The sequence below is a fragment of the Schistocerca piceifrons genome, chromosome 4 (assembly GCF_021461385.2).
Source record: "Schistocerca piceifrons isolate TAMUIC-IGC-003096 chromosome 4, iqSchPice1.1, whole genome shotgun sequence".
Classification (NCBI taxonomy): domain Eukaryota; kingdom Metazoa; phylum Arthropoda; class Insecta; order Orthoptera; family Acrididae; genus Schistocerca; species Schistocerca piceifrons.
Window position 1 is genome coordinate 31,147,372 of NC_060141.1, and position 144,179 is coordinate 31,291,550.

A 144,179-nucleotide genomic window follows, 5' to 3' on the forward strand; every position below is an offset into this window, starting at 1 on the left:
TTCGCACCTCATTTCAACATCGCACCTCATTGCAAAGTTATGTATTATTCTTGCTAGAGTAAAGGTGATTTAAATTCATACTGCAGTACCGACGTGTATTACCTTAGCCTGCTCCTACTAACTTCCATCATTGTGCCAACCTTTCAGTGTACAGGAGCAGACCCACACCCGCCTTTGATGGACAGTCGGTGACTGAGTTTTGGAAGTCTAAGCGTGACGTCTCTTACGTCGAAATACTTAAACCGCTCGTTCAGCGACTCGCCTCGAGGACGACTCCGAGGTGAACGGCCGAAAAAGTGGAAGGGGAAGTACTGCTCCCCGGAATGCACGCCTGAAAGGTAGTGGAACGTTAGTGGCTGTCACAGGGCGAGAACGGAAGTGGGTAGTGTGAGCAGGGAGGACGGCTGGAGGCGAGATGGCGGCGCTGGACTCTGGCGCTGGCCGGCTGCTGGAGCTGGAGGCGCGGAGCCGGCGCGGCGGTCAGAAGACGTAGAGGGCGTGCGCCGAGCCGTCGGCGAGGGCCAGCTCCCCGGCGCCGCTGGCGGCCACGCCGGACACCCAGCCGATGCCCGAGCTGCGGCCCCCGAGCGAGCACACCAGCCGCCCGTCCTCGCTGAACACCTGCCGGCACACGGCGCCGCCTCCCTTAGTCTACCGGGCGTTACTGTTCACACTCAGCTCACCACACCCTCTGCGTAAGAGGGTCACGTCAGCCAGGTGGCTCATGCGACCTCTTCTGTGCATACAATTCATTAATATACAGAGTGTGTTACAACTAACAGTGAACACTGACACGGCTGAAAGTAACCTATAATTCAGGGAGACAATTACTGAACTACACTACTGGCCATTACAATTGCTACACCACAAAGATGTGCTACAGACGCAAAATTTAACCGACAGGAAGGAGATGCTGTGATATGCAAATGATTAGCTTTTCAGAGCATTCACACAAGGTTAACGCCCGTGGCGACACCTACAGCGTGCTGACATGACGAAAGTTTCCAACCGATTTCTCATATACAAACAGCAGTTGACCGGCGTTGCCTGGTGAAACGTTGTTGTGTTGCTTCTTGTAAGGAGGAGAAATGCGTACCGTCACGTTTCCAACTCTGATAAAGGTCGGATTGTACCCTATCGCGATTGCGGTTTATCGTATCGCGACATTGCTGCTCGCCTTGGTCGAGATCCAATGACTGTTACCAGAATATGGAATCGGTGGGTTCAGGAGGGTAATCCGGAACGCCGTGCTGGATCCCAACGGCCTCGTATTACTAGCAGTTGAGATGACAGGCATCTTATCCGCATGGTTGTAACGGAATGGCCAGCCGTGTATCGATCCCTGAGTCAACAGATGGTGACGTTTGCAAGACAAAAACCATCTGCACGAACAGTTCGACGACGTTTGCATCAGCATGGACTATCAGCTCGGAGACCGTGGCTGCGGTTACCATTGACGCTGCATCACAGCCAGGAGCGCCTGCGATGGTGTACTCAACGACGAACCTGGGTGCACGAATGGCAAAACGTCATTTTTTCGGATGAATCCAGGTTCTGTTTACAGCATCATGATGGTCGCATCCGTGTTTGGCGATATCGCGGTGAACGCACATTGGAAGCGTGTATTCGTCATCGCCATATTGGCGTATCACCTGGCGTGATGGTATGGGGTGCCATTGGTTACACGTCTCGCTCACCATCTTGTTCGCATAGACGGCACTTTGAACAGTGGACGGTACATTTCACATGTGTTACGACCCGTGGCTCTGCCCTTCATTCGATCCCTGCGAAACCCTACATTTCAGCAGGATAATGCACGACCGTAAGTTGCAGGTCCTGTACAGGCATTTCTGGATACAGAAAATGTTTTACTGCTGGCCCGGCCAGCACATTCTCCAGATCTCTCATCAATTGAAAACTTCTGGTCAATGCTGTCCGAGCAACTGGCTCGTCACAATACGCCAGTCACTACTCTTGATGAACTGTGGTATCGTGTTGAAGCTGCATGGGCAGCTGTACCTGTACACGCCATCCAAGCCCTGTTGAAAATGCTCAGGCGTATCAAGGCCGTTATTACGGCCAGAGGTGGTTGTTCTGAGTACTGATTTCTCAGGATCTATACACCCAAATTGCGTGAATATGTAATCACATGTCAGTTCTAGTACAATATATTTGTCCAATGAATACCCGTTTATCATCTGTATTTCTTTTTGGTGGAGCAATTTTAATGACCAGTAGTGTATATGAAATAAAATTGTAACGTCTCAACTGTTTGCGTTAGTACGTTCAAACTGTACCGCTAGCCGCGAGGCGTGATGGGAATTAGTACGCTTTGGCTTAGGGACGAAGCCCGCTTTCATTTGGACGGGTTCGTCAATAAGCAAAATTGGCGCCTTCGGGGGACTGAGTATCCTCCGCATTTCGTGATCGAGGAGGCCTCATCAGCCTCGGCGGGTGACTGTGTGTTGAGCAGTGTCCAGTCACGGAATAATCGGTGCGATATTCCCTGACGGCACGGTGGCTACCGAACGATAGGTGACGATTTTGGAAGATGATTTCATTCCCATTATCCGAAGTGACCCTAATTTCGACAAGACGTGGTTCATACTCGACCCTCTCCAAGCAGGAGGGTGTTTGATGTCCTGGAGTAGCACTTTAGGGATCGCATTCTGGGTCTGGGGTAATGGCCTCGATTGGCCGCCATATCCTCCGGCTCTGAACACATGCGACTCCTTTTTGTGGAGCTGTATTAAAGACAAGGTGTACGGCAATAACCCGAAAACCACTGCTGATCTGAAAACAGCCATTCGGGAGGACATCGACAGCATCGATGCACCGACACTTCAGCGGGTCATGCGGAATTTCGCTATTCGTCCGCGCGACATCATCGCCAATGACTGCAGACATATCCAACATGTCATAACCTAAATCCGAATATCTGTAGTGACGTTCACCTGTTGAATAAAGTGTGTACACGCCGTAGTTTGTAAGTAATTTACGTTCTTTTTTTCATATAGTTCAATAATTGTCACCCTCTATATTAAGATCTTCTTGTAGAAATGGTAAACAGCCAGTCAGTTGCGAAATGGAAGGGTTATTAAACGTCTTCTTCGTAAGGAAATACTGACAGCGTAAACAAGTTAACAGTAAAAACATGTTAAGATTCACACACACACACACACACACACACACACACACACACACACACACACACACACACACACGACACACACACACACACACACACACACACACACACACACAGATACAATAATATCTCCTTACGAATCCAAAAAAGTTATTTAGACTTGCTGGATTACACACTGTGGTAGAGTTACGTAGAAATATAGTCGAAAGGCGTCAGTCAAAACGTTTCACCCCCATAATAATTAATACATGCACAAGATGGTCGTTGTCATTTGGTACTTCCTCACCAGTGTACAACCAGTGTACCGGCGTCACATACGGAACGCTTGGCCTAAGGAGAGCTTGTGGCGAGGTAGGGCGCTAGCAGTATGCTCAAGGAGGGTGCGCGGTGGTGAACGAAACTATCATGCTAAATCAAGAGTCTGCTCTTTCCAACGTTAAGTTGTCCATGCAAATATCTCAAAGAACATAATAGTTACGATTTTTTAAAAATCGGATGATTCTTTTTGATACACCCTGTATATTTACAACATGACGAAGAAGAAGTACAAATACCATTAGCATTAACAGGCGAGGAAAATGACAAATCCTATAGTCATACGCACTCCTACTTTCCTTAAGAAAATAGGAATCTGAAACTATCTAAGAAATTTCTGTCTTGAGTTGCATCTGTTCGTTTAAAATTAATCCATCACGGTGAGTGAAATATTGAAAAATCTGACACTTCTCGCAGGTCAAGCCTATAGCCTTTGGTTTCTTTATGCAAAAGTTCAAAGTATTCTCGTCTCCGTTGGAGCAGTAGAATTCTATACATTTGCCCCACCTTAACTTAGGAGCTGCTGTTTACATCTTGCTTTAGACGGTGTCCCTGTCTGTCCTATGTAATACGGGCGATCACTATGTGTAATTTTATAAACACCACAGTTTGTGAAACGATCTTTATAAACATTTCAAGATTTCATCCTACGATTCCTGCTCCAGTCATATATATATATATATATATATATATATATATATATATATATATATATATATATATATATATATATTAGTGGCACAAGTCCATTTTTGTTCATTCTGAGACGCAGAGTCCTAAAGTTAAATGAGCGCTGAAAAATCTGCAGTTGAGATACCTGGAATATTCAATTATATATACTTGAATATTTCTGGTATATGAACTGCAGGTTCAAGTATATATACTTGAATATTTGTGGTATCTTAACTGCAGATTTTTCAGCGCTCATTTAACTTTAGGACTCTGTATCTCAGAATGAACCAAAATGGACTTGTACCGCTATTGAAATAAGCCCTTCATATAAGCGTTACAGAATTTACACACCATCCACAGGTCATCTGTATCAAATCTGTATCAAAACAGAGAACACACTGCTCATAAAGTGTATACAACGACAACAGCTTATGCCTCATAAAATATTATTCTCACATACAGTACATGTGTGTTATGCACAGAGAGACGTAATTATATAAAAATATGCTCACAAAACTACGCATTCCTGAACTGCAATGCTTACCCACTCTGAAAATTTTACTACAGTGTAACATGTGTTATCCCCAGTATTAGATTTGTCTAACATTCTAGACACTGAAGTGGCAGGAACATCTCTTAGTACCTAGAAATCCATCCCATTGTGGGATGGTGCATGCAGCAAGCATCATGCTGTCCACATAGCAACGAACGAAAGAACGTAAATAATCGTCATGATCTACAGGGATTACCGGTCTCATCTGCATCTGCGACGAGTAGAGATGTGTACCGGACCGGGATTCGAAGACGGGATCTCCTGCTTACTTGGCAGGTGCGTTGACCAATGCGCCATCCGGGACCCAGCGTCATCACAACTGCGCACGCTGTCTCGGCACGCCTCACTGCCGAACCACAACGCCACCGAGCGCCGCCTGTCCACAGTCTTGGTCCATGTGCTCCACGCTCGCTACTCTGAGATTCCCGCAGGACGTCGGACGTACTTGTGCATGAGTGCTGAATCGGGTGGATCCACGGTCCATCTAGGCGATTCGATTATATGAATGCGTGGTGCCTGTTCTTTCGGACAAGCAGGTGGTGATCCTAGAAAGGCTTCCCGGCGTATGAATACCAGGAAGTTGGCAGGAGTCACGTGACCTGTGGCGGCGAGCTAGCGCCGGCTGTGTCCGGTGATCGTAGCGCCCTCGTTACTGCAGCGCATGTAGCAGTGAGGTTGACCGGGGTCGGCTGTAGGCGTCTGACAGGGCGGCAACCCGCAGGACAAAATTGTGTAGCGTGTGGCCGCCTCACCAGGCACTAGCCTCCTCGTCTGTTGCCGCCATTATTCAGAGTCGACTTAGGGTACAAACATATTTTAAACAGTTAACTTTCAAAACTAACTCACTGCCTACATACAACACATAACAACACCACCACAAAATTAAACAATGTAATGACAATGCATTATTGAGGTTTGGTGAACACTGCAAAGTAAAAATAAATATATGTGGTGTCCATTCTTTTGGACATGTTTGAAAGAACAGACTCTATTTTTTGATCCAGCAGCTAGAGTGCATTAAGACACAAAGAAATTACAGATCTTGGCCGCAAGCAGGCATTGGTTGAAATCAATGGGGAAAGTTAAAAATTGGTGCGGGACCACGATCTGGCGACTGGGTCCAGACATATCAATGGTCAGAGGCTCTGCCTAGTCAACACTAAAAATATTCACAGCTGGTGAAGTTCGATACTACAAGTCTGTAGTTTGATTTGATGAATGCGAGTACGCCGGCCGTTGTGGCAGAGCGGTTCTAGGCGGGTCAGTCCGGAACCGCACTGCTGCTACGGTCGCAGGTTCAAATCCTGCCTCGGGCACGGATGTGTGTGCTGTCCTTAGGTTAGTTAGGTTTAAGTAGTTCTACGTCTAGCGGACTGATGACCTCAGAAGTTAAGTCCCATAGCGCTCAGAGCCATTTGAACCACTTTGAACCAATCCGATTACAATATGCTTTGTAGGATTAGACTACGGTTACACTTCTAATTAACTGGACTACGATTGTGAAACAATTAGATTTTATAACTGGAGTATGATCATATTTTTAAAGCCGAGCAGTCTAAAGCGCTGCAGTCATGGACTGTGTGGCTGGTCCCGGCGGAGGTTCGAGTTCTCTCTCGGGCATGAGTGTGTGTGTGTTTGTCCTTAGAATAATTTAGGTTAAGTAGTGTGTAAGCTTAGGGACTGATGACCTTAGAAGTTAAGTCCCATAAGGTTTCACACACATTTGAACATTTTTTTTTAGTGAGAATGGACTAATTTTGTAAAACGTTTTTCTTTTTATAATCAGAATATGTTTGTACTTTCAACATAGTTAGGCTACATGTCTAAAAAAAATACAGGGACATGTCTTCACCAGCTTTTAAGATGAACGTATTATAAGTATACAGACTGATTCTACACTCATTTTTAATTTTTAGAGGTTTTCTTGTAATTGCATATGGTTCTGTGTTGTAATTAGACACAATGAGTTTAGAAGATTAACTTTTACCAATGTGTTGGTGCTCTAAATTAAGATATTTGGTCAATAGCAGCAATAGACTAGGGACTTTGAGCAGTTCCTGACACCTTCATGTTTATATCCAAAGACAGAGACATGCCATGTTGGATATTGCACATATTATATTGCTGTAGAACGTTTCAGATTTATAAGCACAGCATTTGAGGAATATACAGCTCAATATTTTGTGCAAGTGTATTTCTATATTTCTATATAATTACGTGACATTGTGCGTAATACATGTGTAACGGTTGTATGAGTAATATTTTATGAGGCGCTAGATGCAGTCATTGCAAACACTTTATGTATAGTTTGTTCTCATCTGATAAAGATCATCTGTGGATGATCTGAAATCTACAGAACTCGATACTGAGTAATAAGATAACTATAGAGCTCAGTTCCGTATGATGCAGTTCCTAAGACTCCAAAAAGCAGTCCAACGTCACCAACCCAAAATATTTCCTATACGTATACAGTCGGAGTGGTGTGGTCCCAGCCAGCTCCTCAGCATCGTGGCGTGGCTGGGTCTCTCCACAGACTGCCCCTGTGCTCTGGGCACGCTCGAGGCTAAGTCCCAGACCTTACTTAGTTGCAAACCACAACCTTAATCTATTAGTTCATCAGGCAACCGGATGTCGACGAGGCGTTTTTTTTTACGTAAGTACCGTTTTGAAATTAGGAAAAGACGTGCTAAGATACCTCAATATTTTTATTTTTACATGAAAGCCTGCACCTTAATCTACTTTTCTACATATTTTCCGTCAATATTGAGGCACTTGTCATAACGTTGCATCAGTTTTTGAATACCCTCCTCATAGAACTCTGGCGCCTGACTTGTTAACCACTCCATCACCAATGTTTTGACTTCGTCATCGTCTTGAAGACGCTGACCACCCATGTGTTTCTTCAAGTGCAGGAACAGATGGTAGTCACTGGGCGCGAGATCGGGGCTGTACGGAGGATCATCTAGAGTTTCCCATCGAAAAGATGTGATGAGATCTTTGGTGTAATTCGCGACATGCGGACGGGCATTGTCTTGCAGCAAAACGATGCCCTTGCTCAACTTCCGTGGACTGTTGCTTTGATTCTGGTGTGACGAAGGCCACCCATGTTTCATCGCCCGTAACAATTTGGCTAAAGAAATCATCACCGTCGTTGTGGTACCGCTCAAGGAAAGTCAATGCACTGTCTAAACGTTTGGTTTTGTGCACATCTGTCAACATTTTCGGTACCCAAGATACGCACGATTTTCGGTAATTCAAGTGCTCGGTCACAAAGCCATACAAAACACTACGAGAAACATTAGGAAAGTCATCCCGCAAGGAGGAAATCGTAAAGCGACTATTTTCTCTCACCTTATTGTCCACTTCCTGCACCAAACTTTCATTACCGACCGAAGGACGGCCACTCCATTGTCCAACATGCACATTTGTGCGGCCATCTTTACATGCTCTCACCCACTTTCTTACCATTCCATCACTCATAATGTTTTCTCCGTAAACTGCACAGATCTCACGATGAATATCGATCGCTTTTAGGCCTTTAGCACTAAGAAATCTTATAACAGCCCGTACTTCACAGTCCGCGGGACTCACGATTATCGGAGGCATCTTAAACACTCAGTACACAACGTAAACAAGGAAGAATCAGACTGTAATGGCGTTAGTGCGTAGATTGAGGTACGGGATTTCATGTAAAAATAAAATTATTGAGATATCTTAGCACGTCTTTTTTTAATTTCAAAACGGTACTTTCTTAAAAAACACGCCTCGTACATATTCTTTTCAAGCGCTTTCCACGAATTTGGTGACCTGTTTTAACAACTTGGTACCGCTGTAAGTCATAGTAGGACCTTCGGAGACGGACGCAGTGTCTGCGGCAGCTGACTCCGTCTGTTGTTCTTTGTTTGTGGGACGCCTGTGCTCCGCACATTGTTCCTACACAGCCTGGATCGTCTGGCCATCGTACACTTCCTCGCATTGGGGCAGAGTCAGGCAGACTGCTGGTATTAGTCCTAGGTTGTCCTTAACAAACATCGATAAGGCTTTGGTATTACGCGGAATGCGGAGTTATAATTCCGGAGTATTTTTCCAAGTTTCATCGACGCATTACCGACGTGCGGGATAAACACCGTCGCAACAGGTTTCTCTCCCTGCTCTGCACACTATAGTCTGGGATCCTTCGGTTTTATGGCACGCTGCATCCAGAGGTGCCTGCAAACATTCTTTCGGAAAACTGTATGTAGGTGCTGCAACTACACTGCTAAAGTGTTTGGATCCGACACTTTTTTGTTCGTTATCGTAATTAAAGCGCAGCCTGTTCGAGTGTTTTCCATCTCCTGCACGCGGTCGACCGTGACAGACGTGTCAGTGCTCAACAGATGTGCCAGACAACGGCTCTAGCAACGACAAGTATTGAAGTTTCGTGTAAGTTCAAAAACGGCTCTAAGCACTATGGGACTTAACATCTGAGGTCAGCAGTCCCCTAGACTTAGAACTGCTTAAACCTAACTAACCTAAGAACATCACACACATCCATGCACGAGGCAGGATTCGAACCTGCGTCCGTAGCAGTCGCTTGGTTGCGGACTGAAGCGCCTAGAACCGCTCGACCACAGAAGCAGGCTTCGTGTAAGCATAGATGGAAAGTTGCAGATGAAGTACGTAATCATGCAATTGCGTTACTGAGAAAACAGCTACACAAACGGACCCTATAAACAAATTAAACAAAGAAAAATAAATAGAAAACTTCTCTGGTAACTTTAGCTATATGAAGGATAAGATACGACAAGAATAGGGGAGCGGTAGATCTGCGCTGTACCAAAACTACGGTTCCGTAGTTTTAGTACACTGTATAAGGGAGGTAGTAAATGGAAGATTACCGGTAATATTGGTAGAATTGGTAGGGAAAGAAACAGAAATGAGCAAATGAGAACCGACGACTTTTTTTGTTTGTTAGTTTTGCACATAATTGGAACGTCACATCATTCAGCGTTAGTCCATCATGCATTATATATCTTTACAAAATGTAAATTGCATTTTATATGTAATAAAAATTAGTTGATCCCGTGACCTCTGCGCTTTTATGTAACAAAAGCAATTATTTTTGATGCAGGTACAGTTTACATGCACAGACGTAAAAGATCTATATAGTTATTGTTCTTATTTTATACTCAATAAAACGGTAATCGGAATGAAATGCAAGAGCTCCCTGTTATTACTGATAAATGCGAAAGTTGCTTATGAATAACAGAAACATACTTGAACAAAGTTCGACGAAGTATTGAAGCCCTGTCCGATATATTTTTGTGTTGCAAGTTTTTCTTTCTTTTACCTTTTTGTTGAGTAAATTATATTTTCTAGCGCTATATGATAAATCATCTTGAATACCTAAACAGGACCATCCTCAGAGACTATCAGGGGATATGAAGAAACCAAAATTGGAGGCAACTGTTAGATGACGGACAAGAAATACCTTTCGAAGCTCTGCAAAATTTACAGTGCACACAAGTTGAGAAAGGAAATCCGGTACATCTACTCGTTCTGAAAGCTACCTCTTCAGAAGGGAGAGTGCTTCGAGAAGTACAACACACTGAACAACTACTAGAACATCTGGTGTGTAGGAATTCTAAGTGTGAACGTAATTCGATCAATAGAATAGAATAGTAATTACGTTATAAAATCATCCGGTCCACGGAGGGGGTGAATGAGACATCTGGCTGCTGGATTATGTTGATTGTATGCACATGAAGTATACATCACATTTAAAGTTTGTAAAAGTGGTATTTTCTGCATGCATAAAAACTGTTTCATAAAGAGGAGAAACGTTTTCTGTTCAAAGTGTAAAATAAAAAGATGCGAAGCTGATGAGATGTAAACTGGTTTACGGGGGGGGGGGGGGGGGGTGAAAAAACAACAGCTAGCCGAAAAAATGCTGTCATGTGTAGACAAATGACTGCAAGGACCTACGTGACAACTCTGTTGCGTGGCTTCATACGTCAGGCGGCATACAATGCCTGCCCATTGCGGTAACGAAGCTGTCTGATCCTTTTTGTGTTACTACCTATCTTGAACAGTAATGGTCCTTTGCACTCCGAGATGGAAACTGAAGCTGCATGTGAGATTGTTTCCGCAAGACATCAGGGGTGGGCATAAAATGATAACTGGAACCTTCTATCGCCCACCAGACTCGTCTCCTACTGTAACCGAAAACTTTAGACAAAATCACAGTTCGCTTGTACGTAAGTTCCACAGTTATGCTGTAATCATAAGTGGAGACTTTAATCATCCAATACTGTACTGGGATAATTACAGTTATATTAGTCGTTGGCGTCGTAAGACAGCCCGTGAAACATTACTAAACGCCTTATCTGAAAACTACTTAGGAAGCATGGTTCAAAACCCCAATCTTGATGGATCTAACGGCGACAAATAGACCTGACGTCTTAAACTGCGATCAGATATCATGACGCGGTTGTGGTAACAATGATTACCGAAGTACAAAGGACAACTAAAACATGCAGAAAGGTATACATGTTCAGTAAACTAGATAAAAAATCGGAAGTGTCATATCTCAATGAGCAACTTGAACCTTTCAGCACAGGGCAGGAGCATTTAGAGGAACTCTGGCTCAAGTTTAAAACAATAGTTGACCACGCACTGTATAGATACGTACCCAGTAGAACAGTTCATAATGGGAGGGAACCCCCATGGTATACACTCACTGTAAAGAAACTTCTAAAGAAACAGAGATTACTGTATAATAGGTGTAAAACAAAGCGCAGGGCTACAGATAGAGAGATGCTGAATCAAACGCGTTTGGCTGTCAAGAGGGTAATGCGTGATGCCTTCAATGACTGCAGTAGCAGAATACTGTGAATGATCTTTCACAGGACCGAAAGATATTCTGGTCGTATTTAAAGGCTGTTAGTGGCACCAAAGTTAGAGTCTAGTCCCTAGTGAATGAGACAGGAACTGAAATTGAGGACAGCAAAGCAAAAGCTGAAATGCTTAACTCCGTCTTCAAATGTTCCTTTAGAAACGAAAACCCATGAGAACTCCCCCAATTTAATTCTCATGCCTCTGAAAAGATGAATGAAACAAGTATTAGTGTTGAGAAACATCTGAAATAATTGAAATTGAATAAAGCTCCAGAGCCCGATGGAATCCCTGTCAGATTCTATCCTAGATCCATTGAACAAAAAACCCTGACCAGTTCTTAGAAAAATGTGAAAGTCACACCCGTCTACAGGAAGGATAGTAGAAGTGATCCACAAAACTGCCGTACAATTACCTTGACACAGATTTGTTGTAGAATCTTACAGCATACTCTGAGCTCAAATATAATGAGGTATCTTGAAGGGAATGACCTCCTACATGCCAACCAGTATGGATTCGAAAAACGTTATTCGTGTGAAGCCCGACTTGAACTTTTTTCGCACGACGTACTGAAACGTTTGGATCAACGCAGTCAAGTAGATGCAGTATTTATTAATTTCCGAGAATCAATTGACTCAGTACCACACCTACTTTTAGTGTCAAAACGTCGGTCGTACGGAGTATCAAGACAAATCTGTGATTGGATTGAGGACTTTTTGGTAGCATTCAGATGGTTCAGATGGCTCTCAGCACTATGGGACTTATCATCTGATGTCATCAGTCCCCTAGAACTTAGAACATCTTAAACCTAACTTACTTAATGACATAACACACATCCACGTCCAAGGCAGGATTCGAAACTGCAACCGTAGCAGCAGCGCGGTTCCGGACTGAAGCGCCTAGAACCGCTCGTCCACAGCGGCCGGCCCTTTTGGTAGGGAGGACGCAACATGTTATCTTGGATAGAGAGTCATCGTCAGATGTAGAAGTAACTTCGGATGTGGCCCCGGGGAGTGTATTGGGACCCTTGCTGTTCATATTGTATACAGACAACGTTAATAGTAAAATTAGGGTTCTTGCAGGTGATGCAGTTATGTATAATGAAGTACTATCTGAGAGAAGCTCGATAAATATTCAGCCAGATCTTGAAAAGATTTCAACGTGGTGCAGAGATCGGCAACTTGCTCTAAATGTTCAGAAATGTAAAATCGTGCACTTCACAAAACGAAAAAATTTTGTTTTCTATGTCTATAATATCAATGAGTAACTGCTGGAATCGGCCAACGAACACAAATACCTAGGTGTAACACTTTGTAGGAATATGAAGTGGAATGATCACATATGATCAGTTGTGGGTAAAGCGGGTGGTAGACTTCGGGTTGTTGGTAGAATACTGGGGAAGTGCGGTCAGTCTGTAGAGTAGATTGTTTACGAATCACTCGTGTGGCTGGTTCTAGAATACTGCCCAAGAGTGTGGGACCCGTACCAGATAGGATGTCCGCCCCCGGTAGCTGAGTGGTCAGCGCGACAGAATGTCAATCCTAAGCGCCCGGGTTCGATTCCCGGCTGGGTCGGAGATTTCCTCCGCTCAGGAACTGGGTGTTGTGTTGTCCTAATCGTCATTATTTCATCCCTATCGACGCGCAAGTTGCCGAAGTGGTGTCAAATCGAGAGACTTGCACCCGGCGATCGGTCTACCCGACGGGAGGCCCTAGTCACAGGACATTTTTACCAGAGAGGATACAGACGTTCACAGAGAAGAGCAACACGAATGGTCACAGGCTTGTTTAATCTATGGGAGAGTGTCAAAGAGAGACTGAAGGAAGCTCTTGATGACAGACATAAACTGTCCCGAGAAAGTCTATTAACAAAGTTTCAAGAACAGGCTTTAAATGATTACTCTACGGATATACTACAAACCCCTGAGTATCGGTAACTGAGGGATCGTGAGAATAATAGAATAATTGCTGCACCGACTGAGGCATTCAAACAATCATTCTTCCCGCACTCCATACGTGTATGGAACAGCAAGAAATCCTAACTGGTGCAATGAGACGTACCATCTGCCATGCACCTCACGGCGGTTTGCAGAGTGCAGATGTAGATGAAGATACACTCCCTTGGGATGCACCCAAAGTTACGTTTATGTCTGACGATTAAGTATGAAAGACATGTTGTGTTGTGTTTGCTAGGAACTCTTGAATGCAATCACACTGCCGATCCAACAACCGGTACACTCGTATTTTACGCTTGTGCGACAGTGCGGAATCGTATCGGACGCCTTCCGGAAGTTTAGGAGCAATCACGTTAACTTAGGTTTCCTTAAAACGGCGAAGACGAAAGCTGGTGTGGTTCATTCGAGAAGAACACAGCAGGCTTCCTTCTCAGTCCCTTTACAAGCGAGATTGTGTCCCCTATCTAATGATATCGTCGTCGACAGAACGGAGAAACCCTAATATCTTTTCCTGTTTTTATCATTTTCTGCAAGGTTGTTACAGCATCATTCTGTCGCTCTTTGCATGTGCTACACATTGGTCGTTCACGATCCTGCACTGATATTGCCATAGATCTCTTAGTTGGCTCTTTGTAACTGGCCGGCCGTAGTTCTCATAGATAGATAGGCAGCGCAGGCGCCGCCGTGTGGCAACCCGTGGCGGCAGAGCCGGCCACCGACCGACCGCCGGCTCACCCACCTGCACGCGCTGGTTGCCGCTGTCGCCCACGATGATCCTGCCGCTACGGTCGATGGCCACGCACTCGGGGCAGTTGAACGGGCCGTTCTCACCGGACAGCTCCAGTATCTTCTCACCCTCCGTGTTGTACACCTGCAAAAGAACAAAGCACTCAGCTGTGGTACGTTTCGTGTTTGAAACAGGAGCTGGAGGGAAACCAATACTAAGATTTAGAAAAAAAAAGATTGGAGTGTTCTCTAAAAACTTTTTAATAGTGTTTGTGCATCTTTTAGTAAGAAATGGCTTGTCAGTTTTCTTATACTGAATTCAAAAATAAAAAGGCAAAAAAAGGAAGAAGAAGGAAAGAGACGAAGGACTACACCGTCAAAAGTAACGCCAGACTGTTCGTAACAGTGATGTTAAACTGCCTAGCATTTTGTATGGGTAAGTAAGTGAATATTTCGCAGGAAGATATTTAAAGTTTGCAATAAGAAAGACAGACTTTATTTTATGAAAAGAAATAAAACTAGCTATGAAAGTCACCATAACTTCAGAACAGAAATACACTAAAACTGATGATAAAACATGTAAAGAGTGTTTAATCTACAAAAACTAATATTAAGAATTAAGGTGCGAAGTGGAATGATGTATGCTATGTTGTTGACCATAAAAAAAATGGTTCAAATGGCTCTGAGCACTATGGGACTGAACTTCTAAGGTCATCAGTCCCCTAGAACTTAGAACTACTTAAACCTAACTAACCTAAGGACAACACACATATCCATTCCCGAGGCAGGATTGGAACCTGCGACCGTAGCAGTCGCGCGGTTCCAGACTGTAGCGCCTAGAACCACTCGGTCACCCCGGCCGGCGACCACAAAAAGTTTTTAAACAGCAGCTATGAGCAGTGAGTGACTTTTTGCATGTTTAATGTTCGCAAAAGCTTAGTTTGAAGCACGTTTAAACCAAAATGTAACGGCTGTCTTACCTAACTGTCTAAAGCAGAAAGTAGACCTGCGCACCGCAATTACTTGAAATGAAGGGCTTATTTTAATAGTGGTACAAGTCCATTTTTGTTCATTTTGAGATGCAGAGTCCTAAAGCTAAATGAGCGCTGAAAAATCTGCAGTTGAGATACCAGAAATATTCAAGCATATGGCTTCTTGCTAGAGATGAACCTTTCTTTCCGTTTGTTTGGATCATTAATTTCAGAAGCATTATATGCAGAAAAGTGGAGGTAATGGACTTGTACCACTATTGAAATAAGCCCTTCAAATAGTAATACAAAAGTGGACTTTGAATAATCAACCACTAAAGAATACCTGTTGAACAATACAATTACCATAAATAATTATACCCGTAATAAGGTAATTAATATGTAATCTTTCTATGTCTCGTGATACGACCCCCAGATAGGGCGATTGAATGGCTACTCCAGGTTCTTCCAACCCTTGTCGTAGCCATTCAAGGGGGCGATGTAACAAATTAATTCCTGTCCTTTAATTAAGTGCTGTTCAGAGATGTGTGTGAATATGCTTGCGCTCGATGTGTTAGAATCGATGGATTAATTTCGTTCTTCTTTTATATGTAACATCGGTCTCATAAATTGACAACGGCCGGAAGAGCGGTGTGCCGACCACATGCACCTGCATATCTGCATCCGGTGACGCCTGTGGTCTGAGGATGACACGGCGGCCGGTAAGTACCGTTGGGCCTTCCGAGGCCTCTCTCGACGGAGTTTAGTTTATATTAAACAAAGGAAATTAGTTAAGAGTCCCACTTACTTTCCACATCTTCTTCTGTCTAGATGCATGTAAGATCACCTGTTTTGTAGCTTTATATTAATTATGAGTAATAATCTTCCTTTTGAGGTAAAATGAGTTACTATTTAGTGAATATGTACCGTAAGTATGACTAATTGTCTGCAAAGTTTACTTATGTTTCGGCAACCTAATTCTGCTGGAAAGCAGAAGTTCTGCGATGTGACGATCACGCGCCATCAGGGTGGTACCACATGCGCATCTGCACCCTTCCTCTTAGAACCTCCGGTCTAAATTGTGATTCGAAGTCCGATTGCTTCTGCTGAGCACTGCGACCTATTTCATTGCATTGTGCTACACTTCAACAAGGTCAGTTATCACCGAACTTATGACTCTACTACAGCGATATCTGCGCCTCGGGGCGATTTCCATCATAAGGGGATAAATAATAGTAATATGCGCATAATCAGCTACCCTGAGAGTTTTTCCAAACCGTATCTTATCTGAGAACTAAATAAAATCATTTTCACTCCCGCTCCAGCCTTTGTGATTTTCCCACCTCAGAACAATTAGTATTCTGAGCCCCAATGCAATCTAGCATTCCATCTTTATTCTGGCTACACATTTTTATGTGAAATGCAACAAACTATTTGCATCTCTTCTAACTGATGTACACCTACGAAATCCATGAACACTGGGCCTCAACAATACAGGGTGAATCACCTAAATTTTGCGCCGCAAATATTGTGGAGATGGAAAGTGCTGTTGATGTGCGTTTTTCGCAGAATGGATTGGTAGTCAGGGGTCGTATTGTTAGCCAATCAACAGAAAAATGGTTCAAATGGCTCTGAGCTCTATGGGACTCAACGGCTGTGGTCATAAGTCCCCTAGAACTTAGAACTACTTAAACCTAACTAACCTAAGGACATCACACACATCCATGCCCGAGACAGGATTCGAACCTGCGGCCGTAGTGGTCGTGCGGTTCCAGACTGTTACGCCTTTAACCGCTCGGCCACTCCGGCCGGCCCAATCAACAGACTGTAATAATATGTAGAAAGTGTATTCTTTGTGCAAAGATACTTTTTAAATGGTACAATACCTACTGACATTAACAAAATAAAAGTAGGATAAATCAGAATGTCAGCGGTGTTTGTTGCATGATTCTAGTGCGAGCCGTTTACGAAATATCGTATTCTGAAAAGTTGCCACACCGACACTTGTACAATATCTGTGACAGCACACATTAAAGAACAACGCAAGTGCACACACTAGTTATGTGGATTCTGACCGGTAAGGAGACTACTGAACATCACAGGTTTTGTTCAAAACGAGCACCGGCAGCGGCAAAACACGCTTCCAGTCTGGTATGGAACGACTGCAGCACACTTGCTAGCATTTCAGCGGAGACGTTCGAACAGACTGCAGTAATACGTCGTTGTATATCATCGAGTGCAATTATGTCCTTGTAGAGATCGGCTTTCAGCTTTCTCCGCCCTCCGGAAAAAAGGTCTACAGCCTTAAAATCCTGGGAACCTACCATCCAAGGTATAGGTCCTCTGCGTCCATCCAACGATTTGGAAACCATTCGTGAAGACATGCTGTAATACTTCGTGCGCTATGGGTTGGACATCCATCATGTTGGCACTACAGGTTCCTCCTAGTCTACAGAGGAATGTCTTCTAGTATACGTGGAAGATGGTCTGCTAGGAGGTTGTGATACTTGCGCGTTCAGTGTTCCGTCTATGAAAAACGGGCCTATGAGCTGATGGTTGAGTATCCCACATCACACTTTTACATTGCATGGACGATGATGTTCCACCTGGTGAGGCCAACGGAGGTTGTCAACACACTATATTTCGGCGGTTTGCGTGGCCATGATTGGTAAATGTAGCTTCATAACTAAACAAGATACGAAATTCATCTGGAGTATCCGATCTTAATACCCACGTACAGAAGTTAATCGTTTCCATGGAGCTCTTGGTGAATAGCGATGTGGTAAGTATGGAACCTATGTCGATGGAGAAGGCATAGAGAGCTAATGTGCGAACCAACTGGAACAACAGCAAGAACATTAATTTCCCCCTCTTCCACCCTCACTTGTTTCGTTCTGTTACCTTGTGTACACGTTAAAACACCACTTTCACGTAGCTTGTTGAAGAGGTCCACAAATAATTGCCGAGTTGGTTGACGTCTGTTGGGATATCTTGCTACATACAGACTGCGTTTTTCCTACACTCTCTACACACCATGAGCATGTCGGCTTTTCTACATTGGTAAATCCACTCACGAGCTACTACTTGGTCTGCCACACACTAACTGACTAGCAAGTCACAGTGCACTCGAGGCAAACACAACCACACTGTAAGCAAACATAGCAACATCGTACTTAGCAACTACACATGTTAAATGACAGAAACAAATGTCGGTATGGAAATTATGCACAATACGATATCTCCTAAACGATACGATATCTCCTAAACGACTCGGACTAGACTCCTGCCACAAAGATCACTGTCATTCTAAAACTACTTTCAGTTTGTTGATTTCAATAGGCACTGTTCCATTTATAAAACTGTATATTTGTGCAATAAACACACTTTCTACTCGTTATTACAGTCTGTTGGTTGGCCAACAATAGGAGACTCTCACTACAGGCCCATTCTCTGAAAACTGCACATGAATAGCACCTTTCATTTTCATAACATTTGCGGTGCAAGTTTTAGGTGATTCACCCTGTATATTGAGCTTTTACCAGATTCGTCTGTCGTTTATTTATCGGTGTTATTTTGGTAGCACATTCGTTCTCACAATTCATACGCTGGTGGGTAACGTCCCATTAACTATCCTGTCGGTAAGATCATGTAAGTTGTAGTCTTGAAAGAACTGCGACAGACACCCGGACAAAAGGGAACTGACATGCGTTGATACTACGAGATAGTGCTTTGATAGTGGGTAGGCACTAGAAATCTAGATTTGCCAAATAAAACCTGTAGAAAAGGACGACTGAATGCTGTGCTCTATGATTTGTAAATCAGGTAAGTTTGATACGTGTGGAGGGCGCGTATGGAATTAGAGAAAGAAGAACCAAAAACGTAAGTACATACGGTATGTCGTTTGTTGGAGCGTGGACCGTCGTTATTTCCTCTCGCAGTGTACTGATGTGCTTTATTTTGTTTGAGACGAATAAGGAAATAAATCAAATTGACGTACGAAACGAGAGGGAAGAGCGAATAGGTTTGTATAGGAGGACGAGCAAATGCATGCAGTTTGGTGCACATCTTTAAACGGGCGCAAATGGCTGGGACAGAGCAGTCAAGGCATCAAAGTACTTCCCAGATCTGCAGGTTCGCTGGATATTAACCCAGGTTTTTTTCCTTTTTTGCTATCCTTTCGGCCTACCATGGATCATGAAGATTTTTATCTCTTCCCTGGTTGTGTTTTCCTCTTTTGCGAGTAGATTTTCATTTTCGCTGACTGTGCTTTTTTTTCTGTTTTGACCATTTGCAGGCAGGACCTGGAACTGGCGTAGTAAGCGAAATAAGGATTTTAGTAATTTTGACTTTTTCTCTGAAAGCTTCTCTATCCTGAATGCCATCAAATGAAATTTCAGCTTCCTGTAAATCCTTTTTAACTTGGCTTGCCCATTTTGAATACGAGTTGTTTTTGAAATTGATGAATGTATGCCTTGAGTAAGTCTTTGCGGGTTCATTCTTTCCAAATGACCAAAAACCATCATTCTCCGCTTCCTCACGCTGGCAACAATGTCTTCTGATGTTCGTATAACTCATAGTTGTGTCTTCGGCGGAGTTCTCCGTTTTCTTTGATAGGGCCAAGGATTTTCCTCAAAATTTTCCAGTCTTTTATTTTAAGTTTTCGCAGTGGTCCTTTCTTCGTCATGTTTAAACATTCTGATGCGTACAAAGCTGACGATATAACTACGGTTTTATAATGACAAAGTTTTATGTTTAAAGACAGCCTTTTGCTTTTGTATAAGTCTTTGCACAGATGAAAAGCACCTTATAGTTTAGAACACCTACTTTCTACAGCTGCATTTTCTGAACCGTCAGGTGTAATTATTTCTCCAAGATATTTAAATTTCTTCGACTGCTTGATTGTCTCTTGTTGTATTTCATTATGAGGAGGAGCGTGTTTGATGTTGAATTCAGTTTTGTTAAATGCTATTTTTAGGCCACGCTTAGCAGCAATTGATTGTAGGCTGGACACTTAAACCTTAGCTTCGTCAATATTATTTGCAATGAGTGCCATATCAGCAGCAAAAGCCAAACAGGGCGGTTGTTTTCCACTCTCTGACTATCTTTTCCAGGACACAGTTGAAAAGCAATGGAGAGATCAGGTCACCTTGTCTCATCCCTGTACAGATTTCAAGTGGTTCTGAAAGTTCGCCTCTGAACTTGACATTTGACGCTGTGTTATTTAAAGTGGCGCTTATCAGATTGATTGTTTTCCCATCTAGAGCAAATTCGGCAAGGGTTTTCTTTATTGTTTCTCGATCAGTTGAGTCATACGCTTTTTTAAAGTCGACGAAGGCCACAACAAACGTTTTTGATCTTTGATTAACCCAGATAGATATCTGTAGGCTCATTCAATCTTTGTGTGCGAGTTGTTGCGCTGTCTTCTTTCGCGGATGGAAACGCACCTGCAACCGTGACTACGGGCAGTTACAGGGTTCTGCCGTTCTCTTCCAGATTGCCCGGTTGGTTTGCGTACAGTAAACGGCGGCTACCTGAGACACTGGCAGGCGGTCGCGCTGCCTTTAAGGTCTGGACACATATCTCCGGACCGTGTCCGTGCCGAGACACGTCCGAGTATCGGCCGTCACCCGGACAACGAAATACATCATTAAAACAAATGTAGCCTAGGGGGCCCCACTTGACCGCGCCGTGCACGGGGAACGTCAACGGGCCGGGCGGGATTCGCCGTGTTTAATTTGTCACGTGACGGACACGGCCTGACGGTAGAATTGTCTTGTGAGCTGTGCAAGACTGTTCTGTGTACAAAACACGGATGTGAAACGACTAATAGAAGAAGTTCGTAAATTTCCTGTTCTTTACGATCAGGGAAGTGAAAACTACAGGAATATCGAGTACAAAGACAGAGTTTGGAAGACAATTGCAACAGATCTACAAGCCAAAGGTAAGATAAAAACTATACAAGTTTTAATACCCGAAAGATATTTATTTACTTTTTATTTTACAAACAGATGTTTGGTTTATGTCATCGTTACATAGCCAAGGCGACATGTTCTTGCCATTCCACAGTCTCTTGTGGAGAATTCAGGAATTTTTTGACTTGTTCTCGTACAGCAAATGCAGCATCTGTTGATCTCCCACTAATTCGAGGTAGGTTTCGAAGATTTGATGATCTTCCGGATCCCTCAGCAGTTTCCTTGTGATCCATCCTCTGTTCGGGCACCCTATAACCTTCCATTTTTCGAATAAAGTTGTAGAGTACACACGCAGCCGTCACAATCATTGTAAGGTTATTAGGATCTCCCTGAAGGATTCTTCTAAATAATCGAAATTTCTGTTGCAATATACCGAATGCATTTCCGGATATTCTTCTTGCCGGACTCAAACGATAATTAAATATAGCCTTATCATTTGTTAAGTTCCTTTCAGGATATGGTCGCATCAAGTATGTTTTGAGAGGAAAAGCTTCATCGCCTACAATTACCATTGGAAGTTCAACATCAGTTCTGGGCAAAGTTTTACTCTTTGGGACGCTAAGCATATTGTTTTCCAATGACTTTCCAAGGTTTGAATTTACTAGAATGCCTCCATCAGAGTTTTTTCCGTACGCTCCCACGTCTATTGCAATAAAATTATAACATGGGTCAACCAGAGCAGGAAGCACAATGAAATATGTTTTTTTGTAATTCCAATAGAGACTTCCTGAGTTGTTCGGAGCCTGTATTGTTGCGTGCTTTCCATCTAAAGATGAGATGAGAAAATAATGTTCGAAACTCTCCCTGTACTGGTCTTGTTTGCCAGGCACTGTGGTCCATAAATCTCTTCTTCTTGTTTGCCTTCGTTCTTTTTCCTCTTCGTCTAAAGCAAGTGCTATAAGTCCTAATTCACTATTACGAAAATTAGTGAACATGTTTTACAGCTTTCACAAACAGAAACACACATCACCGCGTCCGAGTCACTACAAGGAACAACAAAGACACGGTCGTGCCCCGGTCATGTGTGGCCCCTGCAGGAACGGACCGGAGCTCGGCCGTCACTCGTCCGACGCTCGGCCCTGGCACGGCCCGGACGTGTGTGTCCCGACCTTTACTCAGACATCAGTGGGCTGTGGCGGGCAGCCGCTACGCACCTTGACCCTGTTGTTGCCGCTGTCTGCGACGGCGACCCTGTCCCGCGACGCCGCCACGCCAGTCGGCTGGTCGAACTCCGTCTGCAGCACGCCGGGCTGGTCCTCCAGCGGCCTGACGCCCAACACGCGCACCACCGTCCCGTCTGGCCGCAGCACCTGCACAACACACACGGCGGACCTGGCAGCTGGAGTCACACTAAAGAGAACACCAAGGGTCTGAGGCGAACCATACCGCTGAAATACATATAGGGTTAAATTTTCAGTGTGGTTTGCTTTATTTTATACTGTATATTCTGAACTTTAGTGAGATGTTGTATAATCTTAGGCGATGTAGTGTCCCTTTTGCAATATTCACCATTATCGAGGTGAAACATAAATAAAAATGACTGTATGTGACTCAAAATGAATTGCAAACATCGATTTATCTGCGAAAGGTAAAAACACTAAGTAATAACACTAACTGTAAAAATATACAATATTGATCGATAGATGCAGAAAAGACATTATTTTTATTGTATGAGATTATAATGTGTAAGTAATTAAAAGAAATATTATCTTTGAAAGAGTATAAAATACAATGCAATGCTCATTCTTCTGTCTAGTCTGTTTTGTTCTGTTCGTTCTGGTGTTGGCTGGAATAAGGTACGCAAGCTATTGTGCTACGCTAGCATTTGTTTCTGTCGTAACGTAATTGCAAATATTTAATGGTGTAAACTGTGTCCTAGTAAGAATATATTAGTACAAAGTGATCTCCATGTGTTATTTCAAGAACCTATGCCACATTTATCTTATAAAAAGAATATTTAATGAAAATTATTTAGCATGTTTCCAGGATCTCTGACTGTTACCAATTGGCCGCCATTACGCGGTACATTCAAAAATGTTTTTTCACAGCACAATGTCTGATAGCCGGAGCGGAAGAAATTATGTAAAAATATTCAGTGAGATTAATTGAAGGAACCCAGTGAAATAATTTTATTAAAACTTGTCTATTTTCTGTGATAGTGAACTGGAGCTAAGTAATACTACGCTATTGCATTTACAGTAATTTGTAGGGAGTCTGGCGCTCGATAAAAACAGATATAGTACGTAATTGGCAACCTACGAAATTCATTATTTTGCTTACTATATATCTTTTGTATTTTTTTGAAAGCTAAACGTAAAAACTAACTTCACTAAAAATCAGTAACATATCACGATAAATCAAAGGACAAACAAATTTACTAGGAGAGTGTTTCCTCTAAATAAATAGTTACAGTTTTTTTAAAGAGATATAATAGCGATAATTCAACATAACTGTTACTTGAGGTGGGGATGGTGCGTGGTGGAAGAGACGAACTTAGCTACGTTTCATTAAAGCTAATAATCTTGATTTTTTCTGTGCAAAGTTGAACTATTTCGATTTTAGTGTGACGCTACGGTATACCTACATAGCTTTGACTTGCCTGTGTCGAGTTTCTACGGAAGTAGTAAGGAAACAATTGGAAACTGAATATAACCGGCGTGCGTTTTTCAGTACAGTGTTCGGTTCTCTGATCCATTTCTCATGTGTTACATCACAACAGTTTATCACTGATGTTGCAATGATGACTATTCAACTCTGTATCGTGGTCAAAATGAGGCTGCCGATCCTTATTAAGCCTCTTTTATAAGTGTGACAGAGCTGGGAATTGATCCAGGTGTGTCGATAAATGTTTCCTGGCCGATCAGTGATCAAATATCTCGCATAATTTGCCTCACGCGTAACACCAGGCCGGGTCCGAGTGGATTGCGGCAGCGACCGCGCACAAGACTCACTCCGACGCTACGGCAACTCCGAGGATGAGTTTCAACGTTAGGATGTCCTGTATAGTGAGCGTCGTAATAACAGTCGGCAATTATCAATAACCCTACTGAAACAAAAATTTGAAATTAAAAAAAGTGATCATATACTCTTGAAGAATGTTCGGAAGTTTTGGCTTGACATCGTTTGTGAGATTTTCTCCATTCAGCTAACACAACTGATAACTTCACGAGGCACGTCAGCTGACTTTTTGGGGCTCCATAAACGCCAACACAAGTCATGACATCACACGATACGCTACAGGATACTTTGAGAGGTTCCTCTGCGTGAATAGTCCCTGACACTAACCACCGTCCATAAAAACCTTCTTTAAGCTTTTATAAAAGCTTTTAAAAAAAGACATTTTAATATACAACTCTCTAAATTTGAACTGCGTTGCAACTGTTTTCGAAAGTATACAGTTTTTAATTATGTATGACACACGCCAACAATTTTAAAATCGTTAGCTTATTATTTAGCCCTGTGGAAGTTGGCGACCTTGGAATATGGGACGACATCATTTACTCTAGATCACAACTGTCATAGACGATTACATATTGCCGGAAATAGCGCCACAACAACAACAAAAAAAGCAGCTTTGTGGTGTTCATGCATTAACCAAAATATTATGAGCACCACCTACTGCAAGACTGAATTTCGCCTTGTGAGGTTCCGGGTACGTAACGTCGAAAGGAATGTATATTCAGGGAGCAGAGACGAATGGGGAATCATTCTGCCGACGATACAGACCACAGTAGGGAAATCCACTCACATAAACAACTTTGGAGAAGGGCAGATGGTTATGGCCCGGCGCCGGCGAATGGGCGAAACTGGTTTGCTGTTCGTGCGCTACTGTCGCGAGCGTCTACGGAAAGTGGTTCAAGGATGGTTAAGCCAGAAGTAGGACACAAGATTTTAAATGTCACGCCTCATCAGAGAATGTGGAGGTCGGAGACTTTTGTGCTGTGGAAAGCAGGTTAGGCCACCATCTGTGGCAGCTCTGAGGACAGAGGTGTTTCAGGGCACATTGTTCGGTGCACGTTCTTCAACATCGAACTCTGCAGCAGAAGAGCCCTAAGTGCTCCCACGTTGATCCAAAGACGTCGTCATCTTCCATCAGGTCGATGGTTATGTCTGGATACATCATCAGTGAATGCTGCTCTAAACGAGCGCCACGCCACAGACATCGGCTGGTTGGGGAAGTACGAGGGCTATCCAGAAAGTAAGTTACGATCGGTCGCGAAATGGAAACGACTATGAAAATCCGATAAAGCTTTGCAAAGATGTGTTGGGCAGTGTCTCTAGTACGACTCTAGGTAGAATTATGTCGCTCTTTTCATTCCTGAGCTCTTAGTGAGCGCGTAAAGATGCTATAGAAAATAGTGTCTCCCGCCAAGTACGAGGGCCTGGTGAGAATTTTCCCCTGAAGCTATGCGACCAACATTACATAACTGTCGTGCGGTTTCTTCTTCAAGACAATTCTCAGCCACATTCTGCAGGGGCAATGAAGATGTTCCTGCATCGTTTCAATTGGAAATGTTTGGTTACCCACAATACAGCCCGTAATTGTCTCCCATTGAGTTTCATCTCTGCTCAAACGAACCCCTGGCTATGAAGACAACATTTTGGCACAGACAACGAGCTTTAGGCCAGCGTAGAGAATTGGCGGAAAGCACTGGCGGCTGCCTTCTATGATGAGGGTATTGGAAAGTTGGTACAACGCTACGACGAATGTCTGAGTCAGAATGGCGACTACGTAGAGAAGTAGCTGAAAGGTGTAGCTAACTGTTACAAATGAAACATTTCTGATTTTCACTGTGATTTTCATTTCGCGATCAATCGTAACTTACTTTCTGGACAGCCCTCGTATTACGGTGCATGTATGCTGCAACCTCGCTGCTTGCTGCTCGCCAGCATATTCCAGCGATGAAGAAACAAGCCCACCGAGCCATACCTGCTCATTTAACCCACAATCATCGCTGCCTACCCTACTGTGCTCCCTGCTACCCTTGACAAGCCGATGACATCGAGCCGGGTGGTGTTTTGCGTTCTAGCCATCACCGTATGTTCTGAAATTTTAGCCATGTTTGACTGCTTCAAGTTCAGCCCAGCAGTGCCGTGTATGACTCTCTAGGCACTCCTGGCAAGCAGCGAGGCTACAGGATAAACGTAACCAAGGCTCCCGACGAGCGAAGTGCCATCAGCGAGCAGGCAGGTACTAGCGGCGAGGCTGCAGGATAAACCTAGCCGCAGGATACGTTTATACCAGCAGCCAATCACAGCTCAAGTTTCAGAACGTATGAGGATGGTCGCGGCTTGAAACACAAAACAACTCGATATTGTCGCCTGGCGTAGGTCATAGCTAGTAGCAAGGCGAGCAGGAATGGTGCTGGTTAAATGGGCAGTAAGACTTGGTGAGCTTGTCTCACCGATAAATGTCAGTGGGCGCATTTCATTATCGCTGGGCCATGCCGGCTAGCAGCGAACTGTGAGGTGGCAGCGTTAAGTGCACCCTTAGGCTATGGTGGACATTGACCTGGGCGTCCATGGGACCTGTGGTAGTCATGGACAGCTGCAGAGTACATGCACATAGCTGCAGACTGCCAGCATTGCTTAGCACTTGATCTCTTCACCAGCAGCTATGGTATCTTCCAGCAGGATAACTCTCCGTGTCACATGTTCAGAATCGTGCTGTAGTGGTCTGAGTTGTTTTATAGTAAATTCAAGTCTTGGCCACCAATTTCACCTGATCTGAACTCGACGATAAACATCTGGGACGCTACTAAGTCCAGAAATCACCGGCACGTAATTGAAGACTTGAAACAAAAAAAATTCTAAGTGCCATAATACGGAATTTTGAAGATTTGTGTAAAGTGGGATCTACACGCCACGCCGAGTAATATTAACTACCACGAATGAAAATGTAGTATCAAATGCAGTCAAGAGATGGCATACAGTTTAAAAGCCATTGCTGTTAACTCTATGTTCCGCGCGCTTACTCTTCATCGTTAGATAAAATGGCGGAGACTGCAAATGTTTGTAACAGAAACGACGAATTAAAGGAGAATGTATTGTGGCAGCAAAGAGGAAAAATGTGGAAAAATTTCAGGGAATGAATACATAAGTTAAACCAATAAACGTGTTGCAGCAGAAGTTAGTCCAACTCAGGAGGTAAATGTTATTACTGAAACTTCCTGGCAGATTAAAACTGTGTGCCCGACCGAGACTCGAACTCGCAACCTTTGCCTTTCGCGGGCAAGTGCTCTACCAACGGACCTACCCAAGCACGACTCACGCCGCGTCCACACAGCTTTATTTCCGCTAGTACCTCGTCTCCTTCCTTCCAAACTTTACAGAAGGTCTCCTGCGAACCTTGCAGAACTAGCACTCCTGAAAGAAAGGATATTGCTGAGACATGGCTTAGCCACGGCCTGGGGGATGTTTCCAGAATGAGATTTCCACTCTGCAGCGTAGTGTGCACTGATATGAAACTTCCTGGCAGATTAAAACTGTGTGCCAGACCGAGACTCGAGCTCGGGACCTTTGCCTTTCGCGGGCAAGTGCTCTCGGTCCGGCACACAGTTTTAATCTGCCAGGAAGTTTCATATCAGCGCACACTCCGCTGCAGAGGGAAAATCTCCTTCTGGAAGCAGATGTAAAGGGCACGATACAGAAAATAAAGCGATTTAAAGTGGGTAACATGAATGCATTTCGCTCCTTAGGTTTCAAGAAACCAGTAGATTGTAATATAAATATGGCAGACATAACCATACCGAACGTACACAGGCTATGGTTAAACAATCATAAGCTTCAAGGAGTTAAAATCAGCAGAAGCTTAAATGAAACTGAGTCCTGGGAAAGTACGAGTATGACCACTTTGAGAAAAGGTGTGTGAGTAAAGGACGTCAAGGAAATGGTACACACCTGCCCTGGATGTTACAACCCACATGTGTGAAGAAATGGAGAAACATCTGATTGAAATGATGCAACAGCTGATAAATAATGACCACATGCACTTTTACAAAAGCAGACTGCAGTTCATTACCTTTTTGTAATGTGGTACTTAGAGATTTTCATTGCATTTCCTCTTTCAGTAAGTTTTTCATAAACTGCAATGCGATGTTTGTAATTTCCTTTCGAAACTATGCTTACCTTTCAAATAGAAGACATTAATAGCGCAATTATGACCACTGATTGCCCAGTATACTTAAAATTCATTTTACTCAAATTCATGATTTTGGCGCTTAGAGACTTTTTTCTTTCAAGTGGTCTGTTTACAGGAGTTGTATGAGCTACGCGTAGCCGTCTGGTGCCACATATTTTGGGAAATCTGTTACTGTACTGGGCTGCAAAGTGGGACGAACACACTGTTTATGCGGCCGGTCGTAGTGCTCCAGCGCATCAGGGTGCTGGCGTAAGGTGTCGCCAGCACACCAGGCAGCAAAGTGCGTGCGGGAAGATCGATAGTAGGCGCCAGCAACGAGCCTATAAGGAGAGAGTCCAACGGCAGACTCGCAGGCAACGCGCTGCCAACGCCCTCTCGACCGCCGGTGTTTAGATCGCCGCAGCCGACCGTAGGACCCAGTCAGTCACCCGGCGATCAACGAGTCGAGTCATCAGTCGCAGCCCAGTGGATGTCGCAGTTGCAGTCAACTCAACCTCCAGCTCAGAGTCGGTCAGCACTCAGCCGCCAGAGTAGTGTGCATAGCTACTTCACCAGCAATGAGACTAATGTGGACTATTTAAAGTTAAGTAACTTGTTGTTCTTACGAGTGAAGAACCCTGTTCCTACACGTGTCCTGTTTGTGTTACAGAAGGGTGTACCCACCACCAAACAGCATCCTCTCCCCGCTCGCCGTGGTACCAGTCCACACCCCGTCGGCTCACCTACCTGCAGGCGGTCGTTGCCGGTGTCGCAGACGTAGAGCAGGGTTCCCCCCGCCTCGTCGGCGGCTACGGCGAGCCCTTCGGGGCTGCGGAACTGGCCCGGCGCGCCGCCCTTCTTGCCCAGCGACGCCACCACGCGGCCCTCCGCGTCCAGCTCGTGCACGCAGTGGGCGTACTTGTCTGCAACAACGTCAGAATGCAGGTCACTCCACTGCAGGGCAGTTTCCGCCAGGTATTACACGTAAAAAAAAGGAAAAAAATCTCCACCGCAGGTCGCTTTCTGCGGAGTTTTACAAGTTTAAAAAATCAGAACTGACGACTCAACAAACAAGTCGATTTCGGGTATTAAACCATGGCAATGACAAATTTTTTTAAGCCTGTCAGTTTTAGTGTCAGCGATTACACTAAATTATATGACAAATACAAACCCTGGAGACTGTTAACACCAAAAATATCTATGTAAATATTTGTAATTTAAATGCTTTCTTCTAATAAGTAAGGACATTGTTTCACTGTATGTGTACATTTAGGTAGAAGTCTGTTGACGTTTCATTGTATTTATCTGTGTTTTACTGTGAAACTTATAAGCTCTGGGAAACAGTCAAAGGAATTGTTATTTGTACCGACTAGCAACGATAACAGCAGTGCTTATGCGTTGTAAAATCTTTGGGTACGGAGTTGTCGCGTAGAGCGCTCGGAGGGAGCAAGAGATGGGATCCAGCGCTTGTAGTGTGCGGAAGTGTGATGTTAACGCTTTCGCAGTAGAGACTACGCCGCCAGATGTCTAGAGCAGGAATACGGACAATGGACGGGCGGTTATGTTAATTACAATTGCCCGTTCCTATAATTATCCGTGGCTCCACAATATGCTGCCGTCTTCAACAACAGCAGCAGTTCCAGCAACACAGTTTCGTCGTCGGCTCCGAGTTTCGTCGTATGCTCAGCACTGAAGTAAGACTGTTCATTGGTAGAAAGTATTAACGGCTAACGCAGCAGCACAACTGAATGTGATTTGATTGATAAGATTTACACTCCTGGAAATGGAAAAAAGAACACATTGACACCGGTGTGTCAGACCCACCATACTTGCTCCGGACACTGCGAGAGGGCTGTACAAGCAATGATCACACGCACGGCACAGCGGACACACCAGGAACCGCGGTGTTGGCCGTCGAATGGCGCTAGCTGCGCAGCATTTGTGCACCGCCGCCGTCAGTGTCAGCCAGTTTGTCGTGGCATACGGAGCTCCATCGCAGTCTTTAACACTGGTAGCATGCCGCGACAGCGTGGACGTGAACCGTATGTGCAGTTGACGGACTTTGAGCGAGGGCGTATAGTGGGCATGCGGGAGGCCGGGTGGACGTACCGCCGAATTGCTCAACACGTGGGGCGTGAGGTCTCCACAGTACATCGATGTTGTCGCCAGTGGTCGGCGGAAGGTGCACGTGCCCGTCGACCTGGGACCGGACCGCAGCGACGCACGGATGCACGCCAAGACCGTAGGATCCTACGCAGTGCCGTAGGGGACCGCACCGCCACTTCCCAGCAAATTAGGGACACTGTTGCTCCTGGGGTATCGGCGAGGACCATTCGCAACCGTCTCCATGAAGCTGGGCTACGGTCCCGCACACCGTTAGGCCGTCTTCCGCTCACGCCCCAACACCGTGCAGCCCGCCTCCAGTGGTGTTGCGACAGGCGTGAATGGAGGGACGAATGGAGACGTGTCGTCTTCAGCGATGAGAGTCGCTTCTGCCTTGGTGCCAATGATGGTCGTATGCGTGTTTGGCGCCGTGCAGGTGAGCGCCACAATCAGGACTACATACGACCGAGGCACACAGGGCCAACACCCGGCATCATGGTGTGGGGAGCGATCTCCTACACTGGCCGTACACCACTGGTGATCGTCGAGGGGACACTGAATAGTGCACGGTACATCCAAACCGTCATCGAACCCATCGTTCTACCATTCCTAGACCGGCAAGGGAACTTGCTGTTCCAACAGGACAATGCACGGCCGCATGTATCCCGTGCCACCCAACGTGCTCTAGAAGGTGTAAGTCAACTACCCTGGCCAGCAAGATCTCCGGATCTGTCCCCAATTGAGCATGTTTGGGACTGGATGAAGCGTCGTCTCACGCGGTCTGCACGTCCAGCACGAACGCTGGTCCAACTGAGGCGCCAGGTGGAAATGGCATGGCAAGCCGTTCCACAGGACTACATCCAGCATCTCTACGATCGTCTCCATGGGAGAATAGCAGCCTGCATTGCTGCGAAAGGTGGATATACACTGTACTAGTGCCGACATTGTGCATGCTCTGTTGCCTGTGTCTATGTGCCTGTGGTTCTGTCAGTGTGATCATGTGATGTATCTGACTCCAGGAATGTGTCAATAAAGTTTCCCCTTCCTGGGACAATGAATTCACGGTGTTCTTATTTCAATTTCCAGGAGTGTATTTAAGTAATAATCAGTTACACTCAGTGCGATTGTGTCCTCATTGCCCCAGACATTGTTACCAAGCAGGGTCCTTGTTCCTTTTTTCACTAATATGCTGAGTGTCATAAGAAACAAATTGAATAGTTATAGCCAGTTTATTAATGAATAAATTCTCTTTTAAGAATTGTAGCCTCAGTCTATTTTCAATTAACTGTTCTACAACAGGGGCTTCAGTATATGACTAAAGTAAAGCAATTTCATTTTTCAAGTTTGAGAATCAATCATTGGAAAAAATTCAAATCTAAAGAAATGTACAAATTAAGAGTGCGGAAGTTTTATTTATTTTACATATAGCTTGGAGCACATGGCTGTTTGGTTTGGTACGTATTCTAGTATTTTAAATCTGTTCAAGTCAGTAAAAAAGGCTCACTTGTTCAGACAATAATATGAAATCCAATTTGCAAAATAAGTTACGGCAAAGTAAAAAGTGCTCGTTTTTTTCCCTACATTTCTTTGATGCCGTTATGCTCAGGTCAGTGAAAGTCATACAAAATTGCTAAGGCATTGTTCACGTAACGAAGTTCAGTACTAACATACAGTTTAATTGCATGTTTCCAAGTCATTACTCGATGGCCTTTTTCAAAATTTAATGCCAAACATATCGGAAGAGTGACTTCTCAGTTTTCTTTATCATTACATACTCACTTAAAATTAGTCTAAAAAAAAGTCCTAGTGGGCTGGCGACCGTTAATTACTTCCTTTTTGTTCATTAGTTTAACTTTTGGATTCATGATCAGTGGTACCCCTTTCTTCCCGTGTTATTCGTGAGTGAATACATAAAATAACTTTCATTGTCCAAATTATAGCCCTGTTCGGTTTAATTACTTTTAATTTTAGCAGACTTTCCATCAGAAGGGTCGGTTGTACACTTTCCTCCTACTTATCGGCATCACTTCTTCGGGAAAGATAGCCTTATACAATTAGAAAAAAGTCCATTAGGCATACATGCGATCCACGGTCCTATTTTATATCGCAAGCAGTATAGGCCGATTTGTAAGAGGGAGGTTACAAGACCACTGCGTCACCGTAGACGAGAAAACAATCCGTGAAAATCGCGAGTCAAATAAAGGCCGTTAGGAGAAGCCAAGTTCGTTGTGAACACGCGCAGATCCGTTCCAAGCAGAGCCCAAACGGCAGCCCAGTCTAAAACACAACCGTCACTGCGTTTACATCAACTACAATGGTAAGCTTCACATACTCCTTTTACTGTTCGGACTTCAGAATTGCCACAATATACGCGATTTATTTCTCCATTAGAAAATTCAATTTAGACACTACATTGAACGCAGTAATTTTGTATGAACGTGACGAAGTAGTTCAAGGATGAATGGCCGGATTTCGGTATTTAACGGCACAATATCTCGGCACGCGACGACGTTGCCATCATCAAATCAGGTGAACTGATGAACTGAGTACCTAAGAGCTCGCACGGGACTTTTATATCGTCTCACCTTCCCTTTGACCTAAGGGAAGCCGGGGGGGGGGGGGGGGGGCTAGGGGGAGGGGGGGGGGGAAGGGTTGATGACAACGTGGTCACATCCCGAAATATTGTGCATATTAGACACTGACAACCGGACATTCACCTATGAACTATTGCGTGATGAGTTGCGGCGGGAGAAACTGAAGAATCACACTTGTGTGAAAGTGTTCAGGTGACTGTCATAATTAAATTTAGAGATGACGAAGTATTTGTGACATATGATTGCACCTGCATATGACATCCATGATAACACAGGTCTGCAAAAGAATATTTTTTTAAAGTTGTTTGAAATTTGATAAGTGACTTTTATATAGTTTCCAGGGCTGATTTCAAAAATGCAATCCATTTTTTTCTATCACGTCAGGTTTTCTCGCAAAAAGGGAGTATTTTTGGGTATAATAACAAAATTAAAGCAATTTATCGCATTTTGTCCAGCGTTATAAAATTTTATTTTACATATAATTCATGTTCTAAACTACATTTCCAGTACACTTTCATTTCTTTTTAAGCTCATAAGACTTCATAATAATGCTTTCGCTTTCCGTCGAAGCTTCTTTTATTGATTTTCCGGCTGTGGACTCGTTGAGGCTCATCTCTTTTTATCATCCAGCAGTAGTCCGCTATCGTGTTGACGTTCCATCTTCCTTGATGTATTTTTTCCATTTCTTTGATGTCTTGGTGGAATCTTTCGCCCTGCTCTTCAGTTACATCACCAAGGTTTGCAGGGAAGTAGTCAAGATGTGAGTGGGGAAAATGAACTTTAATGCTCATGTTACAGCCCAGCTTCTTAAGGTTGTCGAGCATGTCTGCGACGATTGTCTTGTAGTTTGGATTTCTTTTGTTTCCTAGGAAACTGGTAACAACTAATTTAAAAGATGTCCATGATGCTTTTTCTTTTGTTTGCATTTTGTTCACAAAGTTGGGATCTGCCGTTAGTTTTCTAATTTCTGCTCCGTCAAAGATTCCTTCCTTTAGCTTTGCCTCCGATGAACCAGGAAACTGTCCACAAAAATATCTGAAACACTCCCCTTTTTTTGGCAATGCCTTAACAAATTGTTTCATCAGCCCCAACTTAATGTGAAGTGGTGGAAGTAACACCTTTCTGGGATCCACAAGGCTTTTCATCTCAACATTTTTAATCCCTACCTGTAAGGTTTTTCTCAAGGGCCAAGCTTCTTTTGTGTAGTGTTGCTTTCTGTCTCTACTGCCCCATTCACAGAGAGTGCAAGGGAGCTTTGTATAGCCTTTTTGTTGACCAAGCAACATTGAAATCACTTTTAAATCACCACATAGTGTCCATTTGTGGTCTGAATAGCAGAGTTTGTTTCAAACCAGTTCAAGGTTTTCGTAGCATTCTTTTAAGTGAACCGAGTGTCCAACTGGTATAGAAGCATACTTATTGCCATTGCGTAGAAGTACTGTTTTAACGCTTCTTTTTGAAGAATCAATAAAAAGTCTCCACTCAACAGGAGCGTAATATTATTCTATTTTGAAACTTGCCATAAGTCCAGGAACATCACTGCAAAACACCAGGTCACCTTCTTGAGAGAAGAAAGATACAAACTCCTTTTCCCTCGATTGATACTAAGAAAAGGATGTACCCAGAGCCAGCATATGTTTGTCTTTCAATCTAGATCCTAAAACCGCTGCCGATTCTTTAGAATGGCCTAGGTCTCTGACTAAATCGTTCAGATTGTGGGAATGGAATGGGATCGGTTGTGCCAGGATCCTAGCAATCTCTGTTTTCTTCACTATTACCTTGCTGAGCCAATGGCTCGTGATCATCTATATCATCCAAAGAATCTGGAGGCGGTATTGGAACTTCAGGTCCATGAGAAAACAGGGCGAGTGGCTGACTGTATGTTAGGGTAAGAAATATCCTTTTTGTTTTTCAAATTGAAACCTCGTAGGTTGCAAGAACAAAAATAGCAGTCATCATTATAATTTTTGGGCTCCCTCCAAACCATTGGTATTCCAAAACGTAAGGACTGCTTTTTACATTGAAACTATTGCCTCGGTTCTTCAACACACACTGAACAAACGTTTTGTGGGGCCCAAGGCTTATCTTTATCGCCTAACTTTATACCAAAATAGGCGAAATGTACTTTTTCAACAAAATCGGAAATGTTTCTTTGTTGCTTTTTAACGGTATAGTTACCACAAATGTAGCAGAAGCAATCTGGCGAGTTTATACATCCTCTGGTAGCCATTGTCCATTGTCCATAAAAGAACTTCACAACACAAGAAAACAGTCACTACTTTAAAGAACTAGTAACAACAACACGAAAACAGCACAGAGTGAAGAGGTACTGTGAATTGAAGGACAATAGCAGAAGCTCACAGCTTGGTGATGGCGGGGGAAGGGGGCAGCGCGACGGACAGGCACTGATGTGAAAATATTGCTGGTTTCTCCTAATTACTCTTTATTTTACGTATATCTAGTACAAAAACGGCTAAATAACAGTTTATGGAGATCCTAAAAACCAAAATTCAAACTCACTAGAGTGCTTAAATATCGAAAAAGCTAAATTAGACAAGCAGTTTGTGAAATAACTGTACGTCATGGAATTTTTTTCACTATTTTTCCCGAAATCAGCATTGAAAACACTACAAAAATGACCTAATAAATTTGAAACACTTTTTATGTCGCAGACCTGTGTAATCATATTAGAAATGCGTATTTAATAAATTTTAGTGTACCACTGGAAAGAAAAAAAAAAAGAAAAAAGGTGTTTGGCATTGTTGTCTGGGAGATCCTGAGGAGTGGGTTCAGCCGCCTAATAAGAGAAATTTTCTTCCGCTGCGCGCAATGACTATTTTCCTCGAGGTGCGCGAGATTTGCGTCTCAGGTGTATCTGTCGATCGTAGATTACTAATGAACGTGTGTGTTTAGTGTGGACTCCTCTTTCTGTTGTGTAGTGACACGGGAGAAGCTGCAAGCTGAAACCGCGGGATAGAACACAGGGTACTCCTTTTGAACTGCACCTGAAATGGTACAGTACTGCCTGACACAGAAATGATGTACAACAACATACTTTGTTGTTCTTGTCAGAACAGCGTTTTTCGTAGAATAACACCATTTTATTTATTACACCGAAGTCGGATACCAGTGGAGGAAAGAAGGGCAATTTGTATGTTTAATTATTCAGATGTGCCCTTCCTTAAAATAGATCCCTGAATCCTGCTTGGTAATGTTTGTGAACTGAATGAATGGTGGCCGTCTGCTGACCACAGATGGTGAAGGTAGATTCTATAATCATCTTTGAGACGCTTCTCTAGTCACCTTTGGCCGAACCAAAGAGAGGAAGTGTACCGGAGCACCAGAGGGTCTGGAATGTGGCTGACCAATACGGTGGTAACTTCCTCCCCCACTTCTGCGGAGGCACGGGATGACCGGATGAACTGCCATGTTTCTGCACTGTGTCGCTGGTTCCAGAGGTGTGAAGACGTGCTCTATGTGTGGTCCAGAAAAACAAATTTGACTGAAAATGGTATGCATGTGGAATATTTAGGAGTAGATGAACTAATAATTTCTCTTTTCAGAAACTTTTGGTGGGAGGCTCATATAAATTGTTCGGAAAAAGATAGGCACGTAAAAAATTATGGGAAACATAGGATTCTTCGGAAGTGACAAAGAAACCATGTGTTGTAATCATAAGACGAAATACTAGCGTGCGGTAGTATTAATATGAAATACTTGTGTGTGTAAATCTAAGTTGAAAATAATTAAGATTTCCGTGTGCAGAACTTGAATTAGAGGCAAGAACTTCCACGTGGTGAGTACAGTGTGAGTCTCAACCTGACTATGAGACAATAAAAAGAATTAGAAGTGCTTGTCCTAGTATTCAGTTGAGGATCCGAGTGTGAGATAAATAAGATACCAAAACTTACATATGAGATACATTTGTGTAACGCCAGCTTCATATTCAGATACTCAGAGTGATTTAAGGTGAGTCAGCCATCTACCTGGCAACTCCATGTGGGTTGCATTGCACAGAGAGATCTGCATAAATCCTCCAGAGTTTGTGGCAGGAAAATTATTACGGGGTCAGTGAGGTGTGAATCTGGGATGACTATTGTTCGATGTGGGAAAGCAGAACGAGTAGAAAACCGAACATTTTGTTTTTGATATGTGTTTTACACTGCAGTGTGATTTATTATGTGTATTTAATCTGTGTGATTTGCATGAGACTGTAGAAAATTAGTTTCAAATACGGTGGGACAAGCATGATTTTTCCTAGCAATGCACGGAAGTCAGTAAATTCGTTATGCTGGTAATGAATGAGGTTAAGAGAGTGTGGGAGAGAATGAAGTAGCGAAAGATACCTTACCAATCCAGAAAGTGCAGAGTAGCAATAGACAGAAACATTACGAGACCACAGAATAATAAAATGCTTATGTCATGCCCGTTGCGTGTAGAATCACTTGTTTAACTATTTTGTTTGAGTGTAATGCAAGGAATTTTTCAACATTAGCGTGGAAGAATTTATTTTAATAAAATAGTTGATATATGAAACAAATAGTGGTTTTGAGTATTGAGTTTTGGGTAGCCATTTTGTTGAGTTATTTTAACATAACCTCCATTTTATTGCTGGGATGTCCAAGCTTTGGATAAAATATATACCACAGGAAGGAAATGTGGCCTTGCCAGGGTGGAGTGAGTCCATCAGAAATGTGCACTAGCTATTAGTCAGACGCGTTATCCATTCCTTTGCATTAAGACGTAAGGACGAGAATAAATTATAGCTTAACTGATAGGCACTAGGGCATTTTATGCATAGTTGCAGTGCGTATGGTAATCATGAAAATATTTCTGATGTACGAACAAGAATTGCACTCGCTTGGCAAGCCACTCATCAAGTAGGCCTGACCATTAGATGCCAGAGAATGGGGTACGAACCTCCCACACCGTGTGAATTGCTGAGTTTAACGTCCCCATCCGACGGACGGATCATGAACAATGTCACATATCCTCACTTCATGTGAACTGCGATGAGTTTTGGAATTTAACGCAGGACACTGATGCTAAGTCCGGTGATCAAAAATTCTGCTCCTTGACGGTCAAAAAATAGTGGTGAAAATTTCCTCCACCAGCAGTATTCGAACTAGCTACCTTAGAGAAGAGCGCCACTGATACGCATTAGCCACCTCGGCCAGAGATGCCAGTGTAACAAGAAACGTTTTCAGTGGGATTAGCCATACAAACTCTAAATGCATATTATACGCTTGTCTCTGAAATAATATCATTAAATATTTGTAACAAGGATCCACAGATCCGAAGCGAGATAGCACTGTTAATGGCTGATCGTACAGGGTCTTGAGCGTCTAAATATAGAAAACTCCAGTGATGTAAATACACAGACTTCCGTCTGGGTGTAACGCCGCGTCATCTTGTAAGATACAAAAACATAAAAATAACCCACGATTCATCCATGTATCACCTGCCTTCCTCAGGGCGCGGGTTGGTCCTGGAAATTGTGTTGTTCTGAATGTGTTATAAGACCACCAAGATTCTAAGATTTTTATTGACTGCAAAATACCACTGATCTGGGGTAAAATAGAGGCAGTCGAAATGTGGTAGACTGTTCTGGGGATACACGGCTTATTGTTGATAGACTGTCCACCTACAGTCGGCAACAAGCTTATGGCAATTGTAGGAATAGTCTCTTCCAGCTGTTAGCAGCGAAAAAGACGCCAGTTCTGCACTGTTGTGTTGGGTTAGCAGATCGCGGCCGTGTCCAGTGTCCGGAGAGGCCGATGAACTGCGATCATACGCGGCTCTTCGAAATGGGTTCGCCGGCAACCGGGAGTCGAGAGTCGCTCGCCCTCCCTGTTGATGTTCGTGAACTGCTCCTTAACTTCAGTTGGCTATCTTATTTTGCCACTTGCCAATGGATGAGTGAAAGGATACATCAGCTTTGTAGCAAATTGGACATCAACAACAGGGCACTACTCCAGAAGCATCTACGGCTATAGTCGAAACAGTTGGTGATGGACTGGGACAAAATTGACAGAATAACGCCCAGGCTACGTTGTACAGCGAAATAATTGGTCGACAGTCAAATGAAGAATAAATCGAGGAATTAACAAGGAAGACAAGCAGTGCTGGGGCTGGAGTGGATGTACGACGTGCCGTGCTAAATCTATTGCCACAGACCATCAGCGAGGCTCCGACGCCCAATGTGTACGCTATGCAGGGCCCCTACAAGGAACCCTACGGGAAAAATGATCGAATCTGTTCAGGCAGTACCCTCTTCTCGTCTCGCAAGTCGAAGTCGAGAAGATGAGACAGGAAACAGTCAGAATCCTACAAAGAGCGAAACCGTCCAAACCGAGCATCACACAGGAAGGAAGGGCTACTGCAGGAGAGCTTAACAAGAATGACGGTATTCTGACTCTCCCCGTGGAAAAAAATAACGCTACTGATGTTTAATGGACACTACACAGTATGAATAAAAAATGAGTGATCTATTGATTATCCTATCTACAGAGAACTTAGAAGTGATCTGACAATGAAGACAATCAAACAAAGATTCCAGCATTCGTCTTGAGCCAGTCTGGCGTTTCAGTGCCAAACTCCTAGCGACATCAAGAAATTATGGAATACGTGAGATCCATAAGGACAGCTGGCAAAAAAAAAAAAAAAAAAAATGACTCTGAGGACTATGGGACTTAACATCTGAGGTCATCAGTCCTCGAGAACTTAGAACTACTTAAATCTAACTAACCTAAGGACATCACACACATCCATGCCCGAGGCAGGATTCGAACCTGCGACCGCAGCGGTCGCGCGGTTCCAGACTGTAGCGCCTGGAACCGCTCGGCCACCCCGGCCGGCTAAGGACAGCTGCCCCCTCAGGCCATAGATGATGGGATCGACTCTCCAACCTACAATCTGGTGATGTGTATGACTGTTAAATTACGTCACCTCGTGGGACACACAGAATCACATGTAAAGGATTCGACTCACTTCACTTCATGCACATTTATACAGGAGCAGCACACTGACATCATGGTCAGTTCTGACACAAAGTCTCTCTTCTGTAACGTACCAGTGTAGACCATTACTATCGTTCAAGCACGTGTACCACCTGATATTTGTGCCTTGGTGCAGTTGTGCTTCCGTCAACTTATCTCAGTTGGAGTGATAAATTTGAGGAACAAACGGACGAAGTAGAAATGGGATCCTGTCCCACAACTCTCTCTCTCTCTCTCTTTCTCTCTCTCTCTCTCTCTCTCTCTCTCTCTCTCTCTCTCTCTCCCTCCCTCCCCAAAACAGCAGAAATCTTCGTCAATCTTATCAGCAAGCTGTACTACATTTCACAGAAATGGGCCAGCGCTGTTGGCTGCGAGACGTGGACGACACTTTTGTCATTTGTGTAAATGGAGAAATAGGTCTGCATAAGATTCGTAAGCACTTTAACATAGGAACATTCAGTTTACGCAGAAACAAAATGGTAACTGTGCAATACTATTCTTGGACTTGGAGATCTGCTTCACTCACTAAGCAAAATGGGACACAAGGTCTACCAGAAATCAGCCATCACCAACTGATACCTAGATGTCGGTTCCAACAGCACCTGGACCGAAAGTGCACCTTTCTTGACACGCTCACTGCCCGAGCTCACTGAACTGCCGATACGCACAATATGAAACAAGAATTGAGAAAGCTATGTATCACCTTCCAACCAAACACATACAAAATCAAAACAACAGCTATGCAGTCAGCAGCAAGCAAGAGAGAGGAAATGAAATAAAATAACAGCTTCCAGAGATGCGCTCATGTTAAGGGTGACAGCGATAGCAGGCAAGATCCTTCGTCGAGGAGGCATCAAACTAGTTCTCCACAGTGGCTGCAGGAAACAGAATTTGCTAGGGTCCAATAACAATGTCGCTAAAGCCCCCGATACTGCAGGTATACATACGATGTGACTCTGTCGTGTGACCAACATTCGGAAAACCGTGAGACCTTTTAGCATCGAAAAACAGATTATGAGGCACTATGTTGCACTGGGGCATCACAGGAGAACGGTACAAGTGGAGCATCGTTGCAACTGTGGGCAGCTGATGAAAACCAGAGTACTTGGGAGACAGATGTGGCTGCGTACACACAAAAGAAGAGTACACACAAAAGAAGAGAATGTATTCGCCAGAAAAAGCATTAGACGTGTTGACAGTTCAGAACAAGACCTGTTTAAACGACATTCAAAACCAACAACCTTCCTCCATTTTCATGAGCTTATAGCCTCGGAGGAGGGTCGTATTACTGCTGAGTAAAGCAGTATCGTAATAGGGCGCGCGGTAACATTATGAGTGCGAGTGTCTCGAGTTCTGGAATCGTTACGGTCCCGATTATGCTTTGTGTAAGCTGCGTCTACCTCAAGCAGAAAATAGCCCACCCACGTGAAGTCCCAGTACGTCAACAACCAGTGGATTCAATTACGTTTAGCAAATAATGATTAGTTAAGTAAGACTTAGGTAAGACGCTGCCTGATACACAAAGAAAATGCCAATCATGAGAAACAACTGAATGGAGCTATTTGCTGCTAAATGACTGTAGAGAAATTTGTCAGGAAGGGAGGATTTGGGATGTCACTGAACTAGGTTGGAAGTTCTGAACTAGCGTAAAGGAGAAACGGAATGTACTGTGCATAACTGTCGACTTGTAAGACGTGTGTCGAGACTTTGCAGCAGCGCCGTGAGATGGCCAGAAGGCTTACCGCAGTATTTTCTCGCCGACCACGTACAGCTTACGCTTTGAAGGAGTTAGCTCCTCCGAGCAGCGTCGTAACTGTTGTAGTTTCCTGAGGAAGAAATGAATGTTGCAGCAGTGTTGTTTTCATGTAAAACTTCAGACGACAACCTGGCATCCACTACTGGCTCCCTGGCCTGCGCAAGTGTGACTCTGTGGTCACAGGGCAGCGTCCTCACTGAACACTGCCGTGGCCGGCTAAGTAAACAGAATGGCGTCTTTTTCACGAGTCACAAAATACGGTTCCCACAAACACGTCACCGATCTGCAATAACCAGCAGGCTGTGTAATTCATGAATCGTCTACAACATCTCACGTCCCTATATTCCTCCTCAGACAGTGGTATTTTAGAGTCAATGACGTCTTCGAAAATTGACGTCGGTCGTCTTATCACAGCGTCGGAAACGTGATATATCGTAGCATTTCCTCAGAATTATGAAAAAAATGGTGCTGTGAATGTTTTCATATTTCTCAGGCCATTGAGATATAGAAATAAATTCTTTTGGCAAGTTTCAGTCCCAGCCATTCATTATTAAAAATACACTTGGCTACGGGATTCTTCGGAAATTATAACAGAAGTGGCAGTTTACCTTCACCAGACATCTTACACATTTTGTAGACTACAGTGAAATGGTGTTAGGTTAGTGGTGTTTAACGTCCCGTCGACAACGAGGTCATTAGAGACGGAGCGCAAGCTCGGGTTTGGGAAGGATGGGGAAGGAAATCGGCCGTGCCCTTTCAAAGGAACCATCCCGGCATTTGCCTGAAACGATTTAGGGAAATCACGGATAACCTAAATCAGGATGGCCGGATACGGGATTGATCCGTCGTCCTCCCGAATGCGAGTCCAGTGTGTGAAATGCCATTTGCGAGGAAGTTTGGTTAACACCCACACTTCTCTTGTTACCATGTAAAATTTGCTGCTTTTACCAAAACACAACATAGGTTACAAACATTTAGCTGACTAACACTAACGCATTTGAGATTGCGATGCGATCCTGCTACAGTACATTAGTGAACTGTTGACTGAGTGCAACACAGGTCAATAGTTTATGAAGAAGCTCATTCTTAGCATGAAAATAAACATGTACACTACTAACCATTAAAACTGCTACACCAAGAAAAAATGCAGATGATAAACGGGTCTTCATTGAACAAATATATTATACTAGAACTGACATGTGATTACATTTTCACGCAATTTGGGTGCATAGATCCTGAGAAATCAGTACCCGGAACAACCACCTCTGGCCCTAATAACGGCCTTGATACACTTGGGCATTGAGTCAAACAGAGCTTGGATGGCGTGTACAGGTACAGCTGCCCATGCAGCTCCAATACGATACCACAGTTCCTCAAGAGTAGTGACTAGCGTATTGTGACGAGCCAGTTGCTCGGCCGCCATTGACCAGATGTTTCCAGTTGGCCAGAGATCTGGGGAATATGCTGGCCAGGGCAGCAGTCGAACATTTTCTGTGTCCAGAAAGGCCCGTACAGGACCTGTAACGTGCGGTCGTGCACTATCCTGCTGAAATGTAGGGTTTTGCAGGGATCGAATGAAGGGTAGAGCCACGGGTCGTAACACATCTGAAATGTAACGTCTACTGTTCAGAGTGCCGTCAATGCGAACAAGAGGTGACCGAGACGTGTAACCAATGGCACCCATACCGTTACGCCGGGTAATACGCCAGTATGGTGATGACGAATACACGCTTCCAATGTGCGTTCACCGCGATGTCGCCAAACACGGATGCGACCATCATGATGCTGTAAACAGAACCTTGATTCACCCGAAAAAATGACGTTTTGCCATTGTTACACCCAGATACGTCGCTGAGTACACCATCGCAGGCGCTCCTGTCTGTGATGCAGCGTCAAGGGCAACCGAAGCCACGGTCTCCGAGCTGATAGTGCATGCTGCTGCAAACTTCGTCGAACTGTTCGTGCAGATGGTTGTTGTCTTGCAAATGTCTCCATCTGTTGACTCGCGGATCGACACGTCGCTGCACGATCCGTTACAGCCATGCTAGTAATACGAGGCCGTTGGGATCCAGCACGGCGTTCCGTATTGTCCTCCTGAACCCACCGATTCCATATTCTGCTAACAGTCATTGGATGTCGACCGACGCGAGCAGCAATGTCGCAATACGATAAACCGCGCTCGCGGTCGGCTACAATCCGACCTTTATCAAAGTCGGAAACGTGATGGTGTGCATTTCTACTCCTTATACGAGGCATCACAACAACGTTTCACCTGGCAACGCCGGTCAACTGCTGTTTGTATATGAGAAATCGGTTGGAAACTTTCCTCATGTCAGCACTTGTAGGTGTCGCCTCCGGCGCCAACCTTGTGTGAATGCTCTGAAAAGCTAATCATTTGCATATCACAGCATCTTCTTCCTGTCGGTTAAATTTCGCGTCTGTAGCACGTCATCTTCGTGGTGTAGCAATTTTAATGGCCAGTAGTGTATGTCTCATTTTTTCGCGTACGCAGAATACTGCACTCCGTCGTTTTCGTGCATTTGTTATCTGCTCAGGACTGTGGTGTAAGGCAATATGTCACTTCTACAATTTGGTCATCAGCCTTCCGACTTGTCTGATGTGGTCCGACGCGGTGTCCTCTAGTGTGCCATCCACATCATCTCAGACCAGTATTGGCACCCAGCGTCCTCAGTTATGTTTTGGATATCTTCCAAGTTGTATTAACCGCTACAGCTTTTGCCCTCTATAGCTCGTTCTAGAACCAAGTAACTCCTGATGTCGTATCAAATATTCCATCATCCTGTTCCTCCTCCTAGTTAGTGATTTCAAATATTTCATTCCTCGACGATTTTGCGAAGAATTTGTGTCTTTCTTATCTTATCAGTTCACTTAATTTTCGGCATCTTTCTGCACCATCGTCAGGTAATGCAACGTTTGCGAAATAATGGCTGGCTCTGAGCACTATGGGACTTAACAGCTGAGGTCATCAGTCCCCTAGAACTTAGAACTACTTAAACCTAACTAACCTAAGCACATCACTCACATCCATGCCCGAGGCAGGATTCGAACCAGCGACCGTAGCAGCCGCACGGTTCCGGACTGCGCGCCTAGAACCGCGAGATCACCGCGGCCGGCTTGCGAAATAAGATAACTGGGATGCAGACTGACTGTACACGGTACAGACGTGTCACAAAATGGCACCTGCACGGTTTTCACAATATACAACACTGCAGAAGAAGCAGTGGCGTTGTTGCATGTCTTGTTTTGTCCGCAGCGTCGAGTATTTGTTTTAATATGTCACTCGCTTACTACGACGTCAGTTTCGATTGGACGACCGAGAGAGATGACGCAGTGATTAATCCGTAACCGGGTCACCTGCGTTCTGAGGAACCACGACGATGTATTCTTCGATATCTCGCGTCAAACAATAGTGCCCGGTGACTTTTGTAGTCTCCTAATCAGCTACTGTCCATGTCCATGTGATTTGTTTTCCCACTTTAGCGGGCGTTGCGTCCCAGTGATCCATGTTCTGCTTCAGAGGCTGTGTCTGGCATCTTGCAACCGTCCTCTCCCGTGCGGCTCTTGTATAATTCTCCACAAAGAACGAAACGTGGTGTTTCTTCGACTTTGATCGAGAGTACGGGCAGTGATGATGTTGACATTAGCGGTGACGAGTCACATCATAAAAAGAGTGGCCATGATCCTGAAACTGTCGAACGTGTTGATCGATGTGATTATGTTATTCAAATTATGGGAACTGTTTAGTTGCTAGAAATAACTATGAATTATTGAAAATTACAATAGTTTTCAGAAGAGTACTATAAACAAGCATGACCTCTTCAGTTCGTTTGTCAGCACTTAGGTGCGTGGCAAGGCAAGTAAATAGTAAAAAAATAACCGTTTACAAACGATATGACATGATGTCGTCCTAAGAATAAACATAGAGGTGTCACTTCCAGATGACTGCAAGGAAAACGGTTACGAGTGAAACAGACAGAACTGAACTAAAAAGCATCATTACGTAATTTAACTTATGGGCAGTCTTCAAATCAAATGCTGAGGCTATTTACAATATTTACGGTCTCTATTCTTCAGATGGTATGGTATTTGCGAGATATTTCTGTCTGCAAAGTCTCTGTTGTTCCTGATAAGTTGTATTTGACAAAGATGAAACTTGACAAGAGAGAAAACATACTGATAAACTATCGTAATTATTTGACAGATCCGTAATAAATATCAACTCCTATTCTGTCCGGGAGTGCATAACAGTTGAAAGAGTGCTTGTAGGTTTCCGCAGCAGGTAATGTTTCAGGCTGTACACCCCATCTAAGCCAAGAAAATACGCGAAGAAAGGTTTTATCCTTGTTCATGCTAAGATGTGCTACTGACTGAATGTGGGGGTATATATTGAAGTCCATGCAGAAGAAAACTCGCCAATCTACTCTTCAAGAACTTCTCCATCCTACATTATTGGTGCTGAAGATGACCGAGCCTGACAAAGAAACTAACAGAATCGTTGCTGTTGCCATCGGATTTTCTGGCGTAGAACATTTGGATGAACTGTCAAAATTTCGTGTAACGTATTATATTGGAGCACGGAAGAAAGATAAGAGAGAGCTTCCATTTTCGTTGACAGCAGTCAGAGGCAGAGCAGTAGGGACTTGAGAATAAGGTATCTGCGGTGAGAAAACTATTGTTTCCAACGTACTCAAGAGAAACAAGGCGTTAAATCCGGTCTCATCAATTAATTTTACCCAACAAGATGTAGAAATATTGGTTCCACTTCATTTTGGCTGCCTGATGCAGCAACCGGTTGTTAATACACTCCTGGAAATGGAAAAAAGAACACATTGACACCGGTGTGTCAGACCCACCATACTTGCTCCGGACACTGCGAGAGGGCTGTACAAGCAATGATCACACGCACGGCACAGCGGACACACCAGGAACCGCGGTGTTGGCCGTCGAATGGCGCTAGCTGCGCAGCATTTGTGCACCGCCGCCGTCAGTGTCAGCCAGTTTGCCGTGGCATACGGAGCTCCATCGCAGTCTTTAACACTGGTAGCATGCCGCGACAGCGTGGACGTGAACCGTATGTGCAGTTGACGGACTTTGAGCGAGGGCGTATAGTGGGCATGCGGGAGGCCGGGTGGACGTACCGCCGAATTGCTCAACACGTGGGGCGTGAGGTCTCCACAGTACATCGATGTTGTCGCCAGCGGTCGGCGGAAGGTGCACGTGCCCGTCGACCTGGGACCGGACCGCAGCGACGCACGGATGCACGCCAAGACCGTAGGATCCTACGCAGTGCCGTAGGGGACCGCACCGCCACTTCCCAGCAAATTAGGGACACTGTTGCTCCTGGGGTATCGGCGAGGACCATTCGCAACCGTCTCCATGAAGCTGGGCTACGGTTCCGCACACCGTTAGGCCGTCTTCCTCTCACGCCCCAACATCGTGCAGCCCGCCCCCAGTGGTGTCGCGACAGGCGTGAATGGAGGGACGATGGAGACGTGTCGTCTTCAGCGATGAGAGTCGCTTCTGCCTTGGTGCCAATGATGGTCGTATGCGTGTTTGGCGCCGTGCAGGTGAGCGCCACAATTAGGACTGCATACGACCGAGGCACACAGGGCCAACACCCGACATCATGGTGTGGGGAGCGATCTCCTACACTGGCCGTACACCACTGGTGATCGTCGAGGGGACACTGAATAGTGCACGGTACATCCAAACCGTCATCGAACCCATCGTTCTACCATTCCTAGACCGGCAAGGGAACTTGCTGTTCCAACAGGACAATGCACGTCCGCATGTATCCCGTGCCACCCAACGTGCTCTAGAAGGTGTAAGTCAACTACCCTGGCCAGCAAGATCTCCGGATCTGTCCCCCATTGAGCATGTTCGGGACTGGATGAAGCGTCGTCTCACGCGGTCTGCATATCCAGCACGAACGCTGGTCCAACTGAGGCGCCAGGTGGAAATGGCATGGCAAGCCGTTCCACAGGACCACATCCAGCATCTCTACGATCGTCTCCATGGGAGAATAGCAGCCTGCATTGCTGCGAAAGGTGGATATACACTGTACTAGTGCCGACATTGTGCATGCTCTGTTGCCTGTGTCTATGTGCCTGTGGTTCTGTCAGTGTGATCATGTGATGTATCTGACCCCAGGAATGTGTCAATAAAGTTTCCCCTTCCTGGGACAATGAATTCACGGTGTTCTTATTTCAATTTCCAGGAGTGTATTTTTGAATTAAAATAGTCCCGGTTGCCGAACTTTTTTTAATTAATAAGAAAAACGGTAAGCAGAATGAGGAATGATTGCAAGCAGTACAGCCACGCATTCAAGGGACAGTATTGTTGAATTATGCATAAACTTATGTAAAAATGTGGTAAGCTAAGCTCCATCCTTTAGTTTCCGCTGAAGGGCATTAAATAGGAATAAGAAGGGCCTCCATACTAAACTAGTCTGGTATTTTGCCTATTTTAGATTCCCATTTCCCCTACTGCCCACAGTTAATCTTGGTTAATTTTACTTTTCTGCTCTTACTTCCCGTTTGGGTCCTTCGCCTGTGTGATAAGACACTGACAACCTGATGCTATATCCAGACGCTTCTTCTTCTTCTCTGACGCTCTTCAGCGGCAATTGACGGATGAGGCTTACCCTCCTATATTTTTACCCGAGTTTATGCATAACTGTATTACTGTCCCTTGTACGCGTGGCTGCGCGACTTAGAACCATGCCTCTTTCTATCTGGCGTTCTGTCATATTAATTTTTTGTTCCATTGCCTCCAGGTAACGTGATGATGTCCTACAAGGGCGAAACGCGTAACAGTTATTAAAAAAAACAGTTGTGCAATGGAGACTGTTTTCATTCAAAGATGTAGAAAGTAAACCAGAAATTGTATTCTGTTATAACAAAGAGAGGAGTTTATGGACTATACGGAAAGAATCAATTACACGACGTCTCGAAGAACAACACGGTGGCCTGTGACAGTTTTTATTGCTGCACTGGATGCTCGTAGAGTGAATTCGTTTGTCCTTTGCAAAGAAAAGAGCGACGCTGAGCAACTTTTTTCATATAGAGTATGTGTACCTTGGAAAATAATTCGCAGGAGACGACCTGAAAAGGCTTTTACAGTCTCATTTCGTCCGACGAGGTCTAGGAGACATCTCTGGACAGACGATCCTCATCACTCCACCAAGTCCCCAATGACTGCCTTATCCACGGCCGAGGAGGGCGACAGCAGGTTGTCGCGCTTGTGCGTTTGCTGAGCGCCACCCCCCCTCCCCCTCCCTGTGCCCTCAATGGGCAAAACAATATGGTCAAAGTGTTTCAGTAATACGCATGAAGAGTTGACAGAGTCATAAGGACAAACGTTTACTTTTGTCTACAGAGTGTTTCAGTTTTACAAGAACGTCATGCTTTCTGAAATTATGCTATTGTTGGCAGTAGTTAATACACATTTACAACAGCGATCAGCAGTGCTAATAATTAGTAAAACTGAAGTCGGGCCTCGTAGAACCAGCTGAACCTTCAGTATGTGCCAGAACAGAACAGCAGCTCCTGTTACGAACTGAAGCGTGGGCTCGAAATCAGAAGGAGTGGGTTTCAAATCCCCACCACCCACCAGGATTTAGGCTCCCATGGTTTTCCAAGCTGGATTAAAGCGAATGAAGCAATGGTGTTTAATGACTGCGTTTTCAACGGAGTGTTAAACCTTCTGACTGCATGAAGAATTTAAGTTTTTTATAATTGTAGCCGTGACGTCTGAGCACTATACCACTTTTAACCCTACCACACCGACGCATTTTCCACAACGTCTATTAGCAGTTGGGGGGGGGGGGGGGAGGTAATTTATGCCCACCCTACAAAAATTTAAAAAATGCAAATCTCGTTAACTGTTGTTGACGTTTACTCACAACATACCTTTTAAAAAGATGTTGGTGTGTAAGTAAGAGCCTAAATCTGATAACACGGAATATGACATTCATTGGGGAAAGTGATATATATACTACTAAGACTTAAATTTTTGGGATAAGTTTAATTGAAAAATTTTAAACATTTACGGAGTCAGATAGAAGAATTCATTAAAAACAATAAAGCTTTTTTTTTCAAAATTTGAAAGTATAAAATAACTGATGAGATTACAATATTTTCAAAAGGTTGGCATAAATACCCCCCGCCCCCCTCCTCCCATGGTTCTGGGAATGTTAATGTAACGAGGAAAGGTCCACACCGTCTGAGTCACTTTTTATTCGAATTATCGGTTTCGATCTCTGTTATTCATCATCAGAACCGTGTCTAATAAAAGGAGCGACTGGAGTTCGGTTGTACAAAGCTGATCATAATGTGGCATAACAGTACATACAGAGACAGTATACAAGCAAAAAATAAAACACCATAAAGCAATTAATTCCTTCATTACTGAGGATTGTATTAAAACTGCAGAATCTAGGCATCTTGAACTGCAAGGAAAGTTGTCCAGATATGGTAACATGACCGACGAGATACTCCAGCGTGTTCATCTAAAAATGCCACTTTCAAAATGAGTTGCAATTTTAAAGTAAAAGCCTTAGAAAAAGTAAGCACACTCATATACGTAAATGATTACCTTTTACGACTTACCAAAGCTATACACATACCGGGTGGAGAGATAGAACGTTTAAAACGAGTTTCAAAGAGAAGAGCTACTCCAAAAATGAGCTCGCTCTAGGCTCTCATATGTCACCTTACTACAATTTAATCTCTAATATGGGTATAAACATGGAGAACCTCGACAAAGCCAACGAGCCTACGGTATCTAGATGTGTTCGAGGAACCTGAAATATACCAGGTGAAAGGAAAAGAACCAGACAAAAATTTTAGGGGCAGAACGAGTTTTTTTACGGAAGGGCTATCCCTTAATCGTGAATATGTATGTTTGCTGTGCGGTCTTCGCGCCTGGCTGGCAGCAGCATGCTAAACACACACGCCAATGCAACGCAATGCTAAGTGAAGCCTGTGGCTTGTTGTCATTGCGACTAGATTCTCGTGTTGACTGTTTACAGTCTCTAAGAGTGAAAGTTCGAGAACAAGATCCAACGACAATGGAATAAGAGACATGTTTAAGTTGTTGTCAGGTGGAAAATGTAAGAGATAATGATTGCTTTTGTAATGTTTTATATAATGTCTTGATATCCTGAAATATCGTTTCCTTCTGAGCAATATTAGAAAAAAGTGATACATGACTGTGCTATGGTATCTCAAATTTCGTCAGGTAATGTGTATATCAAGAAATTATAAACAAATTCCTCATTCCTTAAAGAGGTTTCTTTAGCTCACAGCCTCTGACTGGAAGTTCGAACAAAGGCATTACATGAATCACGTCTCTAACATTCGTTTCACAAATTTATCACTTTTTTCGTAGAACGTTACCACTTATTAATCTATCCTCGTTTGAGCGGCGTTAATGCAATTGCGTGTATTAGGAGTAGCGAGTCCTTCACAGCATGAAGCGTTAATGGTTATGGGAGAGTTCTCACGAGCAGACATATTTAGAACTTTTGTAGAGGAAGCCTTGAGTCATTTTCTTTAGCGCTGGGACATTCAGTACACTGCAGTTATATAGTAATTCTGGTTGGAGACGTGAAATTGGCCAAGACTGAAAGTTACTCCTCTGTTTCAAAACCTGTTCTGCGAAGAGATATTTAGGTCTGTCCTATCTTTGTTTATTCTTTTCCGCTGAAATTAACGAGTTTTAGATAGGAACAGAATTGTTTGTCGAGGAAAGAGAAATACTTGAACGCCGTTGCAATCAACAGATACATAGTTGGTTCCAGGAAACGCAAGAGTGCAATGACACATTGCGTTCTGGCTACTTTATTTATTTGATCGAGATATGAGGAAACACGTGGAATGCCGTTATCGTACCAAGAAACTTGCAGATAACTCAGCTAGGTTTATGATGGGTATCCGGTGGCGATATCGAGAAGTTGCGTAAAGAAAAAGTCCACCAGATTCTAATCTGGTTACACATCAAAAGAAAGTGTAGAATGTTCCAAACAGTGATAAGCAGGGGAAAGTACGGTGTGATGTAGAAGATTTGCAATGCTTACGAAGAGTTTCCCGTTGCCGTGACGCGTCTCACAGGGATGGAACAGCTCATCTACATCTACGTGATTACTCTGCTTTTCACAATAAAGTGCGTGGCGGAGGCTTCAATGAACCACCTTCAAGCTGTTTTCTCTACCGTTCCACTCTCGAACGGCGCCCGGAAAAAACGAGCACTAAAATTTTTCTGTGTGAGCCCTGATTTCTCTTATTTTATCATAATGATCATTTCTCCCTATGTAGGTGGGTGCCAGCAGAATGTTTTCGCAATCGGAGGAGAAAACTGGTGACTGAAATTTCATGAGAACATCCCGCCGCAACGAAAAACGCCGTTGTTTTAATGATTGCCACTCAAATTCACGTGTCATGTCTGTGGCACTATCTCCCCTATTTCGCGACAGTACAAAACGAGCCGCCCTTCTTTGTACTTTTTCGATGTCATCCGTCAGTCCCACCTGATGCGGATCCCACACCGCACAGCAATACTCCAGAACAGGGCGGACAAGCGTGGTATATGCAGTCTCTTTAGTGTACCTGTTGCACCTTCTAAGTGTTCTGCCAATGAATCGCAGTCTTTGGTGTGCTCTACCTATAACATTATCTATGTGATCGTTCCAATTTAGCTTATTTGTAATTGTAATCCGTAAGTATTTACTTGAGTTTACGGCCTTCAGATTTGTGTGATTTATCGCGAATCGAAATTTAGCGGATTTCTTTTAGGTCTCATGTGAATAACTTCACACTTTTCTTTATTCACGGTCAATTGCCACTCATCGCACCATATACATATCTTATCTAAATTATTTTTCCATTAGTTTTGGTCATCAGATGACTTTACAAGACGGTAAATGACAGCATCATCTGCAAAGAATCTAAGGTTGTCTACTAAGATTGTCTCCTATATCGTTAACATAGATCAGAAACAATACAGTGCCTATAACACTTCCTTGCGGAACGCCGGATATTAATTCTGTTTTACGCGATGACTTCCCGTCTATTACTACAAACTGTGACCTTTCTGACACGAAATCACGAATCCAGTCGCACAACTGAGGCGATACTACGCAGTCACGCAGTTTGGCTAAAAGATGCTTGTGAGGGACGGTGTCGAAAGCCTTCTGGAAGTCTAAAAATATGGAATCAATTTGACATCCCCTGTCGATAGCATTCATTACTCCATGAGTATAAAGAGCGAGTTGTGTTTCAGAAGATCTATGTTTTCTGAATCCGTGCTGACTATGTGTCAAAATCGTTTTTTCGAGGTAAATCATAATGTCCGAGCACCCTATATGTTTCTTCAGATGCAATTTACTGGAGGATCGTTATCGCGAAGCATAGTGCCCAGAAGCTACTGGCTCAGCATAAGTGAATAAGCGAAATGTCAAAATAGACCCGTACTCAGGGAAGGAGCGTAGAAGGAGTAGATGCAGAAATACGGCATCGGTCTTCTAGGCAAGCTGGAATTGGTTTACCATCGACTTTCTCCGATCTGTTATGAAGCGTCAGTATGTGCGCTTGTGTCTTGAGGATCACTGTAATGAGTACTTTTACAGTGCTGTGTTACAGTTGTCTCCTCTCGAATTGCACAACGGGGACTCCCGCACTTAATGTCCCCCATCCGACGCCGGGATCACCGTCGACAATGTCACGTGTGGGACACTGCTGAGAGATTTAGTAACTCATCCACGACAATGGTGCAAAGAGGGAGGGGGGGCGGTGGTCAGAAACTTTACGTCACACCGCCACTCCCGTGGCAGGCCAAATACTGGCAGTGAAAATTTTTCACCATCACGATACGAACCAGTGTATCTGGGTATCGAACAGGCACACCTCCGAGTTGAGCGCCACCTTAGAAACATGCGTTAGCGACTTCAGCTACTGCGACAGGTAATGGCGCGGAGTGGCCGCGCGGTTTGAGGCGCCATGTCACGGATATCGCGAGCCCTCCCGCTAGAGGTTCGAGTCCTCCCTCGGGCATGAATGTGTGTGTGTGTTATTTTTCACATAATTTAGTTGAAGTAGTGTGTAAGTCTAGGGACCGATGACCTCAGCAGTTTGGTCCCTTAGGAATTCACACACATTTGAACATTTTGACAGGTAATGAGTCAGTAGCTAAATAAAAATGTGTTTCTGTATAATAATCATCTCCTTTCGATATACTGTACACACGTGTTACAACATTACCGAATAGTGCGCTACAGTGTTGTCTCGGTAAGAATACAGATGTTTGCGGAGCCAAGATTCGCTACACACCATCTGATCTACGAGGGCAGTTCAATAAGTAATGCAACACATTTTTTTTCTGAAACAGGGGTTGTTTTATTCAGCATTGAAATGCACCAGGTTATTCCCCAATCTTTTAGCTACACAACACTATTTTTCAACGTAATCTCCATTCAATGCTACGGCCTTACGCCACCTTGAAATGAGGGCCTGTATGCCTGCACGGTACCATTCCACTGGTCGATGTCGGAGCCCACGTCGTACTGCATCAATAACTTCTTCATCATACGCGTAGTGCCCCCCACGGATTGCGTCTTTCATTGGGCCAAACATATGGAAATCCGACGGTGCGAGATCGGGGCTGTAGGGTGCATGAGGAAGAACAGTCCACTGAAGTTTTGTGAGCTCCTCTCGGGTGCGAAGACTTGTGTGAGGTCTTGCGTTGTCATGAAGAAGGAGAAGTTCGTTCAGATTTTTGTGCCTACGAACAAGCTGAAATCGTTTCTTCAATTTCTGAAGAGTAGCACGATACACTTCAGAGTTGATCGTTTGACCATGGGGAAGGACATCGAACAGAATAACCCCTTCAATGTCCCAGAAGACTGTAACCATGACTTTACCGGCTGAGGGTGTCTTTAAACTTTTTCTTGGTAGGGGAGTGGGTGTGGCGCCACTCCATTGATTGCCGTTTTGTTTCAGGTTCGAAGTGATGAACCCATGTTTCATCGCCTGTAACAATCTTTGACAAGAAATTGTCACCCTCAGCCACATGACGAGCAAGCAGTTCTCCTTTGCTCTTTATGGTGTTCGGTTAGACAACGAGGGACCCAGCGGGAACAAACCTTTGAATATCCCAACTGGTGAACAATTGTGACAGCACTACCAACAGAGATGTCAAGTTGAGCACTGAGTTGTTTGATGGTGATCCGTCGATCATCTCGAACGAGTGTGTTCGCACGCTCCGCCATTGCAGGAGTCACAGCTGTGCACGGCCGGCCGGCACGCGGGAGATCAGACAGTCTTGCTTGACCTTGCGGCGATGATGACACACGCTTTGCCCAACGACTCACCGTGCTTTTGTCCACTGCCAGATCACCGTAGACATTCTGCAAGCGCCTATGAATATCTGAGATGCCCTGGTTTTCCGCCAAAAGAAACTCGATCACTGCCCGTTGTTTGCAACGCACATCCGTTACAGACGCCATTTTAACAGCTCCGTACAGCGCTGCCACCTGTCGGAAGTCAATGAAACTATACGAGACGAAGCGGGAATGTTTGAAAATATTCCACTAGATATTTCCGGTTTTTTCAACCAAAATTGGCCGAGAAAAAAAATGTGTTGCATTACTTATTGAACTGCCCTCGTAAATTATCTGGACGCCTATGACAGGATATCAATGTGGAGCGTGATCACCCTTCGCATTTATGAGAGCTTCAGATCTGCTGGGAACTCTTTCAGTGGGGTGTCTGAATGTCTGTGGACGAAGGGCAATCAATTCTTCGTCAAGAGCAAAAAACCAAAGAACGTACTGATGTTGGACGCTAGGGCCTGGAGCGAAGTCCACGTTCTAACTCATTCTAAAGGGCTTACAGTGGGTCCAGGTGAGGGCTCTGGGCAGGCCAGTCGATTCCAGGAATATTATCGTCCACAAACCATTGCCTCACAGATACTGCATGCTGCCTTATGGCATGGTGCCCTGTCACGCTGATACAAACAGTCATCGTCTCTGAACTGTTCCCCTACTGCACACAGCATACAACGATCTAAAATGTGTTCGCGTCCTTCTGCATTTAGCTTTTGTTTAAACGTAATAAGGGGACTAAAGTATCCGCCACAAGATGTCAAAAGTAAAGGCCCAGGTATACAACGAACACCAAGTTTATTTGAATTACGAGAGCCAGTTTCCTTCCTGGAAACAAGTCTTGAAAAAGTCATGAACAAAATAGACTCCTTTGGTTAAAACACAAATAGTACTTGAGGTAGAGTGCCTATTAACTGTAAATAAACAAAGAGTTCTAGGTTGAAATTAACCCTAATCATTTACCGCCACAGAAGGACTCTGATATCTCATGTAACTGAAGTTTTCAAGATGAACTGCACGCACAAGGTGTCCTAATTAGAGTCCAGAAGGGACTAGCAAATCTTAGTCCTAAACTACATTCGGCGCAGCTCGTGACAAGGAAGAATTAACGTAAATATAATCCGAAGCAGAATGCCTCTACAACGAAAGGAAACCTCTTGGAAGATTTATTTATTTACTCGATCGGTATTTACAGGGCGAGATATTAAACTGGGACATTACAGCATTAAAATGAGACATTCAGCATTACTTAATTACATAATACAAAATTTTATACAATATGACTTATTTTTTAAGCCATTCAGTGGCATTGTCCATGAGGTTCTGTGTATCCTACAGTTCACCATTAAAACCATGCACAGCACACTCGACCAACTGGGGCATTGCTTGGTTGAGTCCACATTCGCACTTAGGGTCGTTCGAGAGGCTCCATGTTGTCATCATCTCTCTGCATCTTCGGACACCCGTCCTCACACGGTTCAGCACAGTCCACACTCTTCTGGAAAGCTTAAAGCCCTCCATTGGTACGCTTGGGGCAGTAACCAGTTTTCTGTTCTTTACTGTGCTTTTACTCCACAATCTTTTCCATTCATTTTCTGGGTCGAAGGGAAACATTTCTTCACCTGTTTGCCATAGAGGTGACCTTGATCTCATGCAGTTTTTTGGTGTCAGGTCCTGGTGTGTGGGAATATTGTGGCTTGCCAGTATTTTGCTATATTCTCTTGATAGTAGCTGGTTTCTTCTGATTTCAGGTGGTGCTATGTTGAACAGTACGCGTAGCCAATCTACAGGTGTAGGTTTAAGTGCACCCGATATTATTCTCTTTGTTTCTCTCAGCTGGGTATAGATTTTTGATATGTGCACACTTGTGGCCCGTACAGGTGCACAATACTCGGCCACGCTGTATACCAATGCAAAGGCAGAAGTTCTCAAGGTATTTGCATCACATCCACAGGTGGTTCCGGTGAGTTTGGCATTTCTAGTTTTCAGTTTTTGTTTTGTATCTTCTAGATGGGCTCTGTGCGTCAGGGACCGGTCGAGCTTTGCTCCAAGGTACCGAGGATTGTCTTCATGTTTAATGATCCGGTTATTCATGCAGATGTTCAGCTTTCTCTTGGCTTCTCTGTTGCTGAGATGCTTGTTCACACTTACTGTCTTGTCTGAAGTCGGCTGTATATGCCATTTGGTGTAGTACAGGTGCAACAGGTTTAGGTCTTCGTTCAATTGCCGCTCTATTTATTTCAAAATATTTGCTTTGATAATCTATTGCCATATCGTCCGTGGATATAACTTACGGGGCGCTGTTTCTGGGATATGCGCAGAGGACAAGTTCAACAATAAGGGGGCCAGTACCGAGCCCTGTGGGAGTCTGTTGTTGAGAGCTACGCATCTGCTGGTTTTGTCATTAACAGTTACTCTAATTTTTCTTCCAGTTAAAATGTTCTTAATAAGTTTATAGGTCTGGAAGATGTTACTAACTAGTAATTACACAAAGCACTACGCTATAAAAAATGTCTGTACCGACACGGCAGTTAAAATGTTGAAAACTGAGACTCAGTTCAAGGTAAAGTCCCGGAAGGAGGATCCAATATGAATGATATATAGTCAAGATTGGTGTTGCGCAAATAAAACTAAACTACAAAACGTTTACCAAAAAATTTCGCCATTTCTTAGGCTGTCCTAGCGACGGTACTGTGTCGCGGGGATTTTAAAATACCCATGAACCAATGGACACCACCGAGCGAGGCGGACAGGACAGTGGGAAGATACTGAGACATTGGACAGTGGACTGTTATTCTATTTCGGTTCAGATTCAAATGTAGTCATCCGGACTTGGTTTTCCGCGATTTCCCTAAATCTCTTAAGCCAACTCCAGGATGTTTCCCTTGGAACTGCACTGTTTACTTTTCGAGCCTTTCCCATATTGACATTGTGCTTCGTTCCTTGCGGCTTCGTCGTCTGCGGGACGTTAATCACTGCTCTTTCTTGCGGAAAGCGAGTCCACAGTCTCAAGCGCCTTACCACCTCACTCAGAAGGAAAAAAATCGTGGTGGTCCGTCTGCTGGAGGATACAATAAGCTTGGCATGTACTTCGTCCTTATCTGAATATTGTAAGTGTCAAACGTTCTAAGTGCCAAATCTTACATTTATGAGGGGAACCAGAAAACAATGTATCTCTTTTTGTACATAATCTCTTTTGTCCAAAACATTAAGAAGGTGTTCTCATACAACAGAATTATGCTGCTCGCCTCATCATTGCAAAATAATGATGAGACAACTTACAAAATAAACGATTTGTTAGGAACGTTCTAGATGCCATACCAGGGAACTGACTCGTTAGAAGTGCCAGTAAGAAAGTTTTTGTTTCAAATACTGAGACACTAAGTTTCATTTGTGGTAACACAAGCACATAAATACAGCAGTAGTGTTTTAGCTAGTACAACCGTTGTCAACAAAGCCCATTTCTTATAAACTTTAAATATTTTTACAATACAATTCCACTCGCGGAAGCACGAATACGAAGCTTTGCATCGACAGTGTGGTGGTTCCAAAGTGATTTTGTGATTGAATATTCTGCATAAGTCTAGGCCAGGAAGCTGACTCGAGTGAACTGGCTACTCAGGGCCGCTTACGTCGGCCTAAGTACAGCTCTCGCAGCTTGAATACAATCGGCCTTACCTCCTGTCACGTGGTCGGTGTAGAAAAGAGATCCATGGGGCCAGTGGCCTCTGCTGGCGCTTCATTTCGCCGTCTTGACGCCGTGTGTAGCATGGCAGCCCTCGAGTGTTGCCCGAAAGGCAGCAGGCTGCCTGCCTAACTTTTATGTAATGTGGGCTGCAGGCAGTGTGGGCGTAAGCCCGCGGTATTGTAGGAACGTCACCCTAACCACGTAAAACACCCCCTTAACCGTAACATCGCCTACTCCATACTTCAGCATTGGCACTACACATGACGGCAGGTAACGTTCTCCGGGCAGTGGCCAAACCCAAGCCCTTCCATCAGACTGCCACACGGAACAACGTGATTCATCACACCAGATCACTTCTTTCCAATCGTTCACTGTCCAGTTGCGTCGCTCTAGCTTCGCTTAGCGCTAACTGCATAAATTTGTGGCTTATGAGAGCCGATCGACCACTAGGTCCCATTCTTTTTAGCTCCACACCCACAGTCATTGTGACAACTGGATTACCTGTATCACTCTGGAACTCACCAATGATTGCTTCCGCTGATTTCATATTATTTCCTACAAACACCTTCGCAATGGTCGACATTTCCCGTCCACAGGATATGAGGCCTGCTAGACTTTGGTTTGTCTGTGATTGCTCCTTCCCGATTTCACTTTGCAGTTGACCTGGGCAAATTTAGAAGGCTTCAGATGTCGCTGATGGATTTGTTAGTCACTTGACACACAATAACTGCCACTGATGGACTTGTTGCTCAGCTGACGTCCAGAAACCACTCCACATCCGAAGTCAGTGAGGTCTCCTGGCCGACCTGTTCTGCTCTTTCTATTTCTCTACTGGTAACACAATAGCCCTCGCCTCCTTTTATACTGGTGGATCCGCACTTCGTGACATCTCGTGGACGCTTCCGCAATACATTGTTCTGTTTGGGTGCTTCTGGTTCTGAAAGCTATATCATTGCTAAGGGAACTCGTTCACTGGTTAGTTATCTAATGAGGACTACCTGTGTCACGTGTTTTTCTGGCTGCCATTTTGCATTTCAGCTGGTGACCTTTAAGAATTGTTTTATAAGAGAGGAAGTATCACAAGGAAGAGGGACATTTACACCGTTGTAGATGTCGAATAGTCAACGACTGTAGTCTTTCACATACCCGCAAAGAAAGGCACGAATGCAGATTTTTGTATTGAAGGATATAGGATATTGTATCAGCTAAAAACTTAAATTCCAACACCATCCCCCCCCCCCCCCCCCTCCAGCCCAGCAGCTCCAGTCAAGTTCTCCGTAGCTTTCCCTTATTTCGGAGGCGAATGCTGGAGTTCGAAATCCACTCCCAGACACTAGCATTTGGTCTACTCTCAAGTCTCGGGTATCTGCTTGGAAAGAAGCTCCAAAACAGCTCACAAAGAACATGGTATGTTAACTACTTACAATAGTAAAACCAGCTAGTTTATGGACTAAGTATATGTGATTTGTTTGTATGGCTACATGCTCGTCATTTACATGTCATATAACAAGTAAATTAATATTTTTAATCAGAATGAGCTAGCCACGTAACTAGTGATATGTTAGAATTTGTGTTAGTATTTAGTTTCTCCTCTCGATTTGTATTCAGCTAGACATAGTAGTAGTCAGTCACAAAAAATTCGTCTGTGCAGGAGAAGAGCAACAGAAAATTTACAAAGCTGTACTGGTAAGTAGGGCTGTGCTGACTATTTTGCAGCGTTGTTGTAGATAAACGTGGACGGCGGAGTGCCCGTGGCTTACTGGGGTAGCGTAGTAGAAGTGAGGTATTTTAGTGTGAACTGTGTCAAGCAATATCTTAGTTGTCCTGATGTTTAGTGTACAAAGTCCCGCGCGGCTCAACGTTTTGTGCAGGTGTCTTTCATTGTGTGTGTACTTAGTGTTCTAATGCTCTTTTAGCTCCATCTGGTGTCACCAGTTCGTAGAGTGTACGCTGGTGAGACGATTACTCTGAATTAGTGGCTCCCGTGAAGGCTGCTTTAATTCTCGTGTGGCGCACGCATATCTATAGTTTTGAGTATAATGCGTACGTTTATCAACTCAGAGTACAAAGGGTCTCAACAATTTTTTTTTTTTTTAAACAGTACGCTTTGGGTATTTGCTGGCCTATGTCAGTCGTATTTTTCTTGGTAAATTTTACTGATTATTTGCCATGTTGTTGTTGTCTTCAGTCCAGAGACTGGTTTGATGCTGCTCTCCATGCTACTCTATCCTGTGCAAGCTTCTTCATCTCCCAGTACCTACTGCAACCTACATCCTTCTGAATCTGTTTAGTGTATTCATCTCTTGATCTGCCTCTGCGATTTTTACCCTCCACGCTGCCCTCCAATACTAATTTGGTGATCCATTGATGCCTCAGAATATGCCTTACCAACCGATCCCTTCTTCTAGTCAAGTTGCGCCATAGATTTATCTTCTCTCCAATTACATTCAATAGCCCCTCATTAGTTATGTGATCTACCCATGTAAACTTCAGCATTCTTCTGTAGCACTACATTTCGAAAGCTTCTATTCTCTTTTGCCTAAACTATTTATCGTCCACGTTTCACTTCCATACATGGCTACACGCCATACAAATACTTTCAGAAACGACTTCCTGACACTTAAATCTATACTCGATGTTAACAAATTTTTTCAGAAACACTTTCCTCGCGATAGACAGTCTACATTTTATATCCTCTCTGCTTCGACCATCATCAGTTATTTTGCTCCCCAAATAGCAGAACTCATTTACTAGTTTAAGCGTCCCATTTCCTAATCTAATACCCTCGGCATCACCTGACTTAATTCGAATACATTCCATTATCCTCGTTTTCCTTTTGTTGATGTTCATCTTATATCCTCCTTTCAAGACACTATCCGTTCCGTTCAGCTGCTATTCCAGGTCCTTTGCTGTCTCTGACGGAGTTACAATGTCATCGGCGAACCTCAGCGTTTTTATTTATTCTCACTGGATTTTAATACCTACTCCGAATTTTTCTTTTGTTTCCTTCACTGCTTGCTCAATATACAGTTTGAATAAGATGGGGGATAGGTTACAAACCTGTCTCACTCCCTTCCCAACCACTGCATCCCTTTAATGCGCACATATTGTGTGTTTTTTTCCGTATTCTTTGTCACTTTTCCACCATATCGAGTTTCTTGTTTGGTAGGTTCAGTATCTTTCTTCCCAAATTCGTTATTTTTTGGTAAATTCAAAAATGGTTCAAATGGCTCTGAGCACTATGGGACTTAACATCTGAGGTCATCAGTCCCCTAGAACTTAGAACTACTTAAACGTAGCTAACCTGAGGACATCACAAACATCCATGCCCAAGGCAGGATTCAAACCTCCGACCGTAGCGGTCGCGCGGTTCCAGACTGAAGCGCCTAGAAACGCTCGGACACACAAGCCGGCATTGGTAAATTCGACGTAATTATTTTGCCAAGTTGGATGTTAACTTTTCGCCAAATTGGATGTCATATTTATGCCAGATCTGGGGTTGTTTTGCCAAATTCGATGTTTATTTTGCAAAATTCCGTGTTTTTTTGAGAAATTAAATATTGTGTTTTTTGGTCAAATTCGATGGCTTTTTGCCAGGTTCCGTGTTATGTGTGCTAATTTCGGTCTTATTTTCGTCGTCAGGTGAGAAACGAACTGTCAGTTTAAAGTTATGTACGAGACTGCGTTCATGATGATAGAAACCAAAAGGCTGTTTTAACATTCAATAACTATCAGTTACAAATAATAATAAACTGTTGTAATCAGACTTATAACATTTTTATGCGGCAACACTACAAATTTAAAAACAGCAAATTTCGCGATATTTTTCGCGCTTTCGTTTCCGTAAATGTTTCCTGTCACTGCCGACAATCAAGTACAGGGTGGCGCACGAAATGTGTTACCATTTTGTTTTTGAATATAAACTTTATTGTCAGTACCATCTGAAAGGAACATATACTACAATGAAGAGCCGTCCATGGAGATTTGTTCTAACTCAGCACATGCTCAATATGTCCACCATTTCCTTTCCTAACTTCCTTCAAACGAACACTGAAGTTAGTGATTACCCTAAGGAACATGTCTTCTGTAATTTCACTGCAAGCTTGAAAAATAAGTCTTCTGAACTCCATTAAATTCCACAGCTTCTTGCTACTGCCTTGCCCTTCAACACGCAGTGGTTCATGCAAGATGGAGCAAGGCCACATACTGCAAACACTGTGTCGCAGATTTTACACGAGCATTTCGACATGCGGATCATTTCACTCAGGTTTCCAGGTCGCTTCAATGACGGACAAAATTGGCCCCCCAATAGTCCAGACTTCAATCCATGTGACTTTTTGCTTTAGGGGTACCTAAAGGAAACATTTTCCCGAAACGTCCACGTGATTTAATGGAGCTCAGAAGACTTATTCTTCAAGTTTGCAGTGAAATTACGGAAGACATGTGCCGTAGGGTAATCACTAATTCAGTGTCCGTTTGAAGGAAGTTAGGAAACGAAATGGTGGACATATTGAGCATGTGCTGAGTTAGAACAAATCTCCATGGACGGCTCTTCATTGTAGTATATGTTATTTTCAGATTGTACTGACAATAAAGTTTATATTCAAAAACAAAATGGTTACACATTTCGTGCGCCACCTTGTACTGAAATTTACGGAGCAGAGATTAAAAATAATTTCTCTCTAAGCCGACAAGAACACGACACCGAATAACGCTATGCAGGAAAAAGGAATTCAAAACACGCACCAAGAAGACATCCCAAAGGCGACATGTTGTTGTTGTTGTTGTGGTCTTCAGTCCTGAGACTGGTTTGATGCAGCTCTCCATGCTACTCTATCCTGTGCAAGCTTCTTCATCTCCCAGTACTTACTGCAACCTTCATCTTTCTGAATCTGTTTAGTGTATTCCTCTCCTGATCTCCCTCTACTATTTTTACCCTCCACACTGCCCTACAGTACTAAATTGGTGATCCCTTGACGCCTCAGAATACGCCCTACCAACCGATCCCTTCTTCTAGTCAAATTGTCCCACAAACTTCTCTTCCCCCCCAATCCTATTGAATACTTCCTCATTAGTTATGTGATCTACCCATCTAATCTTCAACATCCTTCTGTAGCACCACATTTCGAAAGCTTCTTTTCTCTTCTTGTCCGAACTATTTATCGTCCATGTTTCACTTCCATACATGGCTACACTACATACAAATACTTTCAGAAACGACTTCCTGACACTTAAATCTATACTCAATGTTAACAAATTTCTCTTCTTTAGAAACGCTTTCCTTGGCATTGCGTCTACATTTTATATCCTCTCTACTTCGACCATCATCAGTTATTTTGCTCCCCAAATAGCAAAACTCATTTACTAGTTTAAGCGTCTCATTTCCTAATCTAATTCCCTCAGCATCACCCGACTTAATTAGACTACATTCCATTATCCTTGTTTTGCTTTTGTTGATGTTCATCTTATATCCTTCTTTCAAGACACTGTCCATTCCGTTCAACTGCTCTTACAAGTCCTTTGCTGTCTCTGACAGAATTACAATGTCATCGGCGAACCTCAAAGGTTTTACTTCTTGTCCATGAATTTTAATACCTACTCCGAATTTTTCTTTTGTTTCCTTTACTGCTTGCTCAATATACAGATTGAATAACATCGGGGAGAGGCTACAACCCTGTCTCACTCCTTTCCCAACCACTGCTTCCCTTTGATGTCCCTCGAGTCTTATAACTGCCATCTGGTTTCTGTACAAATTGTAATTAGTTTTTCGCTCCCTGTATTTTACCCCTACCACCTTGAGAATTTGAAAGAGAGTATTCCAGTCAACATTGTCAAAAGCTTTCTCTAAGTCTACAAATGCTAGAAATGTAGGTTTGCCTTTCCTTAATCTAGCTTCTAAGATGAGTCGTAGGGTCAGTATTGGCTCACGTGTTCCGATATTTCTACGGAATCCTAACTGATCTTCCCCGAGGTCGGCTTCTACTAGTTTTTCCATTCGTCTGTAAAGAATTCGCGTTAGTATTTTGCAGTCGTGACTTATTAAACTGATAAAGCTGCATGCCCTCGGGAGAAATTACGCCTGTAGTTTCCCCTTGCTTTCAGCCGTTCGCAGTACCAGCACAGCAAGGCCGTTTTGGTTAATGTTACAAGGCCAGATGAGTCAATCATCCATACTGTTGCCCCTGCAACGGTACGGCTATCTGTATCGCTGAGGCACGCAAGCCTCCCCACCGACGGCAAGGTCCACGGTTCATGGGGGGATCGCAAACTGCTCTGGACTGAGTGACCGGTCGAACAAGTGGCCGGGGTGTGTTGGTCGTTTCCCGTGCCTGTCCGTGAAGTGTGTGGGGGCGCGTACCTGTGACGTAGCACCTGTCGCCGGAGAAGGCGACGCCGGCGGGGCAGAGCAGGCCGTCGACGGTGAGTCTGGAGGCGAGGCGTCCCGTGGCGGCGTCCACGGCCAGCAGCTCTCCGTCGCGCGCCGCCACGTACAGCAGGTGCCGCGCCGCCGCCCACGGGCACCAGCAGACCGCGCCCGGCCGCCGCAGCCAGTGCTTGCGCAGACACAGCCGCGGCGCGCTCCTGCCGGCAGACACCGCAGCCGTGCACTCACAGGCCACACCACATCTACACTTGTAACGTCCCCTTAGAAAAATTAATGAATTACTGTGCTGATAAACCACTACGTTATTTGATTTTCAAACAGCTGAGCAAAACTGAACGTACTCAGACATTCACTAAAGTGACACACAATATTTTTAGCGCAAAGCAATCTGACTTTCAGTAATCCCTGCAAAAGAATGGCCCTGACTAACAATAACCTATACCTTTCATGAGTCACTTACCTCACAAAAATCTTCGTTACTCAAACTACTGCAACACAGCGAGCGCCAATACTGCCAGCTAAATAAAAGATTCTAACTACTGAAGGCACTAACTACTGATAGGCATAGTTAGCAAATGAAAGATTTTGATAGAGAACCTTAATAGTGTTCAAAAGTAATAATATATATATATATATATATATATATATATATATATATATATATATATATATATCAGTCATGATATCCAATATTACAAATTTACTCTTTCTGATGGACACACGTCCAGATCGTCCGCTCTCAAAATTCCGCCATCTCTCTCCCCACATCCACCACTGCTAGCGGCTCACCTCCAACTGCGCAACGCTACGCGCTGTTAACAGCCAACTGCCCGACACTACGATAGCGAATATTACAACAATGCTAACCAGCCACAGACTGCACACAGCACAGCCAGTGATTTTCATATAGAGCGCTACGTGGCGTTACCAACATAAAAACCTAAAAAGCATTCTTACACACTGAAGAGGCAACGAAACTGCTATAGGCATGCCTGTTCAAATACAGACATATGTAAACAGGCAGAATGCGGGGCTGCTGTCGGTAGCGCCTATACAACACAACAAGTGTCTAGTGCGATTGTTAGAACGTTTACTGCTGCTAAAATTGCAGTTATCAAGATTTAATTCACTCTAAACTTGGTATTATAGTCGGCGCACGAGCGATGGGACACAGCATCTCCGAGGTGGCGCTGAAGTGCCGATTTTCCCGTACGACCATTTCAAGAGTGTACCGTCAATATCTGGAATCCGGTGGAACATCAAATCGCCGACATCACTGTGGCCGGAAAAAGATCTTGCAAGAACGGGACCAACGACGGCTGAAGAGAATGGTTCAGAGTGACAGAAATCCTTCCGCAAATTGCTCGGATTTCAGTGCTGGTCCATCAACAAGTGTCAGAGTGCGAACGACTCAACGAAACATCGCCGATATGGACTTGCGGAGCCGAACGCCCACTCATGTACCCTTGATGACTGCACGACGGAAAGCTTTTCGCTTAAGCTGGGCCCGTCAACACCGACACTGGACTGCGGATGACTGGAAACGTGTTGCCTGGTCGGGCGAGTCACGTTTCAAATTGTATCGAGCGAATGGACGTGTACGGGTATGGAAACAGCCTCATGAATCCATGGACCGTACATGTGAAAAAGGGACTGTTCAAGCTGGTGGAGGCTGTGTAATGGTGTGGGGCGTGTGCAGTTGGAGTGATATGGGACCCTTTCCACGAACAATACAAGACTGGAATAGAAGGGAGAACCGATAGAGGTACTCAAGGTACCCTCCGCCACACACCGTTAGGTGGTTTGCGGGGTATGGATGTAGATGTAGATGTAGATGTAGACTCTGACAGCTGCCACGTACGTAAGCATCCTGTCTGACCACCTGCATCCATTCGTGTCCATTGTGCATTCCGACGGACTTGAGCAATTCCAGCAGAACAACGAGACACCCCACACGTCAAAAATTGCTGCATAGTGGCTCCAGGAACACTCTGTACCTATTCTCGACGTGTGGGGTGTGGCATTGTCCTACTGGAATTGCCCAAGTCCGTCGGAATGGACAATGGACAGGAATGGATGCAAGTGATCAGGCGGGATGCTTACCTACGTGTCAGCTGTCAGAGTCGTATCTAGACGTATCAAGGGTCCCATATCACTCCGACTGCACACACCTCACATCATTACAGAGCCTCCACCAACTTGAACAGTCCCCTGCTGACATGCGGAGTCCATGGATTCATGAGGTTGTCTCCATACCAGTACTCGTCCATCCGCTCCATACAATTTGGAACGAGACTCGTCCGACCAGCAACATGTTTCCAGTCATCAACAGTCCGCTGTCGGTGTTGATGGCCAAGCCTAAACGTAGGGCATTGTGTAGCGCAGTCATCAAGGGCAGCCGAGTGGGCCTTCGGCTCCGAAAGCCCATAGCGATGATGTTTCGTTGAATGATTCGTACGCTGATACTTGTTGATGGCCCAGCATTGAAATCTGTAGAAATTTGCGGAAAGGTTGCGCTTCTGTCACTTTGAACTATTCTCTTCAGTCGTCGTTGATCCCCTTCTTGGAGGATCTTTTTCCGGCCGCAGTGATGTCGGAGATTTGATGTTTCATCGGATTCCTGATATTCACGGTACTCGTGAAATGGTCGTACGGGAAAAGCCCCACTTCGTCGTCACCTCGGAGACGCTGTGTCACATCACGCGACTGTCGACTACAGCGCCACGTACAAACTCACTTAAATCTTGATAACCTGCCATTGTAGCAGCAGTAACCGATCTAACAACTGCGCCAGACACTTGTTGTCTAATATAGGCGTTTCCGAATGCAGTGCCGTATCCTGCCTGTTTTACGCATGTCTGTATTTGAATACGCATGCCTATTTCAGTTTCTTTGGCGCTTCAGTGTTATGGTAATTCCACTTAAGATCACTCCGAATAATTACTCCCACATATCATACTGTAAACACTGTTTCCAACAGTTTCTCATCAATAGCCTAGTTATACAGTAGTGGCTTTCTTTTATTATGTGTGCGCAGTATGTTACTTTTATTTATGTTCAGTGTCAAGAGCCAGAAGCTGTAGCATTCATTAATCTTCTGCAGGCCATTCTGCAAATCGATTGGTCTTCTGACGTTGCTACTTTGTTATAGACGTCCGCATCTTCTGCGAACAGTCTTAAAAAGCTTCCGATGCTTTCTACTAGATCGTGTATACACATTGTAAAACGTCGCGGTCCTATTACATTTCCTTGGGGTACTTCGGAAATTATGCTTACATCTGTCGATTTCGTTCCGTTTAGGGTGACGTGTTGAGCTCTATCTGCAAGCAATTCTTGAATTCGTTACAAATTGATCCGATACTCTATAAATTCGTGATTTGTTCAGTAGCTTGCAGCGTGGGACGGTGTCAAATGCCTTGTTGAAGTCGAGAAACATGGTACCAACCTACAGCGTTGTCTACAGCGTTGTATATCTCACGAAGGAACAGGGAGAGCTGAATTTCGCAAGATACCTGTTTGTGGAATCCATGTTGATTTTTATAGAGGAGATTTTCGTTCTCCAAAAATGTCGTAATTCTTGAGCATAAAGCATGTTCCATAATTCTACAACAGATTGACGCCAACGACATAGGCCTATAATTATGAGCATCTGTCCTGCGGCCCTCCTTGGAAACGGGAATGACCTGCGCTCTCCTCCAGTCGCCACGTGCCCTTCGTTGCTCCAGTTAGCTACGATAAACTGCTGCTAGAAGGGGAGCGAGTTCCTTCGCATAATCTCCGTAGGATCTGATAGGTATCTCATCTGGTCTTGGTGCCTTTACCCTACTAAGCGAATGTAGTTGCTTTTCTATTGCGCGATCGGTTATCTCAATATATACCATTTCGACGTTCGTACGATGACTGAAAACGGGACCGTGTTACAATCTTCCGCGGTGAAACAATTTCGGAAGACCGAATTCAGTATTCCGGCCTACTCTCTGTTTTGTTCCGTGTCGGTGCCAGTTTGGTCACTGAGTGAATGCATAGAGGATTTAGAACTGCTTACTGATCTTACATAAGCCCAAAAGCATTTTCGAGTCTTTGCTGAGACCGGCTGACAAAATTTTACTTTCAGACTCTTTGAAAGCTTCCCTCATTGCACCACAGTTGTAGGTAACCGATGCAGTCTTTTGGGATATTAAGACCAATCTTCCCTAAAGTTTTCCTCGGTCCCCCAGTTTAGAGGAGCATACCAGCCTTACACGAGTGTGAAAGGCGATGTGATAATCATTAGTGGCGTCTTTTATAAAGCTCTCCGAATCCTTCTGCCCCCTACAGACACTGCCGGTCGGCGGCTGCCTCACGCCGTACCTGTAGGCGGCGCTGCTGGCCAGGTTCTCGACGGAGCCCCCGCTCCCCTCAGGCGGGGTCTGGCTGCCGGCCGCCTCCTCGCGTATGCTGAGCTCCAAGGTCTGCGCGTTGAAGGCCAGCTGCCCGCCGCTCCAGCTGGACGCTTCTTCCACCAGGTTCGCCGCCTCTCCGTGCAGCGTCAAGAAAGCGTCCACCTGCGCCAGGAGACAGAGGGGAACAGGTTTATCGTAGAGCGGCAGGGTGACGTCGCAAAACGTCGATGCTGGGTGCAGAATGTAGTGAAACGAAATTATTCAGTCTTATGATATGTCTATAATTTATAGTAACGATGACGAAAAAAAAACTGCAGTGCAGGTTTTAACAAACGAAATTAGGAACGTGTAGGGGAAGGGGAGGAGTAGATGATGGTGGTAGTGGGGGTGTCCATGACTGAAGGCGGTGTCCACCGGCGACTGGAGTCACCAAAGTGGGAAAGGATGTGATCGATGTTTTTTTTTTCTCTATTGAGTTTCGATTTCCCCTGAAGAGAGCGTACTGGCAGCAACGTGGTACGCCGCACTTCAGCCTACAGACTTTGTTTTAAAAAGATGAAGAGAATAAATAATAAAAACAGGCGATAAAACCGGAGACTTAAATAGTAACATGGCGAAAAAATCGTGGAACTTAAAACATAGAACAAAGGGATGATGATGCTAATAAAGTACATTCGAAGCAGACAGGTAAAACAATAGACAGACAAAACACACGCCGACAGTCTGGTTTCTGTTCGCAAAATACATAAAATTCACGCCCAGCAACAGCATGGTTTCTGTTCGCAACACTAGAAAGACGAACAACACTGAACATTCATTGGAACACTGCACTAAACATTTGGCAAATGTGACATACCACAGCCGAGAGCAGGTGGGGGGAAAATAAAAAAGGGGGAAGGAGAGGAAAAGCGAAGAGGGGGGGGAAAGGAGCCAATGGAGGATGAGGACCCATAAGAGCGATGGGGGGGGGGGGGTGCTGGGCAGATGCGACAGGGAGTGGGGAAGGCAGAGGAGGGGAACACAAAAGGACTTGGTGGGGGGGGAGGGGAGAAGGGAGGTAGGGAGAGGTTTGGCAGGGAGAAAACAGGATGGTAGGGGGGGGGGAAGAGGAAGCCCAGGGAATGGACGGAGGAAAGGAGGGGGGGTGAAGATCAGAGTTGATAGGAGGGATAGATGGAGGAAGAGAGGGCATCATCTGGGAGGGGGAGTTGATGGAAGCCACCTTGGGAAAGGAGATGGAGGGTGTAGAGATGGAGGGTAGGGGGGACACAACAGTGAAGGCGTGGCAGGGGGCGGGGACAGGAGAGGAGAGGAGCAACGAGGGGGTGAGGGGGATCAAGGTGGCGGGAGGTGTAGAGTATGTGGATATGTTCGAGGAATAGGAGCAGATGGGGGGAAGGAATGAGGTCGTAGAGGATCCGCGTAGGGGACGGGAGGTGTATACAGAAGGCCAGGCAGAGTGCATGAGGCTCAAGGATCTGGATGGACTTATAGAATTTGGGGGAGGGGGCAGATATCGAGGCAGGACTGGCATAACAGAGGATGGGACAGATTAAGGATTTGTAGGTGTGGAGGATGGTAGAGGGGTCCAACCCCAAGTCCGACCAGAGTGGAGTTTGAGGAATTGATGGCGGTTGTCGGCTTTGGATTGGATGGAGCATAGATGAGGGATCCAGGTGAGGTGATGGTCGATCGTAAGGCCAAGGTAGGTGAGGGTGGGCGAGAGGCGGACATGACAGGCACAGACGGTAAGGGAGAAATCCAGGAGTCGTAAGGAGCTAGTGGTATGAACTACGATGATTGCCTGGGTCTTGGAAGGATTGATTTTCAGGAGCCACCGGTTACACCATGTGGCAAAAAGGTCAAGGTGATTCTGGAGAAGGCGTTGGGACTGTGGGAGGGTAGGAGCGAGAGCGAGGAAAGCGGTGTCATCGGCATATTGCAAGAGTTGTACTGTCGGAGGAGGGGGGGGGGGGTTGGGGCATATCTGCTGTGTACAGGAGGTAGAGGAGAGGGGAGAGGACAGAGCCCTGGGGCACTCCTGCAGAGGGGTGATTGATGCTTTTTATACGGTTTTTGGCCTAGGGACAGTTAAAAACCGATTTTTCCCACCCCATGTGATATGGCCTTGCCGCAGTCGATGGGCTTACATAAGTAACAGTATCACACCTGTACACCCATGCATACTGAATAGTAAACTTTATTTAACATCAAACATACACCTTAGGCATTGTATGATTGATTTGTCATTTGTAGTCAACCACTATTAAATTATGATTCTTACAGCGCCATCTATTGCTACGTTTTGTAACTATTTATTTTTCTTGTGCCATACATTTTCCCCCTTCTCTGATAATAATCCGTTGCAGTTTGACGTCATTCTCACAAGTGGTGTAATTTCTACAGCGGTTTGAACGTTTAATTATAATCACCCTGTACATCTGGGATACAATTTGAGACAAAGCAGTCTTTGGCTCATGGGCACTTTACCCGCCAGTGTGCTTATTTAAGGGGCTGCCCAGCCCTTAGCGTGATCCTATACACCTCCCGTAATCTAGATCCCCCTCACCCACTCGTCTCTCACATCCTCTCCTGCCCCCGTCCGCTGCCACACCTGTATTTCCACGTCCCACCTGCTCTCCATCTCTCCACCCTCCTTACCTTCTCCCAAGGTGGCTTCCACCAGCTCCTCCTCCCTGATGATGCCCTCCTCCCCTCCATCTACCTCTCCTATCAACTTTGATCCTCCCCTCCCACTTCCTGTGTTTTTTCCTAAGGGCACCCTCTCTCCCTTATCTCTCCTTTCCCTCCATCCTCCCTTCCTCCCCCCACCTCCCCCGGGCTTCCACTACCTCCTCCTCCCTTCATTCTTGCCCCCATCCCCCCTGCCATTGGCATCCCTGCTCACCCCTCTCCCACACCCACCACCCTCCTCCCCTCTTGGCAGGTCCCTGGACTCGCACACACTCAGTGGACATTCGCGCGCCGGAGATCATCGCCATCAGTTTATCGTGTGTGTGCCACCGTGTTTATGCTTTAGTGTTTTTCGCCGTCACGCTCCTTCGTTCACCTGTACCGTCTAATTCATCAGTGTCTGTGTGCAGTGCCAACAGTTTCTTTTGGTGTCTTCGCGTGTGAACAGCTACGTGTTCTTTGTTTATGTGTCTACTGTTTTTTGCCCCACAATTTTGTTCTGTCTATTCTGTGTCTCCATTGCTTTTTCAATTGTTAAACTTGTGGCTGAAGAGCAGCGTAGTATGCTGCTGCCAGCCCACCGTATGTAAAGGCGTTTAAATGACAATAAAGGAAAAAAAAGTCCTTATCGCAGTGGGCCGCCCCTCCCGCTCACCTTGTCGTGGCGCAGCTGCAGCCCCCGGAAGGCGTCGGCGAGGCGCGCCGCGGCGCCCTGCAGCCGCCCCCGCAGCGCCCCCGCCGCCCCCGCGGCGCCGCCCTGGGCCTCGCTGAGCCGCTGGTCCGCCTCCCGCTGCAGGCGGCGCAGCTCGGCCACGCGGCCGTCCACGGCGGCGGCCAGCTGCGCTCTCGCCCGCTCGCACCGCTCCTGCCGACAGACACACACGGGCGGTCCGCAGTCAGCGCCGAGCTCTGCCCAGCACAGTGTTTTAAGCCACCCAGATGATTCCTCTCAGACTACCAGAGGAAGAGGCGAAGAGGGGCAGACAGCATTAAGATTGAGTGAGTCGGTAACTGATGTGTGCAGTGTTACAAAACTTCTTTGAAGCATTTCATAACTAAATCTAGGACGGTCATAGAATAATTAAAGAGACAAATTGGTCTGCGGAAATAACTCTTAATAGGGCAAGCTTGGTACTTTTATGGCTTTAAGTTGGCATCACTGGGATGAGCCTTGATCAGATGATGTATAAATAATTGTTTTCTTTATAACCTCAAAAATACATTTGAAGATGGCGAGTCCGCTTGAAATGTCCACATTAGTCAAACACCGTTCTGTTATTCTTTTTTTACTTGCTGAAGGCGTGAAACCAGTGAATATATACTGTAGAATGTCTAAAGTTCATTGTGAAGGTTGTATGAATCGTGCAAATTCTTACAAGTGGATAGAGCAGTTCAAAAATGGTCGCGACTCAGCGACTCAGTGACTGGCGAACAGCGTTCTGGCAGACCAGTTATAGTTTCAACTCCCTCACTTGAAAGTCCAATTGATGACATTACTCGTTCCGACCACCTTTTGACTGTGGAAATGATAGATGATGAGGTTCAAGTTGGTACTGGTGCAGTTCACAACATTATCTGTAACGAGTTGAAGTACCGCAAGACGTGGGCAAGACGGGTCCCAAAGGTGTTGACGTGGCTACACAGGGGAACAAGGTTGAGAGTGTGCACAGAGCTACAGGAACGTCATGAAAGAGAAGGTGAGCACTTCCTCAACAAAATTTTAACTTGTGATGAAGCTTCGGTTCACTATTATGGAAATGAGAGCATTTGGCGTCATTGGCCGGGAGGCCCCCTACGGGGCAGGTCTGGCCGCCTTGGTGAAGGTCTCATTACATTCGACACCACATTGGGCGACCTGCGCTCCGGAGAGGAATGAAATGATGATGAAGACAACACGACACCCAGTCCCTGAGCGGAGAAAATCTCTGACCCAGCCGGGAATCGAACCAGGGCCCCTTACGACAGCAATTCGTCACGCTGGCCATTCAGCTATGGGGGCGGACGGTTCACTATTATCAGCCAGAAACAAAAAGACAAAGCATGGAGTGGAAGCACACCAACTCACCTGCCAACAAAAAATCAAAACCCAAGCATCAGCAGGAAAAGTCATGTTAACAGTGCTTTGGGATTTTGTGATTATCTCGAAAAGCAGGGTACAATGAACAGCCAACACTACTCGGATTTGCTTTCAAACAAGGTGAGGTTCCAGCACAACGAGGACGTGAAAAAGTTTGTGGGGACTTGGTTGAAACATCAAGACTAAGAGATCTTTGCAGCCGGAATTAAAAAGTGCATAAATGTTCAAGGGGACTATGTTGAAAACTAGATAAAGTATTGTCTTGTAAAAATAAATGCTGTTTTCTCCAGACCAGTTTGTCTCTTTGATTATTGAATGACTCTCGTAAGTAAATTCGATGACTGGGAATATCTTGGTATCAGCTTTATTAGGCGTAGATACACTACCCATTAGTGACACAGAGAAATTTGTGCCAGAGAGGGACTCGATATCGGATTTACTGCCTAACGTGGGCAGTCGCCTTAAGCAATTCGGCTATCTGTGCACGCCTACCGCACCAACCCAAACTTCCCTACATTACACTCTACATCTTCATGTAGGGGACGAATGCAGGGTACCACAGGACAGGGATGTAGACAGTGTGATGTACGGAAGTTTGCGTTGCTGTGGGAGGAATGCACGGATAGCAGAAGTCGTTGGGTCACTCCACCACTCACGTTACATCTACGTCTACATCCATACTCCGCAAGCCACCTGACGCTGTGTGGCGGAGGGTACCTTGAGTACCTCTATCGGTTCTCCCTTCTATTCTAGTCTCGTATTGTTCGTGGAAAGAAGGATTGTCAGTATGCCTCTGTGTGGGCTCTGATCTCTCTGACTTTATCCCCATGGTCTCTTCGCGAGATATACGTAAGAGGGAGCAATATACTGCTTGACTCCTCGGTGAAGGTATGTTCTCGAAACTTCAACAAAATCCCGTCTCTCCTGCAGAGTCTTCCACCGGTGTTTATCTATCATGTCCGAAATGCTTTCGCGATTACTAAATGATCCTGTAACGAAGCGCGCTGCTCTCCGTTGAATCTTCTCTCTCTCTTCTATCAACCCTAACTGGTACGGATCCCACACTGCTGAGCAGTATTCAAGCAGTCGGCGAACAAGCGTATTGTAACCTACTTCCTTTGTTTTCGGATTGCATTTCCTTAGGATTCTTCCAATGAATATCAGTCTGGCATCTGCTTTACCGACGATCAACTTTATATGATCATTCCATTTTAAATCACTCCTAATGCGTACTCCCAGATAATTTATGGAATTAACTGCTTCCAGTTGCTGACCTGCTATATTGTAGCTAAGTGATAAAGGATCTTTCTTTCTATGTGTTCGCAGTACATTACACTTGTCTACATTGAGATTCAATTGCCATTCCCTGCACCATGCGTCAATTCGCTGCAGATCCCCCTGCATTTCAGTACAATTTTCCATTGTTACAACCTCTCGACACACCACAGCATCATCTGCAAAAAGCTTCAGTGAACTTCCGATGTCATCCACAAGGCCATTTATGTATATTGTGAATAGCAACGGTCCTACGACACTCCCCTGCGGCACATCCGAAATCACTCTCACTTCGGAAGACTTCTCTCCATTGAGAGTGACATGCTGCGTTCTGTTATCTAGGAACTCCTCAATCCAATCACACAATTGGTCTCATAACCCATATGCTCTTACTTTGTTCATTAAACGACTGTGGGGAACTGTATCGAACGCCTTGCGGAAGTCAAGAAACACGGCATCTACCCGTGAACCCGTGTCTATGGCCCTCTGAGTCTCGTGAAGTAATAGCGCGAGCTGGGTTTCACACGACCGTCCTTTTCGAAACCCATGCTGATTCCTACAGAGTAGATTTCTAGTCGCCAGAAAAGTCATTATACTCGAACATAATACGTGTTCCAAAATTCTACAACAGATCGACGTTAGAGATATAGGTCTATAGTTCTGCACATCTGTTCGTCGTCCCTTCTTGAAAACGGGGATGACCTGTGCCCTTTCCCAATCCTTTGGAACGCTACGCTCTTCTAGAGACCTACGGTACACCGCTGCAAGAAGGGGGGCAAGTTCCTTCGCGTACTCTGTGTAAAATCGAACTGGTATCCCATCAGGTCCAGCGGCCATTCCTCTTTTGGCCGATTTTAATTCTTTCTCTATCCCTCTGTCGTCTGTTTCGATATCTACCATTTTGTCATCTGTGCGACAATCTAGAGAAGGAACTACAGTGCAGTCTTCCTCTGTGAAACAGCTTTGGAAAAAGCCATTTAGTATTTCGGCCTTTAGTCTGTCATCTGTTTCAGTACCATTTTGGTCACAGAGTGTCTGGACATTTTGTTTTGATCCACCTACCGCTTTGACATAAGACCAAAATTTCTTAGGATTTTCTGTCAAGTCAGTACATAGAACTTCACTTTCGAATTCACTGAATGCCTCTCGCATAGCCCTCCTCACACTACATTTCGCTTCGCGTAATTTTTTTTTGTCTGCAAGGCTTTGGCTATGTTTATGTTTGCTGTGAAGTTCCATTTGCTTCCGCAGCAGTTTTCTAACTCGGTTGTTGTACCACGGTGGCTCTTTTCCAGCTCTTACGATCTTACTTGGCACATACTCATCTGACACATATTGTACAATGGTTTTGAACTTTGTCCACTGGTCCTCAACACTATAAGTAAAACTTTTGTGTTGAGCCGTCAGGTACTCTGAAATCTGCTTTTTGTGATTTTTGCTAAACAGAAAAATCTTCCTACCATTTTTAATATTTCTATTTACGGCTGAAAACATCGATGCAGTAACCGCCTTATGATCGCTGATTCCCTGTTCTGCGTTAACTGTTTCAAATAATTCGGGTCTGTTTGTCACCAGAAGGTCTAATATGTTATCGCCACGAGTCGGTTCTCTGTTTAACTGCTCAAGGCAGTTTTCAGATAAAGCACTTTAAAAAATTTCACTGGATTCTTTGTCCCTGCCACCCGTCTATATCCGGAAAATTAAAATCTCCACCCAGAACTATAACATGGTGGGGAAATCTACTCGAAATATTTTCCAAATTGTACTTCAGGTGCTCAGCCACAACAGCTGCTGAGCCAGGGGGCCTATAGAGACATCCAATTACCATGTCTGAGCCTGCTTTAACCGTGACCTTCACCAAAATTATTTCACATTTCGGATCCCCGTCAATTTCCTTCGATACTATTGCACTTCTTATCGCTATAAACACGCCTCCCCCTTCACTGTCCAGCCTGTCTCTGCGGTATACATTTCAATCTGAGTTTAGAATTTCATTACTGTTTACATCTGGTTTCAGCCAACTTTCTGTCCCTAGTACTATGTGGGCATTGTGACCGTTTATTAATGAGTGCAGTTCTGGGACCTTTCTATAGACGATCCTGCAGTTTACTATTAGCAGATTAATGTTGTTATTCCATGTTGCATTTTGCCTACTCCTACTTTGCCGCGTCTCAGGAGGCGTCTTGTCGGGCTTAGGGAGGGAATTCTCTAACCTAAAAAACCCAAATGTGCACTCCACACGTACTCGGCTACCCTTGTAGCCGCTTCCGGCGTGTAGTGCACGCCTGACCTATTCAGGGGGACCCTCATTTCTCCACCCGATATCGGAGATCGAGAAATTTGCACCCCAGATCTCCGCAGAATCGTCTGAGCCTCTGGTTTAAGCGTTCCACTCGGCTCCAAACCAGAGGACCGCGATCGGTTCTGGGAACGATACTACAAATAGGTAGCTCAGATTCCACCCCGCGAGCGAGGCTTTCCGCCTTCACCAATTCCGCCAACCGCCTGTACGAACTGAGGATGACCTCTGAACCCAGACGGCAGGAGTCATTGGTGCCGACATGAGCAACAATTTGCCCAGTGCTCTCTATCGCCGCCGGTAGGGCCTCCTCCACATCTCGGATGAGACCCCCCGGCAAGCAGACAGAGTGAACACTGGCCTTCTTCCCCGACCTTTCCGCTATTTCCCTAAGGGGCTCCATCACCCGCCTAACGTTGTAGCTCCCAATCACTAATAAACCCCTCCCCCCGTGTGCCTGCTCCGACCTTGCTGAAGGAGCGGCCACATGTCCACTCACAGGCAGAGCGGGCGATGCCACACGGCCAGCCTCCACATTGACCTTCCGCCTCGTGCGCCGCGAACGACGCTGAACCCGCCACTCCCCTTGGGGAGAGGGTGGCCCAACCGCGCCCGGTACCCGCGAAGATGTCTCGACAGCAGGGACAGTGGGTGAAGCATGTAACACCTGGGGTGTACCATGCGACGCACCAGACTCCCCACTGCCGCTACACTCCGACGCAGCAGCCTGAAGACGGCTGACCGCGGCCATCAACACGTTCAGCTGTTCGCGAACAGTGGCCAGCTCCTCCTGCGTCCGTACACAGCAGTCACACATCCTATCCATCCTAAGAAATCAATTTACTGTAGAAAGTTAATCAACTTTTAACTAGAGTGCTTAATTCACTAAAGGCGGCTGATAGTTGACTAAACTGTGGTTACTAGACACTTTTTGTAGAAAACAATGAAAATAGCACTACCTGTCTCTGGACTGTATTGGAAACAAACACTAGCACTACCGGCACTATAGATGACTAAAGGGACTCGCTCTGACTGTATTCAAAACAAACACGAAATCTATGGAACACTGCCCGCATCCCGTGGTCGTGCGGTAGCGTTCTCGTTTCCCACGCCCGGGTTCCCGGGTTCGATTCCCGGCGGGGTCAGGGATTTTCTCTGCCTCGTGATGGCTGGGTGTTGTGTGCTGTCCTTAGGTTAGTTAGGTTTAAGTAGTTCTAAGTTCTAGGGGACTGATGACCATAGATGTTAAGTCCCATAGTGCTCAGAGCCATTTCTATGGAACACTATTACTAGCACTCGACAATTAAAGCTTTCTAAAAGCAAAAACACACGGAAGAAGAAGTGACAAGTAAGAAAAATACAGTTAATACTTAAATTGATGTAGCTCGCTGCACAGCAGACGTGACACAGACGGCAGTCACGACGACACCCGAGTTTGAGTCCTGATCCGGCCCAAATTACACTATATCACTAATAGCTAGTATATCTACGCCCAGTACAGCTGATGCCAAAACATTCGCAATCGGCGAATTTCTCTCGATTTAATTTCGGACAGCTGTCAATCGTCATTAACGTCTCTTGATCCACATATGCAAGTAAACATTTCATAAGTGTTACTGAAAAGATGTGGTTGTCAGGTTCATAGATGCCGTTACGTAATGTATCAGTTCAGACATTATAAATAATTTCCGGAAATGAGTACTATCCTCACTACACCAGCAGAACAAATGCAAGACAATATTTAAAATAAAATAAATTCGACTGGTTATGATAAATTAAAGTGTTCTTTGAGTCCAGTAACATATTAAGTTATTTGAGTAACCAGTCATTTATCAGCGTAACATTTCGAGAATGGTTGCAACATGCTGAAGTTAAGCGTTTGTTTAAGGAAGGAGATAAAGAAACACCGCCAAATCTCCAGCTTGTTTCACTTTTTCCAGCTTCTCGAAAATTTAAGTAAGTGTAATATACGGTCGGCTTCTTACTCATCTGACAACAAGTAATACATCTGTGAAATCAAACGTTATCAGGAAAGGAGACAGCAGTTTTAATGTAGTTTATTAAAATTAAAAAAAGTTATACAAAATACTTTTACTACCCGGACAGCACTTACATTAGACAGTTAACACATGATGACTGGTTTCAGTTGACTATACCAACTGTAGATAATGATAGTTTACTTACTCTCAGACTGGGAGCGCCTTCCCAGTCTCGCTGGGCTGTTTCCATGTTACTTTTCTCAACACTGAGTGCATATAATGTAATGATGGCTATTTTATATGTTATTATCTACTACTCTTCTGTCAACCAGAATGTGGAACAGTCTTACAGTTTTGCCGTTACGTAAATCTTTCTCATTGCATTACCTTTTAGCAACTGTGTTAATGGATGAGTAACTGACAGCCACTAATGAATGCATTGGAATGGAACTTGTCGCATTTTTAACTTGCTTCAGTTAAATTAAACTGTAATGCAAATTATTTCAAAAAATTAATTTACCTTATATTTCGAAATGGTAGCCACAATACTACGTAGACAAAGCACCTGCTTGCGTCCATATTGTTTTCAAATAGCTTTGCAACAATGACAAAGCTTGCATTAAAGAAATCATTTCAAAACAAAAGAATATTCAGAATTCGTGCGATCAGTATTGGCGACGGATTTATTTATAGTATTTATTCCAGAAGGATGTGCTGCGGCTCTATTCCTGACGCTGATCAATCGCTGTTGGTTTGGTGGATATTTCCAGGTATTGCAGGTACGCAGTGCAGTGTTTTCTTTTGCGTGTGTGTAGTAGGTAAAATGAGCGAACCCTATTCCTTACGTTCCTTACTATTTGGAATTAACCGTTCGGTTTCCTTCAGCAGTAAATCGAATATAGGGTCGATATTGGTAGCTGTGACGTATTTCTCCAGTGCAATAACAATTCTTAAGACTAAGAGGTTATTACAAACGATGTAAACTGTAAATCAATAGTTCTTTGCGAGTGTAAAATTTGCGATATTCTCGGAAGTGAAAGTACGCGGCCAGCCGGACCACGGCTGCGCACCGCGCACCGTCGTAGGATGGAGTCTGGACAAGATTTGCTACCGTAGATCCGTGGCGGATGTGTTGCTTAATATTTGACTAGAGAAGAGTGGATGAGATTACAATGAAAACCCTTCTGGAACATGACAACAAATGAACACATCTCCAGGGGCATACGTATGGGCTAACAGCACTGGAAATCGTAAGCAACACCGAACGCTAATGTCATCTCACGAAATTTGTGCTACAAAAGTTGATTTTAATCTGAAAAGCAACAGAAAAACGTGACAAAACATAGCAACATAATATGTAGTAACATATTGTAACTACTACATAATACTTTTATTGTATGTAGAAAAATAAATACGTATTACAGGCCACTGAAGATGCTTCACAAATAAAAGAAGCGAAAAACTGCCTGAACAGTAAGTGTTACCAATGTCAGATACAATTTGTAAAAAGGAAACTAGAAGTGAAAATTTTACTCATATGTTAGTTTGTTCGTTGAGAGAGTAAACAGATTGTACTTTGCGATCGCTCAATTATAATTCCTGTATATGAGAACACAACGTGGAATTTGCATGTTCCTTTTAGTTACGATTGTTGCAATTACCGGACGGTATAATGGAGGGAAACTGGACAAAGTTTCAAGGAAGAGCAAGTTTTAACGCTGACGTGGGCGGGGGCAGCCCTTGACACTGTACGCCGTACAGAGAACATTTAGTCATTTGACGTCACGTGGAATTGTGTAAATGAATAGGAGTTTGGTACTCAGTGATTTCTTATTATTCACGAATTGGGCCAATAGGACCACGCGAGGTACAATCAATCAATGTCGTTTTTGATGGTTCGCCTTCCTTTGTGTCCAAACATGTTTCGTCCTTTCAGAATGAAGTCTCCATCTTTCATCAGACCACGGCGTTACAGTCCGTTTTCTAATTTTCCTCTGACCAATTCTCCAATCAAATTTATTTTGTCTGGATGTTTTTCTGTCTGTAACGTTTGCCTGAGTTATACCGACTATTTTAAGATCCTCCTTAACCGCAGCGATCCATTTAATTGGCTCAGTTTTGGCGTTACTTCTGTTTTCGTAGAATTCTGCTATTTGTTTTGTCAACCTAGTGGATGCCATTCTTACACTGTGCCCACAAAATTTAAGTCTTCGTTTCCTCATGTCACCATGTATGTCTCAGTATTCTTCTATTTCCTTATTACTTCTTAGCCTGTAACTTTCTCCATCAGCAATTTTGCGGCTTAATGTTTTCCTAATTATCTTTCTTTCTTTCTTTTGAATTCTTTCAATATCCTTCTTTCTATTTAAAATCAAAGTTTATGCTCCATAAAGACATTCAGGTTTGATTACAGTGCAGTAATGCCTAAGTTTAATAAATTTAGATAATGATTTTTTACTATAAATTTTTCTATTAATCTCAGTGGGGTTGCCATTTTTTGACAGTGAACTTCGTTTGCAGCTTCTTCCAGACCGTTTTCTTAATGATTTCCCCCAAGTATTTAACTTGAGAAATACTTTTTATTATCCCGTATTTCATTTACAAAACTTTGTTGCTTGTTTGTTGCATGTCACAGTTAAAATTGCCAGCCGGCCGCGGTAGCCGAGCGGTTCTAGGCGCTTCAATTCGGAAATGCGCTACAGCTACGGTTGCAGGTTCGAGCTCTGCCTCGGGCATGGATGTGTGTGATGTGTGTGATGTTAGTTAGATTTAAGTAGTTCTAAGTTCTAGGAGACTGATGACCTCAGATGTTAAGTCCCATAGTGCTCAGAGCCATTTGAACCATTTTTTAAAATTGCTAGATCATCTGCAAAGGTGAGGCAATCTACTCTTATATTAATTCTGTCTAGCTTGATTCATTGCTGTATATTTTGATTTGACTTCCACTCTCGCCATTCTGCAATTACCTTTTTCAAAACACAGTCAAACAGTAATGGGGAGAGTCCATATTCCTGCCTAATACCAATACTTATATCAAATACTTCAGTAATTTCTCCCATGAATTTAACTTTTAGAGCTTGTGTCGGGTAACGTTTCCATAATCAAGTGATTTATTTATGAGCCTGTTTAGATTTCGAAACGTGAAGTCAATGACGTTAGTGCACTTCCCATTGTACAGAAATCACGTAAGCAAAATGTGGAATGATGCACTTCTGATGTTATGAACCTATCAGCTTAAGTAGATCGATGATTATTAATCGATAATTGATTTACATGCTGTATTTAGAAAGCAACCATTACGTTTTTCTTGGTAAGTTGACGCACTGGTAAGTGTGATATACTGAAATTAATTAAATGTAACGAAGCATTTTCTGAAACGCTCCAATATCTTCAAGTTACCCTAGCTTGCTTTGTTTGGCTTAGTAATCTGTAAAGTCTGATGATAAGTACAGGATGTTATCATTTGATTCGAATTAAAGTACGCTGGCCACTTCATTAAGAACTCTTCACGGCGATAAGACACATTACCGTGGACAAAAGAAATAAGTATAAGCTCCAAGAAAGCAGATATGAAGTGTTTGCAAGATTGGTACCCAGAAATCAAATATTTGCAAAAAAGTCTGGAATAATGTCATGGACCTAATGCGACAAAAGACAACAAAAAGGAAGCGTTTTAGCTGTATAGCATATATCCGATTCACACTATCATCGAATAATACCGGGACGCGTATATGAATAATAGAGCTAGAAAAATTATCCGCTTAACAAACTTTAATATTATGAACAAGAAAGGACCTATCAAGTCTTGTGTAAAATTCAGCTCTGTTTCGTACCACTGAATCCGCAATGTAAAATGGAGAAGCAATTAGTATTCGCTGCACAAACTGTATTTCTATATTAAGAGTATGTAATACCAACCGCTTCTCAGTATCTGCTTTGATGGCATTACCCACAGTTGGAAGCTGTTTATAGACAAAAAAATAAAAATATGAAAGAACAATATTTTAGGCTTTGGCTTTCTGTTTCTTACTATTTTAACTAACCACAAGTTTTGATCGCAATGCAATTATTATCGGGTGGTTTTCATTCTATTTACATCTTGGATTGCATCCGTGGTTTGAAGAGAAGACTTTTTATTTTTCTGGGACACCAGGAAGACAGGAAGATAACGTGTCGTTTTACATGCGCAGCAGAACGAAAACATTCGCTGTATTCTGCGATACCGCACCACGTGTTTGTCACTAAGTATTTGACAACAATATCTTTGCAGACCTTACAATATGTAAACAGAATGAAATCCAAATAATAACGATGCGATGCCATTAAACGCGCTATGAACTTAAACAAAGAGCAACAGAGACCAAAAGTCGGCGTTATTTGTGTGTTATGAAGAACCGGATGTAAAACTGGCTAGCTTTGGAAGCATATGTGGCACCTCCCACAACGCGGTGAAACATAAGGACAGACAAAAACGTGAGAAGAGTTTTGTAACACTATAGCTCTTCCCATACGTCTTCATTCACTGCTATGTGCCTAAGAAAACTATTGGTAAAACAACAAGAGCAGAAATGAAATTTCTCAAAAGAATGAGACACAGGTAAGAAACGACTACATAGAAGAGTTAAACAATGCGATGCGACAAGAGCTGGAAGAAGAACCAATCGACTGAAAAAGGAAGTAAGAACTGCAAAGCGTGGTACGAAACGTGCAAATAGTTGATAATGCACGACACGATAAATTATCATTGAGCCGGCGGCTGTGATCGAGCGGTTCTAGGCGCTTCTGTCTAGAATCGCTCGACCTCTACGGTCGCAGGTTCGAATCCTGCCTCTGACATGAATGTGTGTGATGTGTTTAGGTTAGTTAGGTTTAAGTAGTTGTAAGTCCACTGGACTGATGAGCTCAGATGTTAGGTCCCATAGTGCTCAGAGCCATTTGAACCATTTGAAATTACCATTGCGTTATAAAGAGATCGGAAGAAGAGCGAAGAAAGGCCTAAGGCGGGTTGGGTAGACTTCTCGTAAAATTCGAAAATCCCTGATGCCGTGCCCACAGAATGAAGAAGAGGAAGAAGAATTATAAGAACAGTTGTAATAAACGTCTGCTGAATTTAGAATTTTTCGAGAACTACAGAGCTTTACTTAACCGAGACGACAGGCCAAACATCGCAACGGCTTTTCTAAACAAACACAAACATTTCATTTGATTTATTACGACGTAATATATAATCTCATAAGTTATGCAACTACTAGAAGAATAGTTTAGCTGGGTGTTCAGTGACACCGTTTACCTGTTGCTAACCTAATTATGTACGACAGATGCGTGTGTGTGTAGCTATATTCTTACACTAATCAGCCAGAACATTATGACCACACATCTAATAACCGTAGGCCCACGTTTGGCGCGGATAACAGCGGCGACGCGTCGTGACGTAGAAGCAATGAGGCCCTGGTAGGTCGCTGGAGGACGTTGGCACCATATCTGCATGCCTAATTTCCATAAACTGCGGGAAGGGGAGCGATGAGTTCTGACGGCACATCCAACCAAGTCCGAGATGTGTTCGATCGGATTCAGATCTGGTGAGTTGTGGGATGGGGGGAAGGGGAAGGGGGGCAGCACATCAATTGGGACTCGCCACTGTGTTCCTCAAACCACTCTATCACACTCCTGGCCTTGTGATATGATGCATTATCTTGTTGAAAAACGCCACTGCCGTCTTGAAGCATGATCGTCACGAAGGGGTCTACATGGTCTGCAACCAGTGTACGATGCTCCTTGGCCGTCATGGTGCTTTGCACGACATCCACTAGACACTTGGATGCCCACGTGAATGTTCCCCAGATCATAAAGGACTCGCCGCCAGCTTGTCTCCGTCCCGCAGTACACGTGTCAAGGAGCTGTTCCCCTGGAAGACGACGGATTCGCGCCCTCACATCAGCATGATGAAGAAGGTATCGGGATTCATCAGACCATATAACGCTCTGCCACTGCTCCAACGTCCAGGTTCAATGGTCATGTGCCCATTTCAGTCGTAGTTGCCGATGTCGTGGTCTTTAAACATTCGATCATGCATGGATCGTCGGCTGCAGAGGCCCATCGTTAGGAGTGTTTGATGCGCTGTGTGTTCAGACACACTTGTACTCTGCGCATTATTAGAGTCTGATGTTAATTCTCCCACAGTTCACCACCTGTCCTGTTTTACCAGTCTGCCCAGCCTGCGACGTCCGACACCTGTAATGAGGAGTGGCTGATCAACCCCACGACGTCTAGACGTGGTTTCACCTTGATTTCGCCACGTATTGAAGACACTCACCACGGCACTCCTAGAACACCCAACAGGTTGTGCAGTCTCCGAAATGCTCGTGTCGAGCCTCCAGGCCATCACAACCTGCCCTTGGTCAAACAGATAGATCGCGCACCTTACCCATTCTACACACGCACAGCAAGCTCACTGATACTACATTTACCCTGTACGTGTGTCTGAGTAGCAGTCATTCCTCGTCAGGTGACGCTGCTATCGCTCGGACGGGTTTATACCGATAGTAGGTCTGTGGTCATAACGCTCTGGCTGATCAGCGTATATACATTTCTGGATAGGAAATATTTATGAAAGTATGAAGATTTAATAACTTGTGATGGTAAAATATATGATAGTGATAGGTGTGTAAGTCGATAATTAAGATACTGAGGTAATTAATGAAAATGAATATCATACGAAGTACACGATTTAGTTGTGGTTTTCTGGGGTACATAATACAGTCTAGTGCACTATTTCTTCCGTCTCAATACGGACTCGTGAGCTTTGAACAGTAATGTCTCGGAAGAGTGCAACGTTCCTGAACAGGAGAGGTCTAGGAAGAGTTACACGAGTTGATAAATAACTGCAAATCTCACTACGTGGTGGCAGTGGGGTATTGCGAAAGTGGGGCAAAAAAATAAAGGACGGTTCTTCAGTAAGAAAATTTGGTTATGATTCCAGAATGACGTTTTCACTCTGCAGCGGAATGTGCGCTGATATGAAACTTCCTGTCAGACTAAAACTTTGTGCCGGACCGAGACTCGAACTCGGGACCTTTGCCTTTCGCGGGCAAGCGCTCTACCGTCTGAGCTACCCAAGCACGACTCACGCCCCGTCCTCACGGCTTTACTTCTGCCAGTACCTCGCCTCCTACCTTCCAAACTTTACAGAAGCTCTCCTGCGAAACCTTGCAGAACTAGCACTCCTGGAAGAAGCTCTCGCAGGAGAGCTTCTGTAAAGTTTGGAAGGTAGGAGACGAGGTACTGGCAGAAGTAAAGCCGTGAGGAAGGGGCGTGATTCGTGCTTCGGTAGCTCAGTTGGTAGAGCACTTGCCCGCGAAAGGCAAAGGTCCCGAGTTCGAGTCTCGGTCCGGCACAAAGTTTTAATGTGCCAGGAAGTTTCAATGGCCATGATACTAATTTTAGATGCATTTCGCATCCTAGTAGCATTTGCCGAGGCGAAAATTTTCGTTCTTACCTCACTAACGCTGGAGGAGAGAAATAGAAAATTATCTTGGCAATGATCAAACGGAAAGAGAACTGAAATTCGTTGTATTCATACAAATAATAAACAAATTGTACATGATGTAATGGTCTGAAAATTGTAAGTGATCGTAGACTCTTAGGATGCAGAGTAAAAGTAGATACGACATTACCATACTGGAAATAAGAAATGTAGCTTATGAGAATTTGTCTAACAGTTACGAGATGTATCGGATTACGTTAACTAGCGAATTTAGAATATTAGAAAATCGAGGTTGTAGAGGGAAAAAAATCAAAGTAATAATAATGAGTTACAAGAAGAAATTTAAATTAATTAACGAAAATGGAGGGTGTTACTTGAGGCTGTCAGTAATTTGTTGAAAATGAAGGAAGATTAAAGAGGACCTCTCAAGCAGGGACTGTATATAAACTGAAAAAGCAAGAACAGTGCTAGAATTTGAGTCACTGTTTCATGAAGAAAGTAAGCCGACGGTAATGACAGGAGCGGACCGTATGATGCCTGTTAAAATGAAGAGCGATTTCAGCAACTTGGCGTTACAGCATATGTCTCACAAGTTTCCGTACACATTTCATGAAGATGTTTCCTGACCTCGCCATTTCACTTGACTCACTCGTGATACTGATATGTGCACATCAAACAAATGCCAGCTTTCAGTTACAGGTGTACAGGAAGAAGAGATCGATGAATGAATTCCAAATCAGAGGAACACATTGTTCCTGAGGTAACAGACTACGACTGACTTGACTAGAGCGTACGTCGTAATACATGCCCACATAGCTTAGGTCAACTTTTGTTTTTTTCAGTATCAGTTAAATATGCATAGTGGATTATAAGTTCTTTTTTATATGAAAATAACTTGCGACCGAACCTCCGAATCTTTCCATCAGTAAATGGGGTATGTTCTCAACTGACTCGTTTGTTTTAACCCCCTCCACTGACAGGATGACCCGCTTCCTACTTCCGTATGTATAAAGCCGATACGGACTTGTAGCTGTCACGCCTTTGCGCTTACTGCTACGTATTTTAACCGTAAATAGCTCAGTCCTAATGGTAAGAGGTAGTAGTGAATTCACGTTATTAATCTTTGAAGACAGCACAGCTGCCACAAGCTCAGCTCACTTTTACTCCACTCCTACCCTCGCCATTGCACCACATTAAGTAGGTGCTACATGGACCTTGCTAAATTCACTTGCGTATACATTTTTGACCGTTACTCGCCAGTATTTACCTAATGATTAGTACACTCCTAACCGGACTATTTCCCAAAGAGCTGTGATGATTGAACGGGTTCGATCCACGGCCTACAGTGCCCTACAGTTCACACGGTAACACTGCCTACCTGACCCACTTAACTTGGTAGTGAGCTTATGTATCCAATCACCGCTGCTAGCAGCAGTGGATAATCCTATCAGCACGACGAGAGCAGCAGACTTACCGTCGAATCCTCCTGAAAATACTTATAACTACGGTCGCCAGCTCTGAAGGAGCAAAAGAATAAATCAATTTTTTGGCTCGTTTCAAAGTGAAACGGCTTGAGTTCAATTTAAACTTAATTCTGAATATTACTATTTCTGATCATTCTAGGTGATTCTACAAAGCAAATACTCTCTCAATTTCTGTGAGTTGGCTTGGTAATTACCACCAAGACAATTTAAGCAACTTAGGTTAACAAACTTCTACCCTTCAACTTATTTAATGATTTTGGATATTACTCTTTGGACAACTGATATAGAATTAGTTAAGTGACTTTACTTGAAAGGTTACTCAGAAAAATTTAAGTAACTATAAATAGGCGACTCATTCTGGTGTGACCATTGCTCTTTTCAACATTCTTATACGCTAAAGTATTCTACACCCAAAAGAATTGTAAATGAAAGAGGCGATGGTGGCCTCAGTCTGATTTCACTACACTATGTTTCAGGTTACTACACTTTACAATGAACAACATGCGTCGTAATTTTACTCATTACTATATTCTGTCCTCTGCACTTGCATAAAAGAAAACTGGTATTCTCCTTTTACATGTATACAAAGTTCGACTTAACAATTGCAAGCAGTCTTGCCTTGGGTAGACGTGTTGGTGCTGGTGGTGAGATGCATGTGGCTAACGCAGCTCTTCACGCCTCATGCCGTCAATGGCGGCTGGAACTACGAGCTGTAGCACTCGTATAAGCTACTGCACGTCCGCCATAAAATCTGGGCGCAGGAATTCTTACAATCAGCCCCAGTGGCATAGAGACGGCTTCGACAACCATTCGTCGCGTTCTACTCCACAAACGGCGACGATATTCTCCTCTTCGCTGTTGCACAATCACTTTTGTGTGAGCACAGTTACGCACGTCCGATCACGTCAACACTCCCCAGGCCATTCCATTGTTCAGTCCCTGTGTCTCCAGCTACCTCTAGCTACGCTCGTATCACCAAGAGTGGGGGCGTTCCCCTACCACCTTTTCACCGAAATCATTTAGTATTTAAGAATATATATATTTATTACCCTGGAGTTCATACCAGTCATAATAATTTACTACTAGCGCTTTATAACATTAAATCATACAGTAATAGCTTATAATTACCAAGAAAAAGAATACATTTGACTCCGATAGCTTAGTGCATTGTCTGAGAGGCAGCGCTAATTCCCAGTTTCGCCAATAGATGGCATCAGGGTGCATTCCCTGGCAGTCTCACACCAGCGCGCCCGTTTCCGACGCGCGGGCTCCAAATTACTGTCAGCCCACCATCATTTCAGTTCCGTTACAAACTGTTCAAAGCAATCAAATGTTTAAACATTAGCTGAATGTCTAGGGTGTTCACAAGAAAATTGACAGGTACAAGAGGTCTCCGAAAAGTAAGTTGCACATACCGTCCCATGCTAAGACCTCTTCGCAATAAGAGTGTCGCGTTGTCAGTGTTCGTTTCCCTGCTTTTTCTGCAGACACAGAGCTGTTGCCGTACGAATGATAGGTGCAGCGCACTGTGTGAACTAAACGGAGAGGTAACTGGAAAAGTACTCCAATGTCGAAGTATGCAGGGCAGTGCGATTCTTGTGGGCAAAACGTTGGAACTGCATAGAGATTCGTCGTGAAATGCTACCTGGTTGTGGATCAATTGCAGTGTCGCGCCCAACCGTCCTGAAACGGTGCCAACAATTTGGCTAAGGCCGCACATACGTGGCTCATGCAGATCAAGAACGAAAGCCATCCACGTGGACGACAGGCGACAATATCCGGGAAGTCGAGGAACTGATTCTCAGAAATCTCATGTTTTCCGACGGTGAGGACGCTTATACATCGGTCCTCGAATGGCACCAAAGAGGAACTGAACCTTTGGTAGAAGGCTGCGACCGTTGTTTTTAAAAAAATTGTTACTATGTTGAAAAATAGCGTCAAGTGTGTGTGCGTCTCTTTGAAGTGCAGCGCAGCATTAAACAAAAGTTTCTTTCCCTGCCATAATAATACGTAGCTTACCTGTATCTCAGTTCTAAATAAATATGAGTTAACTGTACATAATTGTTGCCATATTGGAAGTCAAGTTGTTACAGGGATCAGTTTTCTGTAATCGTTTAAGAGAATATTGGTTTTGTAAATAAAAAGCACCTTTTCTTGTTGCACTCTATTTTGTTTGTCCCAGACGTCTTTTTCACTTTCAGGCATCATCATAAAGTGAAAAAGACGAAACGCATCTGGGAGGAATAAAACACAGTGCAGCAAGAAAAGGAGGTTTTTATTTACAAAACCAATATTTCTGTGCTTGCTGCGGAGGGTGTCCACGCAAACAAACTCGTTTAAGAGAATGCTTATAACGTAGTACATACAGTGTGTAAATAAGAGAGACACATCGGTAAAAAAACCTTTTCTCTCTCTTTTAATTTACCTTTAAGCATAATTTCTATTTAAATTATGTATGTATGACTCTTACACTTTAATGTTTCTGACTTTTAGTTCTAATACTAAAAAACAAGTAAATTCTAAGTATAAATGTAACTGTCTTTCATTTTTTCCCTATGTGCCCTCCCATCTTGCACATCGCAGGCAGTTAAACAGACGGTGCATGTCTGTCGTGCTCTAAGCACGAAATGCATTTCGTTTTTATTGTGTGATCAGGTTAGCTTCCGTGCTTACTCTCCTCCCGCTTGGTTGGTGTTTCTGAGCTGTTATTAACTTCGCTGCGCTATCATAACACACGACTACTTAAACCTTTTGTACATTTTCGTCGATGACTTGAATCACATGAGCCATGTACACTGAGAGCCAAAGAAACTTTTACACCTGCGTAATATCGTGTAGGGCCCCGCGAGAACTCAGGAGTGCCGCAACACGACGTGGCATGGACTCGACTAATGTCTGGAGTGGTGCTGGAGGGAACTGACACCATGAATCATGCAGGACTGTCCATAAATCCGTAAGAGTACGAGGGGATTCCCAGATATGCTCAATATGGGGAGCTTGGTGGCCAGCGGAAGTGTTTAAACTCAGGAGAGAGTTCCTGGAGCCACTCTGTAGCAATTCTGGACGTGTGGGGTGTCGCATTGTCCAGCTGGAATCGAATGAATGGATGCAGGTGATCAGACAGGATGCTTACGTTCGTGTCACCTGTCAGAGTCATATCTAGACCTATGAGTGGTCCAATGTCACTCCAACTGCACACGCCCCACACCATTACAGAGCCTCCACCAGCTCCACCCTGCTAACATGCAAAGTCCATGGATTTATGAGGTTGTCTACATACAGTTTCAGATGGGACTCGTCCGACCAGGCGTCTCCAGTCATGAACAGTCCAATGTCTGTGATGACGCCGAGCGGTTTAGCCGCGCGGTGTAGGGCGCCTGGTCACGGTTCGCGATGCTCCGCCCCTCGGAGGTTCGAGTCCTCCCTCAGGCATGGGTGTATGTGCGTGTTGTCCTTAGCGTAAGCTAGTTTCAGTTACGTTAAGTAGTGTGCAAGCCTAGGGACCGATGATCTTAGCAGTTTGGCCCCATAGGAACTTACCACAACCATCACCATCTGTGTTGACCGACCCAGGCGGGGCGTAAAGTATTGTGTCTTGCACTCTTCAAAGGTACATGAGTGGGCTTAGTCTTTGAAAGCCTATATCGATGACGTTTCGTTGAATGGTTCGCACGCTGACACTTGTTGATGGCCCAGCATTTGCGGAAGGGCTGCACTTCTGTCACGTTGAGCGATTCTCTTCAGTCGTCGTTGGTCCCATTCTTGCAGGATCTTTTTCCGGCCGCAGGGATGTCGGAGATTTTATGTTTTACCGTATTCCTGATATTCACGGTACATTCGTGAAATGGTCGTATGGGGAAATCCCCACTTCATCGCTACCTCGGAGATGCTGTTTCCCATCGCTCGTACGCCAACTATAACACAACGTTCAAACTCACTTAAATTTTGATAACCTGCCATTGCAGCAGCTGTAATCGAACTAACAACTGCGCCAGACACTTGTTGTCCTGTATAGGAGTTGCTGACCGCAGCGCCGTATTTAGCCTGTTTACATAACTCTGTATTTGAATATGTATGCCAATACCAGTTTCTTTGGCGTTTCAGTGTATCTTCATCAATAAAAAAGGAATGACGCTCTGCACAGCTTATTCCTCGCGCCGAGTACAGGTGCTACACAGATAGCGTGATATACAGGGTGCCCATAAATTATCTTTACAGCTTAAGACATTAATAACGTTAAAACAGTACTACGAACAAATGATTTTCCGCATGTAGTAAGCAATTTTAAAACAATACTATTAACAAATGATTTCCGCATGTATTAAGGTCACTCATAAAGTTTTTTATCTTTCAGGTGACCCAGTTTTGACGCAAAATTGGACTTGTGAACCTGATAAAATATGGACGCCACTGGAGAAAGCTCAACGTGCTACTTGGTTCACACTGACGACATCCGATACCCAAGTCCAACGAAACTTTCGAACATAGTGTGGAAGGCACCAAGTATCCCGACCAACTATGACGTATACCAACTTAGTATACGTCATTTATGGAAAAAATTAGCATTTTCTTTTAAAAAAGGGAAACGGTCGCACATCTGTTTCAGCCACCAACGTGGACAAGAAACAATAGACGTTTGCAAGGAGTCCCACGGCGGCCAGAGGGTTGGGAATGAGATGATCAACAGCGTACAATGTCTTAAAACCTCAGCGCGAACAGTTTGTAGTGGATACGCTAGGTAAAACTGACGCAAACAACGACTTTTAGGAAAAGATTTGTTTCTCCGATGAGGCAACGTTTCATGTTACCGGCAAACTGAATCGTCAGAACGTTCGGATATGGGGTTCATACTATACTCATGTTACATGTGAAATAGAAAGAGACGGTCCCAAGGTCAGTATTTGATGAGGACTGATCCACAGTTGCACCGTCCGTCCCTCATTTTTCATCGAGCCTGCCGTCAATGTTCGTGTTTACGTGGGTCTGTTACAAGAGTTTGCTGCGCCACCATTGGAACACCTGTATTCTGATGACATATTCCAACAAGATGGGGCGCTAACCCACTGGTCCCAAACGTCCGTCAATTTCTAGACGAAGAGTTTCCGGATAACTGGATTGGACGAGATGAGCAAAATTGCTGGCTGCCACGATCCCCTGACCTCACACCTCTAGAGTTATTCCTGTGGGGTTTTATAAAGGATCTGGTATGCTGAGCCAAGGTTGAAGACCTACAGGACTTGCATTCGCAATGCATTTGACCATGTCACACTGGAAATCTTGAATCATACGTGGAGAGAAATGGAATTCCGACTGGATATTACCCGTGGCACTAAGGGTGCACACATTGAGATGTGTAATGAGGAAAGAAGATTTATCAGTTATCACATGTTGAAAACCATTTGTTAATATTTAGTACAGTTTTAAGGCTATTAAGGTGTTAATTTGTAAAGATACTTCACAGCCATCCTGTATTTTCTTCCTTTTTCCATGGAATCACGATATATGGTAATGACACAATGCGGTGAGAACTTACAAGTAAATGTTGTCGTGTAAACGAGAGGTTGTCAATACTGAGGTGAAAATCTCGCGAAGAATGCAATAAGCCCTGTGAGGGACGAATGGGACCTTACCTTGAAGTCTGCCTCCTTGCGGTCGATGCCCTCTGCGGCCTCCAGCACCTGGGAACGCATGTGGGACAGCTGGTCCTCCAGCGCCGTGGTGTGGCTGGACCAGCAGGTGTCGCAGAAGCTCTGTGGAGCAGACGAGGAGTGGTTCCTCTTACTAGCGGCAGGCTTTCACAACGAACAGATTATTACTATAACGAACAGGCAAAGAGTCCAGTAAAATCAATGAGTTACTTAGAAACCTCGATGCCCAACGTAAAATAAAATTGCACTCAATTATTCACTAGGTGACAACAGACATAGGATACGTCGCAATATCGTGTCGAACCTCCTTTTTCCCGGTATAGTGCAGCAACTCCGCTTTTGCATGGACTCAACAAGTCGTTGGAAAATACTGAGCCACTCTGCCTCTACAGCCGTCCATTATTGCGAAAGTGTTGCCGGAGCAGGCTTTTGTGCGCGAACTGAGCTCTCGATTATGTCCCAAAAATGTTCGATGGGTTTCATGTCGGTAGATCTGGGTGGCCAAACCATTCGCTCGAATTGTCCAGAATGTTCTTCGAACCAATCACGAACAACTGTAGTCCGGTGACAGCCTCATTATCATATATAAAAATTCCGTTGTTGTCTGAGAACACTAATTCATGAATGACGGCAAATGATTTACGAATAGCTGAACATAGCCATTTCCAGTCAATGATCGGTTCATTTGGACCATATAAACGCAGACCACACCATTATGGAGCCTCCATCAGCTTGCACAGTGCCTTCCTTGTTGACAACTTGGATCTATGGCTTCATGGGGTCTGCGCCACACTCGAACCCTACCATCAACTCCTACCAACTGACCCATCTGAGCTGGCCGCGGTTTTCCAGTCGTCTGTTGTCCAACCGATATGGTCAGCAGCCCAGGAGAGGCACTGCAGGCGATGTCGTGCTGTTAGCGAAGGAACTCGTCTGCTGCCATAGTGCACTGACATCAAGTTTCGCCGCCCTGTCCTAATGGATACGCGCGCCGTACGTCCCACATTGTTTTCTGCGGTTATTTCAAGCACAGTTGCCTGTGTATTACGTAACACTCCAAGAAACCCGAAAACCCAAATAAGAATGTCATGATAATTAAAGTAGGGAACAGTGTCATCCTGACAGGTACGACAACTTTGACAATAATACAACACCTCAAAGTTTTGGTGAACACCAATTTCAATAATTACGGAGTCTGTCATGATATAAAGCTGGAAAGAAAGTAAGGTTATTTTTAATTAGCTATCAAACATCTTAGGAATAACTGCAAATTAGTACGACGAAAGTTAAGTCCCAAGCAATATGTCGGTCAGAGATAATATTTATTGTGAAGGAGAGTTGTAAACGCGGCGAAAAGGAAATTCAATGCGTCTACAGTACTCTACCATGCAAAAGTTATTCGCTTGCTAGTTTGCTTGCTATCATCTCGAGAGAGAGAGAGAGAGAGAGAGAGAGAGCACCGTTTGCCATAGTACTACAAACGGAATGCTACGACAGTGTTTCTTTCTTTCTTTTTTTTTTTTTTTAAAAGTAATATTTTGTAATAGAGATGCGCATACTTTGTTCTCAGTTATTCTGACTTGAGAACTTGAACTGAAGTGATCTTCTAAGTGATATTCTGGTAGTGGTGGTGGTGGTGGTTAGTGTTTAACGTCCCGTCGACAACGTGGTCATTAGAGACGGAGCGCAAGCTCGGGTTAGGGAAGGATTGGGAAGGAAATCGGCCGTGCCCTTTCAAAGGAACCATCCCGGCATTTGCCCGAAACGAGTTAGGGAAATCACGGAAAACCTAAATCAGGATGGCTGGAGACGGGATTGAACCGTCGTCCTCCCGAATGCGAGTCCAGTGTGCTAACCATATTCTGGTAGTGTAGGGCGAGTTAATGAACTTTAATTATTGGAGATATTATTGTTGGACTCAACCTTCATCAAAGTGAACAGTTACAACGAAGAATGTACATAGTATCGAAGACTGCAATACCCGATTAGCCTGGAGTAGGAAACATTAATACGACCACACGAAGATAATACAAATACGACTTGCGTCGTGCCATAGTGAACAATTCTGCCCAGCAACGTAACAACAACTAGTGATACTGAACCGCAAATGAATTTTTTCTCGCTTCAGCGGTGTGAAGCGACGCCGGTGATGAATGATTCACTCAATACTGCAATAACTAACTAACCGGGCATAGCAGATCATCATAAAACCATAACAGACAATTAAAATCGGCAGTTCGCTTCGCTGAGAAGACTGTGTGGACTCGCAAACGGACTTTCATACGTTACGCGAGGAACAATTTTCTTTAGAGATTTTCAGGTGCTGTTCCACGTTATCCGACGGGGACAACCATCACTGCGCGTCGCGTCTCCATTCCACCGACCGAGCTGTAGCAGTAGCGGCTCAACGTCGACAGCGACAACAAAAGGGGAGAGCGGACATCACAATTAGCATTGACTACGCAAACGCCACTGTTCAAGGTTAGTGAAGACAGTCGGCCACTGCATTGCCAGTGGTGGAAGGTAATGTCTGAAGTTTGGTATTCTCGGCGCACTGTTGACACTGTCGATCTCAGAATACTGAATTCGCTTACGAATTCCGTAATGGAATGTTCCACGCGTCTAGCTCCAACTACCAGTCCGCGTTGAAAGTCTGTTAATTGTTGTCGTGCGTCCATAATCACGTCGGACACCTTCTCACAAGAATCACCTGAATACAAATGACGGCTCCGCCATTGCATTTCCCTTTTATACCTTGTGTTCGCGATACTACGGCCACCTGTACATGTGCATATCGCTGTCCCTTGCCTTTCGTCACCTCAGTGTAAACTCATTCATTCCTCCAAATCCATATCTTTACCTGGTCCAAATGAAACGACAGAATTGAGATCGAATAGTCTTTTCACTCAAGTCAGAAATTACATAAAACTGTCGTTCAGAAAAATAAGCTGCTCGTCGATGAATTACGTTTTCTAAACAGTTCAGCATCTGAAATTAATGTCGGATGCAGTATTTTCATATATCATGTTCAAATATCGTCGACAACATAATGTATGACGATGGTCTAGACTAGTGTTTCATTCTGATCCCAGAGGATATTCACGTGCAACACTGCAGAGATGTGACTCCCTGAGCTGCGAACAAGTCGCTCTAAGGTGAGTTGCAACCGTACGCCGTATACACCTGGTCTCACGTTCGATAGTTGTGCGTTTCAAACGAGAACTCCGACCACTCGATGTATGACATATATCGGTTCACGCCAAATATCAGCAAACTGCTTGGTCACGTGCAACATGAGCGACTAGCAATCTCACTGAAACGCCTTCACACATTGCAGTCTGTTTCTGTCATATGACCTTGTGGAATAGGATGGACGTATCGATAACTACAACTATACATGTGAAGCCAGTTTACTGGCAGTTTATTCCTATTGGTAGACTAGAGACCCTTGTAACCCATCTTTGGTATTAGCGATTTTCGTTCTCTAGGTATTGTTCATAATTATACCAAGAGATGTCGGCAGATCAGTGACAAGCCCATAAGGCATTTTAGAATATTGTGGCTGAAGGGGACTCAGTTGGTTATATTCGACAGTCTATGGTGCACGCAGTCTCAAAGTCAGCAGCTGCCATAGAGAAGTTGCCAGGTAGAAAGCCTCCCTTCAGCACAAATCTGGCGTTACAGTGTAATGGGGCAAAGACCAACCCAATGTTAGTCTGAGTCTCTGAGACTTTCAGCAGCAAGAGATTCTTGTATTGATCCATTGTGCCTTCCAAGATGACATCACCCAGGGAATGCCTCGCAGACTGGACCCATCCGATAATTGTTGCTAGGTGTTTGATTTCAGTCGTTTCACGCCTTTCATGCCAACGGCTGTATGTTCAGTGGAGCATAAAAGGTAATTTATCTGAAAAGGTCACGTGTGGCCAATCAGTGGAGACGCTACCATCACCTTGGCGCCAGTTATGGATTGCGCCAATCTGCTAAGCATGGCATGTGGTACCCACGACGGCACGCGAACGGTTTATAAGTTCAGCCATTTCGGAAATGCTTCCACCCTTGGCCCAAAAGCTAATGATGATGCCTTATTGGAAGTCAGACAAATCGCTCCGTTTCCACATTACGACGAATGGACTGTTTCCACCCCTCCCTGCTGCCTCCTCCCCCCGCCCCCTCCAAGCCCCATCACACTGTACAGGGTGTTTCAAGAGTGATGGTCAATATTCAGCGATACGATAGGAATGATCATTTGAAGAGAAAAATTCAAGTAAACATAAGCTTTAAAATGCAGAACTTAAGAGCTATGAGCAATTCTTGATCTTCGATTCTGTGCAACAAATCTCTTCTACTGCAAGCTCTTTGCTTTCCATATTTTGGGTAGTGGTAGTATGAACGAAAACAAGAAAAAAATGTCCAGTAAACATGTGCTCTAAACTGCACAGCTAAGCAGTTACGAGCACTTGTTCATTAGAAGAGCTGTCTTTCAATGCAGTGAAGGTGAACAAGTGCTCACAGCTCTTAAGGTATGCGTTGTAGAACACATGTTTACTGGACATTTTGTTTCTTGGATTGGTTCATAATGCCACTTCCCAAAATTTGGCAAGCAAAGAGCTTGCAGTAGAAGAGATTTGTTTCACAGTATCGAAGATGAAGAATTGCTCATAGCTTTTAATATGTGTTTTAGATCCCATATTTACTTGACATTTTTGTTTTAAATGATCATTCATGCCATGTTCCTCTTGTGGTCTTCAGTCCAGAGACTGGTTTGATGCAGCTCTCCATGCTACTCTATCCTGTGCAGGCTTCTTCATCTCCCGGTACCTACTGCAACCTACATTCTTCTCAATCAGCTTACTGCATTCATCTCTTGGTCTCCCTCTACGATTTTTGCCCCAAACGCTTCCCTCCAGTACTGAACTGGTGATCCCTCGATGCCTCAGATCGTGTCCTACCAACCGAGCCCTTCTTCTAGTCAAGTTGTGCCACAAATTCCTCTTCTCGCCAATTCTATTCAGTACCTCTTCATTAGTTACATTCTTCTGTAGGACCACATTTCGAAAGCTTCTATTCTCTTTTTATAACTAAACTAGTTATTGTCCGTGTTTCAGTCCCACACAAGGCTACACCCCACACAAATTCTTTCAGAAAAGACTTCCATGACACTAAAATCTATACTCGATAGTAACAAATTTCTCTTCTTTAGAAACCCTTTCCTTGCCATCGCCAGTTTATGTTTTGTAGCCTCCCTACTTAGACAGTCATCAGTTACTTTGCTTGACAAAAAACGGAAAGTCGTCTGCTACTTTAAGTGTCTCATTTCCTAATCTAATTTAGTCAGCATCACCTGATTTAATCCGACTGCATTACATTATCCTTATTTTGCTTTTGTTGATATTCATCTTATATCCCCAATTCAAGGCACTGTCCATTCTGTTCAGCTGCTCTTCCAGATGCTTTGCTGTCTCTGGCAGAACTACAATGTCGCCGGAAAACCTCATATTTTTGTTTCTTCTCCATGGATTTTAATTCCTACTCCAAATTTTTCTTTTGTTCCCTTTACTGCTTGCTCAATATACAGATTAATAGATAATATACAGATTAATAGATAATATAATAATATTAATAGATAATATACACATTAATAGATGGGCTACAACCCTGTCTCACTCCCTTCAGAACCACTGCTTCCCTTTCGTGCCCCTCGACTCTTATAACTGCCATCTGGTTTCTGTACATATCATAAACAGCTCCCTGTATTTTACCCGTGCAACCTTTAGAATTTGAAAGAAAGTATTCCAGTCAACACTGTCAAATGTTTACACTAAGTCTACAAATGCCAGAAACGTAAGTTTGCCTTTCGTTAACCTATCTTCTAAGATAAGTCGTAGGGTCAGTATTGTCTCACGTGCTCGAACATTTCCACGGAATCCAAACAGATCGTCTCCGAGGTTGACTTCTACCAGCTTTTCTATTCGTCTGTCATATCCATGAATATTGACCATCTCTTCTGTATACAGCCTCCATTCCTAGCACTGCCGCCTGTTGTCTGTGAATGGTTACTGCACATTGACATCGTACACAGCTGGTGATCTCGTTAATGTACAGGGTAGGGTGACACACGGGAGACGGACGGTTTTGAACTGCGTAGTACTGAGGGCGCGGTGGTGGGAGGTGGTCGTGGTGGGGATAGTTCTGATCCACACAAGGCGCCTTCTCATTTACTCAGTCAATATGGAACAGTGGGACTTGCAACGTCGAGTGTTGGTCTATGACAGTTTCGTGAAAAGTGGTGAGTCTATTATTGCTACGCAGCGATTGTTTCGTGCGCGGTTTAATGTCGGTCGACATGGAGCTGTTCCGAGTCGTAACACAATCCTCAGATGGGTGGAAAACTTCAGATCAACTGGAAACATACTGGATAAGAAGCATCCTGGCCCGAGACGCAGAGTGACGACACCAGACAATGTTGAAGGGCTAAGGCAAGCGGCAGTCAGAAGCCCAGGACGGTCAGATAGACGTCATGCTGGTGAGTTACGAATCAATCGTGAATCGGTTCGACGAATTTTGCATAAAGAATTAAAATTCCATCCCTACAAAATACTCATTGTCTAAAAACTTAAGGAAACTGATTTTGCTGTACGAGAAGACTTCGCTTACAGAATGCAAGTGATTTTGGGATCGAATGAAAATGAAATTTTTTTGGTGAGTGATGAAGCTCATTTTCATTTGAACGGGACCGTGAATAAGCAAACCCAACGTTACTGGGCTCCAGAGCATCTAAACCTTATCCACCAGTGTCCTCTACACTCAGAAAAAGTAACAATCTGGTGTGCTCTTGGCTCTTTGGCTTTTTTTTTTTTAGAGAACGGGGCCACAGTTACTGTTAATTCGGTTCGTTACATTCGTATGCTTGAAACATTCTTGAAAACAGAACTAAGAAGGCGAGGAATCCCTTTAAAATGCGTTTGGTTCCAGCAGGATGGGGCAACATCGCACACCGCTGACACTTCAGTGACAGTTCTTAGACGCATGTTTCCTGGCCGGATTATCTCACGTTTTGGCAATTTTCCTTGGCCTCCCAGGTCTCCCGACTTGTCAGTATGTGACTTTTTTCTGTGGGGGTACCTTAAGAACTGTGTCTATAACCACCAACCACGAAATTTGGACTAGTTGAAGAATGGAATGATTCAAGAAATTACTGCCATGCCTACAGAGTTTTTAGTCCGTGTGATGGATGATTTTGAGGAGAGACTTGAGTCCTGCATTCGAAATGATGGACATCGCCTTGACGACATTATTTTTCACAAATAACTTTGTTAACTAAAATGGCAAATAATGAGCATTGGTTTTGTGTAAATATACATGCATTAATTTTAAAGTTGGCTGAGTATTACTTCATTAAAACCTTCTGTCTCCCGTGTGTCACCCTGTAGGTGCACCGTGTATGAAGACTCTGTCAAGTACTCAAGTGTCAACTGCAGAGCAGCTGTAACTTGTAGTCGCCCTCTGCACCACACAGTAGCGGCCCGCGGCCCGCGACCCGCGCTCTAGGCCTTACTCACCTGGCCGCAGTGGTTGCAGGCCTGCAGCTGCAGCTTGTTCTGGTCGCCCGCCTGCTGGCCACACAGCGAGCAGTGCGTGGGCGGCGAGGGGGCGGCAGCGGGGGCGGCGGCGGGGGCGGCGGCGGCGCCCTGCGGCTGCGGCTGCGGCTGCGGGGGCGGCAGCGTCGCGGGCGGCGCGCCCCTGGCGGCGAGCAGGCGCAGCAGCGAGCCCACGTACAGGTTGCCCGGCAGGTGGGCGGCGCCGCCCACGGGCACCGAGCTCGCGGCGCCGCACACCGGGCAAGACACGCTCCCTGCGGCAGGCGGGCAGGGGGGCGGGCTGCACTCGCTGCGTGCCTCGCACACACACACTCACACACACAGTTTTCAGTATCACCTAGCAGAAACTGAAGTTACGTCATTAAATTCTTTGTTCGTCTCAAGTCCCGGTACAGACTACCATCGCGCCATACTACTGCAGTATTCTGCTAGTGCGTCCAGCGACTCCAGTCGACATGGCTGCCAAGAACGTGGCGATGTGAATCAATTTTAAGAGGCAGACATTCCATGTGGGCGTTGCAGCTAAGCGGGTGTACCTCAGGCATACGATGCTTAAGAGGGGACGTTCGCGAAATTTACCGAAAATGTAAATTTTAAATTTTCTTTTTACTTGCTACTAGAACACATTGACAATGAACTCCCACAATTTCAATGACGAAGTATTATCCGAAGAAAAATAATTAAATAGTTGGGCGGCCGGGGTGGCCGAGCGGTTCTACGCGCAACAGTCTGGAACCGCGCGACCGCTACGGTAGCAGGTTCGAATCCTGCCTCTGGCATGGATATTTGTGATGTCCTTAGGTTAGTTAGGTTTAAGTAGTTCTAACTTCTAGGGGACTGATGACCTCAGAAGTTAAGTCCCATAGTGCTCACAGCCATTTGATTTGAAATAGTTGACGCAACCTTCCTGCCATACCTCCTTTTCGAATTTCAGCGGGATAACAACCCCTACAATTACAAGCAGAGGCTTCCAAATTGCATCCTTGATGTTGTCAAGCCCATTTACAAGTTTCTGGTCGATCCTGAACTTCTAAAGAAAAAAAAATGGTTCAAATGGCTCTAAGCACTATGGGACTTAACATCTGAGATCATCAGTCCCCTAGACTTAGAACTACTTAAACCTAACTAACCTAACAACATCACACACATCCATGCCTGAGGCAGGATTAGAACCTCCGACCGTAGCAGCATCGCGATTCCGCATTGAAGCACCTAGAACCGCTCGGCCTCAGCGGCCGGCTTATAAAGAAATGTGTTGATGGCGAAGCCCGCAACTCTAATGAGTCGCGAAATTCACTGATTATGGAAACAGTGCCGTCACACCACATTTTCATGTTCAACAGTTGTCAGAATTGCAACTTATGATGCAGTTCTTGTATTTAATGATGGGAACGTACGGAGGATGAAGGTGTTAGAGAGAAAGGCTTTCAAATACGAAATTTTGCTGCGGCCGCCCACTTCAGACATCATAGCGCCTACTGCATTGGCATCCCACTTCACGTCCAACCAAGACAAGATGCCTGCATCGCAGGGTGTATGTTCACCAGGAAAACCTACGTCATCTGTGTTGTCAACACAAATATTTACCAACGGCCACAACACAACACAACACCAGGTCTCCTCAAAGGATCGCTAGGGACCGCTACCCGTTCGCTGAGCCTGCAAAACAGCTTCAGCAGAGGTCGCAGGTAGACCAGGAACTACTTTGCTACGCCAGGCACGTGATTGTAAATAGTTCCGGCAGATACATTCGCGAAACGGGCTTTATACGGCGCACTGCCAGCAAAGGGCAGTTCGACGCTCCGCTTGGACGTATACAGAACTGCCAACCCGGGAGCCACGGCGACATGCCTCTTCCAGCTGGCCGATGTCTTGCAGATGGACTTGGTATAGTCGACGAACATTTTGACATTTTTAGAATTGTTTGATTGTGGTCTCTCCTCAGGAAGAGTCGTGTCTTTTCTATTATTATTTGTTGTTGTATATTGGTGACGATCCGCAGTTGGTATCGAGTCTGTTGTTCTTTTGGTGATTGTATTATTGTTTCGCTTTGGTGAATCCAATAAATCGTTTTTGGACTTGTGTTTTCCGCCATTCTGTTCACTAGCGCAGATATTTCAAATTTCACTCAAGACGTATTGAGAAGAGTAGGTTTGAGGCGCCTCTCTGTAGCTGAAAAGTCATTTGAAAATCTGGCAAAGAAAAGAAAGCATAAAACAGGAAACCAGCAGAGAAAACTTTAGGGGAATGAGGACTCTGAGTTTAAATCTGAGGACTTTTGAATAGGTAGCATAAGAAAAACACGTCTGGTTGAACTTTAAATTCTTTAAATTAAAAGGAAGGTCAGCGTTGGCCATAATATTGATGTCTTATTGATAGCAGAATCGATTTTCGATCACATAGTGATCATCCTCAGTGCTGATATGTACAAATTAAACTCAGACACTGGTATCAAGTTATCAACAACCAAAACTGAGAAGCGATCACAATTGTACATATCAGCACTGAGGATGATCATTATGTGATCGAAAATCGATTCTGCTATCAATAAGACATCAATATTACGGCCAACGCTGACCTTCCTTTTAATTTAATATATATGGTCGTTATGCACAAGCACTCCATGGAGTCACCAATCAATTTAAATTCTTTTTTGAAAATTATGTTTTTGAAAGTTCATCAGAATCTATGAAGGCCAGAATTATGAATTTTTGTTCACTTATTTCTACAAACCCAACAAATATTATTTCAAGAAAAAATTTTAAAATTTTGAGTGTAAGCTGAGGTACGAAGCAAAGTGCTGTGAATTCAACATGAATTTTGTATTTTTCTTACAGAAGTATAATTAAGAAATTATTAAAATTCTCCTATTCGACATATTCAAAACACCTCATCAGAGAAGCTTACTATATGCAAAGGGATTAAACAGAGAAAATTTTGTAGAAGCTTCTTGAATAGTTTCTGAGAAAATATTATTTTTTAAAACAAACTTTTTACATTTTATAGAAAAGTTAAATATATATAATCGAAGGAACTCAACAGTAAATTTCTTACTTTCATGTAAAGCATGGTACAAAATTTCACTGCCGCATCTTCAAAATTTTCTTTGTGGTGCATCTCGTAAATAGTGTGTGCTTCTCATGAACACCCCCTATTTATGTGCTGCCCAGTCACCTTGAGTTTTGTAGCTGCTTCCGTCATACTATTCACTATATATATAAATGACCTTGTGGATAACATCGGAAGTTCACTGAGGCTTTTTGCGGATGATGCTGTAGTATATCGAGAGGTTGTAACAATGGAAAATTATACTGAAATGCAGGAGGATCTGCAGCGAATTGACGCATGGTGCAGGGAATGGCAATTGAATCTCAATGTAGACAAGTGTAATATGCTGCTAATACACAGAAAGAAAGATCCTTTATCATTTAACTACAATACAGCAGGTCAGCAACTGGAAGCAGTTAATTCCATAAATTATCTGGGAGTAGGCAATAGGAATGATTTAAAATGGAATGACCATATAAAATTAATCGTCGGTAAAGCAGATGCCAGACCGAGATTCAATGGAAGAATCCTAAGGAAATGCAGACCGAAAACAAAGGAAGTAGGTTTACAGTACACGTGTCCGCCCACTGCTCGAATACTGCTCACCAGTGTGGGATCCGTACCAGATAGGGTTGATATAAGAGATAGAGAAGGTCCAACGGAGAGCAGCGCGCTTCGTTACAGGATCATTTAGTAATCGCGAAAGCGTTAGGGAGATGATAGATAAACTCCAGTGGAAGACTCTGCAAGAGAGACGCTCAGTAGCTCGGTACGGGCTTTTGTTGAAGTTTCGAGAACATACCTTCACCGAGGAGTCAAGCAGTGTATTGCTCCCTCCTACGTATATCTCGCGAAGAGACCATGAGGATAAAATCAGAGAGATTAGAGCCCCCACAGAGGCATAAACGACAATCTTTCTTTTCACGAACAATACGATACTGTAATAGAAGGGAGAACCGATAGAGGTACTGCAGGTACCCTCCGCCACACACCGTCAGGTGGCTTGCAGAGTATGGATGTAGATGTAGATGCAGAAGATAGTGCACGGTCGTAAGTCTCTTGGTAACACGCTTGGGTGTGTTCTTTCGGTGTTTGTTGCCAACGTCTGACGTGGTTACTTTCGTTAAGTTTGGAAGTGGAAAAGGTTCTTTCGAGTTTAGATGAAGTTCACGCTCAAAATTGTGCAAAATAGATCAACTGAGAACTATTTTCTTCACAGTAGCTCACAAAAGCCCATTGCTCACAGCGACGCAGTGCCGTACTCTGTGGGGCGAACAACACAGAAATCGGACGGTAGGTGACTGGAGGCGTGCAGTGTGGTCCGGAGGGTCGCAGCTTTGCCTCGTTTCAAACGCTGCACGGCGCCAGATGCGCCAACGGCCCAAACTTGCAGTATGTGGAGGCTGTAGCATTGGCAGTGAGTGGGTGTTTGTCGCGTCACGACTTGCACTCATTAAGGATCCCGTGAACACGAACCATGACTACTCTTTCAGCTCTCTGTATGGCCAAGTGCTTCCCATTCCTATGAGTCGGCACTGGGTTCCCCCCCCCCCCCCCCCCCCTGTTCTCTCAATACGACACTACACTCTATGATCAATTGTCAATTGCGTGCACGAGACAGCTACATTTCAGGTCACCTGAAAAGCAAGCCACCACAATGGAGTAGACTGTAAACAGCACAGACATACAGGTATATTACGTGAAATGACTTATGAATATGTGGATTAGCTGCGTCAAAGAATAGCGATATCAGATGAGTACGAGGTTTCGAGGATAGGAAATGAAGTATCGATGTTTTGGGTATGGTGTGAACGATTTCGGTGAGGGGACGGGGACCGCGATTGGGTAAATGTGAATTCACTCTTTAGTGAAAAATGATAAGAATGGAGCAAATTCTATGAGGAAAGGAGAAAGAGGGTACTTGATTTGTTGGAAGGGAAGGTAATGAGCAAAGTGATGGAGATGAGAGCAGAGAGACGGTGGGGCCCAGTGTACTGAATTTATGGAATGCGTGGGGAATTTGAAGATGTCTAACGTGAGTAGGAGAGAAGAAGGTAAAGAAATGAACAAAGCAATCGATAGTCTGAGGCGGTCCATTGTCGCGACGGATATTACAAATTGGGAATGTGCTGATATCTGTGTGACATTGGTGGAGGTGGGAGGTTATTTGGTATAGAATTTTGTGAAGTTAGCGAATGTGAATGTGTCAATTCCCTGTAGACAATCATTTTGTGCCACAAGATACTCGTGCAGGTCCTCTGATATACAGGGTGTTACAAAAAGGTACGGCCAAACTTTCAGGAAACATTCCTCACACACAAAGAAAGAAAATATGTTATGTGGACATGTGTCCGGAAACGCTTACTTTCCATGTGTCGTACTTGTAGGTGGAAGAACATGGGGCCCAATGAAGACATCACCAACAATGCCTGCCCAAACGTTCACAGAAAATCTGTGTTGATGACGTGATTGCACAATTGCGTGCGGATTCTCGTCAGCCCACACATGTTGATTGTGAAAATTTACAATTTCATCACGTTGGAATTAAGCCTCATCCGTAAAGAGAACATTTGCACTGAAATGAGCATTGACACATTGTTGGATGAACCATTCGCAGAAGTGTACCCGTGGAGGCCAATCAGCTGCTGATAGTGCCTGCACACGCTATACATGGTACGGAAACAACTGGTTCTCCCGTAGCACTCTCCATACAGTGACGTGGTCAACGTTACATTGTACAGCAGCAACTTCTCTGACGCTGACATTAGGGTTATCGTCAACTGCACGAAGAATTGCCTCGTCCATTGCAGGTGTCCACGTCGTTCTAGGTCTTCACCAGTCGCGAGTCATAGGCTGGAATGTTCCGTGCTCCCTAAGACGCCGATCAATTGCTTCGAACGTCTTCCTGTCGGGACACCTCCGTTCTGGAAATCTGTCTCGATACAAACGTACCGCGCCACGGCTATTGCCCCGTGCTAATCCATACATCAAATGGGAATCTGCCAACTCCACATTTGTAAACATTGCACTGACTGCAAAACCACGTTCGTGATGAACACTAACCTGTTGATGCTACATACTGACGTGCTTGATGCTAGTACTGTAGAGCAATGAGTCGCATGTCAACACAAGCACCGAAGTCAGCATTACCTTCCTTCAATTGGGCCAACTGGCGGTGAATCGAGGAAGTATAGTACATACTGACGAAACTAAAATGAGCTCTAACATGGAAATTAAGCGTTTCCGGACGCATGTCCACATAACATCTTTCCTTTATTTGTGTGTGAGGAATGTTTCCTGAAAGGTTGGCCGTACCTTTTTGTAACACCCTGTATAGAGGTTGAAGGGAAGTAGGACTGGTAAGTAATAGGTAGATCACAAGATATCATAAGACACAAGACAGGCAAGTGGAGGCATCTTGTGGTACAGCCTACAATTATTACTGTCCTTAGAACACAGTATTTGCACCCGACGTGGGACAGTGTGGCATTAAGGTCGCGTGGGAGGCATCTGGAATTTCTGACATCTTGCAAAGAGAGCCGGCATTGCGATGTCTTTGGTACGCTCAGTGAGGAAACTGAAGTTTGTCTGCACAGACCTAAAGGTTATATGAAGTACAAGGATGAGGCCAGAACGTGAACTTGAGGCGCTCTTGCAGTGAGAGGGAAGGTACGGAATTTGTTGTTAAGAGCAGCATAGGGGGGAGATCTGGATACAAAGGACGCAATACGGCGATCATAAATTTTCGACAAGAAGGGGGTTTAAGATATATGCTAGTAATTCATACTTTTAGTGCTTGTCAGAACAGTGAGAAACTGACATTAAGCATATCTGAAATATTCCACAGTCGAAATACATAGAAGCGTCGACAGGAAGTATGCAGTACTCACTTGCGTCCCTGGCGACTCTGACGAGACAGTCCTTGCAGAAAGAGTGCTGGCAGGCTGGCAGCATGCGGGGGTCCTTCATGCGGCCCTTACACAGCGGACACTCCACCAGCTGCTCCAGGGAGGCCGTCCTGCCGAAATCCCATCACCGACACTTACAGCCACAGCAGACTCATTTTATTGTGCGTGCATTCTGACTTGATAAGTGTTCAGCCAGACATGTTCACTTTTCTTTAATCGTTTGAAGTAGTGTCGTATATTTCCCTACGTAGGGTACGGCAGAACATATGGTACTGTCAGATGCAATGTCACAGATATAAAACAATAGTGCTACTGAAAAAATGGATAAAAAACAGTGTAAATATCTTACATATATGGTCCACTAGTTTAACAGAGAAATGCTTGTAAGGTTAAATTTAATTTCCTGCCACAGTTAACAGTCTCCAAGGTCAGTGTCAGGAACTCCTATGTGTCTCCTCTATACGATGTTACAGTTCATCCTGGATGATGTTCAACTCTCGTTGAAACTGAAATATGGGTTGAATACTTTCTTCCATCTTAAAAGGGACTAGGCGCTCAGTCAGGAACCGCGCGACTGCTACGGTCGCAGGTTCGAATCCTGCCTCGGGCATGGATGTGTGTGATGTCTTTAGGTTAGTTAGGTTTAAGTAGTTCTAAGTTCTAGGGGACTAATGACCTCAGATGTTAAGTCCCATAGTGCTCAGAACCATTTGAACCATTTTTGAATCTTAAAAGAGCGTCCTTGCTTACTTCATCGTTTGTTTGGATTCTACCAGCTGTCTTCCACCTGGCAAGGTAAATCATAGCCTGCTGGTTTAGTGCGAATGTTTGACGATTTGTGCATCTGATGCTGCTTGGTAATCCATATTTCCCCCTACTTGTGAGATATATTAAACCATTAGTCAAGACACTCTATAGTAGTTTGTATTAATGGCTATTTGGATTTTATCCTATATGTGGAAATAAAATTGCAAAGCATCACTCTAAGACTCACAGTTTGGCAACACCCTTGTGTCACTTGTGCACGTTTGCTGAGTCCCTTAAAAATGTACATGTACTTCTGACCGACTCCTAGACGCCTGTGTGTAGGCAACCCCTCAACATCTTACAGCTGAGTCGCAGTGCACTGCTGCTACAGTGCCTGTCTGTGGCTACAGTGCCCGTCTGTGGGCACGTAGGATCTAATCAGTGTTGATGGGACTGGCGGCTCACAGGCGCCTAGGAAACAATCAAGTGTTGTCTCTGTACAGCCACAGTTTTACTCATGGGGTGCTACCGAAGGTGTTGCCAAAAGGGGAGACTGTTAAATCTGGTGGAGGTCCTGTAATGGGGTGTGGGGCGTGTCCAGTTGAACTGCTATGGGACCCCTCATACATCTAGGTACGACTCTAACGGGTAAAACATACATAAGCATCCTCTCTCATCACCTGCATCTATTCATGTCCACTGTGCATTCCGACGGACTTGGCCAATTCCAGCAGGACAATGCCACACCCCACACGTCCATAATTGCAGCTCCAGGAACACTTTTCTGAGTTTAAACAGTTCCACTGGCCACCAAACTCCCCAGACATGAACATTATTGAGCATATCTGGGAATCCTTGCAACGTGATGTGCAGAAGAGATCTCCACCACCTCCTACTCTTACTAATTTATGGACAGTCCTGCAGGATTCATGGTTTCAGTTCCCTCCAGCACTGCTTCAGACATTAGTCGAGTCCATGGCACGTCGTGTTGCGGCACTTATGCGTGCTCGAGAGGATCCTACACAATATTAGGGACGTGTACCAGTTTCTTTGGCTCTTCAGTGAAGACGTACCCTTTGCCATTTAGGTCACGCATTTGTCAGTGTTGCACAGCTCCCGTGATAACACTACAGGGCGGCGTGAAGTAAGAGAGCTGAAAAAGTGCAAAAGCACAGTGGATCACATTCAGAATTCGTCGAACGGTTCTGAGCCGTTCCTAGTACTACCACCCACTATACCAGAGGAAAAACTGTTGTTCTGCTCCACTACAAAGGGGTCAGATCACATTTAATGGTGTCGCATCCCAGGATGTCCTTAAAACATAGCTCAATCATCCGGAAGATGTCAGTAGTGGCAAAGGTTGTCAGGAACGTCATTCTGTTCGACATGACACTACGAACTGGTGTTTTCAACTGCAAAATGTAAGTAAATCAACGCCCCAACGGACGGGGTAGTTTCACTGACGCCGTTTATGCCACCTCCTGAGACCTCTTCGTATTGATTCTGAGCAGCAGTATGTCTGAAATGTTTTCCTCGGATACCCATAAGAAAACTGCATGATTTTCTCGCTGGACGTTGCGTTTCCCGAGGCCAGTCACAGTGGCGTCAAGAGAAGAGGTGAACTCTGCGTAAGCCACCTTGCAATTCACGTGAACTCCTGAGCTATGGCCGTGTTTTCGCATGTGTCGCCACTGTGCTGTTTGATGAGTTTCCGAGCCCGAGGGTAAGTCGGAGGCCGCCACATTTTTGTACAATTACAAAAGCAGGTTGTAGGTATCCTTGAGCCAAATTTCACACTTCTGCGTCGCAATTTTGAGGCGAGGGGAGGGGAGGGGAATGACGTGTTTCAAAAAAGTGATACTTCAATTCCTTTTCGCAATGCATTTTACACATACATGTACTGCGTGTGATGTGAAAAATAGACAACTTGGCCAGAATGCTCAATAAGGAGCCATTTTTCCTCAATTTTCATTTTGGTGCTTTTCTAACCTCACGCGAAGGCTCAACCAAATGTTGGCCCCAAAAGACCGGTATATTCTCAGGATGTATAGTCTACATGGTAAGGCTTTGAGAGCGTTACATATAGATGACCTTGATCGGGGAATAATGTTCTCTGCGTATGTGCGCAACATAGTACATGTCTTAGTAACTGGTAGAGCAAATGGTTTTCTCTTATACATTCTCAGTTTAAGTTGAATGGAAGAGTAAACTGGCTGTTCAATATTGTGTGTGTACCTCTATACGAAATTCAACATGTATTCATGTAAAACAAAATTAGTTTACCGGAGATTACTTTGAGGGATGGGCCCTTATTTAGGGTTCTTTGGTTGAGTAGATTATAGTTACCTGAGGAAAACATAAACACTCTGTCTTGCGAGTCATTCGTACACTGTTTGGGACTGAGGAATATTACTTCCAGTAGAACTACATGCCCACCACTACGACACCACAGAGGTGTGCTAGCTTACCAAGAAGACAATCTTCCGATGTACTCTCCAGGGACAATGAGTCGAGTTCAATATAGGCCAGAAAATCGGCGTACAGAGGAATTGGAACGGCAAGTGCGACAATCGTAATGTACATCTTGACAAATACAGCTGCAGCAGCAGTTATCTGTGAAGAAGATTATCCGGTTGTCGCATGACGTGGTGCAAGCTGGAGTGAAGGATACGTATCTTTTGGCTCGAAGGTCATACTTCGATCATTCCAGCGCTTGGTATACAAGGTTACTCACGGAATTTCAAAGAAGCTCAATCGGCAGCATTGTCCTCGTAACTGATGGTGGCCCGATGAATCGAACTTGAGAGGAAGTCATGAGCCAGAGACTTCAAAGGGTCTGTAAGCCATTACGGCTGCTGGCGGCGGCAGACGGAGCGAGATCCGTAGAAGTAAGGACGCAGAGACATCATTACTTCTACGAATCTCGCTCCGTCTGCCGCCGCCAGCAGCCGTAATGGCGGGGATAAGCCTGAAGATGGTCTGAGGAAAGGGCCGAAACCGGCTGCTAATGCCAACTCAGAATGTGTTCAGAAATTTTGCAGCAGACCAATGTTAACAATACTGGTCTGTAATTGTACTGGTCAATCAATCTTCAAAGCCAACTGCTTAAAAATTACTTGTGTGACCTATCTTACAATATTCCTCATGTGTGTGGGACCCATATCAAATAAAATAGGACTAACAGAATACATATAAAGGAGGAACGGCGGCATGAATGCTCACAGGTTTGTTTGACACACGGGGCAGCTTCAAGGAAATCCTGAAAATCTTGGATTGGCAGGCTCTTAAAGTTAGACACCAATTCTCCGCTGAAAGCCAACTTAATAAGTTTCAAGAGCCAGTAGAAACTGAGGAATCTAGAAATCTTTTGCAGACCCATACGGCCCACACACACACACACACGAGACTGCACTAATTTCAGCGCACAGACACCCAAGCAGTTATTTTTCCCACGCTCCATATGCGACTGTTACAAAAAGAAACCTTAACAGGTACACACGACTTTCAGAAATGATGTACAATTGCATTGTTTTACAAATACCGCTCAAACTACGGGAAAGTCCTCTTGTAGGAGGATGAAAACTGACTGGTATGCCACGCAGATGCTAGATGGCAGCTGGGGATTCTGTGTATGGCGAAAGAACAGCGCTTGTTTGTTGTTAAGTAGGGGAAGCTATGGACAAGGTCGAAGGCGACTATTATAGACAAAGATGGACTACATGGTATTTGTGGAAGGAAGGAGTCAAAACAGTAGATATTCATAAACTTTTAACTGTGGTGTGTGGTCAAGAAGGTCGTCACAGAAGACTGTTTACAACTGGGTCGCTGGTATCGTTTCCTAACACAGGATATAAGGAAGACAGGAGGTTACGGGTCAGTGTGAAATTTCCGAGAGTTTAGAAGCAAATTCAGAAAGACAAACTTCCAGTGAAGGCAGGTTCACTGTGTGGATCAGCGACAAACACCGTCACAAAGCACCTAGGAGAGGAGCGGACTAACACTCGATAGGAGACGCAAGTATCTGATAACACTATTTATTGCAATCAGACTAACTACTAAACTGAAGACTTGTTCTAAACATTAGAAAAAGTAAAGGAGGCAACTGTTTGCATGGCAGAAATCAGTGTTTGAATCCATAGGATGAGAGCTAACTGAAGTAGCGAACACCACCAGCATTTTAAGCCCAGGCTTTTGGAGCAGCACTCCAAGTGAGAAAAATAGATTTTTTGGAGCTTACTGATGTTGGCAACGATCAAAACGGTGTTGGTGCCCGAACGATCTGACTGAGGACTGTGTCTGAATACAAAAACTTTTTAATGGATTGTGGTGGAGCAGTATTTCTCCCTGTCTCACTAACACACCGACTTCAGTCAATCTACGAGTGGTTCTGGACCTCTAAGGCGCCTCTGGCTAATCACATTCAGATTCCTCCCCTTCTCCTCCTACTCGATAGGCAGGGATCTTACAGTAAAAGACTCCAACTTTGGTAGTGACAGCATTCACTGCCCTACCTCTTACGGCCAGCAACAACAGTGTTTTACGTCACTTGGCCCCACCCAGAGGCCTTTAGTCAGTGGGGTCCGCTCTCGTAGCACTCAATGCAGTGTAAACCTACTGACGTTTCAGTTCTCAGAAGCAATTATCAAACTTGCTGCGTCTGCTAAGACGTGCCTTTCTGTGACCATCTTCTACTTTGACGCCTTACAACAGCATATAAGCGGTGGCTGTTAATTCTCTGAAGTAAAACTGCTGCCCTGGAACAATTGCCCCGAGCGTCTGGAAGTGGCAGGGCTCTAGCATTATCCATGACCTCCGGTAACCTAAGAATTACCACTTTTGCCTGCCTTCTTCATTGTGTGTCTGATTTTCTGTCTTGGAGTGACCTTGCTAGCTTCCAGCAGCCTTAAGCTTTCTTCTAACCGGTCTGATACTTCCCGCCACGAATGCCTCTCCTGCGCCAACCTCTTCATCTCAGAGTAGCACTTGCAACCTACGTCCTCAATTATTTGCTGGATGTATTCCAATCTCTGCCTTCCACTACAGTTTTTGCCCTCTACAGCTCCCTCTGGTACCATGGACCCAGACGTCTTAACAGATGTCGTATCACCCTGTCCCTTATCCTTGTCAGTGTTTCCCACATATTCCTTTCCCCTCCTCCCCGATTCTGCGCAGAATCCCATCATTCCTTGCCTTATCAGTCCACCTAATTTTCAACATTCGTCGGTTGCACCACGTCTAAAATGCTTCGATTCTCTTCTGTTCCGGTTTTCCCACAGACCATGTTTCATTATCACACAATGCAGTGCTCCAAGCGTACATTCTCAGAAATTTGTTCCTGAAATAAAGGCCTGTGTTTGATACTAGTAGACTTCTCGAGGCCAGGAATGCCCTTTTTGCCTTTGCTAGTTTGCTTTTGATGTCCTCCTAGCTCCGTCCGTGATTGGTTATTTTGCTGCCTAGGTACCAGAATTTCTTAACTTCATCTACTTCATGACCATCAACCCTGATGTTAAGTTTCTCGCTGTTCTCTTTTCTCCTACTTCTCACTGCTTTGGTCTTTCTTCGATTTACTCTCGTCCATCTTCTGTACTCATTAGACTATTCATTCCATTCAGCAGATCATGTAACTCTTCTTCATTTTCACTCAGGAAAGCAATATATCATCAGCGAATCGTATCATTGATATCCTTCCACCTTCGATTTTAACTCCACTCCTGAATCCTTCTTTTACTTCCGTCATTGCGTTTTTGATGTACAGTTTGAACGATAGTGACGGAAGACTACATCCGTGTCTTACAACCTTTTTAATCCGAGCACTTCGTTATTGGTCCTCCACCCTTGTTATTCCCTCGTGCCTCTCCTACATATTGTATATTACCCGTCTCTCCGTAAAGCTTACCCCTATTGTCCTCAGAATTTCGAACATCTTGCACCATTTTACATTGTCGAAAGCTTTTTCCAGGTCGACGAATCCAATGAACATGTCTTGATTTTTCTTTAGCCTTGCTTCCATTATTAACCGAAACGTCAGACTTGCCTCTCTCGCACCTTTACACCTCCTGAAGCCAAACTGATTTTCATCTCGTGCATCCTCAATTTTCTTTTCCATTCTTCTGTGTATTATTCTTGTCAGCAGCATGAGCTGTTAAGATGATTGTGCGATAATTCTCGCACTTGTCAGCTCTTGCAGTCTTCGCAATTGTGTTGACGCTGTTTTTCCGAAAGTCAGATGATATGTCGCTAGACTCATACATTCTACGCACCAACGTGAATAGTCATTTTGTTGCCACTTCCTCAATGATTTTAGGGATTCTAATGGTATGTTATCCATCCCTTCCTGCCTTATTTGATCTTAAATCCTCCAAAACGCTTTTAAATTCTGATTCGAATACTGGATCCGACTTCTAAACCGACTGCTGTTTCTTCTTCTATCACATCAGACAAATCTTCACCCTCATAGAGGCTTTCAATGTACCCTTTCCACCTATCCGCTTAAGCTTAACAATGTACAACTCGTTACATCGTCAGTATATGACACTGGGTTCACTAGTGGAAGGCAAACTGCACACTAGAATATCATTACAGGTCGTCTGTCAACATCGTGCCTCCAGGGAACACTGAGGTTGTGTCAACAGGTGGCTACACACCCTTACACAACTTAGGCACAGGATTCAGCAGAGGCGGCAGAGAAAGTGCTCCGAAGTAGCACTCGTACAGAATGACAATGCCCAGCTAGCCCCACATCGGCAATGCCGCGAGTAAGAAGATGAAATGACTGAAGTTCATTGTTGTGCCACAGTTACCATATTCACCAGTTTTTCGCTCTGTCTGATCACGCTTTACTCAGTAACATGAAGGTCACTCTGCGAGGTAATAGGTTCGGAAAGAACGAAGAAATACAGACAGTTATCGACGAGCGGTTACGTAGCACGCTCAAACATTGGTTCCATGACGCAATAAAAACGTTGTGAGGAAGGCGGTAGCAGTGTACTAATGCATTCCACGTACGTTAACTCATGCTCATCGATAAATAAGGTACAATAAACTACTACTGTAAATGATCTCCAAACGTCCGTTGAAGTACCGTGTGCAATGATCTTGTGTTCAAAAATGGCTCTGAGTACTATGGGACTTAACTGCTGAGGTCATCAGTCCCCTATAACTTAGAACTACTTAAACCTAACTAAGCTAAGGACATCACACATATCCATGCCCGAGGCAGGATTCGAACCTGCGGTTCCAGACTGTAGCGCCTAGAACCGCTCAGCCACCACGGCCGTCGATCTTTTGTGTGTTTCTGTGTTGTATGTGAATGCCTGTATACTTGTGCTGTTGTAACACCTCGTATGGTCACATAATGCTGCACACAACATATTCAGTACAACTACTTATCACAGGCGAGTATTATTATTTTTGATATTGTTAAGTCTTTCTGTACTCAAGTGCCCTATACTCAAGTGCCTATATTCAAGTGACCTTGGAATGTCGGTATATACCTAAAATAACTTAGGAACAGATCTGTGTGAAACACCTTGGTCTTTTAGATTTAGAAATATCTCAGGCGTGGAATTAAAAACCTTTTCATTCGAATAATAATTTATAGTTTTGTGGGTTCGCGTGTAGTAACACCTTTTACATGGTACGCTTATTATTAATTTGAACTTGATAATTTTTTTAATAATGAAAATCTCGTCACTCGAACAAAATACGAGTATAGCTGTGAAGTGACAACCACGAGAATGGTTAATATTGATACAACTATTTGCAAAGAGAATCAAATTAACTTTACTTCGGTATGTTTACTCAAGAATTACTTGTGAACCCTCTCCATTTTTCTTTACGCCACTTAATATTGGATTAATTTGAACAAGAATCTCCTGTCTTGCAAATGACAGCCAACAATACAGATTACAACTCGTGCTGTACTGCACGTTATTAATCTCTTAAAAAACGTGCAGCTAAATTTTCACACATGGTAGGGATGCTACCGCTACCGAAATAAGTGTTTTCGTTATAAATAACAGCGTATATTTGCCAGAAGAGTGGTACTAGATACATACGTCTCCATCCGCATCTTCCTCATATGAAGATCCGAGCAAAAGTAGTATAATTCTGAAAATCTATTTCTATTGTTTCACTGTTCTTAAACCATGGATTATCCTGCAATATTGATACTGTTTTTCACATTCTTTTAGTCACATTCTTTTGCAAACAAAATACGAGTAACAGTTTGTTTAAGCATGTCATGTCAGTCATAAATAAATATTTCTCATTCCCATAGAACCAGTACACGTGCTAAGAACTGTCTAAGACGCACTTGCAGAGAATGTGTGTAGACTTAGACGCTGATGTGGATGTGCCTACAGAACCTCAGACACATCCAGTTGGCTGTGCGGGATTAGCTGAGCGGTCTTAGGCACTGTAGTCATGGACTGTGCGGCTGAACCCGTCGGAGGTTCGAGTCCTCCCTCGGACATGGGTGTGTGTGTTTGTCCTTAGGATAATTTAGGTTAAGTAGTGTGTAATCTTAGGGACTGATGACCTTAGCAGTCAAGTCCCATAAGATTTCACACGCATTTGAACAATTTGAACATAGCCAGTTAGTTGCGTTCTGGAGTACGGATGCAGGTGTGGGAGACTCACCCCGGCTCTGGCTCACGCGTGGTCCTCGTCGCGACGAACGTTTTGGCCCTGGCCAGGCGGTGCTGCTTGCGCTGCTGCACCGGCGACAGCGCCGCTGTCTTTGCCGCTGTCGCCGGCTGCTGCTGCTGCTGCTGCTGCTCGGCCAGGGAGGGGTGCAGCTTGATCTCCCCGGCGGACACCGCCCGCAGAAGAATGGAGCGCACCTTCCCGTCCGCCGACGTGGGTGACGTCATGCCGCCTCCTGCAAAGTATGCAACACGAAACGCAGAGTGAAGCTGCGCTCACACTGGCTCCGACACCGGTGCAGACCACCGACGACCCACATCGGCCGGAGACGGCAGATCTTTTCAAAGCAGTACGCCACCACGTGTGTCACACTGTGGCCGATCTTATCTCCCGAACGTACAGACTTTGTACGACAGTCGGTGAAATGCAGATCAGTTTGTTTTCTTCAGTCAACCCGACCGACGTTCTCGCACACGAAATATGGAGCCTGAAAACTGACAAGTTTAGTCCAGAAAGAGCGAGTTTGTGGCGTCCTGAGAATGAAAATATCATAATCGGTATATACACTACTGGCCATTAAAATTGCTACACCAAGAAGAAATGCACATGATAAACGGGTATTCATTGGACAAATATGTTATTGTAGAACTGACATGTGATTACATTTTCACGAAATTTTGGTGCATAGATCATGAGAAATCAGTACCCAGAACAACCACCTCTGGCCGTAATAACGGCCTTGATTGAGTCAAACAGAACTTGGATGGCGTGTACAGGTACAGCTGTCCATGCAGCTTCAACACGATACCACACTTCATCAAGAGTAGTGACTAACGTATTGTGACGAGCTAGTTGCTTGGCCACCATTGATCAGACCACACTTCATCAAGAATAGTGACTAACGTATTGTGACGAGCTAGTTGCTTGGCCACCATTGACCAGACCACACTTCATCAAGAGTAGTGACTAACGTATTGTGACGAGCTAGTTGCTTGGCCACCATTGACCAGACCACACTTCATCAAGAGTAGTGACTAACGTATTGTGACGAGCTAGTTGCTTGGCCACCATTGACCAGACCACACTTCATCAAGAGTAGTGACTAACGTATTGTGACGAGCTAGTTGCTTGGCCACCATTGACCAGACCACACTTCATCGAGAGTAGTGACTAACGTATTGTGACGAGCTAGTTGCTTGGCCACCATTGACCAGACCACACTTCATCGAGAGTAGTGACTAACGTATTGTGACGAGCTAGTTGCTTGGCCACCATTGACCAGACCACACTTAATCAAGAATAGTGACTAACGTATTGTGACGAGCTAGTTGCTTGGCCACCATTGACCAGACCACACTTCATCGAGAGTAGTGACTAACTTATTGTGACGAGCTAGTTGCTTGGCCACCATTGACCAGACCACACTTCATCAAGAGTAGTGACTAACGTATTGTGACAAGCTAGTTGCTTGGCCACCATTGACCAGACCACACTTCATCGAGAGTAGTGACTAACGTATTGTGACGAGCTAGTTGCTTGGCCACCATTGACCAGACCACACTTCATCAAGAGTAGTGACTAATGTATTGTGACGAGCTAGTTGCTTGGCCACCATTGACCAGACCACACTTCATCAAGAGTAGTGACTAACGTATTGTGACGAGCTAGTTGCTTGGCCACCATTGACCAGACCACACTTCATCAAGAGTAGTGACTAACGTATTGTGACGAGCTAGTTGCTTGGCCACCATTGACCAGACCACACTTCATCGAGAGTAGTGACTAACGTATTGTGACGAGCTAGTTGCTTGGCCACCATTGACCAGACCACACTTCATCAAGAATAGTGACTAACGTATTGTGACGAGCTAGTTGCTTGGCCACCATTGACCAGACCACACTTCATCGAGAGTAGTGACTAACGTATTGTGACGAGCTAGTTGCTTGGCCACCATTGACCAGACCACACTTCATCAAGAGTAGTGACTAACGTATTGTGACGAGCTAGTTGCTTGGCCACCATTGACCAGACCACACTTCATCGAGAGTAGTGACTAACGTATTGTGACGAGCTAGTTGCTTGGCCACCATTGACCAGACCACACTTCATCAAGAGTAGTGACTAACGTATTGTGACGAGCTAGTTGCTTGGCCACCATTGACCAGACCACACTTCATCAAGAGTAGTGACTAACGTATTGTGACGAGCTAGTTGCTTGGCCACCATTGACCAGACCACACTTCATCGAGAGTAGTGACTAACGTATTGTGACGAGCTAGTTGCTTGGCCACCATTGACCAGACCACACTTCATCGAGAGTAGTGTCTAACGTATTGTGACGAGCTAGTTGCTTGGCCACCATTGACCAGACCACACTTCATCAAGAGTAGTGACTAACGTATTGTGACGAGCTAGTTGCTTGGCCACCATTGACCAGACCACACTTCATCAAGAGTAGTGACTAACGTATTGTGACGAGCTAGTTGCTTGGCCACCATTGACCAGACCACACTTCATCGAGAGTAGTGACTAACGTATTGTGACGAGCTAGTTGCTTGGCCACCATTGACCAGACCACACTTCATCAAGAGTAGTGACTAACGTATTGTGGCGAGCTAGTTGCTTGGCCACCATTGACCAGACCACACTTCATCAAGAGTAGTGACTAACGTATTGTGACGAGCTAGTTGGTTGGCCACCATTGACCAGACCACACTTCATCAAGAGTAGTGACTAACGTATTGTGACGAGCTAGTTGCTTGGCCACCATTGACCAGACCACACTTCATCAAGAGTAGTGACTAACGTATTGTGACGAGCTAGTTGCTTGGCCACCATTGACCAGACGTTTTAAATTGGTGAGAGATCTGGAAAATGTGCTGGCCAGGACAGCAGTCGAACATTTTATGTATCCAGAAAGGCCCGTAAAGGACCTGCAACATGCGGTCGTGCATGGTAGGGTTTCGCAGGGATAAAATGGTTCAAATGGCTCTGAGCACTATGGGACTTAACATCTATGGTCATCAGTCCCCTAGAACTTAGAACTACTTAAACCTAACCAACCTAAGGACATCACACAACACCCAGTCATCACGGGGCAGAGAAAATCCCTGACCCCGCCGGGAATCGAACCCGGGAACCCGGGCGCGGGAAGCAAGAACGCTATCGCAGGGATAGAATGTAGGGTAGAGCCACGGGTCGTAACACATCTGAAATGTAACGTCCACTGTTCAAAGGGCCGTCAATGCGAACAAGAGGTGACCCACCCGTGTAACCAATGGCACACCATACCATCACGCCGGGTGATACGCCAGTATGGCGATGACGAATACACGCTTCCAATGTGCGTTCACCGCGATGTTGCCAAACACTGATGCGACCATCATGATGCTGTAAACAGAACCGGGATTCATCCGAAAAAATGACGTTTTGCCATTCGTGCACCCAGGTTGTCTGTGATGCAGCGTCAAGGGTAACCGCAGCCATGGTCTCCGAGCTGATAGTCCATGCTTCTGCAAACGTCGTCGAACTGTTCGTGCAGATGATTGTTGTCTTGCAAACGTCCCATCTGTTCACTCAGGAATCGAGACGTGGCTACACGATCCGTTCAGTCATGCGGATAACATGCCTGTCATCTCGACTGCTAGTGATACGTGCTGGGATCCAGCACGGCATTCCGTATTACCCTCCTGAACCCACCGATTCCATATTCTGCTAACAGTCATTGGATCTCGACCAACGCGAGCAGCAGTGTCGCGATACGATAAACCGCAATCGTGATGGGCTACAATCCGACCTTTATCAAAGTCGGAAACGTGATGGTACGCATTTCTCCTCCTTACACGAGGCATCACAACAACGTTTCACCAGGCAACGCCGGTCAACTGCTGTCTGTGTATGAGAAATCGGTTGGAAACTTTCCTCATGTCAGGACATTGTAGGTGTCGCCACCGGCGCCAACCTTGTGTGAATGCTCTGAAAAGCTAATCATCTGCATATCACAGCATCTTCTTCCTGTCGGCTAAATTTCGCATCTGTAGCACGTCATCTTTGTGGTGTAGCAATTTTAATGGCCAGTAGTGTAGTTCGCAACCAGTGGACTGAAATCTCAGGTTTATTGGAAACCTCAAATATGCGAAATCTTTATTGGAAATTTTAGGCACAGATTATAACCTCAAAAGATAATTTGTTCAAGTAAAAGGGTGCAGTATCTTATGTGTTTAAAGCCCTGACAAAAGCTGACGAAGGGGATCGGATGCTCTACGGCCACGCTGTCCGCCGATGTTATCGGGCGACCTCTGGCGACAGGGTCTGACGACCGTTGTCGGTGCCACTTTGAACGCAGCCTAGTGCAGCAACATGCAGACGAATCACATACACTTGTCTCACGGTGTGTTCAGCCTGTTCTGGTACGTAACAAAAGACTACTCTTACAGGAATTGTCAAAATATCCGCATCGTGGCAGCGGCAGAGTGTACAGTCACGCGCGGTCAAGAGAATCAGTAGTTGACATACTAACTACGTACTTGTATGCCACAAGATTCGAACTGCGCATGCGTAAAAGGATAAACACATCCGAACGTTGCTGTATCCTGGAAGCAAAGCATGAGATCGGCCGAACTTAGGGAAATATTGGCAGCACAGTACGAAAATGAATAATAATAGAGAAAAAAATGTTCAAGGTCGGAAGATAGAGGTAAGTGAACGAAGCGGGCCAAGAGGAAGAGTAGCGTATTCAACACGTAGCCCTACAGTTGTCGATTCGCGGTGTATGTTATCGTCGTGGCAGCGCAAACTGGTGTTGCCAACGTTGATGCACTCATCAACGAGAAAAAATTCTTCTACAAATCCCGTAAAAGGAAAGTATTAAGCCAGCTGATATTTGTTCGGAAATGGTCCCGTGAGACAATATGTAAACGTGAAATGTCGAATCAAAACACCTTCGGCTATCTAAATTCCCAGTTGTTGTTTTATTTGAGGATTAACCGGGAAAGTAAATACAACAAAACATTGGACTCAAAATTACAGTGCAATAGCTGTCTGTAACAAACAGAGAAATAGATCTTTGTTAAATTCGTAAGACTTGTATTTCATATTATCGAGAACAGTTTTAGCAAACAAGCCGTTAAAAGCTATTTGAGTCTAAAAATTGTTTCCCTTCCATGTAGATGGACGACAAAAAAGGTATGACTTCCAGAGCAGGTGACTGCTTACAACACGCACTGTTTTTAGTAAGGAAGACAAAACACACCAATAGAAACAAGAAAACAGAGAACTTGTTATAAAATATTTTTCAGTTTTGAAAAACAAGAATTTATTTTAAGAATATTAATTTGTGGAGATTTCTAATCGAAGAGAAAGGGAATTTGGATAAAACGTTTACATTTATATTTAAGGGACTCGAGTGTAAAACATGATGACATTTTAGTGTCTTGTACTTATTAGATGTGAAGTTTTGTACAAAATATTATTATACATTTACAAGGTTCCATCGTATAGTCATATTTTTTATTAAATATTTGAACATTAAACAATGGACTGGTAAGGCTACAAAACGGAAATAATTTTTTAAGAAGTAAAAAGAAGTAATACATGAGAAATTGACACAAATTATGTGGTAGATACTTTGTTATTGATGGTTGTAAAATGAAGATACCATCTTATACATGGTATAAAAAATGTACACCTTCCACGGGAAAATTGAAAGTTAAAATTTTGGTAGCTAATAATTTAAAGCAACGTATTAATGAGGCAACATACTGTAATAAAATTTAGTAAGTTTGAGACCTCAAAACACTCATTGTGGCGTTCAAATTTCACTTTCACTGCTCCCATTGTTGCTTTGAATTCTCAGCTATTTTTATGCCTTGTAATAAGTATGATGCACTTCCAGCATGTACTGTAAACAAGACATTACACCACTGAATTTGGTTGCCTCGATGGGTCGTGGACCTGTGTGTAGAACTGGAAGAGAGCGTTTGAAGCATTTGAGCAATTGCACCGGACGACCTCTTAGCCTTCCTGATACAGGATCTATTTCGCCATGGTATGAATTACATACCATCATTTTTTCAGCTTCTTTACTTGTAAACTCCATCTTCACAACATTTCTAATTCAAAACTTTTCACCAGGACACGTTTCACAAGTCTGACTGAAGATGCCCAGTAAGTTTGAAATCTTCACAAAATCATATGTGATCATACAGTGCACAATCATAGGTTTGTTCTTCTAACACTTGTTCACGACCTTCTCCCATTCGTTAGCCGAAAATACTTACTGACAACTATTCTGTAGATATTTCTCGTCGACAGCATAATGGTGATCAGAAGGCAACATTGTAGCCATACTTGCGGAAATGTGTTTGAGACAGTTTTGAATCCATCATCTGATAAAAGTTTCAACCATGTTGCAACAATGCTTGAGTTGTTGTTTTGGCTTCTGCAGTTGTCTGATGATATGGCTATTAACTTCTCCCCCCGCATGACGTGTCGTCCAAAGTGCTTCAGTAAACAACTGCTCGTTTGCCAGCAGTTCCTTCATCCGGCACGTAAAAATATCCTTGTTTTACTAAACAAGTGTGGATGCTGAGATTGTAGAGAAGGAGTTCCTTTTTGTAGAAAACAAGACCATTTGAAAGTTTGGGGGTAGGTAGGGTCTGCTGCAAATCAAACGTAATGATGTAAATACCTCGATTTTTCTGTGACCCTTCTGTAGCAAGTATAGATTAGATTCAGTGTTCTTTTCACAGACCCAAAAATGAGATGATTCTAGTGGGTGTGGAACAAATCAGAAAATACAACATCCTATCCTGATTTCGCTTTGCGCTGTCGTAACTCAAGTTGATCAGATAAGGATTTTAATAAGGATTTTAATAAGGTGATTTCTGCTGTTGTGCACATTCTTCTTTGTATTTATCACAACAAATTTCTATTGTGTGCTCCATGCTAATGAATTTTCTGTTTGGGCTATCAGCTCTCTTGTATTGGTTGGTGTGTGTCAGCAGTCTATTCGTGAGAGTATTGACAAATTCAGTGACTGCATCTGAATGTCTTTCTGGATGATGTTGGTGTTTTCCCCTTCCATCTACAGAGGGAGTTTCACAGCCTTCTCTTATTTTGGGTGTTAAGTGTGCCAGATGACCCCTACCTTTCTTTAGCCCATGAATATTCAAGATCTACATCTGCATCTATGTGACTACTCTGTAAATCACGCTTAGGTGCCTGGCAGAGGGTTCATCGAACCACTTTCGCAATAATTCTCTGGTATTCCACCCTCGAACAGTGCGCGGAAAAAAACGAACACATATCTTACCGTGTGAGCTCTTATTTCCCTTATTTTGTTATGATGATCATTTCTCCTCATGTAGATCGGCGTCAGCAAAATATTTCCGCATTCGGAGGAGAAAGATGGTGATTGAAATTTCGTGAGAAGATCCCACCGCAACGAGAAACACCGTTGTTTTAATGGTGTCCACCCCAAATCCTGTATCATGTCCGCGACACTCTCCCCTATTTCTCGAAAATACAAAACGTCCTACCCTTCTTTAATCTTTATCAATGTACCCCGTCAATCCCATCTGCTAAGGATCCCAAACTGCACAGCATTTTCCAGTACATGATATCAAACCGTACCTTGTAGTTGTACTCCGTCTTGACGGCCTTACAGTTTTCTTTGTTTCAGTTACTTGTATGCAACTATTAAGACAGGTATCCTCAGTTTTCCATATTCCGAAACTTTTTAACAATATCCATTCTTTCTTCCTCGTTGAATAATTGGGAACACCTTTTCCTACAGTTATAGTTAGTACCAGGTTCACGGCCCTTGTTCTCATTTCCTTTCCCTCGTTTCTGAATATAAACTAAACCTCTGTTGCTCCTTTCTCGAGAACTGCATTACTCCAAAAAAAAAATTAAAAATCTGTAGGCCTAATGTACAAGGTGGTCCAAAAGTCCGGAAACACCCTGATAAAATCCAAATGAAGTAGCAAACAAGGAAACAGAGCCCCTACACACGAGGAACGGGAAGGGGGACACTTTATAGGCTATGCTCCCAACATGGCTGCCATCTTGAAAGCCGCCATCTTGGATTCAAATCCAAAATTTCAAATGGGAATGTGGTCGTGTGACGTATCAAACAGATAGAGAATTTCACCAGAAAAACAATGCCGTTGTTATTTTAAACATAGCTTTATTCGTTCTCGGGTTATAGCCAATCACTTGCGGCAGCAGTGGGATGCTCGGCAGCGTGAGTATTACGCACTGAGAAGTCATAAAATGGAGTCTGAAACGGTGCAAAGTGACTATCCCATACCTGATATGTTACATGTGTTTAACTGTTAGGTATCACTTACTCGTGCTAACGTTTTAATCATTGTTTCCTTATATACAGGTTACAAAACGTCCTTAACACATGAAGAACGCATTGAAATCTTCTTGATATCAGGAGTAGGAAGCACATGGGTCATTGCTGAGGACTTCAACAGTCGTCACCCAACCAGACAGCCCATCACTCACAGCGCTGTTGCCAAGCTTTTGGCCAAATTCCGAGCAACAGGTTCTGTCGCAGATAAACCTAAGGCTGGAAGACCAAAATCCGCCACCGATGAAGCAACAACAGTGAGCGTGTTGGCATCATTTAGCAAGAGTCCGCAACGCAGTACTCGTCGCCTGTCACAAGAATGTGGGGTTAGCCGTACCTCCATACTGCGAATTTTATCGCAGCACAAATGGCACCCATACAAAATTCAGCTGCTCCTACACCTGAACGATGATGACCCAGACCGTTGGGTACAGTTCGCAGAATGGGTGACATAGGAGCTGCAGATAAACCCACGTTTCCCCTATCAGGTGCTGTTCAGTGATGAAGCCAATTTCTTTATCAATGGTGAAGTGAACAAGCAAAATCACAGATACTGGTCCGACACAAATCCGCACTGGATTGATGCTTCCGAAACGGCCGACTCACAAAAAGTGATGGTCTGGTGTGGTGTGTGGGGTACCAAAGTCGTTGGACCTTTTATTATTGATGGTACGTTAACAGCCAATGCTTATCTGAAGTTATTGGATGAAGAAGTGTTTCCCTAATTGTTAACGGAGGACGGGACATTTACGGAATTCTTCCACCATTTTGGGCACATTGTGCGAGCATACCTGGACGTGCAGTTCCCTCAAAAGTGGATTGGTCGTAGGGGTGCTGTGGAGTGGCCACCACGTTCATCAGATTTGACTCCTTGGATTTTTATGTTTGGGGTCATGTCAAAGGACTGGTTTATTCTGTGAAAATACGGGATTTGCATCATCTAAAGCAGCGCACTGCTGATGCGTGAGGTCAAATTCAGCCAGATGTGTTGGTCAAAGTTCATCAGGACTGGGTTCGGAGGATAGCATTAACAATCCAACATAATGGACAACATATCGAGCCATTCCTTTGACTGTTGGTGGTCTCTCGGGGCTGTGTAACATCGGCGTAATGTCTCTTCGGCACATAACACACATGCTGCCGAGCGTCCCACCGCTGCCACATGTAGCTAGCTATAACCCGAGAATGAATAAAGCTATGTTTAAAATAACAACGGCATTATTTTTCTGGTGAAATTCTCTATCTGTTTGATATGTCACATGACCACATTCCCATCTGAAATTTTGGACTTGAATCCAAGATGGCGGCTTTCAAGATGGCCGCCATGTTGGTGGCATAGCCTATAAAGTTTCCCCCTTCCATTTCCACGTGTGTAGGGACTCCGTTTTCTTGTTTGCTACTTCATTTGAATTTTATGAGGGTGTTTCCGGACTTTTGGACCACCCTGTAATTATTTAATAAGCAAGAAAAAACCCTGCACTGAAGTTCATTTAAAACTAAAATTCTCATTTCAGTTCTTCCTAACAAACCTTATTGAAAAATACATTTGAAAATTCTTCCTTAGATACAGTGTAGTAACTGACATTGTGAACTACACACTTTAAAACATAATATGCACACAAACACATACACAGGAGAATAATACAGTACATATCTTTCAACTCTAGTTCTCTGCATTAATGCATAGCGTGTGTGACATGGTAACCACAGAAAATAGTGTCTGCGCTTATCCACAGCATTCATAACACGTTAATTACAGCAGATAGCATTGTCTACGTGCAAAAGGAAATCTGAAGTTAGTCAAAGTTCTTACCTCATTTTGTTCGTTACTACCGCTGTAATCATTTTCATGTTTTGTCTCTTGGTGATTTGGGTCTTTATCAGAGTCGCCACACTCATAATCACTGTTTAATAGCCGTTCTTATATCGCAATATTGTTCGCATTCATCCTCCCTTCAAACTTCAGCTTCTTCCTAGCAACCATTTTGCCTAAGATGCCATGTTATACATGCAACAGTTTCTATTTACCAGGAAAGAGCAAGCTGTATTCTTCTGCCATCTGCAAAGATTTTTGAAAAGTAACTCATGCACTTAACTCTGAATGAAAGCTGCTACATCATATGATGCGTAAGTCATTTTTGCCCAAAATGTCAGTTCTCATGTTTTGACCTGAACCTGTTATTTCATATTATCAAGGAACTTGCGTTATCAAACAGACAATTTAAGGCCAATGGAGTTTATCTACTTACCTATCTAGACTTCACGAAAGTTCCATTTAAATAAAAAGCATGATTTCTAAATAAGAAGGAATCTGATTTGTATGGAGATGCAATATTATCGGGCAAGACTTTAAGTAAGAAAAAACACTTACATTACAAGGAAGGAAATGCATTAGAAAGGAGAAAGATCCTACCTTTAAAATTCCAAGAAAGATCCTACCTTTAAAATTCGTTTCAACTCTGACTCACCGACTCATTTTAAATAAAAGAATACAGTACAGAAAAAAAGAAAAAGCAACAGAAACGTCGAAAAATAAGAAAAAGAGTAGCTTCCTGCTAAAGTGCCTAATATGGACAGTTTTACTTTTACTGATATTTCTTTGGGAAGGCACGTGAGTTTATTTATTTCTTTGTTTTTGAACATAGAAATCTACTGGTTCTCTGCAGAAATGAAAGTTCTCGCTCTGAGTACAGTCCTGTATCGATTCTGACAGCTTACTCCTCACATTCTGAAGAATCCAGAACTCTTCTCAACAGCTTATGGGTAATCTGAACCTTTTAAAAGTTATCTTGAAAGATTAAACTTTCAGACATGTGCCGTACGATGGTTAATCTTTTGTGTTGATTAATAACAACAATCTTCATCCTTCTGCACCCAAAGAATCATGCAATTCATACGATAATGACAATGAAATGACATACTTTGTAAAACTGATATACGCTGGCGGGAAAAAATTATAACACAAACAATAAGTTGCGCGACATAAAATTGGTAGGTATGTTTCTACACTCATGCTCATAAATTAAGGATAATGCTGATACATGGTGAAACATCGCTCTGGTGGGCGGTTTGCGGGTTTAAATCACCTCAGGGTATGACCATGTGCTGCATTTGACCTGCGGTCGTCGCACGGTGACGCTGGCAGCAATCCACATACGCAGAGGTGTGTTGGTGCATGTCAGAGTACGGTCCAAAGAGTAAGTGTGCTGACGTTTTCAGACGTGCTTATGGTGACTGTGTTTTGAAAATGGCTCAAAGAACACATATTGATGACGTTATGAGGGATAGAATACGAGGGTGACTGGAGGCTGGTCAAACACAGCAGGTCGTAGCACGGGCCCTCTGTGTGCCACAAAGTGTGATCTCAAGATTACGGCAAAGACTCCAGCAGACAGAAAACGTGTCCAGGCGCTACAGTACGGGACGTCCACAGTCTACAACACCACAAGAAGACCGATATCTCACCATCAGTGCCCGCAGATGGCCACGGAGTACTGCAGGTAGCCTTGCTCGGGACCTTACCGCAGCCACTGGAACAGTTGTCTCCAGACACACAGTCTGCAGACGACTGAACAGACACGGTTTCTTCGCCCAGAGACCTGCAAGGTGCATTCCACTTACTCCTGGTCACAGGAGATCCCGTAAAGCCTGGTGTCAAGAACACAGTACATGGTCACTGGGACAGTGGTCCCAGGTTATGTTCACGGACAAGTCCAGGTATAGTCTGAACAGTGATTCTCGCCGGGTTTTCATCTGGTGTGAACCAGATACCAACCCCTTAATGTCCTTGAAAGGGACCTGTATGGAGGTCGTGGTTTGGTGGTGTGGGGTGGGATTATGATTGGCGCACGTACAACACTGCACGTGTTTGACAGAGGAACTGTAACAAATCAGGTGTATCGGGACGCCATTTTGCACCAGTATGTCCGCCTTTTCAGGGGTGCAGTGGGTCCCACTTTCCACGTGATGGATGAAAACGCACGACCCCACCGAAGTGCCATCGTATAGGAGTACCTTGAAACAGAAGATATCAGGCGAATGGAGTGGCCTGCCTGTTCTCCAGACCTAAACCCCATCGGGCACGTCTGGGATGCTATCGGTCGACGTATCGCTGCACGTCTTCAAACCCCTACGGCACTTCAGGAGCACCGACAGGCACTGGTGCAAGAATGGGAGGCTATACCCCAGCAGCTGCTCGACCACCTGATCCAGAGTTCGCCAACCTGTTGTGCGGCCTGTGCACGTGTGCATGGTGATCATATCCCACATTGATGTCGGGGTACATGCGCAGGAAACAGTGGCGTTTTGTAGCACATGTTTTTCGGGACGGTTTTTTAAACTTATCACAAATAGTGTGGACTTAGAAATCTGTGTCGCGTGTTTTCCCTATGTGCCTTTGCTATTAGCGACAGTTTTGTGTAGTGCCACGTTGTGTGGCACCACATTCTGCAATTACCCTTAATTAATGAGCATGAGTGTACATCTGAAAGATGATGTCTGTTCTAATTTCGCACCAGTCGCGTAAGAGTGGACGTAGTGTAACCACTACGAGGCTGCAAATTAGGTTTGCTTTAAATACACGCTGTAGTGGTCGTGAGTGTTAGCTACCTTTCAGACTGAGCATAGTGAGTTGGCGTTAGCCAAGAATGACTTTAAGGCGACAAAGACGCCAATATTGACACCTGATTGAGTTTGAACCATGTCTTGTAATAGGGCTACGAGAAACTGGATGTTCCTTCTGTGGTACTGCAAAAACACTTGGCAGGAATGTAACCACTGTACATGATTACTGGAAGCTGTGGTCACGAAAACGTACATTCGCAGGAAGACTGGGGTCCGGACGGCGACGGGGCACTACCGAGAGGGAAGACCATCGCGTGCGGCGTATGGCTCTGGCGCACCGTACTGCATCTGCAGCAGCAGTTTGAGCACCAGTTGGCACCACAGTGACACAACCAACTGGCACAAATCGGTTACTTAAAGGAAAACTCCGAGCCAGACGCCCTGCTGCAGTGCATCCCACTGACCCCAAACCACCGCCACTTGGGACTTCAGTGGTGTCAGGCGAGAGATCATTCAAGGGCAGGGTGGTGGTCTGTTGTGCTTCCTGATGGACGCTTGTTCTGTCGTTTGTTGGTCAAAAGGAAGCCAGTTGAGGGCCTGCAACCAACCCGTTCGTGGCCTAGACACGCTGGACGTACCGGTACATCTGGCGTTACGGTCTGGGGTGCGAATTTTTGTGACAGCAGGAGCTCTCTCGTGGTGATCCCACGTACCTTGACTACAAATCGGTATGTCAGTCTGGTGACTGGCCCTGTTGTGATGCCATTCATGAACAGCATTCCAGGGGGTGTTTTCCAACATGATAACGCTCGCTCGCTCGCTGTTGTAACGCGGCAAGCTCTATGGAGTATCGAGACGTTGCCTTGGCCTGCTCGATCACCAAATATGTCTCCAATCGATCACATACGGTACATCATCGATCGACAGCTCTAACATAATCCACGAACAGCATTATCCGTCTCTGTTTTTACCGGTCAGGTGCAACGGGCATCCCACAAACTTACGTCCGTCAACGGAACAACATAATTCATGTACTTTTACATCCTTGCGTTCAACGTTCTGGCGGTCAGACCGGTTATTAATGTACCAACATTGCACATTCGCAGTGGATTATTTCGCGCTTACAGAAAACTCTGCTACAGTCTGGAACCGCGTGACCGCTATGGTCGCAGGTTCGAATCCTGCTTCGGGCATGGATGTGTGTGATGTCCTTAGGTTAGTTAGGTTTAAGTAGTTCTAAGTTCTAGGGGACTTATGACCTCAGTAGTTGAGTCCCATAGTGCTCAGAGCCATTTGAACAGAAAACTCCGATCTTGCAATCTTAATCACTTAAATATGTTACCTAGCCAAATGTACTCCAAAATTTCGTTACTCTACGTTAAGTACTTTTTGGTTTTGCGAGTATTTCGGTAAGTGTATTTATACTCCCAATGCACTTTTTGTAAGTTTTCTCATGCTTTGACCACACTTTCATTTTCCCAACAACCTTGCGCGTTTCGACTTTACGTTATTTTTAAAGGCAGTGTTATTTCAGTCATATAAAATTGTTCATTAGGTACATTGTACCACGTCAACATTCCCGGTCACGGTCAAGTGCAAACTTGTGCAAACCTGTCTCGTGATGGAGAATGTTGACGTGATACAATGTACCTAATGAACAATTTTATATGGCTGAAATAACACTGCCTTTGAAATTAACGTTCTGATACATGGTTTCATACTGTCTAGTTCTTTGTAAATTTGACTCCATTTTGTGATCACTACAATAACATCACGTACCTTCTCTTTTCGTTTTCTGCTCCCCTCCTGGGTGCGTCACTTTCCTTGTCAGACAGTGTAGATTGTAGCCATAGTCAGTCGTCTGACGTCCACAGATGCAAAAAAAAAAAAGTATCCCTTAGGTGTTTTCAGGTGTTGCGATGTGTAATGACACGCATCCACGCTACTTCTGCGAATTCCCTAACACGCCGTACTATAGATTTTCATCTTGGTATCGGCTTACTTGTTGTACTCAAGCAACTTTTTTGGACGTCTAAGTTTTATTCGCCTGACCACTGGTCGCGCCCACCTCTTTTCCCATTACAGATACAATTGCTTCTTCCACTCCAGTTACCAGCCAAACTTTGTCAGTATTGCCTGATACGCGACCTTGTTCGTGGATAGTAAAAGATCAGATATGATGGGGGACACTGCTTCATTGTCTTGAATCATTTGTGGACATTGTAATAGATGCCTGTCGCGCTAATTCACATGTTTGTTTTTCTCAGCATGGATGCTGAATACATTATCAGCAGCTCGCTATAACTCGTCAACATTTCACAGTCTATTGTTTCATTTTGCAAGTTACCACAAGTCGATATTAAGTATCAATAGCCTACATCAGTCTCGGCCAACACGGAGTCACAGTTAAGGGGGGTAGGAAGTCAAACGGGACGACTTGGAGCAGGAGAGACACCACAGGAATTTTTAACTTCCACTGTCTATACTTTTAAAAATAAAGGATTCAGGATTTACACTTATAGTGGTGGAAGTTCAAAAATATAAGAAAATAATTTATTTTTTTACATTTGTATTTCACCTTTCTTTCACTTACCATTGGCTGCATTTGTTGCTATAGGTACACTTTTCTTCATAAGTAAGGGAGATTCTTCGATTAATTTTGCACAGCATACAAACCATACTTAGAGGTGTGTGAAACTCTAGAATTTTCGAAATATATTAAAAACTGTGGTAAAAATTGAGATAATTAACTATAATATTTGAGTTTTTTCTAAACATAAAGTTTAAAATGTAACAGCACATTCATTTTTCATAAATTAAATAATTTCTAGATTTTCATACACCTGCAAGTATGGTTTGTATGCTGTGCAAAATTCATCGAAGAATGTCTCTTACTTATGAAGAAACGTGTACCTATAGCAACAAACGCAGCCAATAGAAGTGAAAAAATGACGAACTTTCACATGTAAAAAAAAAAATTATTATTATTTTTTTTTTGAACTTGCACTCTTGTGAATCCTGAATCCTTCCTGGTCATGCTGACAAAGTTTTATGAATTTATTCGTAAAAGTATAGACAGTGGAAATTAAAATGTCCTGTGGTGCCTCTCCTGCTCCAAGACGGTCCGTCTGACGTCCTACCCCCCTTAAGTAACTACAGCTACCTGTAGTTGGTTCAAATGACTCGGAGCACTATGGGACTTAATATCTGTGGTCATCACTCCCGCGGCCGATTTAAAAGCTACCACCTAGCAAGTGTGGTGTCTGGCGGTGACACCACAGTCTCACTGTGTTAACCCTTTAACATAAGGTTGTAACTCCTAATCAGTACATTATGCCCAGTAAATATATTAAATACTGGAAACCAAGCCTTCTTGACCCTGGAAGTCAGATAGGTTATTGTAATGCTGCCGTGCGTTAGTTGTTTGGTAATATATAGGGTGATTCTTATCAACTTTTAATATCCACCGTAGCGACGTAGATAACGTTGAGACATTAATATGAGTGTCGTTTCAAAAGCGCTGCACGCTGTAAGATAGAATTGAAGAAAATAATTCATGTTACAAAACACCTTTACGGGCCTTTAAGATAATCTCCTCTCTTGCTTATGATAGCTACCAACGTTTTGGAAACTTCTGAATTCCGAGTAGGGCGCCATCGTTGTTGAGCTGTCCGATTAGTCGGTTCATCTCACTGGAAGCTTCACCAGTTCTATCAAAATGTTTTCCATGGAGCTGTTCGCCCAGTTTAGGAAACAAATCGAAGTCTGGCGAGCTCGCATCAGGTCCGTATTCTGGGTGGGAAAGCACTTCCCGTCCATATTTGTCGACCGTTTCTCTCACCGATAGGACAATAGGCGGTCTAGCATTACAGTGCAAGATTACACCAGTTGCAAGCATGTCAGGCCTTCTGTGACGAATTTTCGGACTCAGAACACTTTGCACAAACAGCTTTAAGTACGCGCCTGTTACAGGTGTCCCCTTGAGTACTCTGTTTGTAGCTACCATTCATACCATACGCAAAGATCTTCATCGGTTTCACCATTGATTGTTGGCGGTGGATTTTCTTCGGGCGTGGAGAGTCTGAACTTTTCGATTGTGACCATTGTGACTTCAGTTCTGACTCAAAATCTCATATTTAGTTTTATCAAGTACAGCGACCCTTTTCAGAAATTGTTCTCCTTCTGCTCGATAAAATTGAAGCAGTTATACTTCGATTCTTTTACGACTTGCTTTCTGCTGTTCATGCCGATCATGCGGAACACATTTCGCAGCAGTTTTTCTCATCTTTAGCCTTTCAGTTATGATTCCGTAAACTAAAGTGACAGACATTATGGCCTCATATGCAATTTCCTCGCACGTTTTTCCGTCGATCCTCTCTGAAAATATCATGAACAATAACCTGGGAGGTGTAGTGTGTTGCAGTTGATGGTCCTCCACTTTTTGAGTTGTCCTTAGTGCTTACCCTACCCTCACACAAACGAGAGGACAACCGTGTTACTGTGCTATGGTACACTCACTATTCCCACACATCTCTCTCAAGCCGTTGTTCTGTTCTCACTTAGGGCTTCGGTTTTGAAGTAGGAACGCCCGTCACTAGGCGTGATGAGAGAGTACTCGTTTCCAGGTTCCATTTCAAAATTAAATTACTCGCAATACAGCCACGCGAACCAGCCGTTGTGGCTGAGCGGTTCTAGGCTCTTCAGTCTGGAACCGCACGACCGCTACGGTCGCAGGTTCGAATCCTGCCTCGGGCATGGATGTGTGTGATGCCCTTAGGTTAGTTAGGTTTAAGTAGTTCTAAGTTCTAGGGGACTGATGACCTCAGATGTCAAGTCCCATAGTACTCAGAGCCATTTGAACAATATTCCAACGTCGTCTACGTCAGGTTTTTTTTATTTTATTGTGATTTCATTCCCCTGCCCCATATGGGCAGGGGAGGGCACAATCCGCCGCTCTTCAGCCAAGTGACACGACAGCTAATGAAAGAAGAAAATTACACATATAAAGCGATAAAAAGGGGACATAAAAACAGAGTAAGGGGAGGTAATGGAGGTAAAAATACACTGACATGGAGACGTTCATGGTGGGACAATTAAAAAAGTCGACAAAAGTCGACAAGAGTTAAAAAAAAAACACAGTTGACGATTCGTAGAGCACAAAAAGGGACTCTGAAGTTACATGCACAGGTTAAAAGTTGGCCACAGTATTAAAAACACTCCAGAACAAGACACTTTAAAACCTCTTGAAGAGATGAAGCACACACGATGAGTAAAACTGCCAGGAGGGGCCTGCCGAGGGAGAGGCCTGAGAGGATGGAGAGGAGGGGAGAGCAAGGTGCAGCAGGGGAGGGGGCAAGATGAAAAGAGTAGGGGCGTCAGGGGGTGCACCAAGAAGCAGGAGACAGGTGGGGCGGGAGATGAAGAGGTAAGGCAAGGCGGAGGGGGCGCAGAGACACAGAGGGGAAGGAGCTACGTCACTTTCGGGGGTTTAGAACGTTAATAAGAATCACCCTGTCACCCTGTAGCTACAAAACTGATCAGTGTGAAGGTGTTAAACGCATTTAGAAAGAGTGGCCAGTCATAATATTTTAAATACTCTTTCAGTGACAGGATGTCTTTCACAGAACATACAAAGATATGCGTGGAAAAACGGGCTAACCCTCAAATGCAAAAACTTAGAGATAAGTGTTGCCATCTGTTGCTGGGTATGAGAACTATCAAAACTGACATCGGTCTCACCCCTAAGTGATATTTAGGGGTGAGACCAATGTCAGTTTTGATAGTTCCTGTACCCAGCAACAGATGGCAATGCTGATCTCTAAGTTTTTACATTTGAGGTTTAGCCCGATTTTCCGCGCATGTCTTCATACGTGGTCCTCAGAGGAGATGATAAAATCTGTCGCCCAGCGATCCTTAATATTTAGCGATTCGCTGGATCATGTTTCGCTGACTCTTCAGTGTACTCTCATTTCTGTGTTAGCACTAAATAACTGCACGTCTTTTGTGTAAGACTTCCTGTGACAGATGAATATGGATTAAGAAGTCAGATACCATATCATAAAGTCTAAACTTAGTTAAAAAAAAGGTTAAGCATACACCGGGTATTGAACTCGAGAATTCGAGTATTCCAGCGCAAAACATTCCCCCACCACATTAACTAGGCAGCATAGCTTTCATATATTTAATGAAGATTATTGAGGGTATTTTTGTTCTGTCGTTGCAACTAATGAATATGCGTGTTTCGTTTTTCACCAGAAACGTTTTGCTTTATTGAGGTGAAGCATCATCAGTGGTCTGTAATTAAACTATTTACATTTTCATTTGCTTTAAGATCGAGAAACAGTTCGTTAAAAATATGTTGGTTTGTACTTACGGTCTCTCGCTTACATCGAGAAATGCCGTCTGCTAGCACATCGTACAACTATCAGTGTCTAAAGAAGAAAAAGGTAAACGATATGCTAGTGAACGGCATTTCCCGATGTAAGCCGTAAGTACTCACCAACATATTGTTAACGAACTGTTTTTCGATCTTAAAGCAAATCGAAATGTAAATAACTTAATCAAAGACCACTGATGACGCTTTACCTCAATAATGCGAAACGCGTGTAGTGAAAAAAACGCACGCATTATTGTAGTTGCAACGACAGAACAATACCCTCAAGAATTGTAAAGCAACTACGGACAGTATGGCCACACAGATGAAGAGTTTAATGAAGATAATTGTCGCACATGCGATTCCAATGTTGCCAGACAGCCTTTACTTGACGTGTATTTTCTATTCAAAATTCCACAACACGATATTTTGTTACAGACTTTTTTGTAATGTCAGTTTGCAGGAGAACGAGCTGTGACATCAGAGAGCGTGAATTTTGGTCAAGCCCGGAGAGTCAGATATAGGCGTGTAGAATGTCGACGGGTTGTTGAATTTAGCTGTACAGGTCCACGTCGCTCTTGCAAGCGCATGTCTTTTTGCCAAGCAATGGTGTCGTTGTCCAACCCAGGCTGTCGCTTGCCGCGCAGCGCTGGCGAAGCCACGGCATACGAACCTCGAATCGTGATCTGCCGCAGAACAGAGGGGAACGCTTGTTCGGAAGGCGACGTCCGCTGGTTGACGCACAGCACCCTTGGAACACAGCTTCTCTCTGTGGCGCGACAACTGGGCCGCAACTATCGGTTCGGCAGCGAGCGGCACTGTCTGGCCCTGGGCTAATCTCGCGCTAATACTGCCCTTATCGGGCTATCGCCAGTGCCATGCGACACCGGCACGATATCGCATCCCACATCTGTCATCGTTCAGCTCCGAACACGGTATGTTATTTAGATCTGATAAAAATTATCTATAGTCACCGCGAATTAATTAGATTACAGCGAGCTACCTCTTATCCGGGTTAATGCGGGCCAGAGGCTGCACAGACAACTGAAGAACACAGATGATCCAAAATTAGCATACGCTTTAAAGTCTGAGAGGCTAAAGTTTCCGTGGGTACTCGCTTTCAGTACAGCCCGGTTTCATCAGCGCTGTAAATCCGTTACATTTCGTGTTCGATGAGACTCAAGTATTCATCGCGAAGAGCGTCTTTGCTAGCACTAAGGTTCCCGAGCTGAAGGGTTACTGTCGAAATGCACAGCGATCTTCGAATCGAGTCTGCCACCCTGATATAGCGCTAAACTTTCTTTCGATCTTCAGTGTGTGACACCTCTAATTAGTGGTAAAAGTAAGCACAGTAATATGCGTTTAATAAAGAATATTTATCACAAGTAGTGTATTAAACTTTAGAGTTCTCAGTGACATATAAAGATTTTATTATTTTTTTATTCACACGTCTCTTTCCGTAGGATCAAATTGAGGAGCAAATCTTGAAGGTTCAAAATGGTCCAATGGCTCTGAGCACTATGGGACTCAACTGCTGAGGTCATTAGTCCCCTAGAACTTAGAACTAGTTAAACCTAACTAACCTAAAGACATCACAAACAGCCATGCCCGAGGCAGGATTCGAACCTGCGACCGTAGCGGTCTTGCGGTTCCAGACTGCAGCGCCTTTAACCGCACGGCCACTTTGGCCGGCAAATCTTGAAGGTCATGGAACGTGTCAGTACATGAAATTACAACATAAAGGTAGTAACAGATGAAATAAAATGTTTATGAACCCAAAAAAAGTCGAGTAATAAGATTAAGTAAACGCAACCAACAATACAATATAACCATCAGCTTACTTTTTCAAGGAAGTCCTCAACAGAATACAAGCAGTGACCCATTAGGCAACTCTTCAGTTTCCATTTGAAAGCACAAGGATTACTGCAAAGATTTTTGAATTCTTGTGATAGTTTATTGAAAATGGATGCAGCAGTATACTACACACATTTCTGTGCAAGATTTAAGGAAGTTCGATCCAAATGCAAGTTGGATTTCCGCAGAGTGTTTACTGTGTGAAAGCTGTTAATACTTGGAAATAAGCTGATGTTAACAAGAAACGGCAGTAAACAATATATATATTGAGAGGCCAATGTCAAAATACCCAAGGGTCAACAAGAAGTTCGCAAACTTACTCCACTTATTGGCCGAACCGCCCGTTTCTGAGACAAAAAAATCCTTTTAGAATGGCAAGATATAATACCATATGACACAAGCGAATGAAAATAAGCAAAGTAGAATAATTTTCGTGTCGGACGATCACTTACTTCAGATACCGTTCGAATAGTAAAAATGGCAGCATTAAGTCTTTGAACAAGATCCTCATTGTGGGCTTTTCACAGAAGTTTACTATCTATCTGAACACCTAGAAATTTGAGCTGTTCAGTTTAACTAATCGTATGCCCATTCTGTGAAATTAAAACGTTGGGTTTTATTGAACTGTAAAAACTGACTCTTACTGTGATTTAATGTTCGTTTATTTTGTACAAGCCATGAACTTATGTCAGGAACTGCACTATTTGAAACTGTGCCAACACACCATTCTTTACTACCAAGCTAGATCAGAAATATTTTACAATTACCTGTAATACTAAAGAGTATAACATTTATATAACACTACCCCACATCACAGGCATTCTCAACACTATGAATAGTGACCGTTTGCTGTTTGTTGTTAAAGTGAGAGGTGGACCAATTTTCAGCTACCCCCTGTATTCCATAATGGTCCAACTTCTGGAGCAATATTATGTCATCAACACAATCAAAAGCCTTAGCTAAATTTGGAAATTTGTGGTAAGTTCCTATGGGACCTAATTGCTGAGGTTACCGGTCCCTAGGCTTACACACTACTTAATCTAACTCAAACTGACTTACACTAAGGACAACACACACACCCATGGCAGAGGGAGGAATCGAACCTTCGACAGGGTGAGCCACATGAATCGTGACAAGGTGCCCTAGACCGCTCGGCTAGCCCACGCAGCTTTAGTTAAATAAAAACAATTGCCTAACGTTCGAAAACTTTCGTTTAATCCATCCAGTGCCTCACAGAGAAAAGAAAATACAGCATTTTCAGTTGTTAAACTACTTCTGAAGCCGAACTGTACATCTGATAGTAAATTCTATGATATAAAATGATCAATTATCCTTACATACATAGCCTTTTCAATAACTTTAGCGTACACTGATGGTATAGAAATAGGTCTAACGTTGTCTACATTATCCCTTTCTCCCGTTTCATGAAGCGGCTTTAATACTGAGTACTTTAATCGTTCAGGACACTGACCATTCTTAAAGGAAACATTACAAATATGGCTAAGTACAGGGATAACATGTGCAGCACAGTACTTTAATATTCTGCTAGCCATTCCGTCATATCTATGAGAGTCCTTAGTCTCCAGTGATTTAATTATTGACTCAATCTCCCCCTTGTCAGTATCACAGAGGAGCATTTCAGATGTCAATCTCGGAAAGGCATTTGCCAAGAGAGTTATATGATTCCCTACAGAAGCTACATTTTTATTTAATTCATCAGAAATGATCAGAAAATGATTGTTAGATACTGTACATATATCTGATATATCAGTAACAGGAGTATTTTTACACTTCCCTCACAACTGACAACATTTTTTAAATTTTATCCTGTGAATTAGCTATTCTATTTGCATACCACATACTCTTTGCCTTCCTAATAACATTTTTAAGCACCTTAAAATACTGTTAGTAATAGGCTATTGTAGCTTGATTGTGAATACTTCAAACTTTTTAATGCAATTCCCCCTATGTTCTACACGATATCGTTATGTCACTACTCAGCCACCAAGGCTGCCTTTTACTGCTAGTACGCCATTTAGAATGTTGTAATGGGAAGCAACTCTCAATGAGCATGAGAAATGTGTTAAGGAAAGCATCACGTTTGTCATCTATGTTATCGGCATTATAAACGTCCTGCCACATTTGTTCTTTAATGAGGTTTAAAAAACTCTATTGCCATTGAATTAGATTTCCTACATAGTTTGTAAGTGTGTGTGACATTTGTCTGAGTACAAAAGCCTTTTAGTGTTAAAATTTGTGCATCATGGTCTCAAAGGCTATTCACCCTTTTAATAACTGGATGCCCATCTAATAATGAAGAACGAATAAAAATATTGTCTTTGGCTGTGCTACTGTTCCCCTGTACCCTAGTTGGGAAAAAACACAGTCTGCATCAGGTCATATGAGTTTAGGAGTTCTACCAACATCCTTTCTCTTGCACAGTCACAAACAAAATTAATATTGAAGTCGAGACAAATAACTAATTTTTGGTACTTCCTAGAAAGAGGACCAAGAACCATCTCTGGCTTGGGCAGAAATGCTCTGAAGTCAGAGTTAGGGGACCTATAAACAGCAACAATTAGAAGTTTCGTTTCACTAAATTCTGCTGCCCCTGCACAATGTTCAAATAGCTGTTCAGTGTTGTGCCATGATATATCTATGGGCACAAATGGAATACTGTTTTTTATGTATGTGACCACTCCCCCACTCCACAAGGAACTCCATGGAAAACAGGAAGCTAATCTGTATCCTGGTAAAGGAAGTCTCTGAATTGTGAGATTATTTAAGTGGTGCTGTGATATATCAATAATGACAGAGTCAACATCTGTAAGCAGTTCGCCAATTTTATCTGTAATATTTCTTCTAATTTGATGTAATGTGCTAATTCCTTCTCTACTTGGAAACCTGACGTCTTCTGAAGGAGATTCCTTTGTTAGAGGGATTTCCTTTAAGCAGGTATACCTGTCAGCTTACTTCAGTTTTAAAAAGGTGCAGCTCTAACAGCAGCTACTACAGTAATTTTTCCATTAGTGATCCTACCACTACCCACTACACTGTCACTTGTAAGCTTTGCAAACCTCCCCTTCCCATACCTATTGAGATGCAGGATAGACTCAACTGGCACTACTGCCCTCTGCCATCAGTGACTTCTCCAGCGCCATGTTAACATACTTAACAACTGCATTAAGTTGAGGCCAATCATGACACTGAAACAATTGCACCAAATGCACATTAGTGCCACCAGTTTGAGTAGCTGTCTTCACCAGGTCACCACCTACATCACATTCCTCATCCCCCAAAGCTATTCCCTGCCCCTCCCACTATCACTACCTGATTGTCTTTCGTAAAATTCCTACATATCTCCTCTATGATGTCAGTCATCTGAGCCAAACCTGCACTAGGCTTCACAATGCTGGTGACTGGGTACTCACTCCCCGTCACTTCCTGCAACTGCTGGCCCACACCTCTACTGTGCGAACTATCTAGCAGCTGAACCTTCTTCTTTCTGTATGACTTTGCAATCGACCTAGGCTTCCTAACTGCTGAGGACTGCTGCATGTTCCCTACATCAACAGCTAAAGAGACTACACTTCACTCAACTCTGATAGCTGGTCAAATCTATTGCAGATATGGAAAGTATAACTGTCTGAATACCTTCTCCTCCTAGCTGCCTTCTTCCCAACTGCCAGTTCCCACTCCCTCCCCAGCACCCTTCACCCCACTCAACCTATGTAGTTCCTTCTTTGCATATTCTAACTGCACTTGATGGGCCCAGATTCTACATTCCCAGGAAAGGATCTCGCTAGAATGCCCAATGGTCTCCTCACTGCACTCTCCCCTTGAACAAATCCCACACCATAACCCACTACCCAAAACCTACAAAGAGTCCACACTTCTCACTCATGGTAAAATTTTACATTTATTGAAAAACTAAACATCTACATTACCTAAGTTCAATTGCACCAGTAGAACTATTTATAGAACTAACGATAGTGGTCTCAAAATTCTCTCGCTTCTAAGGAAGCAACAACTTTTATTAATACTACTGAACCACAACTAATACCGGTACCAACAAGACTAAACAAAATTTATTTGTTAAAAACAAAAATTCAAGCCGCCACTGGAACACTCAATAAAGTTAAAAGAGTGAACGAAAATTTCACTGAAATAATTTCACCGGAAACAATGAGAACCCTCAGCTGAAAACTACCACACGAAATTTACTAAACTGCTTCAACACACAGAAAACTTTAAAAAACACAGTGAGAGAACTTTTCCAAAAGTTTATTAAACTGTTATTTCGCCACAAACAGCATGAGACTCCGTTGAAAACTGTTAAATTTAATAACTGCATAACATGTGCAAACAACTTCGTCAGAACTTAAGAAACACTACAGCTGCAACTGCACACCACAAAATGTAAACTCACTGCTATATTTGGATGAAGATTGAAAACTACTAAATTTAATATTCGAATTCAGTGCACAAACAACTTTGACAGTACTTAGCTTTAAAGCCACTACAGCTGTAA

The 144,179-nt window shown here is 44.0% G+C and overlaps 1 protein-coding gene across 1 annotated transcript; it reads right to left on the reverse strand.

Annotated features, from left to right (window-relative positions):
* Window positions 1-480: 480 nt before the first annotated feature.
* Window positions 481-118,725, reverse strand: LOC124795568 (RING finger protein nhl-1-like). Its single transcript, XM_047259640.1, has 12 exons — window positions 118,610-118,725; window positions 109,085-109,212; window positions 102,297-102,400; window positions 102,108-102,158; window positions 94,528-94,689; window positions 72,956-73,165; window positions 69,575-69,768; window positions 65,198-65,421; window positions 29,049-29,224; window positions 22,336-22,491; window positions 14,255-14,386; window positions 481-651 (listed from the first exon to the last, which is right to left on the reverse strand). Exons 1-12 carry the CDS (start codon window positions 118,723-118,725, stop codon window positions 481-483), a joined length of 1,824 nt encoding a protein of 607 aa, XP_047115596.1.
* Window positions 118,726-144,179: the final 25,454 nt, after the last annotated feature.

What these genes read in the sequence shown, in the direction of transcription:
- LOC124795568 (XM_047259640.1), bottom strand. Translation starts at nt 118,725, where the DNA reads ATGACGTCACCCACGTCGGCGGACGGGAAGGTGCGCTCCATTCTTCTG. An exon ending in CAGCAGCAGCAGCAGCAGCA is followed by an intron (nt 109,213 to 118,609) that starts GCCGGCGACAGC and finishes GGATTTCGGCAG; the next exon opens with GACGGCCTCCCTGGAGCAGC. An exon ending in CAGAGTCGCCAGGGACGCAA is followed by an intron (nt 102,401 to 109,084) that starts GTGAGTACTGCA and finishes CGCCTGCCGCAG; the next exon opens with GGAGCGTGTCTTGCCCGGTG.